This window comes from Apteryx mantelli, chromosome 8, assembly GCF_036417845.1.
Source record: "Apteryx mantelli isolate bAptMan1 chromosome 8, bAptMan1.hap1, whole genome shotgun sequence".
In the NCBI taxonomy this organism is placed as follows: domain Eukaryota; kingdom Metazoa; phylum Chordata; class Aves; order Apterygiformes; family Apterygidae; genus Apteryx; species Apteryx mantelli.
Window position 1 is genome coordinate 29,401,146 of NC_089985.1, and position 132,976 is coordinate 29,534,121.

Consider the following 132,976-nt stretch of genomic DNA (forward strand, 5'->3'; position numbering starts at 1 on the left):
AATATTTAACTTTCATTAGTCAGAGGTGATTATCAGAATTTTTCTGTGAGTTTTTGTGGCGCATGTGATTGATAGATTTGTAGGAGTTTCAAAAGAAACTTCTGCAGTACAGAGTAGTCATTGCTATGTGCCACAACAACTTCCCACTGTATCAGCTTCTAGCCTTAGATCTTTATATTCCTGGGGAATATATCTAGATACCACAAACCATATTCTACCACTTGTTCTTTCAGTTCCTCTCACCCTGTCCCCAAAACTTACTGATTGGGTAGTCATCTACCTCATATAATACTTACTTTGTATTTGGACTGTTCCTCCAAGTTCTTTATCTACTGTCGGGTCCTTAGAGCTATGTGCAGTAAAAATCACTGAACTTCATGAGAAGTTTGCCTGAGAACATAATGCAGGAGAAGACCCAAGCAACATTTATTTTCTAAGTAAACATCTTCTGCAGAATTCAATCGATTTACATTTCTCTGTGTGTGTGCGCACATGTGTATGTATACATGTATACATATATGTGTATGTATACATACCTATATGTGTGTGTGTATAAGCCATATGAAATTGCCTGTGCATGGTGGTGTTTTTCAAATAAGTTTTGGTTCCTGACACTGCTGGTTAGAGCCGGGAATAGTTGTCAAGGGACTTGAATTCTATTCCAAAGTCTGGTGCTAAAGTTGTAACATGGTCTTAGTAAGTTATATAACTTCCCCTTTCCTCAGTTTCTCTATCCACCTGGGAATAAATACTATTAACTTGTCTTTCTGAAATGTTTTAAGACCTTGGATGGAAGGTTTTCTCAAAGTAAGTGCATCATATTACTATTTTATATCATGATGCTGTTAGCTGGGCATCTTGTTATCATTGTGCCAGAATAACAGAAACCAAGGGCAGTATTTTTCCATTCTTAGTTGCAGAGATATTTTTTTGTCATCTTCAATTCCAGTTGCACATGTCATGGCGTAAGGGCTGTGGTTCTTCAAGATGAAAAATAGCCACTCTGATGAAACCAGGCATTAAAGGATAGGTTATAGTAGAAGTTCAGGACTAAAATAACGTAGATCCTAAAATTGCTGATGTCTGTAAACACTGCTTTGTAACAGTTTTTAATATGTGAGGTGATGCACACTGAAGATCATGAATTGATCAAATTATAGTGACAAGTGTAAGATGACAGCATAAACCAGATAATGGTAGAAGTGCCTACTAGCGCTACATATCTTCAGTCTGACAGCATTTTCTATCATAAATCCATATGTTTTATAACTAGGCCATAAAAGCTTACTTCAGGCTGAAATGTAGCAGGATATACTGTAGTTCAAAAATTATGCCTTTATAAAAATGCTTTAGTAATTTGTAAGTTAAAATGGCAGTATTTAAAAATCATTTACATTTCTTTTGCACTCTGATAACTTGTGCTTTTTGGACTGGAGGGAGAAGACAATTATTTGTATTTAAATCTGTATGTGTTCAATCCCTGTTTAAAACTTGCTGTGTTTTTGGATTCACCACATTCCTTTTGCAGCGGATTTTATATATGCAGGTGAGCGTCACCCTTGGAAAATACTCTTTCACACATTTTCTGATTAGATTGGGGAACGTGCTGAAACTTCATAGGAAGTTGATGAGACTAAAGTGAGTTTTGGGCTTGTTGTGTTGTTTAAAAGACTGGATGTGTATAAGGGTAACAAGAATGCACAGTTCTTATATTAACCCTTTACAATCCAAAGTTCTACTCGCTGTTAGATATTAGGGTCTATATCACTTTATCTTGTGTTTCTTCTTTGGATTCTTAATGCTTCATCTGATCTATTTTATTATATTGACCCGTCTTGCAGACAGGAAACATGCATGTGGTGCTCAACACAGTGTGGTAAGTCCTACTGAATACTAAAAATAGGTGACTAGAATCTATTTTAATATGGTCTATTTTTAACAACAACTTAACAATTTCAACACTCAGCATGCACATCCTGCAGCCATTGATTAATAGAAAAACTAAAAGTGCTCTACATTTTATCGTGACAAAATCTTTTTATTATTATGCTGCTAATAACAAAAGGATTATGGCGTCAGAGGAGCTACTGTGATCTGTACGAATTCTTGCAGTCACATTAGAAATGATCTGTAAATCAGTTTGACATAAGTTCATCAATTTGAGCAATATATGCTGGATATGTGCCTCAGTAGCCACGCTGAAAGGGATGTTCAAATTACCAAAATCCATTCTGTTCTTTCTACAATTTTGTGAAATCAAATGGAAGCAATAAAATACAATCACTGAAAGAGAAGGAGTTAAACATCAGCTGGCAAGGCTGGTTATAAGTAATTGGCAATAGTAGTGCTTTGCATTTCGTTTGTATGCTGAATGATGCGTATCAGGAAGAACACCAAAAGACAAGTTTTAAGGCAAAATAGGTTATAGTTTCTTGCTCTTTGAAAGTGGAGATGGCTGCAGCAAGGAGAGTGGCTCTCTGCGGCTGGCTCTTTAGGTCCATAGGATTATGGGGGTAACAGGGTGTTTCACCTCTGTGGAGCAGTTTGCTGCACTTCATCCCCAGAGAATTGGGGCATCTTTAGGGCAGTTTTGCAGCTATTGCTATCAAGTTTTGGCAAGAGGAAGACACTGGGTCATAAATGGGTTTAAATGATACCAAGTTTGGTCCCAGTTCCATGTATTGCATCTGAGGTTGAGCTTCTTGGGTTTAGACATTTTAAGGTAGTATCTTTGTTCTAGCTTTAGTATTTGTCTAATGAGAGAGTTTCATCACCTGGAGTACAAGGCTCCATGCAGTAATTATTCCTAGTGATTACTTTGAAGAAATTATTTGAGTTTTAACATTTGTGAGGCAAAAGGAAAAATACTGTAACAGAAATCCTCTTTATTCACAAGCCAAATATAACCCAGTAAGACACATTGTGAGGTTCCATATACAGAACTAGCATTGTTCACCACCTTAGTTTGCAGGGATTAGCCATGCTCAAGTATTTCATGAAGAAACTGCCAAGTGGTGCTAACTAACTTTGTTGTTTTTAAGGAGCCAATCTTTAACTCACAGAACTTGTTTCACATCCTAACATCAGTGCAGTCCAGGATCTATGAGGAGATCAACGATGATCTTGGAGAAGTGGAAGGCAGAGATTTTGAAGGTGCAGTGCTGTAGTCTATGTGATTCCTGGTTTTGGCTGGTATGGTCTGTATTATAGTACCTGGTAGTGGAGCTTCTTGATTACAAAAATTTGGTCATGTTGTTGCAAGCCATTGTTGTCTGGTTTGTAGTTTGTTTGTTACTTCAGGAAGACGGTTGCTGCTTCAGTCTCTTGCAGGACTATAAGAAGCAAAACTGAATGCAGTCTTCTCTGACCCCAGTCGGTCTCCTCTTCATTGCAAACATGTTGCTATAGACAGTGATTTTTTCAGATAAACTTTGCCCTCCTTCCCTCCACATCTAATTAAAAAACAGCAATTAGATAGCATAGCAGCAAATGCACATTCATATCAAAAGGAATTTGTCTACCATTGTCATATTAAAATGAGGTGTCAGACTGTAGAGTTAGCTAGATTTGCACGTGGGACCCATTCTTGCTGTTAAAGGCTTCAGGCTGGAATGGAGCCCCAAAATTTTAAATTTCCAGACCAAATATTAATTACATGCTATATAGAATCCTTTTTTCCCCCCCCCAAACAAAATTTATAAATAAAAAGCTAGGCTTTTCAAACCATCAGCAATATTAATTTTGGATTTGAAGGATTATGAAAGATAAACAATCACATAATTGTGAATTAGAAAAATACTGGCCTAGGTTGCATAAAAACCTGCATTAAATAAGTACTGTAAGTTTTCACTATGAAAATTCAGTGGCATTGTACTTAAAAAAAACATAATGAATTAACCATCCCATTAATGATACTCAAGTTGCTTTTCACAAATTACATACACATACAGGAAGTCAGATGGCCAGAAAAGGCTATATACTGGTTTAATGTACAGTTTGACACAAAATACTCTGGATATACTCCATCATACTTCCTGACTGTTGTCGCAGTTCTCATCTGCAAATCCTGTTACTCTTCTCTAGGCTGCTTGCTGTCCCAGAAGGTCCAACAAACACCCTGAAAGCTGATACAGTAGGTGACTGTGATTGCAGTCTTCTGTGTTCATCCCTCAGACCACCGGTTTAATCTCAGGGTGATTTACAGTAAGTGGTTCTGGTTTCCAGTCTGGTTGGAAAAAGCGAATATTGAATGTCCGTGCCCAGTTCTCAAACACTCGTTTCTCTGTGATGAAACGATGATGGCTGCCCTTTCGGCCCCGCTCGTGGGAAATGTACATTGTGCATTCATCAGGTCCCAAAGGTTCGTAATAATGATAAGGTACTGAAAGATGATTAGGATCCCTGTGGAAGAAAGAAAATAGATGGAAGCCCCGGATATTCCTTTTTACTGATCAAAAAGATGCTATCTTTAATAAGCTGAGCCCTTCTCCTAGTTAAACCAAATTTCTAGATATCTGTATTTTTTTGCATATTTAATGCATCAGAATGGGGCAGAGGTTTTTAATTTGCTCTTTCTGTTGTTTTCTTTTAATCCCCTCCTCCCTGTTAAATAAAGAACAGCAGTAACTCAAAAATAAGGGAGAATGCCACAGGGCTATATTACTATCCTGAAATTTGAAGCACACTGCTTAAAAGAGATTCACATCCACGTTTGCGACTTGTAAAAAGCCTTGCAGTGGCATTTACTGAACTGAGGGAAGAAAGGGAAGGGAAGGACAGAGAGGAGGAGGTTATCTGTGTCACTTCAGCTCAGGTGACATTACCAGCATGGTGCATAAGGATGCGAGCGCACAACTTCATTAACACATCTGCATGTCTGAGTGGTGATACAGCCTGCTGTTGCTGGGTTTATAATCAAACAGATCTAATGCACACAGGAGTTCTTTTTGATTTTTTAATGGAAACTTTCGTGTATCTAAGGTAAAAATTAAAGCTGTTCACCCTTAGTATCCTTTTGACCTTGTGAGCCCACCAGCATTAACCTGCAGGAGATGCTGCACCCGTGTGATGACACATAGGACAATCTTAAGAGCAATTAGGTGTTTAAGACAAAGATCATTTTAACAGTTTTAACCTCAATATTTTGATCTTACATGCTTCAAAAGGTGCATCTGTATTATATCTGTAATATAAACCAGAGCAGATCATTCTCCTTTTGCCTTATTTGTTCTCTGTACTAAACTGTACTCTTCGTGTTTTTACTTTGGGCACAAGTATTTTGGACTGACAAGAACTCATACACAAAATAACTGTTTCTATCAAGAAATATATATAAAAAATATAAATATATATATAAATATATATATATATATATAAATATATATATATATATAAACTCTCCAGACAGAATAACCCAATTGTAATGACATTTTTCAAGCCACAGCAGAGTCAGTGTAAAGCTTGTATGCCCTATCTCCACAGTTACTACCATGAACTATTTGGGGTGTAAAAAAGGATAACCAAAAGTTAATCCAAATATTACCATTTAGTGAAGCCTTGGAATTGCTCTGTGTTAAAACCTGAGGACAGGACCCCAATACAGAGCAAGAAAGTTAATGCAAAGTCAGGGTTGTCAGCTCTAATACTGAGTTTATTATTTTCATTTTGAAGAGCTAATATTTAAGCTTATTTTCAATTGAATGCATCCACAGTCTTGTCAGTATTCTGTCCTGATCATTATTTTTATTATATAATTCTGTCACCTACACAATTCTCTAATTTTTCTTATTTTACCAATATCCATATTATATATGCAGTGGTAATGTATGATACTGCTGCTGCTTTCCATTTGTACCTGAGATTAACATTTTAATTCAATCAATCTATCTAGCTTCCTAGTAACATCACAGTGTGATCAATCTTACAACACAAGCGTAACAATAAAATTGCATTTCTAAAATAAGATGGATCTTAAATTTACAGTATATATTCTCACTGGAATACATAAGAGAACAAAAAGAAATCCTTTAATACCTTATCTATATAAAGCATTTTTTTAATTTAAAAAATATCCTTTCATATATGTATTTAATATTTTTCTTTTTTTAACTACCACCAAGTGCAGACTGTTAGATCTCAATCTTCAATTAAATTTTCACACACTTTTTGATAGATTGGACCTTTTAATTAGTATCTTCTAAATGAATTGTTTGTATGGTTATTATAAACGTAACAGGATACATTTTAATGTGATTTTTTTTTTTCTTAAAAACTACTAAACAAACAGGCATCTGTCTTTCATTTAAATTACTCATCCTTTCTGTACTGAAGCTGGATTTTCCTCTTGTGTTCCCAAGTGTAAATCTGTGTAGTTCAGTGGAAATTCACTGCTTTAAAATAAAGATTGTTAAAGTTGGAATCATATCTCCAAAAGACTTTGGATAAACGCAGTCACAGTGAAAATGAGTTACCTGTGCACAGCCCAGTGCCGCAAAGCGGGCCTATAAAGTTGCTGGCCCTGGTACCTCCTGGCAGATTTGGTTAGCGTTTTCCTTTTTTTTTTCCCAAAGTAGTAGTTGAAAACTGTGACTACAGACCATACAGTAAGCCTGAGCTAGGTCTGCAGAACTAACCCCTGCTTGGTTTGCAGAACACGAAGGAGAAGAGCACGAAGCAGGATGTGGATTGCGGTATGTCCCTTCCCTCTTCCTTTCCTGTATGTTGAAATCAACAGCGGATCACGGCGATTACTTTTGACCGGAATCACATTTCCCTCTAAGGATCTGTAGGAACTCTGGTCATTTTTTTTCCACACAAAATTCAAAGGATACAGGCACAGGGGTGGTGGTCTGTGTGTGTGTGGATCAGAGGGAGGGAAGGAGAAAGACAGAAGGCTTGATAGTGGTCCTTTTTTCTTCTCCTTCTCCCTCATAACTTAGTATTTACCTAGGGTTATACCCTTCCTGTTGCCTCTTTGAAGCACGATTTTGAAGCTTGTACCTCCCAGCGGGGGCCTTATTTGTTGTGCTATTGATACTCTACAGTGGATTTTTAGCAATGGATTTCCCTCTTGAAGACAGGGATTCCAAATTCCATTAAATGTACTGAAGCTAAAACCAGCGTATCCCAAGTGGATGCCCTTAGCTCAAGACTATAGTGGGTCCCTGTATTTTGTGCATGGTTCTGGCAGAAATATTCCAGAAACGCCTGCTGCATGGGGCCTGGCTGGCAAGAGCAGCAGAGGAGCATAGCCCGGGCATCCCGCTGGGTTCAGGCCCTGACTGACGGGTGCCGTCGAGGCTCGTGTGCAGCCTCACTGGCTGAACTGGGGGAGAATTCCAACATATCAATCCAGATGCTGATGACTTTAGGCCTCTCTGGGGCTGACTGAGGTTTTGAGGCTAAACAGACAAATGCCACATTTTGGACTGAGGAACTCTGAAAGGCAGTTAGGTATCAGGAAAGAATTGAAGTCTTTCTCCTTCCGTGGGAATTCTGGATTCCCCTAGATTTCATGCAAGTAGGGTTTAGATTTGAACTCTGGCTTGAGTAACTACACCATAACCCAATTTAACTGTACTGTGTTATCTTCTAACTAACTCTGCAATTAGCTTGTGTCACCAGCAAATGAAATGCATGAGTAATTTCTATAAGGAAATTGCTTGCCACCTCATTTATTAACATTAAAACAGATGCTGTTTTATCACTGACTGATACTGGACATTAATCAGTATTTTGTCAGACTTTGCATGCATATTAATATCACAGCTGGGAGGAATCTGGGGAAGGTCCTTTGTAAAACATACTGTACTTCCTGCCTAATAGCCTGCCAGCACAGCAACAGCGTAAGTGCTCGTACCCAATGTCAGTCATCTCTTTGCCACTTCAGTGCACATTTTCCCACAGATGGTATCCACCCACACTGAAAGCTGAAAATACAGTAAACAGTGTTTGCCTCAAAGGAAACAAAGCAGAAAAATAAGGCCATCCCATATCACGTTCTGGTCAACCTCTTCCTTTACAAACTAAAAGTGATTATAAATCAGCCCACAAAACTATATGTATTCACTTGCTTTGTAAAAGAATTCATATTTTGAAGGGTGACTAAAACGTCATTATCATGTTGAGTGATGGGCAAGGCACTACACCAGGACTGTGACGATTTCTGGATAATTTTTTGCCTTCTGTTCCTGGTATCCCTTTTCCTTGACCTTCTTTCAAGCCCAGTTTTGCTGAACTCTTTATACATTTTGTTCTGGCTACACAAAGCCAAACAATGCAGCAGTTACTAGGTAATGAGGTGAGATGTGGGTGTAAGGATTAAAGGGCATGACTATCTGCTGTACGGCTGGAGTTTAAAATCTTATGAACACCTCCCAGTTAAGCCTCCCCCCCATAAACCCCAGCCAGTGTGACTAGCAACAACTGCTTTTTTTGCACTTGATTTAAAGCAATTGAAAGTGAGGAGAGGGAGGTAAGAAAACACTAGATTTAAAAGCTGTGCCCAAAGGAATAAATTAAAAGATTTCAAAAGCCAATTTTCAGGCAAATTATCACAGATGGGAAATGGCCTGGCAGTCAAATGATTCTCCATAGGAAAATGATCTGGCTCCATATTCATATCTGTTAAAATAAGGCTCTGAATAAGCTTTAAGCTTCTGTGAGCTCCAGAAGGCCCATGAAGAGACTGGGGGGACAACAGGGCTCTTCTTGCTACCACCTCGAGTTTTCCTTGCATGCACGGAAATACCTAAGGAGATATTCAGATGGACAGGGGCTGGTGTTGTTACAAACTGCATTACGGCTTGTCTGTGGCCTTTCCACAGATGCTGCTGAGCAGCCACCAAGAAAAGTGGCAGCACTGTAGCTCATCCAGGAATTGTGGTGCTGTCGGAGCAGGATGGCTACGGATGGCGGGGGGGGAAGAAAAATCCTTGATGGCCCCGTTCAGGAGTCCTTGCCTGCGCATGGTGCAGGCTGCTAAGGGAGCTCCAAGAGGGAAACGCTGCCTGTCTGGGGTATTGGCTTGCTCCAGCCAAGGCTAGGATTGCATCCCCGCACACTGAAAATAATACAGCAAGATGACTTTTCCTGCTTGAGTTTCTTGTGATAAAAGAGCGAGAGGTGCGTGCACACTCTCTCCAAAAATCTTTGCAACGTGCATGCTGCCAAAGGCTTTCATCTTATTTCTAGAACGTGCAAGTCGGATGTATTTAACAGCATGAGAGCAGTATCAAAGCCATTAACCCTAATACAGTCCGGCATAAGTGTGTAGCCAAGTAAAGAGATTCAATATTACATACAGCTTTGCTGCAGCATACTCAGAAATTCACAATAATCAGGTCACCAATTCCAGTTCAACTATAAACTCAATAACCAGTGAAAGTAAATAGAAATGAATCTAAAACACATTATTGCAATTAACAGTGACAAATCTTTGTAGTCTGTAATGCACACTCCTTTAGCTGGCCTGTTTTTCCTGCCTGGGTAGGAAGCAATTTGGTTAATGATCTTAAGCTCATAATTTGTAGCAGAATCAACAGTATGATATTCATGATACCTTTGAGATGTCCTTCATGTTACCAATGTGATACTAATTTAGTTCCATGACAGTGATTTCCCCCCACACTCATTACTTACTCCACAAATTAATACTTAAAAAATAATGGATAGCTGCTGAAGTTGTAAATTTGGTGACACTGAACCTGAATAGAAATAAGAATATTAGCTTTTTTTTTAATCTTAGATTCTTTAGTTGCACAGCAAATGAAATAAACTTGTATCTATATCATCTCACACACAATTAGGGGTTAGTTTGTTGGTTTTTTTTTTTTAAATGGTAAATTTGTATTTCATCTGAATGAAAACCAGGGAAGTCTGGCTCAAAGTACAGCCATTTACAGAGTATTTCTTGACTTGTGATATTCTATTTTTTTGTCTTATTTCTTTGAAAGGAAACACTCCTCTTTTTAACTTCTTAGTGAGCGGATAAAGAACAAACTGAGAGGGTTAATTTCCATTTCTGGCAACATAGTCTTTTTACAAATCTTCATGGATGGCTTTCTCCAGGCTTGGCCACTACAGTTTTCCTCTTTGTCAGCTGATGAATAAAACTAACCTAAAGACATTTCATATCCTTTTGATTTTAAGAAAATTTTTCCCTTTTTATGACCAGAAAAGTGAACATTTATGTTATGATTTGTTATACTGCCTATAATCATTAGCTATAACTCTCAATAGTAGGATTGATTATTGTCTTTCTTGTGTTATAATTTAATATTATATCCATTTGATTACAGTGTATGAATTCTATGAAAACCTTTCATATGATCTCAGTGACAACCTTAGCCTCTCAAACAGTTTTGGTTTTTGTTTGTTTTTTTACTAAGTATGCCTACCTAAGCCAATCTGACTTTAACAAGGAGGGACCCTTGCTTGGAAAGTAAGGATTGTGCCTTGTTTTACACTGACTTGCAATTTTTAGTTCATCAGTTTAAGAATTACTTTCATGTGCCACTGGAATACAGCCTGGAGTAAGACAGAGCAGTCACTGTAGCGATGCCAGGGGCATAACCGTTTCAGCACAGGAACTGGAGACGAGTGTCTTGGCCGACTGAAACAACAGGGGAACTGAAGTGCTGTGCTGCAGAAGGCATTTATGTTGTCTGGACTATCTGATCTAGCGTGTTATTTTCCTTGGAGGATTCATGTTGAAATCTGGCAGTACATTACGGCGTTTGTCATCAGTGTTTTGTTATAATTTGTAGAAGTTCTCACAAAGTGGAATTTAGGTTTGACATTTGATATTGTAATTTCTTCAGGGATTTCTACTTCTTTTTGCCCAGGACAAATGCAGATGCCTGAATCATCCTTGTTGGTACTCAGAAGAAGAAAATCAAACAGTCCTATTTTTAGGATAAATGAACTAACCTGCCACTGCAGCCTTGCGTCCCTTGCCCCCGAAAGGCATCTCACTAATGAACTAGATTTCAGTGAGGTCCGTAAATTTGCAAGAGGAAATTCAGGAAAGTAAGTACCTCCTAGTGAGAAGGGGTTCAGGAGCAGGCAATGAAACGTTAGCTGATGCCATCTTAGCATGACTGTCGGTACCAGCTCTGGGCATAGCTCCATCACCTAACGGTACAGGTGGGATCAGGACGAGGTGTGGGCACATGGCCACATTTCTCGGAAAGGCCAGAGAGCTAGGCCTAGTAATGGAAGGACATATGATACTTAATTCAGCATAAGGACTGCTGATGCAAACAAATTTATATGAATTTTATACTGGATGGGTGCTTTGCATCATGTGGCTAACATGATTTTGGTCCAGTACCAGGAGTCTGGAAGACTGGTTTGCTATCACTGACCCGTACTGAAACCTTAACCAGCACCTCAGGGCTGAGTCCTGAATATGACCCGAGGCGTAACGTAGCTGTAAAATCTGTGCAAACCATTACAGCATGAACTGGTCGCTTAGCTTCCACTGACAGAATTTGTGTGCTGCTTGTATCATTTGTAACCCGCATTTTGCATGAGCAGAATGGGTGATTACAAGGCTACCTATTCTGCAGGAACAAATTATATTTTTTGTGGGAATTATTCAGGAAGCCAGTTTACTGGAAGACTGGGATTTATGTGACACAGATACAACAATCTTCATTTTGTTTACATAAAAAGATCAATTTAGAAACGAGTCATTATGAAAACTCCATTCCTCCATTAAGGGGCAGGGAGAACCTTTAAAAAAAAAATGTAGCATTTTCCAGTACTCCTTTTTTCACATTAACTTCATGCCAATTATTGCATTATTTTTAGGTGATAAATATTCAGAAGCTAAAAGAAACCAACAAGATGGATTAATTCTCCCACACTACAAATAAAAACTTTTATATAACGTAATTAAATGCTGTTGTTGTTTTCAGAATCAGATTTTGGGACATTAATTAATTGCTTTAAGAGGACTGAAGACATATTTCATAGAAAAAAATTAAAGATTCAGATATTTATCTATAACATTCAAGCTTGCTGGCTAATAATGGTTCTGAAATAAATCCTACCTGCAGAAATCCGGTGGCACCATGCCATAAACATTTATCCTGTCACAGAGCTCTAATGCGATAGTCATTGTGAACCAGCCCGTGCTAAGCCAAGTGTTGGATATCTTCCTGAAAGCAAAAACATAATTAAGTTTCTAGGCTGACAAATAATTCTTGAGATAGCTGAAGCAATTTCTGGGCAGTTTTTTCATTCTTATGAAAGGTTATGAAAATTGGGCAACCAAGACTACTTTGGCTCATTCATCTTTTAATGATTTTACTCGTGTCTTCTGTCAATGGACTAATCTATGCAGAAACCGCCCTTGCTGCAATTAATTTTGGGCACAGCAATGTTAATATTTAGCTGACCTTTTGATAAGTTTACCTTAAGTGACTGAAACTTCATGTCCTATATTTATATTCTTCTGCTAGTAATGTACTGGGAAAATATCACACATCTAGAATCACTTAATGAACTTGCACATTAAATGTTCAGGAAGACACACTGCAGGGGATGAAGAGGGCTGTTTAAAACGCTACTTCCACACCATACAGAGGAGGTCGTCTTCTGGAACAGGTCAGCCTCAGCTGGCCTAGTCACACCCTCCCCTCCCATGGTTTGGTTTCTGGATGCTCCCAGCCATTCAGCGCTCCATGCGCCCAGACACCCACTGCAGCGGCTGGCAGGAAGCTCCTCTGATAGCTGCAGCTGTGCCTGTCTCTGAGCCAACCTGGGACACCTTCCTCCCGGGCCCTGCGTCCCATTCCTGCCCCGGGGGAGCCCTGACTGTAGGGGAGGGATATGTGAGAACAGCCCCAGGGAGCCCCCTACGGCAGCTTCTTTCCTGGCCTACGCTGCAGCCTAGGACACGTCGGTAAAAGAAGCACAACTGATCTCAGCACTGTTTATGCAAAAAACAGTAGGTGCTTTTAGGTAAGTAACTGCTCACAAATAAAAGAGATTTACAATCTGGGCTTAAATTTTGCTGTCTCACAGGTCCTTATCTGCAAAATGGCAACAGTAACACTTCTGCTTGTCATTGCTGTTTAGTGTATAAGAACTAGGTATTATAATGGTCACCGATTGCCTGGCCACATGCACCAAAATTCCCAGTCCTGTGTTAAGTTCCCACCCTCCCCGTATGCCTTGGGAGAGTTGGGTGTCTTGGAATGGGATGGCGAAGGAAATGCCAGGGAGGAGCACCCTAAATGTGCAGTGGCAAATGATGGGACACCTCTACAGGACCAAGTCCGGCACCTCTGTTAGCAATGGAGTCACAGCCCTCAGTCCTCTTCTGGAATCAGGAAAACAAATTCACTGTAAGGTCTCCTCTGAAGTACCATTAAAAGAGGAAGCAGCAGGTCTCCCTCATGGCTACTCACTCATTTAGAGAAGTAAGTCCCTCAGGAAGGAGAAGTTAAAGCTCATGTTATTTGCTTCCCAAAAAGACAGCCTCATATTCCTGACTGCAGACTATCATTGTGGCTGGCACTCCTTTCACCTCTTACCAAAGCTGAGCCATTGCAGAGCTCTTGTATGACACACAAGCTGCATCAGATAGTACTAATATGGAATTAACCCCACTCCGGTACAGCTGTATCTGACCCCTGTGAAATTCGGTGAGCCCAAAGAAAGCACAGGAGAGAACATGATGTTCTACATCGGAGCCTTCATCTGGGGAATCCAAGGTCCTGACCCCAGTTCACAGCCCCTCTTTTGTAATTTATCCTGTAATAGCTGAATGCAAAACAGCCCTGCAGGCAGGGCCTTGAACCCAGGACACCCACTGCAAGCAAGTGCCATCATCACCAGTATCGTAAATGAGCAGGCAAAATCATACCATGCAGATTCCTGAGCTAATGCTAAACAAGTTGGTTTGGAATTGGTCACCTCCAGGGCAGTAGAAGGGAGATGTTTTAAACACACTCATATTGAGAAATGTCTCCTACCAAGGTCTCCCTTTTGCTCAGTGAAATAGACTGTTGTAAACACAAGGGAATTCTTTAACCAAAAAGGCATAAAGGATGCTGAGGGAGCCTAAGTTGTCTGTCCAGTCCTTTCTGGGGCACCTGGTAAGCACATGAGCTCCTGAAAAGTACCTGTATGTCTTTGCTGCTCCTGACATACAGGCTTTCAGGCTAAGCTAGCAGGTTGAGAATAACATGCTGTGATTTAAGCATCTAATTAGTCCAAATCATGGGGCCTTACTTCTTTTCTGAATTTGCACTTAAGCTTTTTTGGGGCCAATTCGTCACAGTGTAGTAGCAGAGTCAGTCATAAGCTCAGCAGAGGCCTTCAGGCACTACAATGATACAAAACAGTAAATAATTTCTGGCTCAAAATTATTAGGAATGGGAAAGGCAGGGAAAAGCTTAAAAATTTGCTTTCCTGCCACTTGAGAGTTTTTGAGCCTATGAATCACTAGGCAATTTAGGTACTTAGTCAGGCTAGCGTACCTGGGAGCATGCACAAGGCCATTGTTTCAGGTGACTAAGACTTTGCTTTCCAAAACTGAGGGAACAATTACATTTAGACCATGATCTAAGCGGCTAGCCTTTGCCCAGGTCAGGAAAGCTATTTAGGCTGTATGCTGGGTTAGTTTGTGTGCCACTTACATGCAGTTATTTTGTTCTTTACTGTTTTCAATAAATAGGAAAGTAACTGATTTGAAATAAGCTAGCTTAAAAGCCAAACAATGGAATAAAGATTTAAAAACTTATCGAAGTACCAATCTAGCCTCTTCAAATACCACCTCTATAGGACAGCAGTACATTGCCTTTTCATGAAAGATCTGAACAAGATTCCAACAAAAGGATACTGTTTTTATACCTAATCAGTTGTAATGAAAGAATATGAAGAGCTGTCATGTGCTTATTAGGGGGAATTATCAGATATTCTTTTATATGATGAACTAACACACTGTGCTGGTAATTCTGTAGTGCACACTAAATTACAATTAAAGGCCTTTCTGCTCCACCAAAATCTCATTTATAATCTCTATGGAAATACTCTTCCTGCAGTTATTTCATTTATGCTTCCTTTATCTAATTACTATAATATTGGTTCTGAATCATATTTTCTTAATGTACCCTTATTCAATTATAAAGTTATTTTCAAGTACAGTTACTTTATAACACCAAGTATATTGCTCTGCAGACTTTGTCATTCACTATACTATTTAACTGGCAATGTTTTCTGAAGGTTTCCCTTCATCTTAAAATCAGCTTTTTTTTCCATAAGGCACAATACATCCAATTACATTTCTCTCATCATTTTCAAGACAGAAATGAATGGTTTGATTATGGCAACCCTGCAATCAGACTTCCCTCTCCCTCCGTTGTTTTTTGTAGCACTAACGTTGAGAGCTCAGCAGAAACCTCCCGGTGAACGGCAGACACTCTGGGATGTGCAATGCTCTGCTCCTGCTCCCACAGCTATGTAAACTCTCTTTCCTTACTACCCATGTTTCTTTTCATCTCCTCTCTCTTTCTCCTTGCTGCCTGTTCATTTATTTTCATCTCTTGTTTTAATCATCTTCTTAGTCCTTCAAGTATGCTGTATGTGCCCTCTAAAGGAGCAGCTGCTGTACAGCAGAGCCTGCAATTTCCTAAATGCAACGGGACCTGTTTATGAGGCTGAATTTTGCTGGCATCCAAGTGCCCTCAATTCACCCTGGGAGTTTAGGGTGCCCGTGACTGAGCCTGAGATAGCCTGTGATAATGCCACTGAGGTCTCAAACTCCTCGAGACCGGGCCTGCTGCCTGTGCAGAGAGAGAAATGCTTTCCTCGGGTGCACAGCTCTAGGTCTGCTCTGGCCAGGCGATGCAGAGCTAGAAGCAGCAGCTTGCCTGAAAACACCAATTGCAAAGCCAGCGTCAGGAAGGGACCGGCACCCGGGCTGCCCACCGCAGAGCTGGCCGGACTGAAGCAGAGGAAGTAAGCTGCTCCTCAAAACGGGGGGCTGCAAGTGGCGCTACCCTAAAAGGCAGCAGGCACGTCCCTGCGTGCAGCACCTGGCCCTCTGGGCTGCCAGTAGCCCATGTTACAGCTCTGCTGCAGCTCTGTGTACTTGAACGCCTCTAAATACTGGGCATACAGATAATCCTTTACGCTGCCTAATTCTCATAGGTTATAACAGCCTCACTTGCTCCGCTCTGGATGAACAAGTCTGGAAAAGACAGTGACACAGTTGAGCTGGCAGGGTATCTCCCCTTGTTATCCTTCCTCCTAGTTCCGGCAAAGGAAGGGATTCGCAGGCATACATTTCAAGACGAAGAGGAAAGGGCCTTTAATGGTAAGACCTGAATAGTTACTGTGCACTCTGGTGTTAGTGTAGGTTGACCGAGAATTTAGATACTTAGTTTGATCCCTTATGCCTGAACGGAGCTCTGCAAGCGAAGCGTGCGGCATGTGACAGACGAAGACAGCAAACGCAAAGCAAAGATACAGCCCCCATCAGGTGACAGGATGCAACAGCGCACTGTGTCACTGGCCGCCCGGAGACAAAGTCTGTGCTCTTGAGTCCTCCCTACCCGCAGAGGCTCGAGGCCAGCTGCTGGGCTTTGGTGTGCACATGTAGTATTTGTGAAGACACAAAATTTCACCATGAGTTACTGCACAATAAACCTACCTCTTCATTTGTACCTAAGTGGAGACCCTGTTCTGTTTTTTACAGCTACATATTTAGTATGTAAAAAATATGAGTTCGTTAAAAATAAATGTATTTCCCTCTAGGAAGCCTTTGGCTTAAATGCCAGTTTTCAAACATTATACATGAAAATGCTCAAGTCCTGCAGTGGGTCACTTATTAAAAATTTGATTTGAAGATCAGCGTGCAAGTCATAAACAGTCCCCTAAAGATGTAACTATCATAATAACTTTCCTTTTCCCAGTTGGAAATGTAAGATGAACTGTTCAGAAGCACCTAATGTATGAATAATGTTTATTTGTTTTACAAGAAGCTTTACAGCTGCAATGTTCCAAGAATGCTTAAATTCAATAAACAACTATTATAATTCACAGAATGATGGCATTTCCTCTATAAAAAACCATAACCTATCCATTCTGATTTTTCAGAATCAGTAGAAAATTTTCAGGTATATTACCCCAAAGTGAGATTTAAACATTTCCTACCTCTTTGGATATATAAACAGTACATCCTGATTCTGGTATTATAAGTTGATGAGGCAATACTCAATGTAAATTATTCTGAGGCATATTTTTTACTTACGTTACAAGTGATGTTACTTGGCATATCATATCATATTACAAGTCATGAAGCAGAGTATTTAATGGGTATGATGTTCCCTCTGAACCGCTCTGAAATTGCTGCATATAAACTACGTTATTTTATCACAGTATGACTTCCCCCAAATGTATCCACATAAGTTTTCTCACCTGTCTTTCCCGGTTTCCCGTTTAAAAAGGTCATCAAATTGAAGCATCTTGTGGCGAGAAATCATATATGCTTTTAATTGAGGCAGTATCTGATTCATCAGCTGCAGGTTATTATACACCAAGCCTTTTCCATCTCTCCTCATGTAGCTGCTAGGACCCCAGAAGATAAATACAGCTCCATGGCTCATATTTAAGAGTTCGTTGCGATTTCGTAAAATCCTCTGAATACTAGAGTGTGCAATGACTCGAAGGCTTGTTTTGTTTCCCACATCTTTTCCATAACCTCGAGTAGGTGCATCGTTCATTCGTATTACACACTCAGTCTGGTCGATTCTGTCACCTTGTTTACTTCCCAGAAGGTGTCCAGAACTGGTTACCAATGCACAACTCTTGCAGTGCATTTTTAAAGGCTGCAAAGACATACATACTTCAAAATTAGCTGTAAACACCTTCCCATTCACTATGTAAGTGATGACTATAACTAATATTTTACAGGTATACAGCATATTCTAGAGCAAAAAATCTCAGAGGACTTGACATAAACGTCTCCCAGCGGTCTTCCCAAATAGATAGGACTTATTATCCACCCATTTTGTAGAGTTAAGTCCATTGTTTAAATCCTCCTTTCCTCTGCTGTTTAACTTTCGTATACCATAATTCCTGTTCCTCACTGCCTAGGACTGTACTACTTCCACTTGCCATAAATGAACCAAAATAAGAGTATTTTTGATTCCTCCTCTTCTAGTTTTTGCAGGAAATAATCATTCATAAGCCCAGTGCTAGAGAGCACAAGCGTGAATAGCTTTTCAACCCCGAGGTGAGGGCATTTTGCTAAGGGAGGAAAACCAGTCCAATCCTTCCATACCATTTCCAAGCGAGTACCATAACCGCTATGATGCTCTCATTCCTTCGTTGTGGCTCAACAGGCAGAGCTGGTCATTACTGTGTGCATATATTTTACAGGACAGTGAGTTGGTTAGTCCTCTGAACTTTTTCTAGCTTGTCAGCTCATGTTTAAAAGTTATACAATAAAATGGAACAGGAGGTATCTGTTCAGTGAGTGCCTGACCTAATGGAAGCAGGAGAGTAAAATAAGCTTTCATGAAAATGAAAATGCATTATAAATCATATTACTGAACTATGCCACCAATATATATCAATAAGAGGAAGTGTATTTGCTGCTCAGCATGAGAACTAAAAAGGGGAAATGGGTTATCTAACAGCATCCCAAAAGTGCTAATTCCAAACAAGAACATAGTAAACTGGGAAGCGAAGACTGTCTGAGGGTGCACCTCTTCAGTGGGGCTCTCCGAAAGAAAACCTTGCAACATTTAAGAACAGTAACATGCGATTGCAGAACATGGAGCTTATGTTGCCTGCATAGGCAGAACGGAGTGGTCTGACTGCCCGTCTCTTCTGATGTCCTGACCTGACTTGCTGTAGTTTCTTTTGTAATGGCTCTCCAGAAGAGGAAGAAAAGCCACTAAACTGAACTGCGGTTTTCTCACCAGTCTTAGGTTTCTTGGAAGAACATTTGGATCTACTGATCTTCTCTGTGGAGGTCTATCCAATTTTTCTTTTATTTTCATCATTAACCATAAAGTTACTTTTCCTTGGAGACACAGGGGCCAGCACCTTTCTGGTGTGTAATAGGCTTATTTAATTCTAGAGGCTTTCTATCAGACACAATATGCTGAGAGCAGTTGGCACTGGCACTGCTGCACTGGCCTGATCCCGTAACATACTAAGGACTCAAGACTAACAACTTTATTGGTTTTGGAGGACGCTAGCAAACTAAACCACCCATGACAACACAGGCCCTGACACCTCTTGAGATCAAACTCTGTGGCTCCACATGGCACCTAGTTGTCCATGCTATTACCACCAGGGCTAGCACGCCTCCAAATGTAAACTTGTAAGTTTATTAAAAATGAGGCTATAGTGACATATTATTACAGTTGGTAATCAACAATTTGTATATAGGAAACAAATGATTAAATGAGTGTGTAGTGATGTACAACTTAAAACACTAAAACTGAAAACAAGATATAGCCTAGGTTTTAAGACAGTCTCAATCCCTTGTTTGAGAATGCTTTGGTCTAGTATTTGAAGGGGCTGTTTGATTTAAATAACTGTTGTTTTTAATTCTAAAGTTTCTGAAAGAATACGTCGGATATCGTTTCATGGGTGCAGTCTGAGCTTATTTTCTGTGAGAATAGCTAATGAATGATTACATGCTTTTTCATTAAAGACAAAATAACTAAAAATACAGGCAATTTGCATAATGATATAACCAGTAAGCTTTATATCCCCGTCTTCTCCAAACAACAAAGTCCATTTTCTTTCATTTATATGTATTGTAATCCAGAACTAATGATATGGGTAGAAATGTTCATGCCTTTGTGAGCCAAGGTTCCTAACACAGTATTTACATACATTTTCCTTCAGGCTTTCATCTGGCACTTTGATGAATTACCGAGCAAAAGGCTCTAAGGTGAACTAGCTGCTCCACCATCATGCTTGGAAAAGCAAGATGAAGTGCTAATGAGGTTAAAGGAAACGTGCTCAGCACCACTGGTAACTCACATGGGTTTGAATATCCACATAGCCAGATATTTTCACCTAACAGTCTCTGCTGGTTTCTAGCCTACTGAGCTACAACTTAACTTGTTTCTTTTAAAGAGAAACCATCAGTTGTTAGGAAACAAGAGCAGCCATCAGTGGAGCTGTGGAAACTTTTTTAGGGGGGATAAGAAATCTCAACATTTGCAAGAAGAAAAATATTAACACCCTGCCCCCCACTCCCCAGTACATCTGTCCCAGATCTTGCTTCAAAACTGTTCCTTTTGGCTAAAAAGTCTTCACACAGAAACATTCAGGTATTGCCCAGCTAATTCCTGAATGATGCATGAGGGCTGATCCCTCGTAGCTGCTCAGGGCGAGTCATTTTCACTGGCCTCGCTCAGATTCATTTAGTCCAGATCTACAAAACTCACACCCACGTTCTCATACCAGCTGTTTATAATGTCTTGACAATATTGAAAGCAAGGAGAAAAAAGCTTTTGGCTGTAATATTATCTCATTGGGAGGCAATGGCTGCACCACAAATGTCACCTACTTAAGCAATAATAATGGAGGCACAAGACATTTCTTTGGGATTGATGACCAGCTGGGAAAAGTTGATGGCCTGAGAATAACCAGGGGCCATTAAACCAGACGAACATTAACTCCACAGAAAGCTCTCTGTTAAGGTAATTATTACAGTGGTATGTGGAAAAAAAGCACACCCAAAAAAAGCAAACCCAAGACATACAGGTATATTTTCAGGTAGAGAATGCAATCCTTAGGCCATTAGTCTTGCTTCAAAACACTCAGAAAAGGGCTAGGGCGAGAGGTAGGTGGGTTTCATGACATCTCTATTCATTCCCTTGAAACGTATCCTACAATGCATGTGAAAGCTGCAGACACTGACTGGTACCATTGTCACCAACCGTCTTCACCACGTGTGAAATATCCAGCCACGTTTCCCTGGGTATCTCAACTGCATGTACAGCACCTAGCACAGCGTGGCACAGCACGTGGCTGCTTCCACAACACAAGTCACATCAATGTTCAGGGCATTTTCTTAGACAGTGAATGATCCAAGAATCAGCCAAACAAATTACCTGAATTCTCTCTGTCGGTTCCAATCACCTAAAATACAGGTGAGGAGAAGGAGAAAGGAGATTTTACAAAAGCAAGCTCAGTGTGCTAGAACCGCAGAAGACAATAAAATCAACCTCTGCTTCATCGATGGATGGGATATACCAAGGCAATGAAGAGAGCAGGTGAACCTTGCTAGGTCCTGATACACCCCATAACAGCACCGTGGTGGCCACAACAAGCGAGTGCAACCTGGCACTTCCAAAAGTGTCAGGGGCCAAAATGACTCCTGTGAACTTTGGCTCTCATAACCCCAGTAAGTGTTGTTGCTGTATCATATAGCTCTGGTTTGTTTAAAACCAACTAACAAACAAACAAACTGAAACACAAAACCAATGCCGGAGTTGTTTCTGCATTTTCCAATTTGAGGCAATTTCTGCTCTGTATTGACTGTAAAATCTATGTTGGGCAATAATAGAAAAATTTTGTTTTCAGACACTTTATTGCTTGAAAGAAATCAATGGAAAAATGTTATTCCTCATTCAAAATACGTTACTCTTATAGATAATTATTTTCTTTGTGGTGAAAGCAAATGATCAATTTTCTTTTTTTTTTCTTTTTTCTTTTTGTTATAAAAGACCTTCGATTTTAAAGCCAAGAGTTAGAAAACAAGACAATTCCCTCCAGTAAAATTAGAAACACTAGAAAACACATTTTTTCCTACTGAGTACTTAATGACCTGCTTTTGAGAGCCCTGTGTTCAGATCATTCCATTATCAGTAGTATAAAAATTTCCTCTCTAGAAATTAAAACAAAACATATTTTATCTTGGCAGCGGTGACCTGCCCTGCCTTCTCCCCCCGCCAAAGTAGATATTCTAGAGTCAAGAACAGCTCACTACTGAGACAAAGACCCTCTGTCCCTTCATGATCAGGAGCATTCCTAATAGACCCAGCTGGAAGTATTACAGATGATTTCCAAGGTGCATTGGGAGAAAGCAAGAGAGACCAAGAAAGGTTAAAGAATATCCAAATTTCTTATGGATGAATGACCTTTAACTAAACACTTGAGACTGCAAAGTGCAAAACATCAATAAGACTGCTCAAGTAACTCTGAAATATGGCTGCTACTAATAGCATGCCATAAAGCTGGAATACTTGACAGCTATGTTTTCCTCTTACACTCCATGTTATTACCCAGTACCAGCATGGTTGTCTTCTGGTCGTCTTGTCTAACCTAGAATGAAAGAAAAACTGTAGGTCATCTTCAGCCTGTACTAGCTGAACCAAATCAATGACCTGCTCTACAACAACTCCCAAATCAACCGCTAAAGTAAAACCAGTGGTAGAAATAAGAAGTCTGATGTAAAGAAAGTTTTCCATTTTCAATTGAATTCAGCGTGGGGCCATATTAATGGTTAAAAAAGTACAAATGAACACTAAAAGAAATTGTCTTACTGGTTCAGGCGATACCTGTCTTTCCTATCATTCCACAGCAGTTTCTTGCCTTCCTTCCTTCCTTTCTTTCCAGAAATGAATTTTATTGGTAGGAGCTTCACATCGACCCTACCTACTTCCTACAGTGCCTGTCCTAAGGGCAACGGCTGGCCTTGTGAAACGCCCTGTACGCTACCTCAGTGTTTGCTTTTTACATTCTGTGCCTTGTGCACAGAACTTCACCAGCATTTCATATGTGATGTTAAACGAACCCTGATGTTCACCCCGTGTTCAATGTCATTTATTTGGCCTCTGCCAAGCACCAGCCCCCCCTGCACCGCTGGCTCACTGCAGACAGCTGCTCCCGCTCGCAGAGCCCTGTGTCCCTCAGCATGGCTCCAGCTCCTCTTGCCATCACCTCCGTCACTCAGGTTTCTTTACTCATAGCATGCAATGAATACTGCTGTCGACACAGCAGCAGTGAGGCCCAACTGCCTAGCAAACCAAATCCATGTAAACCAAGCTGCAGCTGCTGTTACGTACATGCAGCCAGTCCTGCATCCTTCTAGTGGTTATCATCTTCCAGCAGGACTCCAAGATATCCTTTTTAACTGGTTAATACCTTTCTCTTAAGCATCCATAAGCTCCAGTCCACAGCCGCCTCATGTTCATTTCATGCTATGTACTTTAAATGCTATGTTTGGAAATCTCCCAGTGTGCACGTGTTCCTCCATATGCTACAACAGGCGTCCCGTGTAGCCTCTCATTAGCTTGCTGAGAGCCTCCTCACCAGACCTGTAGCTGACTGCATGGCTCAAGCTCCCCATTATGTCAGCAGCAGATCCACAATAATTAGATTTCATATTTTTCTGGCTTGCACGGTATTGTTTTAGCCTACATGAAGTAACCACCCATGATTGCCATTTCACTGCAGGTATGAGCAAGCAGTACTGTGTTGTTTCCAAGGGCCTGTCTCCTTCCTTAATAATTTTTCTAAAAGATCGATGACTCTAAGGCCAAATCTGCTCTTCAAAAAATTCCCAACAATCACCTTAAAGTAGAATGAAAGCCTTGAAACCTCTCATTTTCCAACTTCTGATCTCTGAGTCAATGCATCAATTTTGTGTGGCTCAATCTGTCTCATTAGTGAAGCACAGCTGTGCACACGAGGATTTCAAAAATACAAGTATTTTGGGGTACCTGATCACATGAAAATAATGTAAGTTCCCTGATACCTTTTTTTTTTGTAATATATTGATGTTGGAACACTGCTATCATAATAATATGAAAAAGAAGAAAAAATGAATGAAAAATATGTAAGCACAGAGAATTTGCTTTGGTATTTTCAAGTCCCATCTATCTGACACACTATTCAGTGAGGCTCTCAAACTAGTCTCTGAATGGTAAGAATGATTGAGATGTATATTGGGATAATTGAGGTAACAATTCTGTATCTAAAAAGCTGGAACAAAAAAGAATATACTGGAACACTTAAAACATCTGGAGAGTTTAGAAGAAGGACCAGCTTCAGCCTTCGGTGGTACTCGCCCTTCTCAGGTCTATGAGAGTTTTGGTGTTGGGGTGCCAAGTCCTCATCTAAGACATGATTTTGCTTTGACCATGCAGTTTTCATACTTATGTTCAGATAGGGAACACAGCTTAAATTCCACACGACACATGCCAGCCCAGCCCGTCCCCTTAAGGTTCAGAACTTTTCATCCTTTAACCTTTATGCAGCAGGTACTGAGAGGTCTTAAAAAGAAAAATATCCCCAGAGCAAATACATTTATAATTTTTGTTGAAGTAGACTTTTGGAGCTTTAGAGAATCTGCCGTGAAAACAAACTGCATTATCCACTGAGCTAAAAGCACCAATTGCCCTAAAACACTGTAACCCAATGACTGATATCGCGCAAGTAAACAGAGAGGGTTAGGAGATACCACTTCCCCAACATTGTTAATCCTTATGCAAATCCAAATAACAAGCATTTGCAGCAAAACTTTGCAATTCAAAAAAGGTCTGGCAAGTCTGTTCATGAAGATAAACACATGTCTGTTTAAAAAGATAAAAGATAAAACAAATGAATTTCTTATTATTTCTCTTTGTTTCTTGGGCTGTGGAGCTTGAATATGCAAATGTTGTGGAAACACTGGAAACATTAGCATCTTCATTTCCCATTGATTTTCCTGAGTTATTTAATTAACTGGACTCTGCCTTCAGATATTTAATATGTAGGAACAGTGAAATAGCCAAACTTCAACAAATATATTCATCAGACCAGCGATTACTGCCTTTGTTTTTATTTCTCAGAGGAATGGCATATTTTTGCCTTCCATGATACTATACTGACAGGCATCTACAAAACATGTAGTAAAAATACAATAATTCTATTTTCAAATGGTCCTTAGGCGAATCTAATTCAATTCCAAAACACAAGGCTATATTACAAAAAGAAAAATAAAAAAAACAACAAATGCACTCCATAAAGCTTTCACTGGGATAATTTTCTTAGAAAAAGTTCCGTTAGGCACATTAGTCAATGAAGAGTCTTCTGCTTGTGTGAAGTGTTTTCCGGCACATTAACTCTTTTTCAGGGGACTGCCTGCTAGTCAAAGCTTTCATTAGATTAATTAAAATATGGCTCCTCTCACTGGAAAGAAAAGGCATGAGTTTGGTTACAGGAGATTGACTACCTATCGATACCAGGCCCTTCGCAGACACGTAAAATACCAGCTGGAGCTGCACAGGAGCCTGAGCAACAAGATAACTTTTAGTATATGGACCACATTTCTTATTCGGAAGCATGATTACAAGGTGCTGATGTTTTCCCCTAAGCCACCTGAAGTGAATATAAGGTGCAACCTTGCAAATTGTCAGCACATATAAAGCTAAGATTTAGAGAGTAGTTTCCATCCTGCATCCTATAAATGTGTCCCATGAGGAAGATTAGTATCAATCATAGGCTTATTGGAGAGGGAGATAGGATACAATGATAACCTGAAGCTATCAACTAGAGTAATGGCCTAAGAAGAAAAAGCAATCAGAGAAAGAAAAGAATATCCTCAACGAAAGACAGAACTGGAAAATCAGGGAGGAATGTATCACGCTGATGAACATGAGCTGTTATACAAGAGAGAGAATCATATGAACAATATACAGGCTCTAAAGAAATGGTTATTGCCTAATGTTTATCTTAAAAGGAGTGCAAATAGACATCCATATTACATCAAACCGCTTTACTTTTGTTCTGCAGCTGAAGTGCGTGCACTAAAATGCAATAAAGCCACAAGCATGGGGTCTCAACTGTGCAAACTTATCACAGAAGTTTCAGAAAAACGGATTATTTTAAGGGTCTACAGAAAAGCTATTGAACAGTTTGGATGTTTGCTTCAGAAAGTTTTCAAGTCAGCTGCTTCTTTTGTGTGTTTAGGTATGTTTTCGCAACTCTCCCCAGTTTAAACGCTCCATAGAAATATGTCCTCAGCTGCTCCCACTGCATGTGTCATGGCTGCGAAAGGTTTCGTTCGATACTTCAAACTTCACAGGGTCACTCTGAGCAATCTTTTATCTAGCCTAGCTTTAAAGGTGAGCATCACTGATCCTTAAACTCCATGCCTCCATTTTCAACTTAAAGCAGTTGTGTCTTGCTGTGACACCCTTTAGCTCATCCAAATGCATCTGCACTCCAACTAGAGCCGTGTCTCTAAAGGGCAATGATGTGCCAGGAGCTGCAAGGATGCAGGCAAACCTTTCCAAGGGCACTGGGTCTCTACATGGCAACTTCAACACAGCACGCCAAGTCTCTAGGATGGGTCAGACCAAATTTGAGACCAAATGCCTGATTAGGAAGAGTCCTGACCCCACAGGGAATTTTCTCTAGAAGGTATTTTGTTTTGTATTTCTCTATCTTACTCAGGTAGACTGTCATAAAAAAATAAGGTTCCTCATTCCTTTGTTCAAAGGTCTTTGTTTCAAAAATGTCCGGCCTCCCTGTATCCTCTGAGACCTTTCAATTTTTGTGCAACTAGCTCTGTGTCATCTTCAGCAGTTTATTTCGTATTAACCCAGACTGCTCTACACTCTTACTTCTGTCCCTCTGAGGACAGAAGCTAGCTCTTCATCCAATGGGTAACAGCACATCGGAAATTAGGGAAAGAAAGCAGATTAAAAACCTGTGTTTTGTCAAAAGATAGAGTTTAAAATGTTTTGTGGAGAATATATCAGGTTCAAGAAAGCTTTACCAACTCCACTGCAGGATGCCAAGGCAGCCTGCCCTAACTCCTGGCATACTGATGCCAAAGACTGATGCTGGAGACTGGTACTGGATTTCTACTGGCTTTAGAAAATCACTAGAAATTTCTCCGATGCACGTATGCAGAGATGAGAGAGAGTGTTTTGGGCTAAAATAGTTTCGAACTAAAATTAGGTGAAAAGAATACAACTTGAAGACAGATGCATAATATCCATATCTATATCTGTAACTATGGATCGCTATAATTCATACTCATTCAACTCATTCCGGACCACAACTAAATTTGAAAAATAATCCTGTGAAATCAGGGGTCAGTTTGGGGGGTGGGGGGTATTTTTGTTTATTTGTTTGGGGGTTTTTTGAGGGGTCTCAAGCACTCCAAACACTTTCTCTCTCCAACTCATTGATTACTATTTTCACAGTCCTGATCAACAGACAAAAATAAACATATTTATCCTATTCAGATGTTTGTATCTAGTCTGTTTGTCAGTGTGCAGGTTAATACAAAATTGAAGAGTCAGTGGATGGAAACATTCAGCCCCGAAATGCCCCATCGCAAGGGTTAATCAGACAATCAAGTACAAGAAATGGCACCCCGTCTGCCAGTGTGGAATTTGACTCTCCAAAGAGACAAGATGGTCTTTTACAGCAGGAGCATCAAAATTATCTTCTGAATAAATCAGGGGTAAATAAGTTTGGGGGGAAAAGGCTGAAGTTCACTGGAGTCTCTGGAAGAACCAGGGAAAGAGGCTGGCTGGAGGGAAAGACGGGCTCTCTCCGAGGAATGCAGCCTGAGCCCTAGGGCAAGTCCTTGAAAAACTGAGTCAGGAAAGAGTTGACAGCAAGTCAGCAAGACACAGGGAGAGAGGGGATTTCACCTCACTAGAGGTGGAGTAAGTGGGTTTTCTTCCATTTCGGTATCTGTTTAATTCACAGACATTTGTAATTGTGCCACCTACTGTGGCTGTGGCAAATAAATACTTTTATTTATATTTTACCATCACCTGATTTGAGTGAAGGGTGATTCCCAGGAACCTGCCTAACACTCTTTAGTAATATTCCTCACTTAAACACGTAGCTTGTTGAAAAATGGGGGAATGATGCAACTTAAAACCCCAGTTATCCAACAGATTAGGCCAGGGTATTAGAAAGGTAGAAAGGTGTGCTACAGAGAAGGTAGAAAGCATGAGTTTAAGAACAGATATCACAGAAATCAGGAAAAAAGGAATTATCTTTCAGTGAGCAGCAGTAGTCAGGAAACCTCCCTGAAAAGAGGTAAAGTAGTGCGGTGCACAAAAGTCCCAAAGGGTTTGTGGGGGCTTTCTATACCTATTTTACTCTAATAGTCCTAAATTGTACTCCTTGAATGTGATCTCTGTGGCATTTAGAGTGCATTTTACCTGGCAGTGACACTAAAGAAAAACAGTTCTTGCCCAATTTTCTCCTGTTTTTTGGAGGAAGGGGGAGGAGGGGTGTAGGAGAAGTAGAAACAAGTCAGAAAAAAGCAGCTCGGTGGATGGCATTGCTTTCTTTAGTGGCACTGAATGTGCATCAAAATTCAGCCCTAAGTGCTCCAAGAAGATGGGTAGTAATGGTGGTATAAGAATGAAAAGGAAAATTTGACAACATCACCAAGAAGCACTAGGTTGCAGATGTCTTTCAAAATATCTTTTAACCCTTCAGTGTTTTCAATCACTATTAAACAGCAGCTGTTTTGTCAATACCGAAAGCCTGGACATCTACCTTAGATCTGTAATCAGGAAATTTTGGCTTCTCTAAGTGACACTAGTTTTCCCAGATGAACTTTTATCACGCAGTCTCATCCGAGCAGAAGGCATATTCTAACTTAATTTCCCAGCACTGGACACGCAGGCCGTTGTTCCAGCCTTAACTCCAGATAACGCCTGTTGGTCTTACCAGCGCCCCTGGCAAACCTCGCCTCTCCAGGGCCACAATTTCAAACCGCAGGAGGGATGGCAGAAGCCAGCAGCCAGACATTATAGACATGTCAGCATGTACAGCTGGAGTTTGGTCCCAGTCATTCACTTTCTGCCACATGTTCTGTTCCCCAAAAGACATATAATAGCAATAATGCAGCATATGTACCAAAAAAATTAATAATCACACGATAGTGCTACTATAATTAAATAGAAATTAAATGACATTTTGTAGAATGGGACAAGGTCTGAAGGCTTAGCTAGTTTCCTTCTTAATTACTGTGTAACATCCTGAACAGAGCACAAATCTTTTCAACATGCTAAACACTGGGGGTTTTGTTTGTTTTGAAAGACTCTAATGGATATTTCATTTGCATTTAATTAGAAAAATAAGACAGTTTATTTTGGTTCAATATGTATTTGTTTAGCATGTGGACAGTTTCACATCAGAAATCAGGGTTTTTTTTCTGATCAGAATTAAGCAATAGACATCTGGGCAAAGCAAATAAAAAAAACAGATCAATATATTTTCAAAGGAAAGCTTGTTAATGTAAAAATGTCTGGTCCTATAAGAACTAGATTATTTTTGAATATTCACTGTTTCCAAAGGAATCAATGGCTATCCCAAAAGCTAAAGAAGCAGCTTTTTCTCAGGAACAAAATAATGTAACACTAAAAACTAGAATGCATGCAAAAACCTCACTCTTCAAGCATAAAGCAGCCTCGGGATAATAACGTTAGGAAGAAGCGACTCCCATGGGTAGCTGACACCATCCCCCCCAACCGCGTTTTTAGGGGGTCAGGTTGGCTGTATGAGTGTACGGTCGACCTGCTTTGCTAGACAGAGCACGAAGGAGAAAGAAAATCTGATTTCCATATCCCGAGCGGACTCGCACCAGAGGGGAAAAGCACTTGAGGCATCTAGTTCCCTTCAGAGTCAAATGGGGAGACATCTCGGTGGTTTATGAGCCTCCAGGGTTAGGCAGCAGCTAAGCAAAGACTTCTGAAACTGCAATTTTACAGTTGGATTTAGGAGCCTGAGGTAGGCTCAAGTCCTGCTTTAGATACCAAAGCTCTTCATGGGATATAACTCTGTGTTCCTATATTAAGGGAAAGTCCTAGGGAACCACTTCTTTGCAGTCACACACCTGATTCATCTCTCTTTGAAAGGCTACAATTAATCTGTCATGGAAGCCTCCTAATTGCTAGTAAATCACCAAAGTTGAAAGGGTCACAAGCTTATCCAAAAAGAACAAAAGTGGAGAGCGTAACATTCAAAGAGCTCTGGGGTGAAATCCTGTCACTTTACAGATGAACCTGTAATCTATATGAAAATAAATGATGTATGATGATTACTAAATTTGAAATCAAATCTTCGCAGGGGGACAATTCAATAAGGTTAGGTGATTATAGGACTATGCAGCAGCATCAATTATGGAACCAGAAATAGCCTCACATCCCTCAGAGGCTACAAAAATGCTGTATTGCTTTATTCACCACCATCAGAGGACACCCACTTTTATCAAACAGTCTGGGGGCTTCTCATTGGGGGGGGGGGGGGAAAGAAGGCACAAGCCCAAAAATGACTGGCAATTACCCTAACTTATCATTTGAGCTCCCATTTGCTCTGCCAATTGATGGGAAATGAAGTGTGATCAATTTTAGTCCATCGTACATCGTTCCCATCGACTAACCTGCCAAATCCTTCATTGAATAATTAGTTAAGATATGAATGTCAGGCATTTTGCAGAGTGCTCGCAAGACAAAGCCCTAATGTCACCATAAAATGGACAATGGCCACAATATCTGTGACTTTATATTTTCTTTCACAGGTATGACTAAGCCTTCATATTGCCAAAATATGGAATAAAAATATAACTGCACATAAGCAGCAGGAAAATCCAGGAGCATGAAATCTAGAGGTCGGTGCAGCTCCTGAAGTAATACAACATACATATTTAATCTTGCAGATGGATAATAAGCCATATCAGGCAGGATTAGATCTGTGCTCCTCATTTACAGTAGTTCACTTTAAGTAGCAACCTGTCTATTTTCCATTTGCAGGATCAGGGGAGATGGTGCTAACTCAGGTGCGGTGTGATGACTGACACACTTGGTGACATTTTAATAGCAGCCACCGTTTAATACCACTATCACCATCCTGCAAGTCTTAAATAAAGGAAGATTTAATCTAGTTTTGATGTAGCAAAGGCTGCACAGACTACACAACCTGCTGTCACAGCATGGGAAAAGGCGGTGTTTTCTTTCCTCATGTTGACCATTCCCACCCTGTGGGTTGGACACACCAACACAAACGGCGTTAGCTGGAAATACATATCTGTTATTCAGCGCAAAAAGTGACACATGACTTGTTCATTGGGCCCTTGATGAGTACCTTGGCTTTTTTATGTTTCGTTCACATGCATGCATGTATTTCCAAAGAGTCTGGGGGTCCTAGTGGTATTTGAAGACACCACCCAAACCAGCCTGCAGCAGCCCTGGCTGCACTCAATATCTTTTCCTTTAATTCTCATCTCTCTTCCCCTCTGATTTGCCAGTGCAGATCAAAACCAAAAAGAGAAACGCACAAACTGAAAATCCAAATGCCTCTTCCAAGAGGCAGGAACGTGCCAGTGGCTTACAAACCTGGAATGGAGAAAACATGCGAAAGAGAAAACATCCTACTCCACACAGGTGACTAATTTCTTCCCACCCTAGCTTGTAATAAATCGTAGCCTTTGCTAACACAAGAATAGGAAAGCTCTTTTCTGGAGCCAATAAAGACCCGTCCTGTTTCGTGCTCCCTTTACTGTGCATGACTGGGAGACGTTTCTGGTTTGCCAGCTAGTGGCACCTCGGATAGCCCCAGGAAACCAGGTTCATCTTTCCTTCTGGGCTCACAGCACGTAAGAGCGTAATGCCACAGCTTTGGAAGCCACAAAAGGCTCCCGTTGAACATCACACTGACCCTAGCCAACAACTTTATTTGTAACTTGGCAGAAAATACCGTTCCAGTGGGATCGCAGCCAAAATGTTTGCTGGCGGATGGTTTTTGGGCCTGCTGCACCGGGCAGGTGCAGGCCGTGGCCAGGACCTGCTGCAGCCGCTCGCCACGGCTGCCACCGTAGCGCCGTTTGCCTGACGCTTTGAAGCGAACATTCCTTAAGAGAGGAAATCTGCATTACAGACGCAGCACTTGTATCATGTGCAAGCTATATATTCAAGCTCAGTGCATATCTTTTCACGTCAGACCAACTTTTTTCCAGAACTCTGTATCAACGGGATTTGCAAATGAGGGACATGACACAGGTTGGACTGATCACCACCCTGAATTGCTTCACAGTGTTTCCTTATGAAGTATACATGCAAGCTTTACGTAGCGTGTAAATCCTTATTACGGAAATGTGAATTGCATATATAGTTACTATGTGTAGCTGAATGTAGTCTGAAGAAATCTGGCTCTGTGTGCTTATTTTGCATGTTCAAATAGCCTTCTCTCATATTCTGAATAATAGCTTTTTGTTCTAGCTGAAGACCCAGTTATCCATATATTATCTAGGAATATTTTACAGTGTGTTTATCACTGCTGAGTAAAAGTAGAGAATGACAAACACAAGCCCACAGAAGGACAAAATACTAATACATTGTCTTCTTTAAAAATAACTACGCACTTTCTGTGGTTATCCATGGCAATTTGGGTCTATACTAGTTAGTTGGCCTATCCTTTTCAAGAACAAAAAACCTTATCTGTGGTTTTCTACAGGGCTTAGCTCTGGTGAGTATTAATTAAGCACTGTATCACTGTACAAAAATGCCTCCTCTTTCTCCCTGCTAGCAAAAGTAGTAGCAGGGGGTATATAAAATAGAAATAAAATATGCTACCCTTTCCAGATTAGCTCAAAGCACAAACAAGTACCAGCATTCACTTTGTTCTTCTTACCCAGAGCAAACGCTGCCTGAAGTTCAAGAAAGAGACTTGCACCTTTAGCAAATTGGCTCCAGGAATCAATCAACTTATCTCATCTGCAAAGAGCTCGGATGTCCAGACTTTTACATTTGTGGAAATGGTTACTAGGCGTTCAGTAATAATGACAACATGATGGGCTGACAAGATTATTTTCCTCTGAGATTGGAAAATTCTGATTCTGCTTGGCAATAAATGTAAATTATTTACAGTGTAAAGATTTGGTAGATACCATGCAGCACACTGCACATGGATATATGTAATTCTTATATACAATAATTGTGCATGCTATATGCATTGATAAAAGTAATAGAACTGCAGGCATTTTATTTCTATCTTGAATAATTTCCCACATATTAACCATTCATCTTAATACCATGTCTTTTCTTATTTATTTTATTAATGATTGGCAGTTTTTCACTCAGCTAAAGCTTACTAAATGAAGAAAAACTTACAATTGCCTAGTAGGTCAGGTAAAGAGGATAAAGAAGTCTCCGTACTGCATAAGATGCCAACACTCTCCAAAATAAAATTTACTACATGGATTTTCACAAGCAACAATTTCTATTTACTAAAGAGGTAAATGCCAGTCTTGAAATATCTGAAAGAATTTAACATTCCTGGCTGTGAAAATGAGCCATATAGCATCACAAGAGGTTCTCCTTTATCCAGCATCAGTTAAAATTTGCTGTCTTCTAAGAGCGAGACTTAATTTCTCCTTTACAACTCTGTTTCTACCTGTCTAACGCACTTCAGCAAACGTTCAAAGGCAGGCTGACAGCACTGAATTCGCTCTCAAATCCAGGCTGTTTCCTTTGCACAAAACTTCTCCTTTCCCAATCTTATCATTTTTTTTCTCCTTTCTTTCATGGTTGCTAACTCCCCAGGATATCTCTACTTCCTAGGATAAAATCTCTATGCAGCATATTCTACCATTGCAATGATACAACATAAATGAAGCACATCTGGTAAATTAGGAACTCATTTGAAACATCCCTGAAAGTTATTTTGAAGGACAAAGGGAGCACATCAAAATTTAGGATGTTACAGAATGTGAACGTGAATTTTAGGATGTTATAGAAATCAGCTGGGCATGCTATAGATTTCAGGCTTTTTTCTGTTCGTTTTATACTTGCTATTTGCAGAGGGCTACCAAACTTCCTATGACTGAACTGCAGCCTATGGGTTGCTTATAAAATCTGTTTTCTGCAGGTATTCACCATTTCTTAAAGATTTGTACAGCTGTTACTTTAATAAAGCATATTTTGGTAACTTGGATAAATTTACAAGTTCATGATTTGGAGTTTTTTTATTCTCTCAGGGATACAGTTCAGGTTGTTTATGACTTGAATCTGCAAATTAAGAGCTGTGCTGAACTGTAGTAAATCTCCTTCTTTTTGGCCACCGTATAAGGTCTTTCTTGACTTAGGCATCACCAACAGAAAAAAATGAGTTACTGCATATAGTAGTCTTAGAGTGATAATCTGTTTACTCATATTACCATATTGCCAATTGTTACAATTTTACTATATATTTCATAATATTGTATGCTCTCCTTAAATCCCCAGCTCCCAGAGCAGTGGGATTAAAAGCAAACAAGTTTAATTCTCAGAATGGCAAAGAAACCGAAAAGTGTAATGCTCAGCATTCAATGAGACTCCAAAAGCAAAGGGAAAAATAAACTCCAAATATCATATTAGTATTTAAATTTTATGATTTTTAAACTGATGTATTTGGTTGAACACAACTTCTGACTTTCGACTTGGATTTGCAGAGCTGTCACATCTAGGGAAGGTGCGAAGCATGGTCATGGCTGCTCACGTCAGGCTGTGGTAGCTACCACAGCTGAGCTACTGCTGCTTACTCAGTTCTGCATCTACTCTCCACCCAGGCGTCTGAGGGGTCCTGACTGAGAAGTGTTGCAGCCCGCGCTCACCTAAAACTGTGTTAGGGTCGAGATCCCCCCAGGCGTTTGGAGAACAGCCTCTCCTTTGGGTGCTCTCTCCCCCAGTTTCGGTCTCTGTCCGCTCCCTGGCACTCACACATGGCACTCATGCAGTGACAACGTGAAGGAAAGGAATTAAAAAAAAAAAAAAAAATTGAGTGAGATTGTAAACGTCTCACGGAAACACTTAGCAAAATCCTTCATGCCAAATGAGAGAGATGTTACAAGCTGCCTTCAAAATTGATCCCGAACGGATGAGTCACCTCCTTGGTAAGTAAGCCCTGGCAGGCTGATTTGCATCGCAAACCACCACGGCCTTCTGGCAGCAAAAACCCCACGGACCAAACAGATGTAGCTGCAGAGCAGAATCACTGACTCCTGGGGTAGCCTCTAGCTGCAAAGCTGGCCTGAACCTTAACTCCTGTCCCCAAACACCATCCTCCCCAGGCAGAAACGCTAACGACCCGTCTCCGAGAGCCCTTCCAGCCTGTGCTACCGCAGCGAGGGAAGCACAGGCTTGAGCCCAGCCTCTGGCTCTGCCAAGCTGCCTACTCACCCAAAACCTGGGGCAGGTCAGTGCCACTGGCTCTTATTCCCCAGTGTTACTGGGCATTTCAACTGGGATGAGATGCTGCTGTTCTCAGGCACAAATCCTACGTTTTCTGTACTGGAGTGTGATCATAAAGAGTTGCTGGAGCAGAGGTATGCCATGAGAGGACACCATGGCTTTCATCCATATGTAATATCGCAATTTATCATCAACAATCCCATTATTACACTGAAACTATTTAACTCCGTTTAAGGAACTTCCAGACTCTCAAGGGTTTCAGGCAATTCACAGTAAATTTCCATGTCTAGATATGTCAGTAAGCTCAGTCTCTTAAGCAGCAAGAATAATCCACCACGGGAATAATACTGCATTTACCAAAAGTATACAAATAAATTTGACTGACAGAAATATCAGATTAAGAGCAAAAAAGACAACGTTATTCGTATTTATGTGTATTAAACACAGTTTTGCCACATCTCCTATGTCTCACACAGGACAAACTGCAAAAGTGTGATTCTTTCACAGCCAATAATCCTGGTGAGCATCACCATTTACACCCAGTCTCTTCAGGAAATTCATTCCAATGGTTGAGTGTGACACGTACGCAGCAATATACACTTTGGGATGAGCTTCTGTGACATTGTTTAAGCTGACCCAGTTTTTAAGGTAGTTCATATATCTTACATGGGGAAAAACAAAACAAAACATGCCAATGAATAAATAGATAGGAATGCTATTAGTACATTATCATCTCTACCAGCCTCTCCCCAAAGGGAGGAAGAGACACTCTTCCTCTGTATTCAGTCTTTCTCATTCTTAGGTTATTTTTATTCTAGAGGCCCATTATTGCTATAGGAAAACAAGTATATTATGACAAAAAAGCAGTCCTAGCAGGGATACGGCTATATGGTAAAGAAATGCTTTGTACTGAGTGAGTTGCATCACTCCCACACAATTGAGCCAAATTCCACCAGATTTATGGGTACAACCACTTCTATATTAGAGCCTCTTCCAAAACAATCATGCCAGTCAGCGATCACACCGATTCCCCTCTCCCACCACCCACAGGACTCCTTAGAATAGATCTGGCCCCTGATTTCCCCCCTCCGCCATCAAAAACAGCACTGAAAGTCATTTCTGTTATCCCCATCCTAAAGAAGCTCCAACTGCCTTGGTGACCAGGCACTCCCCTCAGAAGCACTAGAGCTTCCCATCTCTTTAGTCTTTCTTTTTAACAAACAAAAAACGACACCAGGTCCTACCACTGACCAGTGACAAAATCAGACTGACCAGTAACACTTTGGAAGTTTCCTTCATTCACTTCTCCGTTTAGGCATCACACTGGCATAGCCTTGCTTACTTAGTATTAAATACGAATCCCACCTTACCATTTGCAGTCCTGCTTCTTAAGCGCTTTTTAAAAGCAAGAATAATGGTACTGTATTGCTCTCGAGCCAAGTATTCTGTAGTCAAAAGCAGAAAAGCGACTATAAAATTTCTCCTCCCTCTCTTCCACATCAGATTTGCTTAATAAAAATGCTGCTTTGTTCTTTTTCCATGTAACTCTTACCACCTGGGATCCAAACGTCAAGCTAGGCTCTTTCCCTCTCTCACCTCAGAGAGTAATTAGGGTCCTGCAGTTGGTGCCAGTTGGCAGCTTGGCTCTTGAGGAGTAAGGCAGAACAAGAATTCAAAGTTCAAGACTCCTTTCCACCACATTGTGCAGAATCAGTCAAAGAAAAACAAAGCCTAACATGAATAACCAGAAGAAATGGTAAACAGAGACTGTACAACATGCTTGCCTGAAGGCTAAAGAAGTTTCTCTGTGCTCCAAGGACTTGCATGAATTGCACATAAAATGGTCATTGGACAATACACGAAAAAAGGCAGGTGAGCAGGGGTTGAACCCATGCCCTCCCCAGCATTAGGCTTGCCTTCCCTCTTGCCCCGTTCTTCCTTCCTCACACCACAGATCCAACAAGAGGCGCAATGTACTCTGATCCCCATGCAGTTTGTAGGGTAGAGATTAGGGCCATATCCTTAGAGAAAGAATTGTAAATCATCTCAGATATTAAATTTTTGCCTTCTGCATTGTCAATAAGCGTTCCAGCCACTAGGCTACGTTACAGGGCAAAGCAGAGGACCTGCTTGTTTAGTTGAGGGCTTGGTGTTTTTTGTAAAAGTGACCTTGCTCTCTGGTTTCAGGGAGGAAAAAAAAAAAAAAAAAAGCAGAGGAACTTATTTCAGGATCAGCATTTAGGTCAGAGTGAAGGAAGGAGCTTTTTCACAGACATGAATAAGCTTGAAAAATACAGAATATTGAACACATATCCCCTCCTTCATCATTTTCTATTATCCTTTGGTTTGTCTTTCAGTTTTTTTTTCAGGAAATTGTATATCATCTTAAACATATGTTAATGGATATATGTTTACTGAATATTGCATAAAAGATGGAAATTTGGCATCTTATGTGCATACACAGATCTACCTCCAAGGCTTAAACAGTATCTATTGAAATATTTAGGATCTTCAAATATATCATGATGTTTTCCATACTTGGTTCACAGGCATTTCTGTAACACAAACTCTTCTTTTTCATAAAGAAGAGATATTATCCTGCAATATAAATCCAGTGCATGGCTGTGGTTATGTAACATGTTTTTTTATTTCTTCCTTGCATCTTTATCTCCATCACTAATTTTGTAATTTCAAGTAAATCCCAGTGCATATCTCCTGAGAATATGAAATACTGTATTCTGGTCACACTTACAGTGAAGCATAGATGCTGCACTGTTTTTCCTGAATGTGGATTTGAACGTGCTCTTAACAGAGAAGTGCCCACATTATTAATCCAAATAATACCTGAAAGGCATCAAAACTGTAGCAATGGCTTAGCTCCTAACGTGAAACACAAACTCTTTTCCAGCACATTTGAACCTGGATCTTACTGCCCTGAACACTGATACATAAATACGGTTGCCTGACATAATGTAATTTCAGAGCAAGATCACATCAGTGCATTGACTGAAAACCAGGTTTTATGTAAAAGTCTCATATTCTTTCCTGGTTACTCAGAAAGAGCAGCCTAAACAGCACTGCACATGGAAAAAATATTTAACCTATAGAAAATACGATAAATAACCTTATTGGACAGATGCACTCTGAGATTTTAATTCTGCCTCAATTCCTATTTAGCAGAAGTTCATTAAACTCCTGCATCATGAGTCTGACCTAGAAAAGTAAATAAGTACTCTGTTATTCCCTTTAGAGCCCTGAGTTACTAATAAGGAATTATAAATCTCCAGTCACTTTGTCAAGCGGCCAAATACATCCCAAGTGAAACACAACTGCAAAGTTCATAAAAATGAGACTGATTGAAATGCAAGACTAAAAATGTGATTTTGTTTTATAGACCATGAATTAATACCACACTGTTTCCGCTCTTCTGAACTACAAATACGGACAACTAGGAATGAAGTGAATACAGCTACATTCACCAATCTAGTCAACTCCTTCACTGGCCCCTATTTGTCTCCTCCTTAAAAATATCAAGTTATTGCACTTATATAGCACCATTCATCATGGATGCTAAAGCTTTTTATGAAGACAGATAGGTAGTTTAGCTGTGGAGAGACTCAGGAGCAAAGAATCATAAACATTAGCACGTGACTTACTAAGTCACCAAGCAGGCCAGTGATGGATTTGGTAAGAGCACCTCAGCACCCTGCCTCACCTTTCCCAGCTCTACAACTAGAGAGTATCATGGGCCCGATCCACCAAAACACTATGCATATAGACTTCTAGAAATTTTTGAATAATCGCATTAAGGCTGTTTTCTGAATCAGAGTCACAGTTCTTGTTACACACTGGGTGAAATCCTGGCTCTGCCGGAAGACTTGACTCTCTTGATAAAACTCCTCTTGGCTTCAGTGGGTCTAACACCCATACCTTTCTAAACATTTCTTGAAAATCTGCTTTGGATTTGTTGATTCATTCACTGGATGGCCTCAGTTATACTATCCAGGCTATGTTAAATATAGTAGCTTGAATTGTCATTACCAACAGCGACTAAGCCTATAATTAGATCCCCTTCAATGTCTTCTTGACTTGCAAATACATTCCTCTCACCTTCCCTGATGTTGTTTTACCATTTGATCCTGGAATATCTCTGGTTACTTTCCTGGTGCAACAGCTCCAAAGTCCTCTTTGAAGAAATCTGGCCAAAAAGCCAAATGCTACTTTTAATAGAGACTAGTGAGAATTATTTATAATCCACTTTCATCTGCCTAACTACAAAAGACCTAGGGATCACTTACAAACCACCCTACCACAGTTTATCCCGCTGCTTTTGCGGCTGTCGCTCAGAGCACAGCTCTGCCCTTGGAGCATTCTGAATGCTGCCGAAACGTCAAGAGAGAAAATTGTCCGAGCAAACAAGGTTTTTGGTAGGGCTCTGGCTGTATTATGAAGAGTAACTTAAAAGAGGATTGTGTTCAGGCACTCAGATACCACAGCAAAGAGAGCAATGCAAATGTCTAAACAGATGTAGATAGCAGCAACTGAAACCTCAGTTTTTGACAGAATTTGCACTTGCCCTCTGACCTATGCAAATTTTACAAAACAAACTTTCCTTCAATTTCCTCTGGCATAAATAAGTGCAGCAGGATTTATCTACCTGGAAAAAGACACCAAAGGTTTATTTAAGGAATAAAAAAAATTCGGAATTACCTGGCAATGAGCCCCACTCGGTTGCCCATGGGGCAGCCCTCTTCTCAAGGCCTGAAAAGCCCCAAAGTCCTGCCCTGCTTGGCCTTGAGAGATGGCAGGCCCTTCTCGCAAGGCTAGGGTTTGCCTTCGGTCCACGATCAAACCTTCATGGGGCAGATACCATCCACTAGGCTGCTGCTTTCTCAGGGCAGAACAGTCTGTAATATATGTATGTATTCTGGATATACTCTGAAAAGCAGTTTGGGACTTTGCAATACGAAAATAATTTAAGTTATAATGTGGCTTCACAATTTGAATTATACCTGATGTATTTGTCATGCTGATTTTTAATTCTCGCTCCACCTCTAACGCTGAGATGGCACCACTAATTTACATGGCTGGAACACTGTATCTGTATAAAAATGTGAATAAAATTGCTAAACTAAGATTGCCTCCAAGAAAGTTGCTCATTAGCAATACAAAAGTGTAGTAATTGAAATGCATGCAAGAAGCTGTTTATTCAACTGGTCAAGAAACCTGACATTTACTAAAGGCAATCTTAATCTAAATGAATAGAGGGTTAAAGATATGCAAATAATTTGTTTGCTTGTATTCCAAGCTAGGCAGTTCCTCACGTCCCATTTAAATAGGTGATGGGGGGACAATGGATGTTCTCCTTTGGAAGATCACAATGACATGGGAAATGAAGTATAATGGAGGATGTAAAGAAAAATCACATGCTAACATACAATGTACTGGGAAAATGGAAATTAAAATCTGGTATATCTGGTCTAGTTTCCAAAGACGAAATGTCTTCCCATGTATTTTAGCATCCCACTGGGGAAATAAAAGTGTTTTGTAATTACTGACACCTGCACATCAAAGTCAGAGGCCTAGTCACGGGGGGGGGGGTGTCTGGCCCCACAGTTTTGCAGACAGCATGTCACTCTTTCCAGCTCTGACAGAAAAAGACAGGCATGGCTTTGGGCTGTGAGAGCGCCAATATTTTACTGTTATATGGTTAAACCAGCTAAAAAAACCACCAATTACTCTTTAAACTGAAGAATAATGCTAGCAACCGGACATTGTGTCTCCACTTCAGGCAATTTAATATCTCCTATCTTTTATTTTCTGTTTTCTCTGTATTCCATAAAACACCAATAAATCCTCCTTTCCTTTAATCTAAGCTTAATTGGGTTTTTGTCTGTTATCTGGGGAAATTACTTTCTCGCATTCCTGAGGGAAACAGAGCAGTGTCCTCAGGAGAGGTGAACGCAGCAGTCAACAGCTGGTCAAGGGCAGGGGAAACTGCTGCCTCCTTTCAAGGAGCTGCCTCCAAGGGTTGACGGGGTCCTTCTGACCACAGCGAGGGGCCTCGGGGGTACGACACGCCATCGGGGACTGGCGCACCTGCAGGACACTACAGCCAGGGAGAGGCAGGAGTATAAACAGACATGATAGTAATAAGACGAATATCTTTAAAAACATTTCAAAAGCAGCGTGCTCACCGAAATATAGTCTACATGCAGAAGCTGAATTGTTTTAATTATAGAAGTGTAATGAAAGTGGAGTGATTGCCTTAGCGTGGATGCAGACTTGCAGGTATGAAGGTGCTTCCTCCATGATAAGCTGCTCTTGGAAGACAAGAATATGAAGCGCTTCTGGGATAAGGCATTTTGACACTAACACATTTATGTCCATGGCAGAAGATAAGTATTTCAGTTAGGGATGTGAACATAACAGAATAAAACCTGCACGTAGGCCAGACCTAACAAAAGAGGGTGCATTCCAGCAGAAATGGGGAACGTGGCATTCTTGATAAAAGCAGCATAAAAACCAGTTAGCTTTAGTTTGCCCGTAAAGGGCACCCCAGTATTGACATAAAAGCAACGTTTCTTCTCTGTGATGTCCTCCTGAGGGTTTTCTCATACAGGCGTCCCGCTAATATTTCTCTGCATCATGTAATTATAGAAGATGGAAATAGACCCACAGTAACGAGGTGCTTTCAACAGAGTTATCACTTTGCAAGTCTGAGCCTAGCATTTACATTATTTTTGTTGCTCTGTATCGCTGTGCCGTTTGGAATATTTATTCAGGATGTTTGTGTTCCAAATATTTCCATTTTCAGAATACAATTTAATATATAGACAGAGGAGCAGACTGTCTGCTTCCTGACAGGGCTGATAAGAGCCGAAATGTTTACAATGTACAACTGTCAGAGAAGCAAAGCAGCAGACCTCTGCAGGACAGGCTCTCAGACAAGAGTATCTAGTGGTAAATCTGAAATGCCTCACACTGACAGAACCATCCTACCATCCAGAAACACTCCCCTGAAATACCAAAATAACTCATGAGCACAACCAGAACTATTTTTAATGTAAAAATACTACATCTTCCCCTGCTATGGCCAGATATACACAGGGCACAAACACATTAGAAGCATTTTGCTATGGCACCAACATACAGGCAGGTTGTTTTCTCCCAGCTGAAACAGGATGATGCAATCTGAGGTGCCAGGACAAACATATATACTGCGTTAGTCGGCTTGGATTTCTTCAACAACTCCATAGAGAGTGGGAACTTATTTTAACCTTTTTGCTGACTCTAGCATTGAGTGCTGCCATCTCTAGCTACATCCTTAGGCCACGACCCCTGCAATCCCAACTTGCCCCTGAGAACCACTGAACCGCTTTCCAGGAGCAAGTTGCCCTAACTCAAGCAATTTGCAAGAAGATCACAATATCCATAATTCTACTACTGCTACTTTGGAAGAGGGCTTGGGAGGAAATAAATATCCCTGAAATAAACTCACCCTATGAATTATTCCGATGCAAATGCATACTCTAAAACACTCGTTGCGTGCTAAAAGAAAGGGATGTAAATAACTGAGAAAATATTTTTATATTTAGATTTACAGGGGCCATTACAAAAAACAAACCTCTGAACAAATACTAATTTAAAGAGTCAGGTCAGAACCACAGAAGTGGTGAACAACTAACCAATACATTCACCTAAGACACAGTCACAGCTGAAAGATGTTAATTTCCATTATTCCTACTATGGATTTTAAAATATTTTGGCCTAGATCCTGAAAGCACACAGGCACTTAAATCTGTTTGAACTCAATGAGAATTTTCATCTACATTTGAAGAACCGGGCCTCTGGATTTCTCAAGGTATTATCATCACAGTTAATGTATTCGAATAGGAGAGAAATTGGTTTAGTCACACAATACATCAACCGAGGTTGCCAGCACCCTCCTCACTGAGGAAAATAATCTGGTTCATAAACTTTCTCATATTAAAATTTTGAACGTTTTCAAACTGTTTCCAACAGTAATATTGCTCTGTGCCATCTGATCCCCTCCTACTTACGATGGGTAATACGCTGGCATCACTGAGAGAGCATGATTCAAAATCAATGAGACACTGAAGCACACTGAAATTATTAAATACTGACCCCACCACGCTGGTGCGGTACCCATGTGCCAGGGTGCCGCGCAGCAGTGCACAAGGATGGCGAGGGCTGTGTGCCCTCAGGGCCCTAAAACTGTGTGATACCGCTCCTGAGCTCTGCTCTGTGTCACCTTTTCCATGCCATGCTACTCTGTACTCGGGCTTTGCCACCTAAACGGCCTCTCCAGTCCAACCACAGGGACGAGGGACAGCAGGACGGGCCCGTGCTTCGTCTTCCTCCCTCCGGGCAGTGGTCCACACCCCTCTGCATGGCAATGCAGAACTGCTACGGAAATCAAGCAAAAGGCGCCTGCAGGTGTTGGGAAGGACACAGATGAGGATGGCTGCACTGGGAAAGGGCCCTATAGTAAAAGAAAGGTTGGACAGGAACGTCCCAGTATTGGTTTGTGCTGCCGGATCCATTGCAAAGTGCCCTCAGCCAGGAACATGTCTCAGTCCACAAGGGAGATCTAACAATCTGGAAATTAGGCATCAGAGAAGAGAGAGACAGGTCAAATGGCATTTACAGTATTTCTAATATTTAGAGGTATCGTGAAATATGTTCAGATGGTGTTGCTCATCACTACTGTAAAATGATTTCATGATGGTATGACTAGACCAAGTCTCACTAAATGATTAAGTTAATTTTAGAAGTTCACCAGTCTAAGGCAAGCCACCTAAGATAAGACACCAAGCTATGACCTTTCGCCAGTATCATTCTGATGAGTTTTACAAAATGCCAGATGTTGTCCTGTGTGTCATTATTTTATAATAAGAGTTGAGATCTTTCATTTAAGGGCCCTAAATCAGATACCATGTTCAACCCAAGAAATAGTCAACTAGCATCAATTTGAGGCAGCTTGTGTGCATCCAACCAATATACAAAGAGTTGACCCAAGCCCTTTAACTTCTAAAAGCAACTTATGACCAGCTTTTCGAAAAAGTCACTATGGAATTCACTTTGGAGATTTTTTTTTCTTCATCCCTTCCTAATACAGCTTTGAATTATCATGTTCAATAAAGCAAGTAACACTTCAGCTCTAATAGCCAGAATCAGTCTTGACCCTCATTTTATCTTAGCTGGATATAATTACTTGATACTAATGTAGAGTGCCAAAGACATGCCTGCATTTCACTGAGTTATTATTAGACAGATTTTGGTTCAAATCACTCAGTATAACTCTCTCTCTCTCTCTCTATATATATAGATAGATGTATAGATATGTGTGTGTGTGTGTGTGTACACACACACACACATTCCACACATATATACACATATATATCCCTCCCATATATATACATGTCAGTTTATTTTGTGGTATTCTTGGTTGCTAGCAGGCAAAGGTCATGATCCTTGACTGTACATTCAAGTAAATCCCCTGACTTCAGCACCAATCCCATAATCTGATACTTGCAAGTAATCACATCAATTAGTTTGTACAAATCCTTCTTAAATAGAAATGTGCACACTTGTTTTGCTGAACCACTTTAAGAAGTGTATTTATTACAGGTGGAGCTCATGGAGTATTATATTCCAGATTGGGTGTAGCTGTCAGACATCCACCAAGGAGCAAGTAGCTGCTGCTTTTTGTGGGGGGGTGTCACATGAGCTGTCAACAGAGTTTGTCAAGCAGTGCCTTGAAATTCAGTTACCTCTCAGTGGATGACTGGTTAATTTTAAAGAGTCTAGACGGAAAGTCTGAAAATTAACGTGCATAAATTTAAATCAATCATTCCTGTGCATTTAGCAGTCCCTGCACTACTGACACCTATGGAAAAATGACCAGAGTTGTCTGGAATATCAATAAGAAGCCCTACAAGAGGTGGTTACCTGTCAACAAATACTGAAGTATCCACAAAACCACAATTCTGCCGCATTTGAAGGGGGATATGTTCTCTCTAAATGAGGCGGCCATGCCCTCAGCATCTATGAGCGTTAAGTAGTGGTCAGTCACCATGGAAAATCTCCGTAATTCAGCCATGGTATATGTTATGCTCCACATGAGCAAAGACTGGCTGGATTCTTACTAATCAGTTTTGCGACGGCCAAAGGCTCGCCGACTGGTTCATCAGCTCAGGTTTATTCCAGGGATAGCTCATCACATTATGACGGTCTGACAGCTGCTGAAGTACCGTACAGCGTTACACAGCTGATGAGCGCGCAGTGTCACAACAGCAAACCAAGGAGAAGCAGAAGCTTTCTTTCAAAACAAGTTCTATTAACTATTAAGCTTTCTTCTTCAAAAAATGCTTCAAAAATTAACTGTGTCATGCAGAAGTGCTTTAATATTCTGAAGCCCCGACATAACTGCCTACTCCAAAACACTCTTCTCTTCATATTTACTTTTACTGCATGTCTGCAGTGGCACCTCTATGCATATTGGAATAACATGACAACTGTGGCCTTTTGTATTCTTAATGGACTGCAACCAATACCAAGACACAAGATGGTTGATCTAAGAGAGCAACACACACACAGACATTAATTGAACAGTGTACCTGATATACGAGCTAATCCCCACAATGGCTGTTTTCCCATGCATCAGATATGTTGCTTTGGTATCAGTGCTGCAAAGAAACATTTCAACCTTCCTCTGCAGCCCAGTAAGTGTTTAATCTTAGCTAATGTGTTTTTAAACTTTGTAAAACATTTTATTCTGTTTTATCTACCCTACACACTCAGTCCAACCAGGAGTGACAACATGAGCACGTACACTTACGCTTCTATCGTGAACCTCATATTACTAACACCAGGATCACTTTGGACCATAGGAGCTTAGCGTCTCTGAAACATTTTGTGGTACTGCAGGAACCTGTCTTTGCAGAGGCACTTATGAGAAGCATTGAAATTCCTAGGCAATTTGGTTACTTATTTTATCCCACGATGCTCCAGCTTTCTTTTCGACTTTTTTTTAATCGGTGTTTGATATAGTAACATTACTTATTTAAATTCACATTTAATTATACCAATACTGTATTTAATTATACCAATACCTGATAAACACCTTATGTTTTACCTTATATCATCTCTTTTTTTTAACCTATTGTCTTTCATCTTATACTTAGTCCTCAGGATTTTTAGGTCTGGGTATTGTATTATATGTTTGTCCAGTTCCTAGCACATTTGGGCTTGGCCCCCTAGCTGTGCCTTAAAATAAATAGAGTAACAGAAAAGGTTCTGCATTGCAGTTCGCCAGGGATACAGCTCACCAAGGTCGCCCCAGTGCTCCCTTGCTTCTAGCTCTCTGGCTAAAGCAATGCAAATTCATATGCTCAGCAAAGCTCAGTTCAGCAAAGCTTGACCCATACAGCCAAATGTAATAAGTAGAATTTAACTATCCTTAAAAAAACCCTCTATAATCTATAGGATTCATGAAACGTCCGCAGATTTATTCAGAACGACAGCTTAACCCTCCCGCGTAACCAACAGGTATCGCCCCCTTCCACTCTGAACTTTTTCAAACAGATTCCGACCATCAATGCACAAAAATCCAAGTATTTTACATATTAATAAGGTGCAAGATTAAAACAGAAGCAGGGAAGACCACCTTTTTATGCCCAGGGCTTCAGTTACGGATACAAAAACGTTAATGCCACTTTTATGGATTACGTCATGTTGATAGCAACTAATAAAAAGCTACCCACATGCAGATTTAAGTAGCTACTTATTCCCAAAGGATACTGGATCACTTCATGAAAGTCCTTCACTTCTGAGCCCACTGATGGCATTTACATGCACCAGGGGAAGCTGATGCCATTTTGGAATTAGACCAGAATAACCAGGAGCCCAGCACTAATTATTATAGCCTTAACTCAGCAAGATAGTTAAGCATGTGCTTAAACGTTTAATTATTCTCACTAAAGTAACAGAAGAATTCACATGCTTAAGTACCTCGCTGAATTATGCCTATAATTACGGTCTATTCTTCCTGCCAATATCTTTCAATATCACTGAAGACGGATTTCTCAGTGTGTGGACATTTCTGGAGTAAAACTAAGAATGGCTGCTGAGAGCAGCGGGGCCTCAATAGTGGTGTCACCCAGTAGTTTCTCAGTGTAATATGAGTTAGTACTTGCATGCTAATCTAGCCCAAATATTATAAATCCCTAAGTATTCAGAGACCCTGAAGTCTCCATTCCTAAAATCTTCTATACTGAACAAAAAACTGAATAAAATCTTGATCCTAATAAATAATTCATGATAAATGTAATCTTTGGAGTTTGAACACATAATTAAATGCTGCAATCATTAAAGATTTATAAAGTTTGAAAAGTATGGTACAGTTAAAACTACCAAATATGTTAGTTACCGAGAAATATGACTTGCCCTGATTATTCATTGAACCCCTGACATGCTCTAACACACAGTACTATTCTTGAAACACTGAATTGCTTGAATTACTATGACCAATGTTTGCTCATAACAGATCTTTACGGACTATAAAGAAAGGCGCTTTTTTTTTTTTTTTTTTTTTTAAGCTAAAGCTGTACAGTGAAGGCAGTAACTGAGGGGGGAAAAGACCTGGGGGGAAGCCGGCTAGATGAGTCCAGGTCTGAAAAACTCACAGGTGTAAGTAAATAGCTGAATTACATTTTTAATGGTCAAACTTACAACCATTTAAGAGCACTGTTAAAGGAGAATGATTTGGCAGGAAAAATAAAAGTTTTTAACAGCACGTCTTTACATCAGAAACTAACATCCACCATAATCATTACTAATTGGTTCCTTTAAAAGAAAAGACAAATACTGATTTGTGACTTTTGGTCACAATTTAACACAGATTGTCTCCACAGAAAACCTTTCAAAACTCGCCCTCTCCTTACGATTGTAATACGGCTCACCAGTCAACACAGAAGGTACCAACCATATACAACACTTTTAGACCCGTACCATTCACTTAAAAGCAACTGAAGAAATACTTCATGAACCATGCAAATTATTTGATATTAAATCAGTAATTAAAATAAATTTAATTTCACTTGGGATTCCTTTTTATCTTTGAGTGAAATAAGTAAATACATCCCATTTGTTTTCAGTTTATGCTTTCTTTGATCTTCAACATACAGGGAAATATACTGCATTTTAAAAGAATTTTGTATAGTCGGTATCATTAATTCCTACTAACAAAGTTGCCAGAATGCAGTCTCATTTTAGGATAGCATATAGCAGTGCCCAGAAAGAGGGATTACCCCTTTCTCACAGATTATTTCTGAATCCCTATTAAAAACGTGCAGGCTATTCATTTATCCAATAAATACCTAAAATAGCATTCCCCACATCCTCCGACACTCATGATGCTAGATATCATGTCTTTAGAAGGCCCATTTTTTTTTCCATGCAATCTTCTATATAGGGATTATGAATCTTCACAGTTGCCACAACACATCTACAACTGTACACAAACAAACCAGCTATCAACAAAAACACCTCATACATAATAGCAAATGATATTTACACCTGCAAATAACTGACAGTATATGATAGCTTTTACTTAGTAACTAATATAAAGATTTGGGTGCCTAACATCAAATTTAACTTCACTTTTATTACAGTGCAGTTTGGAGAGGTAATTAACTGTAAATTTGTTCCACATTTAAATTCAAACTATCTTGCTTGCGGATTAATGCTTTCCATGACAAAAGGAATGCACCTGCAGAAAGGCAATTTCAAGACAGGCCTGCATAATTAAACACAACTATGAAATTTTGCAGCGCTGCAGCCGGGATGCCGGACTGGCTTCGCTCCACGGAGGCGCCCTTTCCTGACGTCCCAGTACTGGGAAATTTGTGACCCATTTCACAGTGGTCACGCAGGAGCTAAGGCTCCCCAAATCCCCAGCTGCTCCCGAACACTTAAGCTGTCTGCAGTAGCTTAACGATGGACATGAGGTGTTACCTAGAGTTACGGGGCTCAAACCGAATTCCTGCTGAAAGCCATGGAAGCGCGAGGGGGAACCAGGCTGGGGCACTGCATCCTCCCTGTACGCAATAGGCAAAACAGGCGTCACTGGCCCTGAACAAAACCATAAGCCTCCAAGATGGACTCAGCACAACGTTACAACCGAGGTTTAAGCAAATTAAAAGACAGAAGTGGGACAAAACATGAAACATGATGGTTAACTAAGCAAGCAGGCAGTAGGTAGAGAGCAAAGGGGAGAGGAAAGGGTTACAGGCAAAAAAAAGTGAAATTTCATAAAGAGCAGTGCATTGTAATACGAAAGAAGAAAACAATACGCCTATGCAGCAGGCAAATCTCTACCAAAAGTCTCAAGGAGAGTATCAGAAACATAAAATGGGTAGTGCCCAGGCACAGTTTTGAAAAACAAAGTCTTCCCTAAGCAGGAGCACAACTCGTGATCCTTCAAACACATCTTACAGCTGTAATCGGTATTCAGAGAGGAGCAGAAAAAACAACACTCATCAACTTTTTTCCTGACATCAAAACCCGGTTAGGAAAGGCAGGTGATCGAAAGCACACTCTGCACACCAGCAGGCCAGACAACCCAGCGGGAGAGAGGAGCCTGCCGAAGCGCCCAGCAGCCCCCCCCGGGGTGACGGGCGCAGAGGCGCGCTCAGGGCCGTCGGCAAATGAGCTGTTAGAAATAACGAATGCACGCTTTTTGATTAAAAAGTGCTAGGATTATATCCTGTTCCTCAAATACGAATATAAAAATGAGTATCACGTTTCTGGCCGGAGAGTTAAAATATCAAGAACTAAGCTAGCGCAGGGGCGCAGCACCTCCTCGGAGACGCGCTCGCCTAAGAACAACGAAATCTCACAGGTGCGAGCAATGGAGAGGACTTTGCGCACACCCAGAGCAAAAGGCCTAAGCTACTGTGAAAAGAATGGGAACTATATGAATTCCAGTCACATGCAGACAATAAGACTCATATGACAAATACTGTAGAAGTGTCATATTCAAAAGACTGTATAATACTAGATTTTGCTCAGACCAGCTGAGAATTTAAAACTGAAATCTTGAAGGGAAGAAAAGAAAAGCTCACAGAGTTTTACTCCAGAACAAAGTAAAAAGAAAACCTCGAACACTTCCTAGCTTCAAAAAGCCAGAAGTTATGCAAACGAATGTACAGGATGGCAGAGAGGCTTTGCTGAATTATGATACACACACTTTGTGTTTCATCAATTCACCTAACAACTTTAAGTAGGTGGTGTATGAACCAGGCAAGTTTCTAATTCAAGAACCACTAAGTTAGGGCATTAAGATTCATGGCACAAGTTCCTCCATATTTCAGGTTTTCTCATAATCCAGGAACCAAAATAGTTTTCAATGTGCAATTTGCAATCACGTGTGATAAGATCACATATAATATGTATATCCACGTAGCCGCCTGGTGAGAATACCTTCCACCACCGCTATCAGTCTGTTACAACCCAGGCTAGAGCAACTCAGTCCTTCAGCTCCAACTGCAGCATCCTCTGGTTTTAAACCTGCAGGTCTCCAATACAATCTGTGATGTCTGTCACATACATTACTAAATAAAATACCGATACAACTATTAGAACAGCTCAGCGTCTGGACTTGTGCATATGTGTTGGCAGGACTGCGACCTTCAATTTGAAATAATCGCAAGTTCTTGGGAAAGGAAGCAAAAGGAAGCATATCTCCCAGTTCCCTGGAGTGAAGAGAAGAGATTTTCTGTCCCAAAGTGAAGCATGATTGATTTTTTTTTTTTTTTTTGGTCAAGAATAAAGAGAACAGACAACTAACTTAAAATATCTTCATTATTTATTACTATCCCTTAAGATGACCCATAAGAATCACCGATAAATTTGTTTTTGACTCTAGGACTGCAGAATCCAAAGCAAGCTGTTTTTATTTAATGAAATCTAACTAAGCACAAGATGAAAGCACTGCCTACATTTCTGGAATGCCTAATGCTATGTTCACCCCATTAGGCCATCTGACTTGCAGCCTGAAAACCCAGATAACCATAAGGGTTAGTCATTAGCATGCCAGAAGACGTCACCGCTGGCGAAGGCTGCGTGTGAGTAGAGAGTGCAGGAAGCACTGAATTTTAGAGAATCATCTCACAGGAAATGGAGCAAGGGGTCTGAACGGCTCCATGTGCATCCCCATCAAAAGCGGTGAACAGCTAAGGTATCTACTGGCCAACAGATTTTCAGGAAGTCACAAGATAAGACTTTGCAAAAGGTCAAGGAGAAACAGCAGGTTTAAGACTATGACTTGAAGTAATAATATATGATATAGTTCTCTATAACCTGATAGATATGTCAATAAGTGTCTCTTTCTGGAGAGGATGTGTACACTCAGTAACTATTTGAACTCAAGATGATGGTACTGGTACCTAGGATTACTTGATTGCCCCTCCTCTTGTTTATTAATATGGCTCATCTTCCAATCATAAATCACTCCAGTGGCACATAAAAGCCCTCGCAATGACCTGCTGCCACAGACCTAGAAACGCTGCTGCTCATTATCTACAGCACCAGTACATTATCCTCCACAGCGAGACTCAAAGCGAGTAGATCAGACTTACGTTTTAATACACACATACAACCCCATTACGACCCCTCTCCAGATCTATATGTATGCCATATATAAGCGACAGGACAAAATGAGGGACACGGAGGGCAGGAAAGCCGTGAAGGCAGACCCATCTGAAATGCCACTTGGCAAATCATTCCATTTTGAGTGCTGATTTACTTGGCACATTTTAAGGGCACCTGCGGTACACACAAACATACGCTTTTGGTAATAAGCCATTAGCAGCTCTAAATAACCAGAACATTACAACAAATGAGCACGGTGAATAGTCACATATCCATTTCTCATTGATTTCAATGGGATTCAATGTACCATATCTGAAAAATTATACTATGCAGCTGATACAACACATACAGCATTGCATGATTAATAATGGATATTTCCCTTTTTTAACTCATAATTCTGCAAATAGTACTTTGTATGTTATATTGATTTGAGGGCACAAATAATACATTATGGCCCATTAAAATCAATGAGGGGTGAAAACACAATTACTGAAAATAATTTGTATTAAGATAAATATGATTGACCTTTTAGCATTTTTTCCATGTTTTCAACGAAACATCCTGAAAAACAAATTTAAAATGACATTTAAGAGTGGCACAAAGGGATGAGAAGATTTGTGACATCCAGAAGTATAGGATGGACCTACAAACCAGACAGTAAAATTGCTCAGGTGAATAACAAACACACACAGAATTGCTCTGACATTTATTTCTTCCCATTTGCTTCTTGTCTGTCCCTTATCAAGCTTAATTTTCTACCGATAAATCAAATACTGAAATAATCAGCACTTTTCTTTCAAAAACTGAAATTTAGGTTCTACAGTATATGCTTAATCTTCTGGAAAACAGCATTAACACAAGCACAGGCAATTATATCCAAATCTCAAATAAATGGATTTAACAGACTTTTGCAAAAACTATATAAACTCATCAGTCAAATTTAAATGCTTGGACAAAACAATAATGCTACCTACTGCACATGCCTATGAAGAGCTGATAGATTCAATAGCTACTAAGAGTAGCAACACACACCTGAGAATAACCATAAACATTGTAGTTAAAAACAAAAATGGGGTTGCACATTCCTCTCATGAGTGTGGGAAGATAAACAGCATAAAGAAAATTGACAGAAAAGCAATTTATAAATAATAAAAAATATCAACATGCCATCTTGTAGGTATCATGTTTTCTCATGCAGCACATGGGCAAATTACTTTCAAAATCAGAGTTTCTTCCATTGTCTTCCAGAACATTAAAAATGAACTAGCATAAGTGTATTGTTACCTCAAAAGAAACATTTTCCTTCTTATTTCTATGAATTTAATCATGTCTCTTCTGCTACTTGCTTTTTTAAAGCACCCAAGTGCTATGGGGTGGTTCTTTTGAACTAATGAGATTAGAGACTTTCATTATCACAATCTACTAGTAAAAGGGAAAAATGTGTCTCACTGGACTTTACAGCAGAGGTTTTCAGTATTATATATCTTAATGGTGTATTTCATTTGAATGCACAGAAACAGATTGCACTGAGATGCAATGAGATGAGGAAATAACACACAGGAAAGAGGACTTTTTAGCAAAAACATCATACTGAGATGATACATAATGTACAATTGACATTTTTGAGATTATCTGTTCCTCCAATAAAGGATTTAACCTTTACTGAAAGACGACCAGGCATCTAGTTTCTCTGACTTGAAAGACAAACTTTTCCCTATGTTCCATTTTAGTCTCTCAAAATAATTAGAAGTAAACACAGCTATCATAAGTAAACAGGTGATTTAAATTGTCACTGTTAAGCTTCAAAGCAAAAATTTTTTTTTTGAAACCAAATTCACTGCATATCACAAATTCATTGCAGATCATTATATTCCATCTGTACCCTCATTTTTACTGCAAATAACAAGATGGACCATTTTGAAAAGCAAATCTGAACTGGCTCAAGTGAACCACTGCAAAAGCTGGAAGAATTCTTCCGAAAGCTGTAGCAGTGAGAAAATACTGAATCTGGTGTCCCCTCCCTGACAGCTGCAAAACTGGTGATTTCACATACATACACTGGACTAAATGGCAAAGGAGGTAAAGAAAGTCTGCTACTTTTGCACTTAGGTATGCCACACAGAGTAAAGGCAAAATCAACACCTTCGAATAGTTTCACAAAAAATAACAAGACAACCACCTGTGAAATCCCGACACTGGGCTGTGATGCTCTCTGTGCAGTTCTTCAGGGAGGGGAACGCTTCATCTGGATTTAGCATCTACACAGAGTTATGCAACTTTGTAGGACAAATGCTTAACAGAAAAGTGAAAACTTCTGGTTTTCTTTTTCTATCCCATTTTACGGCTGAGTCAATCTCCCTGCAAAAATAAGAATTTGCTGCCTTTCCCTGACCAACTACAGCTGACAGGCAGCAGGTCCAGCAAGTGCGGGTACAGATGTGAAGGGAATCAACCTTACTCTGGCCCACTGGGTTGTGCCTCTTGATCAGCTCTCGGATGCTGCTGCACACTGGCTGCTCAGCCATGGGCCAAGAAATAGAAAATGTCCAAGCAAACAGCACAGGCCACCTTTCAGCCTAAGAAATAGCCCTACAGATCACTTCCAGCCCACAGGCTGCCTGGCGTATAGTGAAACAAATGCAGATTATTACTTATTACTGAATTTAATCTTTCAGCTTTAAAACGAGACTCATAACACTGCGCCATGCTTTATCGAAAGAACTGAAAGCACTTTAGGAAGAGCTATGCAAGTGTCAAGCGTATCATAGTAAAAGAACCATCCACAGCCTGGGTCCAACTTCTTGCACCATGTTTGGAAAGCACCTGGCACCCCAGATCCTGCTCTGCAAGAAGGCTTGAAGGAACAGTGTTAACATAAACAAACACCATATTTTGTAAATGCGTGCTGTTTACATGGCTCTCAAAGTCAATTAGTTCATTGCCAAAAACAACAGCAAGGTCTGTTTGTTCATAGCAAAGTTCTCACATGCTGGCATACTATTTTCATTTCTTTATTAAGAACCTGCTGATGAAAGAAACTGCCAAACATTACTCACTAAAGCCAAATTATCACTTTAAACACTGCTTTCAATAAAAAGCATTAGGTAAGCACCATTTGATGGGAGACGTGTCCTGCACAAAACATCACTCCTAGAAAAATGTCTTCAGCAAGCATTTCTCGAAACGCTTGAACAAATTGTTTAAGACAGGAAAGCGTACTCATTTTAGCGCTGGGGTTCTTGAACGTGTGGCTGGATGAAGGTGCCGACAGCATTTGTTCTTAACAGTCTCTGTGGAAATGAGAGTTGCGTGTTGACAGGTGGGAGCTAGAGCAAGGTTAGAAGACATGGAGCTTTCAACACCTCCGTTCCAGCCCTCACCCAAAATACATCGCTAGCATCTTCTACCAGGGTTGTTATGGAGGGAAAGCTTGTAACATCTCAGCATGTACCGTCTTAATTTCCTTGGGCAGGAGGGGGCACCCTCTCTGAAAAAGGTGGCACATCTGGGCACAAACAGATTCAGCTTGAAATGTTGAAATCTGAAGACTAATAAGCATGATTCTCTGTTACCCTTTCACCCTTTTAATATATTAGACAGGAGCCTTAAAGCAGGCAGAAAGTGTGAGGTTTCCAGAAGAGCTTCACACCAACCTTTTCCTTAGCTACCAGTACAGGCTGGAGCAAACTGTACAGAATTAAACTATTATTTTTAACAGAACAAAGGCTGCTACCAAAAAGACAGAATAAAGACAGCATGGAGCTACTCTAACTCTCACCAGGAGCCAAGAACGACACAGCCCAGCGCTAGAATATTTTGCTGCTTGCATTTCTCTTAGTCTCAAATACAGGACTACAATAACCAGGAGTCAGCTTCAGTGGAGTAATATTTACAAGCAGGATCTATATTTAAAATAAAGTCTCCCTGCCAAAAGCATACAGAAATATAATCATGCATTGCACTTCTGCATTCATAAAGGGTTTCTGTGCCTGTATTTCCAGTTCCAAGTTGAGTGACACATCCTTCAACCTTATCAGACAGATGGGTTTTTTTGTTTGTTTTCTGTCTCTTTAATACATACAAGTGCTCTTTTCCATTTCCTGAGATTTAGAATAACATATTTAAAAGGCATTCAGGACTCACATTAACATCTAACCAGCAGCAAAAACTGTCACTTCTATTTTAGCCCTCTTAGCTCCCTGATTAGAAAGTTCTATTAACTGAAAGACAGCACCAGTTCACAAAGATAATCAAGAAGAAAGGTCAGTGGTTTATGAAAGGAAGTTCTGGTCTTTCAGTGCACCGCTAGGACTTGAGCTCAGTGCTAGCTCAAAAAACGAAAAGGCAGAGATGCAGCGTCCTTCAACAGTATAAGCCTGGCACCACTCAAAACCATATGGATCTCCTCAAATTGGAGAACAACCACTGAAGCATCAGCCTTCAAATGGAAATCCCCTATAAATGGTGGTTGCAGAGACACTATCAGAAGAATATGTGACAGTCAGCATTGCCAAAGTCGTACTTTATTAAAACCTTGAACTGTTGATAGAAAAACAAGTGTGACATTCTATCACTGTCACCCTTTAACTCAGAGAATCCTAAAAAAAAAATCTTAAAAATAATCTATTTTCTTGATCCCAACACTACATTATCACTGTGGTTCCACTTTCTGTTACAGTATTCTGAGTTCTCCTGCTCCTTGAACAGCAAGAGCCATATACAAAGATTTTTAGAAATATTCACAGTGCATTTTAGGAAGTATTTGGGACCTAACATTACTAGCCCTCATACTGCAGCCTTCCACTCTTTTCCCTAAGCACTATGAATCTGACAGAGAGGGCCTGACCCTGCATGATTCACGCCAATCTGTCTTCAAATTTTATTGATCTGTAGATTTTGAGACTTGAGAGCAGAACGAGGGAACAGTCTACACATGCACGTAAGGGAGGCATCTATTAGGGGATTGGCAGCTGGTGCTTAACCTCCTGCAGGACTGAGCCCACTGCACCAGCAGTCCTTGCTGAAAGCAGTTGATTGGGCTGCAAACTTGGTACTAATCCTGCTCCTGCTTGATTTCCAGGGGAGACTTCCACAGAGTTTTAGCAGAAGCAAGACTGGGCTCTTCAAATAGCAATATTTCATTCCAAGTAGCATTTTCTGACCGTGCGTGCCTCCCCCGAGCTCTGCAGAACAGCACGTGTGAATGGCCTTCATCATCCAACGCTATGCCTGTGTTCTCCTAAGCAGCACAAAGAGACAGAAGGTTACAAGAGTATCTGCCAATGTAAGACCGTTAGGAGATGCACAACAAGAAGTGATGGATTATAATAAAAAAAAGTTGTTTGAGGCTGCCTTTCCTGACAGAGTCTCAACATCACTTGATGGATTATTTGTCAGAGTTTGCCATTTGTGAGTCATGTATCTCGCTAAGCTACAATGCTGGTGGCAGGGTATGCGTATTGCTGTATCTAATCGGAATGGTCTGCTTTGTACACCTGAACTCCCAAAGCTGTGCAGTGCAGCTTTTATGGGTTTTATTTTCCGTAATGACAGAATTAACTACTTGCAGTTCTCTCCTCCATCTGTCCTAATTCAAATGAGGAGATCAGGATTGTCTTAACTTCATTCCTGCCCTCTGAAAGGGAAGATAAAAATATTTGCTCCTACCTTCATAGAAAGCAAAGAAAACTGAGGTCATTCTTGAGACTTCAGCTGCGTAATTTTAAGACTGAAAGAGGGCCTTCCTTTTTTCAAAGATGGCTATTCCATAAACCCTGTATTTATGTACCAAGTTGCTCATATCTCACTACTGCTATACAGAAAATAATTGAAACTTTTTGTATCTGTGTTCTTGTAGTTATACGTTTTTGTCCTTGTTCTTTAGGCATTGCAAATTTTAGGCAAAGAAGAGTGAGGGCTAGGTAAACACTAAGCAAACAGAGCCCTTCAAGTTTACAGGATTTCAGGAGATCTACCATTTTCGTTTACTAGATCAAATACAAGCTGTGCTGATACTGACTCCAGCTGCTTAGTACAGGAGGGCTGGTGAAGCATGCAGTGATCTAAAAAATGAAACAGTCACATCACAAATTATTTTGCTGCCACTGAATATCCTAGGAAACTCTGGGCCAGCCTTCACAGAGAGGTTAAGGACTGAGCTGACAGTCTAAAGACCACTTCCACTTTTACTCTCAAAGATGATCTTCCCAGGTATGTGGTAGAATTTTTCCTGCTCTTCCTAAACTGTCCTTGTTTTATAGGACCACAATAGACTCCAGTCTCCAATGCTGTCAGTCAGGCGCTTTATACAAGCGCAGCATTTATATTCAAATATATTTTAGATCATCCTCTTTGTTGTTTTTCTGCAGTAAAGATTTTATTCTTCTTTACACTAAAATATGAAGGGATTACTTGAATCCACAAAGAGAAAAGGTTTTCACAATCTGAAATGCATTATCATAATTCTTCTCCCCATCACTTGACTCATTTGATTAATATTTGCTATATATAATAGATATCAAATATACAGTACAACACCATACAAAATACATACCAAATATTTTTAAGGCATAAGAAACTGACGAACTTTTATAAGTAGTTGGTGCTATTACAACGAATAGGCCATCTCCTAAGGACCTAAGTCAAAGGCCAGAGGGTGCTTTGATAACGCTGTTTGGTGCCTGTATACGCACATCCCATTAAAGTTTATTAGAGCCCAAAACGCTGTGCAGCCCTGCTGTGCACAGCAAACACCACACTCAAACAGTTAACCTGCCCCTCCTCACCGCCAGTGCTGCAAAACGCATGCGCTCCACGTGCCCCGAAAATCAGGTCGTTCACCGAGGCACCTGCGCGTTACTTTGGAGAGAGTTCACCAAAGCCCAGGACACGTCTCAGCCCGACGATGAGGCTTCGGTGGAAGCCGAAAGCCTAAACCAAAGGCAGGAGCTCAAAGAGCCTTGTCCAGCCGCCATCTGAATCCGCACACAAGCTCCACCACGCTGCCGGGCCGGGGCCGCCGCCAGCAGCTTCGTGGACCAGTTAGCGACTGCCACAGGTGGCGAACAGGCTGAACGCGGCTGCAGGAGGCGCACCGTTACCTACAACGGAGCAGAAAGCCGCCTTGGCAAGGTACATGGGAGGCTGTAGCCTTCACTGTGTGGCACAACTTCCCCAAATATTTGAGAGCTTTACCAGCTTGCAGAGCAGGAACTGGAGCCCTTTATGCTCCGTTTCCGTGCAAGATTCCCAGCTCAAGACCAAAGACTGCATTCGCTTCTGTTAGCTTTTAACCGGGCTAAAACGCCCTCCACCACGATCCCTCTCAAGCCGAGGGTTGCCCTGGAAGTGCCCTGTGGCATTTTTCAGTGCTGCAGCTCCATCTGGCAAAATAGGTATTTTGTAGCCTTTTCCAGGCACAGAAACTTCCACGTTATAAGAAAAAAGTCCTAAATTCCAAATCCAAGCCAAGCATGAAACTCACGAATCCCGAGTGACTGCTTTTTGGACCTGTTCCTAACTGGTGAGTCCCCTTGGTTTTCAGCACTTCTCAGACTCCTGCCTGAGATTCCTAGCCAGACACTCAAGGTCAAAAACGTGGTTTTAACTTTGTGTTTCACTATCCCCACGTGGAATAAGGAATTACTACTTCTGTACTTTAAGGCAGGAGTCTCCATTTAATGTTTCTACAGCACTTTGAGATCCTCAGAAGCAAGGTGACATGTAAGTATGAAGTATTATTATTTAATGAGTTGAGGGAAAGAACCTTGTGTTTTGGAAAATGGGAAAGTTGTGCGTGTGTAAAATATAAAAACAGCCACTCAAAACTACATTAGAAGGAGAATAAAAGAGAAAATTAAGATTTGTTTAGGGTTTCCTTTCCTATTATCTAAAAAATACATAGCCTGGTTAGAAAAGTAATATTTAGGCAATCACCACACCCAAAATCTTTTTTGCTGTTTCTGCTACTCCTTTAACATCAAAATTGTATCATTTCATTACATGATCATGTTATCACTTTTGATGATTACATATATTTGCACAAATTGCACTATGTATGTATAATCAGATAATTATTAAAAAAAACCCTTTTTCACAAGTTTCAGCTAAGACAACTTTAAAGCAACTAAATAGACCAGTAGAGTAGAGACATCCAGAGTGAATCTAAGCCTTTAATACCTATAAGCACTACACAGCTCTCCTAATTACCAGTTTTATACCCAGTTGGGGCTAAAATATTAGCTTTAATCCTTCACAATGAATTTAACTTTGCCCCCCAACTTCACCATTCTTTTCATATAGTTTTGTTTCAAATCCTGCCTTGTCTAAACTTGCTGCAACTATAGCACGTTCCTTCTTTTGTGACTTAATGTTGTAATTTGAAAGAAAAATGTAAGAGTAATTACTGATGTAATAAAACATGAACATACTGTAGACAACTCTATGGAATTTTAATTAGGAAAAGTAGGTTCTTATGATTTCCCTGTTCTCCTTTCAATGAGCTGTCACCCAGTGAACATCTTATTTTCAGGAATTTATTTTGAACACTTTTTGTCAACTTTGGCTTCATATTTCAAAAGCATAAACAGAAAGCAAATTACGATGTTGCTAAATGAGGGCTTGAAATGCAATCTTCTTATAGAAATATGTATGTCTAACACAGCTTCTCTTTGTATTGATTGCTATGTGGAAAAATATGAAGGTATAAATATTAGCAGAGCTGGTTCTTTTTAATTTCTTTGCACTTAGATGTGGCCTCAGTCTAAAGAATCTAACCAGACTCTGACAGTTAAAGATTAACAGTCCTGCCATACCAGCCAGCTTGACAAAGGAGCTTAGCTTAATCCTTAAGGCAGTATAAGATGTCTTATGAGTATTACTGTGTAGGAGCACAACTTTAATAAACACAGTGTAATTTTCAGTATTTTTACTGATGTAAAGTATGGGACATCGAAAAAAATATTGACACATCTATTTGTTTTCCAAGGAAAATAGAAATTATTATTATTATTTTTTTTAGGAGATTACTTTTATTTTGAATTTCAAAGACACAATGCTTTGCACATACTGGTACACAAAAAAGCAATTCCAATTAAGAAAAAAAAAGATGCAACCTCATCATCTACACTCAAAAAGAGATGGCCTTACAATTTTGGCTGAACTGGCTTATGCACCACTTTGTTAGAGCTGCCCTTAGTTTTCACCTCTGATCTCAGTCACAAGGCCTTCACGCACTTCCTCTGAGCAATGCACTCAATTTAAAATATAAATTGACTTTAAAAAGTCTTGAGGACTTAAATAATGGTTTGTCCTTGGACTTAGCATGACCTTGGCTGATATCACCCCTTGCACTTCCAAGTGGAATTAATCTTTTCTCATTTGCTATAGACTGTGCAAATGAACCATCACACCTGAAAGTTCAGAAGTTAGTATCCTAACTGTCATCTTAAAGTAATTTTTTTTCCACATTATGCACTACAAATAAGATATGTCATCTTCATAACACATTGAAAAATATCCCTAGGAAGCGGTATACTTATAAAAAAGATCAGTTCTGAGAAACTTTAATAAAGCTGATGCATCTTATCATCCATCAATTTATTCTAGATGTGCCCAAGAGCACCACTATAGGTATTAGGGCTTTGTCAGTATTTTTGTCATAAATGCCATTTCTAAGGTGCTCCTAACACTGCAGTTTTACTGTATCCCATATCAATATGAAACCTGCGAGACCAGGTTTCCAGGTGCTGTGAATTGCTTCAAATCTAGATTCAATCTGAAGATACCCGGCCCATGTTAAAAAAGCAAAGGAGAAAATATTTTAGTGACTTATAAGCTAGATTTTACACTGGAGGACTCTGTCTTTTTTGCATCTCAAAAATCTTAACAGAATTAAGTTTTTAATCAAGAGTCCAAATACATTCTGGATTTTTTTTCCCCCCCAAATCAAAGAAAAGCAAAGATCCAAGTGGTGTTATTCCACCTCGGCACCAGTGACAGCTCTGATGGGGAGCAAGCGGCGGCTGCGCCTCCTGCGGGAGCCTGCGCCGCTGCAGCGCCGCTGCCCTCCGCGAGACCAGAATCACCATCCTTCCCCTCTCCCCACATAATCACCAGCGGTGCAGGGTTTCAAATCGGCACAGCTGGGAGTGAAAAGTGATTCTAAAGCATCATTTCACTTTCCAGGCCAAAATGGCTACAGGCATAATTTAAGATACCCTGAAAGCTGCTCTGTATTGCACAAATTGCTGCAGATCAAAAGGGATCACTGTGCTGGCAGAAATCAGACACGCCAATGCCACAGATACCCTCCTGGCCCTGACAGCCCTGCTCCACGTCTACCAGCTGCACAAAGTACCTCATTTGTGCCCTTAAACCACCAGGGATGCACCCACACTACTACTGATAAAGAACATTCAGCCCAGCTATAACTAGCCTCATCGCTTCTTTACGCTACTACTGAGGCATAAAGCAGATACAGGAAAAGTGAAGAATTTTGCTCCAGTTTTGATTCTACTTTTTAAAAACTATAGCTTTTGGCTGTTTGTAAAAATTAAAAGAGAAGTCAAAATTAAATCTATGAATATGATAATTATGGATGGGAAGAGGAACATTAAGGCTCAGCAGTCTTACATTAATTAGATTGTGAGGATATTAGTAAACATCCCATCAGCTTCAAAAATTCTTCACTGACTGAAATTAAGATGCAGTTGTCAACATTGCCAAAGAAATGAACATGGTAAGAATACCAGAAAATACATTACAAATGAAATAGCATATATGTATATAGAAACAGTCATATTACAAAACAAAAAAAAACCCAAAAAACAAAAAAAACACCTCCAACAACTTGGCCTGATTTTCAAACATGAGTTTCTAAAGCAAAGCAATGTGCATTTTCTTCCTCTGACAAGAACATGCCCAGTAAAAATCAGCATGTTTTGTAGATGATGACTTAGATGACCGATTTCTGCTCTGTAAGCTTAATTTTAGCTATTTCCAACTCTGAAAACCCGACCCACGATGTTACCTATCATATTAGGCTGTTGCACGCAAGATAAATGCCGAAAACCAGTCTTTTTTATAGGTCTACTAAACATCTGGCAATCTGCTCTAATGACCAGAATTTACTTGCTTCCCAGTGCTCTGCTTACGTATGCAACACTTCTGCCTCAGCCCTGAAAAGCGTGCAGCTGCACAAGAAGCCTGCAGGTCGGAGTCATATTCTCCTTCCAGATTAGGTAGGAAATTCCTGGTGGTGTGGTAGAGGGCTGAAAACACTCCTCTGAAGGAGCATTAGGAGACCATTAGGATATGCAACAAGCAGTTTTTTGCAGGTAGATGCAAACAAATATTGACCACGCTCCGTACAACCACAAGCAAGCTCTGCCCACGCATCGGACTGCAGGACACACAAAACCATGATGTAAGCTACGTAACCACACTAAACGTGCCAAACCCAAGGTAATAAATCCTTTCTCTCACTCAAGCTTATTAGTTCTGGCTTAGCAACATGCAAACTGCAACTCCTGAGCTGCCAGGGCAGAGCTGATGCCTCTCCAACCGGCTCAAAGGGAGGGCAGAGCACACTCGCGTCTGCTGGCAAAAGCTCACACAGACATATGCTTCGACATCATGTCAGCTGGCACTTGGCAAGAGGGGGAAGCCCTCGCTGAAGTGCTGGTTATTATGTATAGTCCCATTCACATCCAAGGTAGTTCTCATGGATAGCGTGAGCAGTATTAGACCAAACAGACCCAGATTTCATAATGGTCACGATGCAAATGAACTGATATTAAAAACAGAAACAAAGCCAGAGCAGTGCTACAAAAAGAATACACAAGTAGATGAACAAATGAAAACAGCAGCAACTTTGCTATAGGTTTTTAATTTGCAAAACGCACTTTGGATAGCCATCAATAATAACAATTATAAGGAATATAAGCATTAAGAAAGAAATTATCTAAATAAGTTAAAGTGTCCTTTCTTTTCCTTATTTTTTTTGTAAAAGGAGTTTGCCTACAAATACCCAGACACAGGCAGATGAGCTGAGGAAGGACAGGCAGCATTAATTCTGCATCACTCTGGCAGCTGCAGCAGAACACTGACTGTATTCTGAGATTTTATGTTCCTATTTTAGAGTCAACCAATATGCTGAGATGTGTAAAACTAACCCATTTACAGTAGTATTAGGAATAAAATGGAGAGCAACAAAATTTAGGAGCACGTTTGTCATTATTCTAATCTCCCAGGATGAAATTCAGCCAAGCGTCTGAAGGACTGACCCAAAGATGCCACACACTGTGCTACAGTGGAGCAGGGAAGGGGCAGCACAGGTGGCACAACAGCACGTACTGCCTGCGAGCCTCTATGCTCCGAATAAACCATCAGGGACGGGACCGCACCAGACCTGCCAGAGGCTGACGGAGGATGAGGTCAGGGGAACAGTGCCTCTGTGGATTTGGCCAAAAACTTTCTCATAAGGACTATGAACAAGTCTTGGAAATCGTAATTTTTTTTTTTTTTTAAAAACTCATTTTTGCCATTGTTGAATCTTTGCAAGCACAAAGTGCCTACAGTTTGGATGGTTAGAGTTGAAGAACAGCTAGCATTTCAAATGCAGTTTCATGCAACAGAGGTCCCTGGCACTACACCTGTGAACTGCCCAGAAATGCTCTGGGCACATGCACACCATCAGCCCCACAATGCCCCAGCCACCTTCAGCCCACCCTGACCCCAAGTGCCACGGAAAGCGCAGCATGGGAGCCAACCAGCTCCAGAAGAAATACAGCTGCCAAAGGTCAGGATTTATTTGCTCAGGTACGGTGCAACTATTCTGCTTCAAACTGAAGCTAGCAAGCCCAGCTCGAGCTACACTACGTGGACTTACTGACCCAGTCTCCGCTAGCTTTGGGATCTCTGCATCGCACTTTATTACCCAATAAGCACATGCTGCCATCCTGTCCGTCACCTTGATTATGGGCTTCCTCAGATCCGTATGTTTCGTACAGGTCAAAAGGGTGAATTTCATTGAAACAGAATAAAAATGTCCATCCACAGAGAATGCAATGCAGGCGAGAGAGCTGAGAAGGAAACGAGCCTGAATGCGACTCACGTCACTACCAACGAACCACCACCGCCTGGTGCCTCGAACGAGGAGAAGAGGTTTTAACCCTGTGCAAGGAAATGGGTACGCAGTGCGTCTTTGGCGATGAACACAATCTCCAGAAGCCTATTTCTTAGTGAGCAGTTTTAAGCATAATGATACTCCTTTAACTTTTCTGTGCGCAAAGCTTGATATGGGTGTATATTTGCACAAACTTTCACCGTTTTCTTTTCCTTAGAGATAACTCTTAGGACCGATGGTCTGCTGAGTGTTATTACATCTACGCTGGGTACTGACCTGCTATAGCTGAGGGCAAGATATACTCTAATTTAACACTGTCCGACAGTATAAGCTTTACCGAATATTTTGATTCTGCAAAATTAGAATAGTAACAATATCTGAGGATGTGAGTAACGCACTGAACTAAAAATATAGTATTTGCTAGGGTACTTGGAAGCCTTGGTAAACAAAATGCATATTCCAAATGCACTGTTTACTGAAAAACATCTTCCTCCTCTTTTTCCAGGTTATTTCTTACCAAACCATCCATTCTGTGATGGAGGTTTTTCTATAGCCACAATGAGTGTTGTCTTAAAGTGTTTTATTTGAGGACAAAGCACATATTTATATATTCATGTTCTGTTACTTACAACAGTCTAGATTACTAAATCCCCCCCCAAAAAACAACAAAAAAACCCTGATCTATGCTGCCCATATACCATGTAAACCCATTACTGTTCTCTTTCCTTGTAGAATGAACATTTCGCACCACCAGTGCACTGTCACTGTGAAAAAATACTCAAAGGTGATGTCTAGTAATTACTTTGGTTTGCCCTCTCCATATTTTAAAATAACCCAATCTTAACCCAAAGTTTTCTAATAATGTTCCTGTAAGAATCCAGTATTTACTACTGCACTTCATATACACACTGTGCTTCTCTTCAATTGTATGGGGAAAACTGCCTCCCTGAATCTAATCCAGGCACTAACAGTACTGCCAGCATTGGCTAACCCCAGCTCAAATGTTGTACGTTCTCTATGGGTGCATGTGTTCCTCAGAGCAGACCTATATTGCAAGTTACACCATCAAGGGACACCTCTAAGGGGCACCTCAGAGCTCTGCTTCGCCATTTGTGTTTCGCACTTCTGTTGCAAAAAGACTCTCTGAAAGGCAGAAACTTAAGGCTTTGGTTTGTTCCCTCTCTTCCCATGCGATTCTTATTCTAGACTGCATTTGGATATTTTCAAGAGTGACAATGGAGACCAATTAATAGAGGTTTCTGAACTGAAAATATTTGCTCTGCCAGCTGCTAGGAAACTTCAGTAATTAGCCTGGTCTTAACACTCTTAGCTTTAACTGTTAGAGCAAAACAGTGATGACTAATGGAGATTGCTTAGGGATGAGGTGAAGCAGCATGATGCTTCATCTCACCTTCAAAGTAGCTTTTGTGCTGTCACATCAGCTTATATCAGCACCAAATGACTGCTGATTTGATCATAATTGCCCTAATTAGAAGTTAAATTAATACAGTGAGTTGTTCAGTATCAATGCCACCTCAGCATCAAGGATGTGCATACAGAGCATTACTGAGCAATACAGGTTGAGCTAATCTAGAAGGTCATTGGCACAAGGAAACTCTTCCTGTAGTCTCTTGTTCTGAAGATATCATATAGTTAAGGTGACACTCAACTTCAACTTACAACCCAGGACAGGGACAAAGGGAAAACTTAGGGAACTCCGTTGAGAGATATCCGTCAGTTGTGAACAAAAATTACATTTCCTGTCAGTGAAAACCTCATTTGGTTCAGACTTATTTCCACCAAAGATTAAAACCCTTTAAAAGAACAATTTGTCTTCATAGAAAGATGAAAATAGCCTAAAATGCTCACAGTCAAATGCAGCATGCAAAAAATGTACAATATGGCAAATCTAAATGGTTATCAAATATAATACACTTCAGCACGTACTGGAAATATAAATGTCATTGAAACTAATGATGAAAATGGAAATAATCAGAAATAATCTTTTTTTTTTTTTTTCAGTTTCAATGAAACAATAAAGCTACCTCAAGATTTTGGATAATGTCAGAAGTTCCACAGGGTGAGATCTTCATCTGGTATGAACTGCAATACATTTCTCCGCTTTCAAAGCAACAATGACCATTTACTCTCCTTTATCTTCTCAAAAACCAGGAAATGATCAGAACACAGCTGGTTTGTGTTTGGGTAGGCTTTTAGGTATCACATTAGATGAATTAATGTAATAATACCACATATTAGATGCATATTAAATGTCTTTCAATTTTCAGGGACATTTGAATATTTAATGGTACCTGCACTCTTTCTAATCAATTCTTCCAAGAAGTCCTGACCTCTGCCTGGAGTCACCATCTCTATTAGTCAGATTCCATCTCTAATGGCACTTATTTTATAAAGAATTGGGCAATAGTGGTAGCAGTGAAATACTATTCTTTTTTATTATTCTGTTGGCTAACATCAGTGTTCTCTCTCAAGCACCCACTGGCGTCAAAATTCTGTAGAAATTTTGTCCAACTACAGAACACAGCCCTTTTCAAAAAGCTGAATAAAATAAATGTCTAACTGCACAGCTAACTGATACCTAGTACCAATAATATGCACAAGACTTCAAGATACTGTAAGGGGAAACAATGCCAAGCTAGGACTGCTGGCTCTTTGCAGAGGTGCCAAGCAATCTGGAAAACAGCAAAAGGGACCATTTTCCATCACTGTCGCATCCTCTGTACTGCACAGTAAGTGTTATCATCTAGCCCACACAGAGGCTGCTAAAAATCTTAGACAAGAATCATCAAAATGAATGAACCCAGTATTATGATGCATTAGGCTGAAAAAGTAGACTACTGCAGTAGCTCAAAAGCAAGAAAATATAAAACACAAGATAGTCATTATTCAAATACTGGGTAAATCTGGTAAAATATAATCGTCTCTGGAAGGTGTGTGTGTGTGTGTGTGTGTGTGTGTGTGTGTGTATCCAATGACATTTTCCTGTTGTCACAGTCCTACTTTAAAAAAAAAAAAAAAACTCTGTCAGCTTTACGAGGGTTTTAATAAACTTAAGCTTACTAAATTAAAAAGTAATTGCACTACCTCAAAGAAAAAGAAGCAACCAGCAAAACACAGAAAAAGAGGCTTTTCGGAGTCGCACCTTGCTTAGATTTATGGCCTGTGGAAGTGTCCCCCAACAAGGTTATTCTAGAATAAAGTCTCCCCCTTGTGGATCTCTGACATTATAAAGGCTCCATCAACTACGTAGCATGATAAAGCATACAATGCATAAAGCATTGTATCGTAAAGTCCGTGCTCCTTCCTTCACAGGCGAGGATTCCACAGGGGCTAATAGCAACCTGTAATGAAACCACGGTACACAGCTTGCTTCAGCTCAGTGGGTTCAACCCACCTCAGGCAAGACAAGCCGTTTTGCTCCAAGATACCTTGCGATTCAGTGATAAACGCATTTGAAAGAGACTGAAACCCTCAAAATAATTTCACTCTCTTCCCATTTCTCCATTCCACAGAAGCTAGTTGTGAAGCTTGGGTTAATGACCCCACAAACCATTCAGAGCAAAAATGGCAATGGTTTAACTACTTCTGTAGTAAGTCAAATTTCAGACTGTTTTTATCTGATAGAATTAGAGAGAGAGCATAAAACATGGCAAGGTATTCTGCCCTTTTAAGTGCAAAAAGTTACTATCCTAGAAGAAACAGTTTTGTCCCAGAGTGAGTACTCGTGTCTCAGAGATTATGGGAGCTATAGGACTATTTGCAGAATGATTCTTCCTCAAACACTTCATTAACTACACTATTCTCTGATCCACATTAATTTAAAGGGATCACAAAGACTTCTTTGCATATGATAATTTATATTATTATGAAATTATTGCGATCATTTACATTCTCATGCTGGTTTCAATGCTCTCTTAAGGTGTTTAAACATGGGTCTAAATACATTTGTCTGCAAGACTGATTTTGATATGTTACTGTGTTTTCTAAGAAACAAAATCTTTGATGGCTCGCAATACTACGCTATTACATATGTGATAAACTCATATTTTATCCGTAGTACCAACTGTTGAGTCAATACTGGGTAAAAAGCTTTTTAAGTATCCAGAGACATGTTCTCACCTCATTTCAGAATAGTAATATGATGGTTAAATATTTATTTCTTGTAAGTTTTGGAATAGTGCTAGGTTTCCTGCTTTCATTAATAGTTTCCTATTTGTATGCAGTAATTGCTTTAAAAATATTAGCATTGTAATTCCTTGCTAGCACTGTGATAAATCAACAGAAAGTTTTATCTCTGTGCCTCCCCACAAAAGAACATAATTCTGCTTCCCTCAACACCAATGACAAAATCCCTCTAATTTCCGGATTACACAAAGAATTCGTGAAAGATGTTAGTTTGACAGTCTGGGACTCTCGTCCTTCCTAACCACAGAGGAGATGCGACAGCGAAGCAGCGCCGGCTCTGCCAACGTGCCTCTGCACAAAGCAGCAGCCCCTAGAAGCAGAGGGCAGCCGCTATTTCTCCACTCCCTTCAGTCCTTGACCTCTCAACAGCAGCTGTCAACAAACCGTGTTCTCTGTGCCGACTGCGAGCTATAGACATCTGGCTACTAGGAACAAATATACAATCATTCATTTCAGATGTAGTCAATGACTTTTAACTGCTGTTGGCCTGCGACATGGTGAGGAGAAATGGCAAGAACCACTTGCTGAAGCAGGTGCCTTTTTTTTTTTTTTTTTTTTAAATATGAAGAGTTCAGTTCAACAAAAAATGAAGTTTGCACTGCTAAACTGTGAAAGGCTGCTAATGTTATGAACATTGGTTCTGATCTCTGCTGCCTGATTCAGGGGAAAATGAGCTCGCAAAATCTATAGAGGCAAAACACTAAGAAACAAAACCTCACAAATCTGACCAAGTGACAAGAGACTCCGGAACAAAGACTCTTCAACCTAGTGAAAAGAATATCACATATTTTAGCCATATTCTCAGAGATTACCTGCTTATCTTGACAGGATGGACGAGGAACTACAATTCTTACTGAATGCAAAATAAAAGGGGGAAAGTAATTGGTAATTACAATACTGCAAGCTGTATTTTAAAGTCATTGATGTTTTAACCAAGTACTTTGATTTTCCAGCAAAAAGTCTCCATACATGATCAGCCAGCACTACTAAATGAGTTGCACTGCTATTAGTGATAGATGTACTCTATGGTATTTCAATAATGTGGTTAAGCTTTATCCTTGAAGAGAAATGTCTATACAACCATATAACATAACTTTTGTATGTGCCAACACTCATATTTGTAACTTTGGATGAATAACTTCATCACTTACCATGTAACTTCTAAATATATGTGTATTCTTACTCACATTAAGCACATCAGAATGGGAACAGCACCACAAACATTAACCTAGGTTTTCATATTAAGCCAAACTACAGGATCCAGAAGCATAAAGCCTGCCTAAAGTTAAGAACACGTTTTAGCTCCTAGATCCGAGTTCAACATTCGGTCTACAACAGTAGACTAAACAGTGGTAGGCAGTTAACAAACTGCCAGTAGTGCATGAAGGGATGGATTTTGCATAGTTTATTCAGCTTCTGGTCAGATAAACCAAAATTCTATCTGGGAAATTAAAGAAGCTGTGTTGTGAAAATCTACCGTTAATTGTCATTTCACACTGCCACCTCTGGGGCCATCAAAATAAGACACATCACTGCTCAAGTCATTTCCCCCCCTTACCTTTCCAAGCCTGTTGTCTTCATACAACAGGAGCTTTTCATCTCTTTACAGAGCTCCCTGTCTCTTGAAATATCATGTCCTCCTCACAGCTATGCAATTTTATCTTGCTCTCCTCCTGCAGTTCTAATATTTCTTAAACTGCTCCAATTCCTTCATTTTCTCTCACTTCGGACTGGACTTACATGCTGCCATTCAAGCCGTCTCCCATACAGTCTCCAGTGTCACACCCAACAAACATTTTCTCCGAAAATTTTTATTTCCCAGTTCTCGCAATATCTCTCTTTCTCTTATCATCACTGATCCTGCATCCTTCATCTTCCAAAGCCCTGATGCTTGTGATCTTCTGTGTTCTCCAATTTTTATTCTGCAGGAAACCTATGTATTCTGGATTGTAAATCCATGTTAAATATGTGGGTCTGTTACATTACTAAAATAAATACACTATTAACAGTCAAATCTGAACCCTTCTGTCCCCCATCATCTCCCTATGGTAGCACAGTTTCCTCACTGCTTTGTGTGCCACAGTGGCATAGCTCTCTGCATGATCTCACGTGCATTAAAATAAGACAAAGCAAGCTGGGGACACAGCAGGGACTCGCATTATCTTCCTCTTGACCCACAGAAGTTACATGGAAAAGTTATTAAAGTTTCAGCAAATTATTACTGTGAGGCATGAGCTATGTGCAATGAAATTCAGAAATACAATATCTGTAGGGTTTGGGCCATAATAAAAAAATATTAAAAATCTAGAGGAGCAGGTCTTTCCAAAACACAGGGAGACATTAAGATCACCGTGGAAAATAACAAACACGGAATACTGATTTTAAGTGCGTTCTACTAATGAGGCGAGTTTTGGAGTCAGGAGAAACCGTAGAAGGAGGTTACCAGTATCAGATGGCTACTCACGTAGAGGGCCTTAAAAACCTGTAGATGCTTTCTCAATTATTTCTGCTCACAAAAATCATGTTCATATATATCTACATCTCATTACTACAGCCATGTCAAAGAAGGACAAAAGAACACCTTGCACAGTAGGAATCCAAGTGGCCAAACTTGTTTTTTCTATAGCCAACAGCCCTTATTTTTGAGAAGTTCTAGAATAACTGTGTAAGACAGCAAATAAAACCTGCAAGGGATCATCATGAGCTATTTCTCTGTGTTAAGAGCACTACAGATAGCTCTTGCATAGAAAGTGAAGCCAGAAGGAACAATAAAAAAATCCCTGTATATCAAGTCAGTAGTACCTCTAAACTCAGCCCAGTAACTTCTTCGACTGCAGAGTATGTTTCAGAAAGATGCCAGTCCTGATGTGAAAACACTAAGAAGCTGAGAATCACCACTTTGCTTCCCCCCTCCCCATTTTTACTGTTAAACCAATGCATAGCAAACATGATCCAGGGGTTTGGTAGGAAGGGGTCTTTGGAGCCTCCAGGTAAACACAGAGGAATCTAAGCACCACCCAGGGCAGAGGAATCTGCCTTCTGTGAAACTTGCTGAAGCTCAGGCATCTCTTCAGCAGGGCTGTTCCCACCTTGCCCACCTCAAATCACAGTCTGTCCTGTGAGAGATAGCTAAGCTTAGTCTACCAGTCTCCAATAAAAGGGCATCGTGGTCTGGCAATCCAGCCAGGTAATTCCTGTGCCAAGGAGAGGGACATCAGTTGTTCACCATTAGACAGGTGCCCCCAGATTTCTGGGGTGGAAACTAGGGTTGACACCTTCTGCTCCAGAAGGAGAATAAAAAGGTCATCTAGGAAGCGAACGCAGCTCTTGGCTTCCCAAGACTGAATGAGCTAAGGATTAACACCTGCCTACTGACCTTTCCCTTCCAGGTGCTGAACCAACTTCTTTAACCCTGCTTTAATCTCACCACAAGCTCTCACCCACCCGTGTAGGGCACCTGCAGCAGTCACACCTGAAACGGAACGCTTCGCTCTCCGTGCTCCCCCGGGCAAGGGAGGGCAAAGCCCGTACCCCGATACAGAGGCCCAGGCGGGACGGCGGCGGCGAGGCTGCAGCAGGGCGGCCCGGCCCCGGCGGGGGGGGGGGGGGCTCCCGCGGGGCCCCCTCTGGGCGCAGGGGCCGGGGGCGCGGCGGAGGCTCACCTTGTGCTCCAGGACGCTGATGTAGCCCTCCAGGAGGCCGGTCCCGCCGGGGGGCGCCGGGCGGTGCTGGCCGCGTCCCGGCGGCCGGCTGGGCGCCGCCGCCACCTGCTGCTGCCGCCGCCGCGGCTCCGGGTGGCCCCCGCCGCCGATGCCGCCGTACATGAGCAACAAGCTGGTGCACATGGTGGTGAGCGCCAAGCACACGGCCAGCCCCTGGCGCTGCGGGCGGAGAGAGGCGGCTCAGCGGGTCCCCGCCGCGGGGCCGCGCCGCTCCCCGCAAGTTTCCCGCCGCGGCGCAAGTGCGGCGGGGGGACGGGGACCCCGTGCCGCGGCGCCCCCTGCCCCTCTCCCCGCCTCCCCTCCGGCGTCCTCTGCTCCCCCTCGCCGCGCTCCTTCCCACCCCTCCGTCCCCCCCTCGCACACCCCGTTCGGGCGTTTTAGGGGGCGCCGGAGACGGCGCGCTCCCGCTCCCCGAGTTACCGCCAGCGCCGTCCTCACGCAGGTCGGCTTTCTACGCGCTCCTTAAAACGCGCACACACGGACACGGCCACCCGCCGGCCACCGGCAACACGAATAAAAGAAAGCAGGTGGAAAGTTGGTCCCCCCCCGCCTCCGGGGCTCTGTCCCCCGCCGCGCAGCGCCGAGGAGCCGGGGGCAGCCGCCGCGGGGGGCCGGGGCCGCCCGCCCGCCCGGGGCAGCCCCGCGCCGCCGCCGCCGCCGGGGCGGGATAAGCGCTGCCAGCAAAGCACTTACCATCAGCGTCCTCATTTTGTGCGGCTCCCGGCCGCCCGCCCTCCCGCTCCCCGCTAGGCTCTGCATGGCGGGGGCGCCGCAGACATGGCTCGGCCGGGAAGCGCCGCCGTGCCGGGGATCGGGGGGGGAATTACAGCCGGCCGGACCCTCGGAGCCTGCCAGAGCCGGGTCCTCGGCTGCCCCGCCTGCCTCCGCCCCCGCCCCCGCCTCCTGCCGCCGGCGCGGCGGCGGCTCCGGGCAGGTGCAAGTTAACTTCTGCCTCCCCCCGGCCGCGCTGCTCCGCGGAGGGGGCGGCGGACGGGCGGGCGGGCGCCCCTCACCCGGCCCCGGCCTCCGTCCTGCTGGCAGCGCCGGGGCACAGCCCCCGCATCGCATTACTTATATTTTCCCCTAGCGGAAAATCCGTCATTCTCCCACCGCTAGCTGGGTTTCCTGAAGCTGGCAGTGTTCAGGCAACAGTTTAAATCCATGTTGGTAAAAAACAAAAACAAAAACAAAAAACCCCAAACAAAACAAAAAAAAATCGACGCCGTCAACTCGTTGCCGGCGCTAGCGGCACTCGCGGGCTCGCTCTCCCGCAATCTTTCTCAAGCCCTCACAACCAGTTAAAAAACCTTCTGACACAGGCTAGCTTCCTTTTTTTCTTTTAAGTAAACCTATCGTTTCTCACAGGCTTGCTCCCCATGCCATCGTTTTGACTGCTGCAAACGGAATCGTTTCCACTCTCCTTTTACAAGCAGCCTTCCAAAGTCTTTTATTGTTTCCTTCTTTGTGTTAATGGTGCACAGTTCAGTGGTGAGAACTTTATTAAAGGACTTTAAATTACACAGATTTCTTGCTCTGGGAATTCCACATTTATAAATATGCCCCTTCAAAACAACCCATTTTAAGGCTGATTTCTTATGAAGTTATTAAAATGACAGCATAGCATTTAAAAAAATAATCTATATCTTAATCAAGAATATATTTCTCTTGAAATTACTCATGGAAATAATACTTCTAATATATGGCTTCACATCTAACCTATACCAATATAACATTAAAGATGACATTAAGGAGAAAATGATCAGCAGGCTAACTCAACCATGGTCATAATAGCAGCTTTCTCATGGCTGGAATTGTCATGGAAATCCATTTTTCCATCTTTACTAATTCATTGGTAGACTAACAGTGAAACAAATGCCATCTCTAGCAATGGCACAGCATGCAGCATTTAGTGCCTTTCAAGAAAGGAAAAAGTATTAAAGAAACAAAAATGTATGCTACATCAGCAGACAGCACGGTAAACATGCTTTATCATTTCCAAGAAGAATGTTCATATTGCATGCACACTAGCTATTTATTCAGTTTGCGGGTTCAGTTTCAATAGTACCACTTGTTAAGACAAACGAAGCAAAATACGAAGAATCTTATCAGGTCTTGGTAATTCTTTATTATGTGGTTGCACTTGACACTCAGATTAGTGAAACAAGGGCCAACTTGATGAATCATTGAAAGCAAATTATCTGTGGCTCTCCAAGGCTTCCTGCAGTAGACTACAAAAGGCAGCTCATGCATTTTAGAGCTGTTTCTCAACTATCAGCAAGCAGGTTGCTGGTGACTGACCTTTCTAAGCCTTACTAATACATTTTGCCATGCCACATTGAAGCATCATTTTTATGATTTAGGCTCATAGCTGTATCTTAGACAACTGTTACACAGTATGTCTGACCAAATTCATTAAGCTTATGGTTTTTGGTAGAATAGCCTGGTTCAAAAATCTACTGATAAAGGAGACAAACTAAATTTTCTAATTTAATGCTGAGCTTGACTTGAATAATGTCCAGCTCTGCTTCTTAGATATTTAATTAGATTGCTATGATGGTCATAGACACTATACTTGGCAGCCAAATGCACAGTGAAACAAGTACAGTAGTGTAATGTAAATCCTATGAAGGTTTTTATGTGTAAGCATGGGAACTTTAGAAGTCATCTGGAAAACAGCCCAGCTATTCAATTTATTTTTAAGTTCCTATAAATTAATAGTTCTAACTATCTGGAGGTGCGTATTTTAACTGTATATTTGAGTCTACATATATGTGTATATATGCATTTGTATACACAATAGTTAGATTTGCAAGGCAATACTAAGCACTTAGTCAACATGGAAACAAGTCAATAAAGAACATCTTAAAGTTTATCAGGCTTCTTGCTTCAACCAAATTTTTTTTTTCAAAATGCAAGGGATACTTAACTGGATTTCTGACTGTTTAAAATTCTGCCACAATGCTGTATACGCAAAGCATCACAGGCACTTGGTTTTGTCCATCAACAGTTTTGTTTGCCACTTCTGGCTGACATGTTGTTCCATGTTCTTGACACTCAGTTCAAAGCTGTAAAGCAGAGGCAAAGACTGGTACTACTCTTCACAGCCCTGCATACATCACTGTTCAGGTATTTCTCTTCCTACAGAGCTTAGAAGTAAAGGCAGATTACAACATATACAGGTGTTCTTGGTAGCCCAGCAGAAAAAGTGGCAGATCTGTGGCTAATTTTTCAACAAAGCCTAAGGAGAGCTTTTCTTCTGCTCAGCAGGGGACAGGGACTGTCCCCTCTCCCAATTTACTCTTTTCACTTACATCTTTCTGGCAGCTACAGGCTGACAAAAGAGTCACATGAGATAATAATCTGCTTGTGGCAGCTTTAGGAGGATGCAAATGGCATAAAACAAAAATTCATGTAGACTGAGAAATCCATGTAAGCAGATAGAAACAAACTTCTCAAAACTGACACTGGATTTGGAGTGACAGAATTCCTTCATTGATTCCTAAATAAAACTGCTCAAATGGCAGCTTTTCCTGAGCTGTCCGGATGAATGAAATAACTATCCTTCTATAATGCACTTTTACCCAGCTTGTCTTTCAAAGATTTCCATGTATAGATATAAAACACCCTTTCAAAGAAACTTTTCAAGGTTGATTTCTCATGAAGTTAATAAAGTAACAACATAGCATAACCTATATCTTATGTTATGAACAATTATGAACCTATTTTCCACATTATGATTGGCCTGGAATGAGCACTTGCGTGAAGAGCCTCTTACTCTTCATCCATGCCAGTGCGTCTCAGCAAACGGCAGCCAAAACATTCAGTGCAAGCTAGGATGAGGGCAATGGCTAGTCTTCCTGCTGATGCCCCGATGTTGTTTGCCATGACATTTTCCCTGAACACACTGGCTAATACCTATGTGACTCCAGCAAACACTGCTTTGGCCGCTGAAGTTCCTGCCTCGTTTCCAGCATACTTGGAGGCAGCGTGTTTGTGCCTCCAAACTGGAAGCTGCAGCTACTCTCCAGCCCCTTCATCTCCTCAGAATGAAAGCCTGGACAGTGTTAAATGTTTAATTATTTTGTGACTCACTGATGGCAGTGTGGCTCCTTTGCTGTAAAAAAAGAGCATATAACTGATTTAGAGCTGTGCCCAGTTTGAAAGAGAGTAAGAAAATTAAGTTTTTGTTTACCTACCACCCTTCACAAAGAGAGAGATCTGGTGTGCTATAAGTAGTTAAACTCTGGGTGAATTCTGCGTGTTACTCTGCAGGAGGGCTGAAAGCACTTTAATACATTCCCATCACGCAATGTGTATATGAAGATGTTTTTCAGAAAAATATTGGTGGCAGAAGTGCTTAAAATAGATTGGAGGAGGGAGGTTAATTGTATCAGGATCACTTTGATATCCTTTTGCCTTTGAAATGAAGAATCTCACTTACTGAGATTCTATATGTGACTAAGCACAAGAAGATATTTCTTAAAAATATAAAATTCATCTAAAAATGACTCCTTTTAAAGTTGTATCATTTTATCATTTCCATTATATTTCCGTGGTCTGTGAAGCCTTGGATCTGCCTTCTCCAGAGTAAAAACTTGGCCCCACTGAAATTAATTCCTATACATCTTTTATCCCTCTTTGCTCGCTGGGGCAAGGAGCTCACTAGCAAGCATAAAGGTCCCACTTTTAGCTTTGCAGCCTCATGAGATCGGAGCTTAAACCATGATCACTAGCTTAGAACAGAATATTACCTGTCCTGGGCCTTAAGCCAGTGACATTTTGGAGGATGGCTGGGAGTGCCACATTTCAGGAAGGAGAGAAGTGAGCATTTTTTGACAGACTGGTTAGAAAAATGAGACTAAAGGTGCTAAGGAGGTTGGAATATGATGAAAGTTTGCATGGATTAATGGAGAGAGGGGCAGTCAAAGGTGTATGGGGAATGAAATACATCACACTGATATCACCTCCACATGTTCTTTTATTATTTACGTATATATGTATATATATTATTTATGTATGTATGATACTCTTTTTCCTGACAGAAAGGGCTGGTAAAACCAGCATTTTTGCATTGCAAACACAACCAGTGGAAAACATTCAGCAGCCAGCATGGTAATGAGCTTACACTATAGATTTTTCAAACTGCCCAGTGATTCATGAAATGTTTTTCAGAACTGGAAATATGCACCGAGGATTGGTCAAAAAAGGTAGAAACAATATTATGGATCAGTCAATACTGTCTCTCCTTGATGAAAGCTGGCTGCCTTTGAACTTCTGACAGAAACAAACAGTGATAGATGCATAAAAGTATGAAATATTGCATGGAAATAGAAGTGCAAATGAAAACAGAAGGGGGAAAACAGTGAGATAAGATCTGCTGAATCTGCTGTTTTGTTCTTTTCTATTTCTTAGTTTTCTTCCCAATCTAGGAAGCATAAATAAAGGTATTGGATATTTCAGAAACAATCTTTCTAGCTCAAAAGAAAAGACTCATCAGCTTTAAAACCCCATGTGAAATACAGTGCTTCATCTAATCACTTTTTTTAGGAAAGTTAGACAAGGAACATCACGGAATATACAACATACCAGTGGCTTACACATGCCAATAGTTCAAAATTCCACATGTCCGATGTCAGAAAATTTGATGATAAGAAATTAATCCCAGTGGTCATGGGGGAGAGTACACAGTACCACAAGTGGAAGCCAACAGGGATGACTAGAAACTGTTCTTCGTGGCCTTTTTGTGTTACCATTCATTACCACAGCAAAAGAAGGAAGATGTAATCTCTATCCACAGAGCAAATATTTAACATATGTATTAAAGCAACTGAGGACATAATTACTACAACTACTTGTACTATAACTACAGTAACTAGAGAGATTAGAGATTAGATACAGTAGATTAGATACAGAGATTAGATACAGTAACTAGATAGAAGAGAGATTAGATACATTTTATTGCATATTGGGGGAGGGGGTACTTTTGCTACAGTGTAAGAGATTTCAATTCGATTTTTTGCTACATTCCAGAATATTTCAGCTTTCAGTATGCATGTCTTCCTCTTCCTTTGCAGAGAAAAAAACACACCAATAGGAAGCCGAAGTGTTAAATGGAGTAGAAATTCTTAACTTTTTTAAAAATTACCTAGTAAATGACAGACATGAAACATTAGAGAAAAAAAAAGTGGAAAAGTGAAAGGATAAGTGCTCATTATGGATTGGTTTGCAGTTCATTATGTATTATTAGAGAGTCAATAGAGAACTCTCCTGCTATTACTAACACAAACACAAACATCACTTATGATGACAGGCTGAACAACAACTATGGCAACAAGGGGATCCATTACCATCGAACTGAAAAGGCACAGTCACAGAATCAACTAAAGTCCTTCAGCGGTCGAGTTATATGTATTTGATTTTGGTAGTAGCTAGTATTCTTAGGTACAGGTTTACAGAAACCATCCCTACTGTTCATATAGTATATCAGTATATAAGCATATGTGCAAAATCAGAGCAATAAATCAATTAATGTACAGCATGAGAAAGCTGCCAATGACTCCTGTGATAGCTCAGCAATATCATGCTTGTGTCCCTTGTGCTTTTGTTTGGTTCAATAATAGTATTTCTTAGACTCTATGCTCTCTAATAATGTAATGCTTTGTATTTCAGCTTTCGAAGACAAAGTAGACAATACATTGAATTCACAGAGCAGTTAGGCTGAAATTACGTAGTGGTCTTCTCTGTTATGCATAAATCTCTCGCATTTACCCAGCATACTTCAAATACAGTTATCCAGATGAAGGAGAATAGTCTTGGGGACTTGGGCTTACTCCTGAGAGGTCCTGAGCACTCTCATTTCCCAGGGAAGTTGACAGAAATTGAATGAGGCTCTCTGCATTCAAGTGAGCTGCCTGTTAAAAGCCAGTCCTGACTCTTGCCATTCGCTGACTCAGATGATGATAGATTTCTACTAGGAGATATCAGAGAGCATGAGCCCAGGGTGCACTCATTTAAAGGTATGGAGATAGTCACCACTTTTATGTAACTTGCTTAAATAATTGCAACTGAAAATGGAATGTGGACTACACGAGTACAGAATGGCTATAAAAAGATTTCCTGCTTCTAGACCTCATTCTGCAAACCATCCCAGGCAACTCTTCTGGTCAGGATCAGTGAGGGTTGTAGGAAGCAGCCTGAAACAGTGGGAGAGTTTCTTCCCTGTAATAGATATCTAACTGAATGCTTCAAATCGGCTGCTAAAATAGATGTGTTGTCTTCTTTAATGATGTGTGGTGTCCTTGTTTAAACATTTCTTCCAGATTATTGATATTTGCCGCTCTCAAACAAATACAGAAAGCAAGTCTTCTCTGTTTCATGCAGGACAGATATCTTGGGTGTTTACTGGCATCCTCAAATCCTGGGTTGGCACAATTCCACATCGATATATACTCATTTTTCTTTCTTACACTTCAGGGCGGAGGACCAAGTCCAACTCAGCTGCAGAGCTGGATCTAACACTTCCTCTGCAGCAGCTGTACCTTCCTTTCTTTGAACTGCTATTAATACTTGTTATCACATTCCCTAGCCTTTTGTCACCACCACCTGCCTCATGCTTTTCATTCAGATGATAGAACTTTGAAAAAAAATGTACTTTTCCTGGTCACTGTAAATATTTTATTCAAGACGATGATTACGTATCTATTCTCTCCAGAAAAGTACAGTGCCAAGAATGTGCTGACTTGAATTTTGCCACAGTACTTTTACTGCCTTCTGATGATTTTCTTGGTGGGAATTGCATTTGGCCTTTTGTTCTGCTGAATTTCTCCAGAACCTAAAACATTCTAATCAAACAGTCATATTTAATTTATCTAATTGTTTTATTTTGTACTTTTTGTTTATGATTTATTTCAGTTTAGAATGGATTATTTTGATGTCTGCTTTCCCTAAAATAGCTTTTGTTTGTATGGTAAGTACCTTATGTTTTAGTTGTTATCAAAAGCCCCCAAATTCTGTTAAGGCTTGTTCAGTTTTTCTTGTGATCAGCACTTGAAATGTGATGCTAAGCTCTGTACAGCATGTGTTGTTTCTGTCCTAAGTTCAAATAAATGAGGCCTTAGGCCATTTATGGTTTAGACCATAAATTCAGATGTCAGAGGAACAGGTGGTAATGTGACACAAGCTGTTCTTGTTCATTGTATGAGCTTCCTCTGCTCAGTCTCCTACTGCTTCATCTCTGTCACAATCTCGAATCACTCTCCAACAATGGTTACTCTATTTTGGTGGTTTCAGTTTCTATCTGTTGATAAATGAGAGCTGCTCTGCTCCTAAGCAATATTGGTCTGGGAAAGCGTGGAGCTTGGAATCTGAAAGCGTGTCTATACTGGCACATTAACTCAGGCACAGCACTGCATTACTGTGACTAAAGCCTTCTCAGATAAAGCTGGCTCACATCTGTCCAGCTTGGAGCCTGTGCAGAGGAGCTCAGGTCTATCTGCATGCCAGCTCCAGCTGACTAGTGCTTTGCTACATTGAAGCACAACAGGTTGTGCTTCAAGAACTTGCAAATACTAAAGAAGAACAAAAGCTTACCAGAAAAGTGAGAGAAACAGGCATGAAGCATTAGTATAAAGGAATGTAATAGTTGCTCAATATTTGTTCAGTCACCGATTTTGGAGATATTGTATATAAAGCTTGATATCCTGCTAGTGAGCAAGTATGGACAGTGTGTGACTTTCTTTCCAAGGGAGGAGAGAAGGAATTATCTGCCAGTCTTGTTTTAGTAGCTGGTTCAGTTGTTTTAACCAAAGAAACTACTGATTTTGTCAATTGTCTTAGGTTCCTCAAATAATTTTATTCTAAACACTGTTAATCTTCAAAGCATTGTCTACACATTAACCAATCCTCACAAAACCCATGTGACTTCATCCCCATTTACAGAAGATACTGGTGTAGTGATGGTTAGAAATGCTGCTCGGTCAACTCCAGCTGCAATCTTAGAGCTGTACCTTCAAGGCTCTAGCCCACAAAGCCTAAAGTTGGGCACTGAAAATTAGAAGCATCTTTTGGAAATCTGAACCTTCCTGACTTGTCAAAACCATGAGTTCTTATTTCTCAGCATCATTCCAGGATTGCTGAGATAGCAACACCTCCCATCTCAGCTGGTAGGTGAACCATGACCTCATACAAATGTTGGTTTGGAAGATTACTTGACTCTCTGATTCTGCACATTTCTAGCTACCATAAGTTATAAAACCTCACAGTCTCTCCTGAAGTACCATCAGCAGTTATCAAAAGCTGATGCGACATATTTGAGACTAATAAGTCACTGGAAAAAATTATGTTCTCTTCCCTCCTCCCCAAGAGGTGAAGATGCACTATCCACAGGCTCATTTCATGAGAAACTTGGTCAGTCTCCATTAGCATATGTGCTAGACCAGTTATGGCCCAACTCTTTGGTTTTCAGTTTCCTTTTCTCAGCTTCTGCAGGAGCCACAAAGAAGTGGTTACTTTGCTCAGCCCTGCATCACCTCTCCAGCTAGCAAAGGCAAAGGGACCAACCAGAAGCCAGGCAGAGCTGAACCAGAAACAGCTAGGAATCCTTTGTCACTGCAATCCATTCAAATTCCCTGTACCTCCAACATTGATTGCCTCAGCACATTACATTCACAACCAGCACCCAACATACAAACCTTTCTCAAATCCCCCCACCCTCATCTTCATCTAGAGCGACCCGCACTCTTCTGGTTTTTTTTTTGTTTTTGTTTTTTTTTTAAACCAGGCCCTTGCCCAGCCATGGAGCTGCTAGGCTGGGTCCTCCCTGGCTGCTGCTTTTTCCTACCCCCTACTCCACCATGTACTTCTCCCAATCCATGCAGAGCTCCATGATGTAACTGCTTAATGGTGAGTCTGCTGGGCAAGTGCTTCAGCATAGCACTGGATGATTGCTAGCACAGCTACTTATCTGTACTTATATTATTACAGCATGTCTTTTTGATTAATTAGAAATGCAGTACTGTAAGTTCTAGTTTCACAGTCAGGGTATTATTAACTAACATGAAGAAAAGAGTGCCCTATTTGCAGCTTCCCATATTTGAAGGTGAGAGAGAAAAGGAAAAGGATTAGAGTGGGGGGAAAGAATATACGTGACAAATACAGGTATAGTAGAGGGTGAGGAGCACTTTTGAGGGGTATGCCAGGGATGAGACCTTGTGGTCTTAGACATCACCACAGAGGGCCAAGAAGCTAAAGAGATACTTATAAAAGTATTAAGTCTGAGCTGCACAGTTTCACTCACACAAACAGAAAAGAAAGCTGTGGGGCCTAAAAGCTGCCCTGGGCTGCTGAAATTTCAAGCCAGCTAATCAGGACTTATTAAAGGAAGTGGAAGATGTCACACAGAAAAAGCATGGTATGTGGTGTCTACTTCCTGATCATACCAAATGTAAGGCAAGTATAATTTCTAATTCTTATCAAAGAGATGATTTAAAGGGCAATGACAACACTGCCTCATCCTTCTTGGAGCTCAAGATCCCTGAAGGCAGAGGCTAAGTAGATTAAAGTATATTCCTAAATCCAAACTTAAATATTTCTGTGTAAGGATGTTTCTTCTCAGTTGTTCTTTGCAGCCACAACTTGCACTGCCTTGAAAAAACAGCTCTAGATCCAAGCTGGATCTTTCTCTTATCTTCCATTTCACACAAAGCTGCTTAGTCTTTGCGTGTGGGCTGACCTTTCATTTTTCCAGTCTACTGCTATTGAACTGTTCATAAATATTGTGATCATTAGGCAAGGTTATCCCTCACATTTCACAAAGGGAACATCTCTTTTTCAAGCTGATGTTGGCTGTTTTTATGTCTTGGTAGCACTAGATTATGCGAACCAAGTGCTGACCAGCAGATACTTCCCAGACCGCAGGTTGCTGATTGTGGCAACACTGAAACAGACTAAAACATACGAATGTGGGTTGCATAGATCCATTTTATTCCTAAATGCAGGTATTAAAAAATTGGCAAAGTTATTGGCCAATTGACTCGAAGTATAAGCCTTAAAATAATTCATCCTGAACAATGTGTTGTTTTATTTTATGTTTAGTACAGTAGGCTCACCTGCACGAATTTGCTGTGCTTATTTAATGTCCTCTTTAAGATGAAAAATGATGCCAGTCCTATGGTAATAGCATCTTTTGACGCTGAGAAAGCATTTCACTGGATTGAATGGCAGTTTCTCTTTACTATGATGGAAATTTTAAAATTTGTTATAAATGTATTTCATCAGTTACACTGTTCTGAGCAAAGATGCATACTAATGTCACAATACTATCTCAGTTTTGACTTTCGAGGGGGACTAGTCAAGGGTGCCCACTTTCAGTGCTATTTTTGCTAATGGAAGCAAAACAATCTTTGCAAGACTAAGGAGATTGGGTGGAGACTCTAAAACAGAAAGCATTAGAGCTGAGAGATTATATTTGTGGAACTGCCCTTAAAATGGTGTAAATTTGTTTTATACATTAGTAACCCGTCAGGGACTCTAAAACAGAGTCTTCAGGGAGCTGTAGATCCAAGATAACTTCCCAGCCACAGGGTGGATTAGGATTCAGTCAAAGATTTTGGAGCTGAAGTGATGATAGTTGTGGAGCTGTTCTGAGCCTCTTGCTGCTTGTTAACACTGAAAACTCACAAGTCTGAGGACCTTCATAGTGGCCTGCATGGGGTATCATGGGGCTTCAAAAGAAAAAATGCTCTACTCAAAGCATAGCTTTTCACATGATTTTCTGAAGCAAGAGCTCTTTAGGAACACTGTGGATTGTTCTCCTGTGTTATCATCACTGGGGTGATGCAAGGAAGAAGTGTGTCCTCTGCTTGCGGTCAAGCCTGTCATCATGAAGAGAAAGGGAAAAATCCTCTTGAATTCTCAAAAAGCTATAGGATTTATTACTTTTCCTCACTGTCCTGAAAGAGTTAGGCAGAAGTATGCCAGCAGTATTAGAATAAGCTTTTGCTTCTGCAAACAAAACCCAAGTAAGATCTGAAAATACACTGAGACCAACCAGGCGTTGTGTGGGCAACTGTGGTGCAAGCTCTGTCCCTCTTGTTTCCCAGCTTCCTGCTTTACGCATCTGAACCACACTAAATATCAGACTCCTCTTCTGTAATGCTTTAAACATTTCATAGGCTGGTTTCCTGCATTATGTTCAAATCAATAGTGCTCAGAGAATGTCCTCCCACACTGGTGCTCCCCAGTACACACCAATCCTTATTTAAATCTTTCCCATCCCTAGTTTTTGTTACTGTTCTCTGCTTAACCAGATGTGCTTGACGCTTCTTGCAGATAGATGTTGGCAAAGCTCCTTCCATTGCCAGCTCACTTAGAGTTTTGTTACAGTTTTGAGAAACTGGAACTAGTCCCTATGGCAACAGAGGACTCAGCAAAGTACAAGTGAAATTTTGAGAGGTACCTGATGAAACTAACTAAACACATGGTTGTGCAATTTATCACACGCTTCTGGAATTAAGTGTAATCAGAACATCATCTCACCACTATGAAGACTGGAGATAACACTTGCATGGCCAAAGAAATACACTCCTTGGATGGAGCACAGTCCGTACAGTAGTACACAGGAGAGTCACAAAAGGTGACTGGGCGTTTAATTTCCCCTGAAAGTCAGCAGTATGTAACTGCCATTAGTTCCTGGCAAACCTTGCCTTTCAGTGACATGGTAAACTGAGGTATCTACAGGGGGAGAAACAAGCTAAAATACCTTAAAAAACATGCTTATTTTCCATTCTCACATCAGAAGGGATGTTGCAAATGAAGGAACCATTAGCAAATTCATTACTTTTACTCTCCTCTTAAGTTAATTTTATTTATGGCCTTGTAACAGGTTCTAAATATATGTTGATGTAATTTAAATACACGTTATTTCAAACATTTAGGAATCAAGTCCTCTAGTTAGGAAAATTGAGTTTTCACTAAGTGCGTAGAAGTTAAACACAAAATCACTAAATAAAGTTTAACAAGGGTGAACTGAAAGGCAAAATGAACTCACTCTGATGAGTTAATGTAATTCCCTTATGTAATGCTAGTTTCCTACAATAATTAATTTTAAACACTAAACCAGTATGTCTGTTTTTTGATAATTATAAAAATGCATTCATCCATGTCCTTGTAAATTATTAATATTTATCATAAGGAATATCCTGTAGACATTAAGAATCAAGGGAGATGATAGAGTTTTCAGTAAATTCTTCCACGGCTTTTCTAAAACAATAATGGAGTTGTAAATACTCATGACTCCAAACCAAAGAGAAATATAGGTCTAAATCCTCAAGCACCCTTCCCTTCATCTTCCTCACAATTACTCAGGCAGAACTCCCACTGAACCTCAAAAATCAAAGAAGAATTTCAGGACTGCAAGTGCGTGATACTGCCAAGTACCCTATGTGCTCACTTCATTACCGTTCCACTCCCGGAAGCCAGGAGTATCTAGTGTTATAAAGAGATGGTGCCATAATGACGTTATAAAAAGATTATGAAAGCCCCTGTAGTTCTGTTCTGTTTCAGGCATAACTTTAGTGATAAGAAAACTGCATCACGATACTTTTGAGTTACTTCTCTGACATTTCAGCAACACTGATTATCAGTAGTTCTGTTCATGGATATTTTTAAGCCTCTCAGCACATTTGGACATAAAGTTTCACACTCATAGGAACTCAAACTCATCATCAGTAGCAATAAGAAACTTCCCTTAAATCAGTCAGAGTCACTGGGGGAGTTGCTTGTGTAGAAGCTGCTGGATCAGATGCACGTGATCTACTTATATATTGGCTTACTGGTTGTAATAAAGTAAGAACCTGAGAAGCAGAAACTGCAACCAAATACGAAGCACAGCTTTTTCCAGTTCCAGAAAGTTAGGTTCCAGCTAACTTGCCTCTATGTACAGAGAAAAAAATCTACACATCTCGCTACTTTCTGAACTGATATTTGGCAGGAACGTGCTTTCTTTCTAAATATACCCCAATCCAGAGGTAGGAATCAGTAGCAACTTAATGGAAAATCTGATTGTATCACAATTTTGCATACATACTAATATATATATATGTGTATATATATATACACATGTGCACATACATGAAAATTTTGCTTGGTCGTCAAGTTATATCTTCAACTTCGGATACTTTTTTAGAGTGAAGAAGCACAAACACACCCACAGTAGCATTAAGGATTAGAAAAACAATGCCCAATAAAACCCATTGCACTCTTCCAAAATTATAGGCAGTTTACTGTATATGTTGGGGAACTGGTGGGCAACCAGTGCCATCTTCACAGGTTTCAGAAAGGAAGCTGAACCTTGGTGGGTATCAGGAAATCTCTGCAACCTTTTCACAGCTAGTTCTTGCAACAAACTGGAGAAGCTAGGTTTTCAGGAAGCTATCTTGAGTTTTTCTTTTTCCATTTTGTTGAAGCAGAGAAGCTCAGCTCTGTTTGTGACGGGGATTGTGAAAGCACAAAGGAGCAGATGAGACAGAGCTAGATAAGAAAAGAGCGAAGTGTATTCCTTGTCCTAACACTACTCATAACTAGAGGAGGCAGGGACTACAGCAATGTCAGTACAGGTAGGTGCGCTCTGTTTCCTGCCCAGAGTGATGATGTAGCAACCTCAGATCCTACAATGCAAATTAAGAACTTACTGCTGTTTCACGTACCAGTGCAAGGTCCTAAATCCAGAAAGTGAGCTCACATGCTAAATATAGCTATAGGCCGAGAAAAGAAAGTATTAGATGTATTTTGACTAATCTAAAAGTATCAGATGTATACAAGACAACTATCTTGGTGTAAGACAGGTGGTACAGGTAATGATGTTTCAAGGATGAATAGTTTAAGACTCTGAAAGTGAAGTGTTGTAACTGGCTTGCTCTCTCCTGCTTTGATCCGACATTTCCAATTTTGTTCACCTTGCTGACTGCTGAGAGAGGAGGAGTGAAAAGACTTAGCCTGTGTGATTGTAGGGCGCTATCTTTTATGTCAGTGGTCTTCATTATTGAGTTGGTTATTCATGCTGCTGATGGGTAATGCTGAGAAGCAGATGAGCTGGTAAAATATGAAGGGTATTCTATAACCTTTGCTGTACTTTCCATTGCCTTACAGGAACTCAGAATTCAGAAAGACTGCTCTGAACAAAATCAAAATACAGTAAGATAAACTCCATTAGGAACTGTCTAGGGCTGCTGTTGAAGGAGAGCAAAATGGTCTAATTAACAGCTATTGCATCAAACTCACGCAGCAGTTAAAGTAATGACACTGATGATATTGATGGCATTGAAGATGGCGTTTAGTTCAGAATGGAAATGAGCAGAGGATTCATCTATCAACTGCATACTGCTGTAGGCAGTGGGAGGCCTCAGAGTTTCTTTGTTCTGTTGTTCTCTCATTCAGCTGGCTTGCTTTGGTAGTGCAGCTCCAGGTGATTTATATATATATATATATATATATATGCACAAGATGGAGCATGTTCATTTCAGTGGAGCCCCACGGCTGACACTTGGCCATACCTGAAGAATAAGCATTTATTTGTTTTTATTCCTGCTGTTTGGTTTTTCAGCAACAGCTGCATGTAGATGGGTAGTTAGCTAAGGGAGTCTCCCAACTTCTTTATACTTTTTATAAAATATTTTTCTCTCTTCTCTGGCTTGTGAAAGCTGTTGGCAGCAGGGAATGCTGCATCCTGAGATAAGGTTTCATTCTCATCAGTATTTGGTTTCCGTTCAGACTCCTGTTGATATCTGCTTTCTTTCGTTCACTTTACTGATGTATCTTTTTGGCTTGTGTTATTGTTCAGAAATAAGCACATCACAAGGTCTTGCAATAACCAAGCTGATTTATGTACATGGATGAAGTCTCCATCAAATGTGAGGCTCACTCAAGCTCACACCCACTCTGATATTAGTGCCCACTGTCTCACAAACACCACTTACTAATATGAAATGTCAAATCCCAGAACTAAAACAGCAGTCACTGAATAGGACCAAAGGCTAATAAGGGAATCTAAAGCCTGGCATATACCTAGAGACATCATCACAGTAACTGATGCTCGTAACAGTAGCACTTTGATTCTGAAAGGGTCATAGGGTACAACTAAGCACAAGAGGGCCCCGTGATCAAAAGAAGTCGTCAGAGCTACATACACTGGACAAAATCTTTTTCCAGTCCCATTGAATTCGATGGTAAAATTATTCCTGACTTCAGCAGAGAAAAAAGTTTTCTTGCCTCCTTCCAGGCTAAACTCATCTGCCATGTAGACTTCAAGGCTGCAAGTGCAATCTCAGGTGGGACAGAGGTGCATCCAAGCATCCTAGTAGGTAACTCAGGTAGGCAGCTCTAAAATACCCAGCTAGACACAAGCTTACAGGTAAACAAAGAGTGTGCCAGGCCTCCAGCTACATTGCAGGCCAGACTTTCAGAGAGGCAGCTAGTATTACTAAGCCTATCTGGATAGGTCTTGCAGCACGAAACAGCTGCAGCACTTGTTTAGCTGGTCACATGCAGATTCTGCTACTGAAAGACTAGTCCTCTGGTGAAGATCTGGCATAACAGCTCTGAACTACCCCTTTCAAAAAAACCTGAAAATAAAATGGGATCTACTCTAAATATCACCTCCATGGCTTCAGGAACAATCACTGGGATAGAGGCCAGCCTTTGATTGTATACCTTAAGTCAGGGACTGGCTAATTTCTGTCTCTCCCAGCAGCAGTAAGATGCTGGGTCATTCAGTCCCTAAAGCTTCCCAGACAGAGTCTTAAATGTTGCCTCAGACTTGCTGCTTGTCTTCTTTATATTTTAATTTACCTTCCCTAAAGATCAACACTTCAAATCAGCAACTAATGTTCTTTGATCTTTATTGATCCATCTTACCACCTGTTCATCCATTTTCAAAGAGAAACTCCCAGTCTGCGCAGGAGGAAGAAGGGAAATATAGCAAGTATTGTAGAGATCTGGACATATTCCCACACTTTACCATTAATTTGCATGTTCAATATAAAGAATGATTGAAGGTTTCAGTCATTCCAAGTCATGAATTCGTACACTACCTCAAACTCTTGATATGCAGCTTCCTTCTCCTTGATGCTGCACATCATACAAACTTCACAATCTTTTAGTCCCAAGCTGCTAGTAACACAGCTAATTGCTCCATTTCACCAGGTGTGCATGCCACAGAGCCTGTAAATTCAGCTTTCCCAAGGCCTTCCTCTGCTATCCCCTGACTTTTATCATAAATATTTTTCATGTGTTTGCAGGGATTGTCCAACCAACTGCATAGATGAGGAAAGCAGGTAAGATTGTTGCTGAGAACACAACAGAGCAGTAGAAGCAGAGAAACTGCTAAGCCTATTGTGTCTTCCCACACTTCCAAATAGCCATGATTTCCACAGTCTTCTTGGTTTGCATCCTCCAGCCAACCTGCCAGAACACTCAGTACAGGAAAACCTATACCTCAGATTCTCAGCAAATGTCAATCAATGTAATTCCATCAACTCTGGAGCAGCTACCCAAGATAACCTCAGAAATGATTCTGCCCTTTGCTTTTCCCAGAATAGAGAAGACTTGTTTTTCAACAGCATTTCTGTCAGTACCAAGTGTCACAGTACGTAGTCTTATGCTGATATATTAGTCTGTGGTCATCTGTTCCTGGTTTGGATTAGGACTGGCTGGCAGGCTTTCAGTCTGGAAAAGGTCATCAGCTTTGTTGTTCCATTGGATTTGTAGGATTTCGAGTGAAATCAGACCTGGTTCTAAGTACTTTTATTATCTCTGATCAGTAACTAATGAACAGTGCTAATACAGTTCATATAATATGGGCACAATATACCCACATGCCATGGGTAGCTAGTTTGTTGGGAAAGATCATTTAATAAGGGAACACTGAACCAGGCAGGATTCAAGAGACTTCCATTCATTTCTTCAGCTCAGCCAAACATTTATTTTGTGAGTGGGGACAAATCATCTCATGTGAACTGTATAAATGAGGATAATATTTTGCTTGGTAGAAGATTTGGAGAAGAAAATCTAATACTGACCGTGAGGCTCAGACAGAGGTAATGAAAACCACTCTCTAAATAGGTAATGTTAGACCTTTAAAGATTCACATTCTTCCTTAAGATCTGTGCAGAAGAGATATAGAAATTTGGCCTTCTGCCCTGACATGCAACAACTGAAGGAACCTTCAAACTCTCTAAAGCTTCCACTTGTGTGGGACTCAGCAGCAGGGAATTATTCTTGTCTTTTTAACGCAAAGCTTCATGATACTCATTTTGTTAGTTGGTTACTAACTAGTTTACCTTAACCCTTCCTTTAAAGTCCAGATCTGCCCTCATTTACAATCATTTATTAATATTTTATACAGTATTTACTTTCAATTATGTTTTTTAGCAGGTATTCAAGACACCTCAGGTTATTTTGCTTTCTACACAAACACCCCTGCTTTACGTTTTTTTACCTTTCTACGAACCACAGCATGTTTGTTTTCAAAATAAGCTTCATGGGTGAGTTGCTGCATTCAACAATATTTTCTCCCTCTTCTGCTATCACATGCAGGGCGGCCATTCTGTCTGGCCAAAGTAAACACAGCAGAGCCAAGACTGCCAGCTAGCAATCTGTGTTTTGTTTGGCATTGCTGGAGCAAGTGGTGATGTGGCAGGCAGTATGTGTGTTATCTACATATTAGGAGTATCTTTCAGGGTCAAAAAACTGGCCATTGGAAAGCAAGGATGAGAAAGAATGTGCAAAAGTTATACCAAAGTCAAATACTTCCTAAAACTGCATCAGCTCTAATAAGAAATTGCAGCTCCAGGCACCACACATCTTTTTATACCACTGTCAAAGGTAAATGCACGGGAACGTATAGTACATGATTAGCATGGGGAACAACCAGATCTGCCAGGATATTTGTGCACCTTGCCAAATAACTGCCAGTCAGGTTAGGCGGCACAGACACCAACTCTGGCTTTGGCATCTCTGAACACTAAACATTTGCCCTGCTAATAAATTGTAAAGCACAATCACATTTTGCTTTACCACCATATGGCCAGGAACAGCTACATCTTATCCCCTGAAAGGAAGATTCACTCTTCTCTTTTCTTCCTCCTTCTTCTCTAATATTGCTCTCAGATTTTAGAAAAATAATTTCATGTTCTCCTTCCTATCAAGCTAGTAGTAAACTCCTCTGCTACCAGTCATCAATGATATTCTGTGCACTGGAGTGCATGACCTGTTTTAATGAGCTCTGGCAGAACATCAGATTCATTCCCCCTCCCCCCCATCTAATTATAGTGTGCCATTTGTGCCATTCTGGTTCAGGATCTATCAGGAGATCTATTCGAAACACCTACTTCTAGGAATTTTTAAATAAGCAATAACAATGTGCTTAAAAACGACTGAAGAAGGGCATGCAGCTGCAGTATTTTTGCATCCTTTTTAAGCTATTTACCCAGCTGGTTTGAGATGTTTTTGAGGTCTTATAGCACTGCATAAAGAACAAAGTTTCCTGCAATTAACACAGGCCGTAAATTAATTTCTCTTGGTATTTCAATGTGTTTCACAAAACTCTTGTAAAACAATTCAGTGACAAAACAATTTGCAAAGTTTCACCCATGGTTCAAAGCCCTCATCCTGCAAGGACTAATACACATATTTTACTTTCTGTAATTTAGCAGACATGTTTACATCTAAAGAGATGACAGATGTGCTTACAGTCAAGCCTGGTGCAAGTCTTCAGCAGACCAAGATCTGAAGTAACAGGCTGAAGCCACTTTTGGCCCCTAAATACTGATAAATTACTTTAAAACAAAGCATTTGAAAATTAATTTTACTTTTACTCATCCAACCTTGGATTTCTCAGGACTCAGATCTTGGCAGAGAGATAAAAAATATATAAAGAGTTTTGTACATGGTCTAGCCAAGGACATAAATTACCACAGTGCAGTGTATGCTATTCTGATGATTAAGGACAGAACATTGTCATCCTTGTCCAATTTTTCTGAACCAAACAGGAATTCTGCTTGAGTAAAATCTGCATATGAGCTAACAACATGGTGCTCAACTAGCTTTTGAATTTTCTTAAGTTTTGTGGATTGAAATACATACCCTTCCATATATATAAATAAATTTTGGAGTGAAAAAATTGTTGTTTTGATTTTGTGAGCTGTCAGTCATTCTTCAGTAATTGCAGACTGTGATCCAGGACAAATTCAAAACATCATCCTTCCTGCTTATAGAACTGGCTCCTAAAGAAGTTTTCTAGGGTTATAAAGCCATCAGCTTAGACACTAATCAGATTTTACAATATTTATTATCAGCTAAGTAGGATGGATTTAGAGTCCACTAAAGAGAATTGATTTAGGGTCCACTCAAGAGATTTGGAAAATAAAGGTATCTTGAAAGCTATCTCACTTTAATACAGGAATGAGTCCTCTATTTTGTTCATTCCTGTAGTAGGATGGTTGTTCAACTTTCCTGTAAATTACTGTCCCAACTCCACCTAGTGACTAAGCAATTAACTGCAGTGTCTTTTTATTAGCCCCTTTCCTTGGCAATTCTGCAATCTGAATCCCAATCTGGTGCTCCTAGCAAGCCCCAGTAAGGAAATCCAGCTGTGTGGGATGGTGTCCAGCCTGGCTCCTTGGAAGCTAGTCACTGGGTGATCTACAGAGTTCAAGACCAGTAGATCTGGAGAGGACAGGTCAGAGATACCTGTGAGGGTGGACAGAAAAACATCCCTCCCCAATCAGCTCCTTCACCCAATTTCAGGACTCAGCTAAATGTTTTTACAAATAAAGCTTTTCTGCCTGGGATCTCCTTCCATTATGTTGAACAACTTCAGGCTTGAGAATACTGAAAAAGATAAAAGGTCAAACGAATGGCTAAGGCAGAGCGATGGCATAATGGTTCCTCTATGGCTAGTACAGCAGTAAGGCTGCAAAAGGAAAAGGGAAGTCCTTAAACCCAGAGTTATAGGTTTCCCCTGCAACCGCACTGAAACAATCCACATGGATGTTACGTGGCTCCACGCTCCATGATTTATATACACAGTTTGAGGAACTGAAAGACTCCATGGAAAATGCCTGCACATCCCTTTACCCTTTCAAAACAAATCCCAGCACAGGCTCACTGCATCACTGGATATGAAATCATTTTCATTTAAAAATAACAGGAACCCATAGGCTCTATGTTTAGTCTTAAATGATTCTGAATTTGCAATATACTAAGAATCAATCCCCATCTTCAGGCACATGAGATTTCAGTCATATATATATATATGTGCATATAAATGTATATGTATGTATGTATGTATGTGTGTGTGTGTGTATATATGTGTATATATACATATGACTGAATGGATAAAACATGCAAGAGCTAGATGCAGAGCTGCGATTCCCTCTACCCTCTAAAGCCTGGCTTGATTAGGTGGCCTAAGTGTCACTGCAATGCAAAGAAAAATAAATACATTAATTTAAACATACCTGTTACCTTCTTTCTACTCCACCAAGAGCACACAATAGTTTCTCTCTTTCTACACATGGAATTACCAATCTAGCAAAGGTGATACTGAAGAAAGAGGTGCTTTATAGGAGGTCACAAATGAACAGCATTTTTTATTTTGCAAGTCCACCTTATTCCGTTCAGCCGTTGTTATTTTCCATTCTCGGCTGTGTTCTCTGAATACCGGATGTCACGGCTTAGGAGCTGACTTGGTCACCCTTTGCCCAGTATCTCCCCCTCTCATTTACATAGCTCACTCTGGCTGCATTATCTGTAATATATTTCTCAAGAGCTAGTTTAAAAGGAGACGATGTGGTGCTACAATCTTTGCTTCCCTTACCCAACAGATATGGATATGGCAGTATCTGTCCTGTTTGCCAGCCTTTCTTCGCTTTTAAAACCAAAAATGTAATACAGTTCACAGTTTTTTCCTTGTATGCCTATTTACATTTCTACAGCTTAAGAACTTCCTTAAATCAAAAGGTTCAAGAGGCATTTGCAAGGCTGACAAGATCAAAATGTGGCTGCTGTCCTAAACTGAAGGCTGAAACAGCTGTAAAATCCCAATTTCCAGAACTGCTACATGTGTTGAGCTTGCAGACAATGGCATAATGGTAAACACAAACGTGTTCCAGGCCATGTGGTAAGAAGTGGGTAGAAAGCTCTATTATTAAATTCTTCTAAATTAGAGATAGAGAAGCTCCATTTACCTGCATCTACTCATGATTGCACCAGTGCCTGACGACATGTACCTCTGCATCTTACTGTTTCGCCCTTCTTGCTGCCTGTCTTTTCATGGATCCCTAGGGCAAGTAAAAACTTTACTCTCTAAACCACTCAGACATGAACTTCTCTATCTACAGTCCCAACAAATTCCAGGTTTTATTAGCTGGGACTGCTTTCTCTCTTTTTCTGCAGAACTGACTGTCATTGTTTTATTAAAGGGATTGCAGGTGCTAAAAGAGTGATGTTTTAAAACACAAGTTGGGGATGAGAGTCAGGATTTCTTGGTTTTGTCAACGTTCACTTTTCAGTTTCATTACAATTATCAGTAGAAGCAAACTGCTGCTTATTGTAGGGACAGAAGTTGGACCACAGTGGCCACATTCAATTAGAAACTATTGTTGTATCTAAATGGTATTTAATCTAATTCCATCTTCAGGTATTTCAGTATCAGTAAGCAGTAATATAAAGTAACATGAGACGTATTGGATATGTCATTGCTTTGTGACCATTGATTAGGGCTCCTATAGACCTGGAATTTGCCACAAAACTTTATGACTTTAAGCATGACATTTACCTGGCACTCAATATCCTATTTAGGAAGCAATACAGTGGCCTCAGAGGAATAGTCCATGAATAGACAAATTTAATGGCTGCAAGCCACTCCACTACTGTTGAGAAGTGGCCACAAAAGAATTCAGGTAAAATTCACAATACTAACAGAGTAATCCAGGCAGGATGATAGTAACCATGTACATAAACGCTTCAGCTGGCCAAACACTTCTAGATGACTCCACCTAATTTCTGTTCACTCAAGAAACAGTGTGGGAAATGCAAGTTCACAGTTTTCCTGTTTGGTAGTTAGCTGAGGACTATTTCTTCATGCTGCTTTAACTTGAATCCTGTTACCTATGTCAACAAAACAGTGACAGCTAAAATGAGCTGCAGGGTGTTTTTGGAATATATCTTTCCTGACCTTCTCTTTATGCAGTTAATATTTCCTAGGGCTTGGTTATAGTTCCTGAATATATACAGAAGGCTATATAGGGCCTGAATATAGTTCCTTTGTACTTGCAAGGTGGCAGAAATAATTAAAAACTGGCCTCATGGAATTTAACACTGAATTTGAAAATTAAATTATACAAAAGATATTTCATGAATCATGAACGTAAAGATTCCAGACAAAGCATGTTCATCATGGATCTAACTTTCACTACTACAATTTTTCATACTACTAACTGATTTTAAATTACAGGGATACTCTCTGGTAGTGCCCATTACTCCCTCAGCATATGCTAAAGAATGGGCTCCCACAACAGTAGGTGTTGGAGTTCAAGGATGCTTTTTGACACAAAAACGGAAGAAGCCTTTGGAATCCTGAAAGGCATCAGAATACAGTATCATTCTGCTGATAAAGAAAAGCAAATGCCAAGCACATAGTGTAGCTCCCCAAATATCTGCTCAAAGACTGGACAGCAGAGAGAATTTTGTGGAAATGGAGAGAATTAAATATAAATGTGCAGAGCTGGACAAAGAGGAGACCAACCAAAAGTGCACTGAAATAATTTTAGTCAAAGAGGTAACAGGCAATAGAAGAATATTTACAAAGATACCAAGAAGAAAAGATACACTAATGAGAAATCAGGCCAGGTAAAAAATGACCTGGAAGATTAACTTACTAGTGATTCAAAAAAAATGACCGAGGTGCCTGCACTTTTTTTTTTTTTTTTTTTTAATGTGGCCTGTAGAAAGAGAAATAAAAAAAGTGGTAGGGACAGTTAAGTAGCAAAGAAAGCTATCATCTGTTTGTACCTGGCTCAGGAGTCCAAAGCTTTTACCACCCTTCCCTAGGGCACATTCATCTGGAGGCAGGCAGGTTTTCCCCAAAACTCTGCCTTCGCTTCAGGGAGAGTTTGTTGAATCCCCAAAGTTTCAATGAACTGGTGTTAGCAATGAAACTTGATTTTGTTGTGTTTCTACAACAAACTCCACTAATGGTCACAGGATGGGTCCTGAGCCTGGCTGGGCATAAAAGGAGGAGTTTGTATCCAGTCAGACACATTTGACAGTTCTTATTGATTTAATTCTGGGAGGTTGAAACAGAGCACTGTGAACAGAGAAATATGAAACTACGGAGCTGGAGACAGCCTTAGGAAGAGCTACCCTTGCTTAATTTCCTTTTCTTAAAATCCGCTGGAAAAAGATTGCACAACTTCCACAGGTAGCCTGCTCAGATCCTTACGCTTGTCCTTATAAATCAGAAGTTTTTTCCTAACATCAGAAAAATCTTACATATTTCAAACAGTTCCATTTCTTCCTTTTTATTGTAAGTAGATACAGGGAAACGACCCTTATCACTGCCCTCTTCATTACAAACTTTTTCACAGATGACGACTATGACATTCAGCCGCCTTCTGTAGATTTAACAAACAATTCCTTCAAGCTTTCATTTCTAAATCTCCTATTGTTCTTGCTGATATTCTCTTGGCTTTCTCAGAATTGTCCATGTGTTTAAGTGTGAGGTTGAAAATTGAGTATAGTGGTCCTGGAGAGCCTCAGCAGTACTAAAAATCATGGCATAATGAGACCACACTCTGCTTCCACACTTCAGATTCTTTTTTATTTTTTAATACAGCATCACATATGTGCGGTGACTCCTATTCAGTTTATGGCCAGATGATTATCTGCAATGACTTTGCATAGCTAATCATTTCACATTGTGTTGGTGTTTCCGTCTAGAGATCTATCTCTGCTGGATGTCGTCACCTTACTGATTTCAGAATGTTTTTCCAATTTATCATCACCATTTTCAAGTCTAATCTTCCCCTCCAGATGACTTGCAGTCCCTCCCAACCTTTTGGCCTCATCTACAAATTTTTTTTACCCTCTATTTCACTGCATCAATCAATAGTGGATATACTTATACTACTGAACATAGAAAAGATCCTTGTGGGACTCCACTTGTTATGTCTTCAGTGTCTGATGTACAAACAGGCTTAAGCAAAACATTCCTCACAAAATCTTATTAAAAATATATTCAAATTATCTTGGATATGAGCACTGTCTTAGCAGCAGGACCATAAACAGAAGATCGCTATGGAGGATAGCATGCTTTATCTCAAATGGTAACAATTTAAAGGAAGTAGAAAATATCTTTCATATATCAGCATATTATTTGACAATAAATTCAGCACTTTTGCGTTCTAATAAAAGACAGAGAAATCATACAAGAACTCTTAAATGTTAGAAATAAGAATAAACAAAACAAGAATTAAATTCTTCCTTGAAAAATCAAAGTCATGCTTTGTTATGCTTCGAAGCACCTGCTATTCAATAGAAAGGACATACTGGGAATTCCAAAGAGACAGCCAAGCACAGAAATTAAAGCTTCTAGTGAAGAGCTGAAGCAGCCAAAACAGCAACTGTGATTTGGGGTTGCAGAAATGTCGTATCACAGCCCAAGGAGATGATAATCTTTCTCCTTATGGCTTTAGTGAGACTGTATTGAAAATTCTGTACATAGCTTTTGGCCCTGTAATACCAGGCAGATGTCAGTGAACTAAGTGAAATACAGAAAAAACCCTGAAAGATCATGTGTAGATTAGAGCGGATGTTTTTGAAGAAGGACTAAAATAGTAAGTTAAGATTTGCTATGAAATGGCTATAGGGAGTATTATAACATCTACAAGTATTTGACAAAGAAGAAGTGAAATTGTTCTGACTTACACAATGGATGTTAATAATGAGTTACAAAATGAAAGCAAGAAGCAGCAAATATAATCAGAATACTAGGAGAAATTTCTTAATTCCATGGCCAAGGCTAGAACGTACACTTCTTTTCTACTGGGAATTAATGAAACCCCTTTTGTCAGCACCAGCAGAACTTGCCTAGGAAATTCCATGGAAGCCAGGAAACGGATGTCACCTTAATGAACTTTCTGAGCATATGACAGAGTGCTATCTAACCTTCATCTAACTTTCTATCTCACTTAACCATATTGCAAACTGGACTCCGGATTCAATTTGGAGTTCAGATTTTGAAAAATAGGATCTCTTAGTAAACCTTTCCAGGAGGCAATGAAAGATGGTCAAGTCAGGCAAAAACACTATTAAAGATGTCTCTAAAGCTTAATGAATAATCTTTGCTTGCCACTGTTAAATGACAAACAGAACATTTAGTTCTATTCTTGTCTAAGCAGCTGACCAGCAAGAGAAGAAGTTACTAAAAGAAAATGGTAATGTCCTGGTCACGCAGATGACAAGATTAGACTAGATTCATTTAGATTACTGGGAATCATAGAAAGATCAGGGTCCTTCTGGTAAATCACTCTCACAGCTGCATTCATGATAATGATCCTGCCATTAGACTAAGAAATAGTCTGAGTACTTTTTTCAAGATATCTTATTTATCCAGATCTACAATTTATACTTCTCTTAATGAGCATCCTATGTCAGTGGAACTAAAATCTGCAGGAATTTCTACACACTGAATTATACAGTCAGCATGTGAAATATTTCACTCATTTGAGCCCAAAGCTATGAATGATACTTTCACTGGAAGTGAACCAAGGTTATATACCAAGTGAGCTCACCTGCTTCAACTTGAAATAAAGAACATCTTACCAAACAAATGAGAAAGGGAATTTTAAAACTATGCATTATTTCCCCTGTCTTTCTTCACAAGTGATCCTGTCTTATGATTGAGATGGATGCTAGCTGGTGCACAACCATGTATTTTGATATCCATTATGTCTTTAATTATTGCACCCAGAGTGTGTCAAGTGCTTTATAAACAAACAAGGAGACAAGCCCTGAGGAACTGACAATCTAAACAAGTTGTAAGTGTTAACATGATCCCTAGTGAAGCAGCCCAAGGTGCTAAGCATAAAGATGGGACGCAGATGATATAACACAACACAGCCCAATTTCTGCCACAATGATTTTTCAGAAGGTGAAGAATGAACTGTATATGATTATGTGAATATTTGGTATCACTGTCACTTTAGTCTTGAAAACAATGGTGCAGCTTCTACTTAGAGCCACTCTCACTGAGATTACAAAATTTGCAAGTATTCCTTGCCTTCAAGATTTGGCCTTTTGTAAAAGAAACAACCAATTAATTGAGGCAGCACTTAAGTGGAGGCTCAGAGAATATATATAAAACAAGAATGCATATAAACAAGACAAAAGTATGACCTTTTTAACTAATGCAGGTGAATTCTTTTTTCTATGAAAAAAATCACTTCCCATTATTTCCGGTGTTTTGGCTACAACATGTTGTTCCAAAAATACTCCTGCCAGAATTCATTTTTAAATCTAAGTCAGAATATAAAAAATTCTATGTTTAAGTACTTTGCTTAAATGCTGTCCGTATATTTTTACTCATTTTTTTAAATAACCTGTTGATTTTTTTTTAATGACCAGCTGCAATTATAGTTCTCTAGAAGCTCACACACCCTGTTGGTGGACATCTTCCTAAAAACCTATACACAGATAAAGATGAAGTACATTTCTGTTCCTGTATTTCAACAGTCACTGCTGATACAGAACAGAAGAGGAAACAAAACAGATAAATTGAGGAAATTGTGTGCTTTGGCAGACAGATCTGCATTATCTTATACATTATTATTAATACTCATATAGTGCCCTCAGGTAGACACAAAATGCATCAAGAAAAATTTAAAAGGTGTAACTTATCAGAGTCTTTTAATCTCTTTAAGAGATTTCATTGAGTTCTATTAAACTGGCAATGTCAAAAGCCAGAGACTGCTACCTGTCTCTGACAGTTATCAAAATCAGATGAAAGAAAGCTGTGCTACAGTTGTTAGGCAGGAAGCCTGGCCAGGTTTTCTGCCATACTTGCTGATGAAACAAAAGCTACAGCTTGTAGAGAACAAATGAATATTTCCATGTGTTATGCCAATAATAGCTTTCCCTGTAGAGAAATGTCTCTTGCTTCTAGCTGGCAGCAATGCTAGCTACCTAAAATCTGACAAATGGACCGTGTTCAAAGTTGGCTAATTGGAATCTCAGTAGTGTGGACGTGACTTTTGTCATTTAAAGCTACGACAGTTCATCTGTTCTCAGTGGTAACTTAAATAGAAAGCAGAGACTATTCTTTTGTCATCCACATGCTATATATTCACAAGTGTTGCCGTTGCAATTATCAGTATCTTTAATACAGAATAATTGTGAAAATAGTTTCTATGCCTTCTTGTCAGCTGATTCAAAAAAAGTCTCTCAAACATGAAGATAAAATAATATACCAATGCAGATTCTATAATATAGTTCTTGAAGCTTTAAAAGAAGCTAAAATTTAATCTAATTTTGGAATTTTCAGGATTTAAAATTATCAGAATTATGCAATAATTTCAATTTATTTGGACTCTTAAATATCAGCTTGCAAAAGTATAGACAGTAAGATCTGGAGGATCCACATTAAGTCACTCCATTTAATGCTATCTTCTCCCCTAAAATATGTGATAAATGTTGTCAATAAATGATGAAACCAATAACTGAATTTTTTACACTATTATGGACCAGGTCAGATGTTCACTCCTCCGTCTGCTTTTAAATGGGAACAAACAATGTGCAAATTAGCAGACAGACATGGTGCACACTCATCCGGGTTATGCCAGTTGGGCATGACAAAGAATCCTGATTAACATTTGGGAAAAGCATATTCCTAGTTTTTACAGCCCAATAAACACTGGAAAAAAAATCAGCAAGCTTGATCCCATTCTCACTATTACTTCAATTAAGCAGTAGCACATAGTTTAAACAGGTAAATTAGCAATATCTTTAAATTCATGGCTCCATTCACGTTTGAAGTTTGTTATTTGCCTACACCAGACCTTAAAGCAAGAATATGTAGGGACCAGTTTATTTTAATCATGCAGACAACCTCTGGCCTTCAAACAGTCTGATCAGTGATGAACTAACAATAAGGTCACAGGTATGTGTGTTTTCAGGACCACTGTCTTTCTCTTGGTTAACTCCATTGAAGCCAATGGAGACAAAGCAACCTAAATGAAAATGCGAACTGATATTTTCTTTTTTTAGCTTACATGGGTTTCTTCAGCACATCTCAGATGCCAACAGGATCTATTAAAATTCAAGTGTTCAGAAAATGGAAAAAAACACAACCTTTTATCTAAATTTTACAACCATTTTTAAGAGTTCTGCAAATTAATTATAGCAGACTTCCAAAACTTTGGAAGAAAAGCTGGTATAAACATGCCAAGAAACTCTTTACTGTCTATTCAAACTGAGCCCCCACTCAGAGACCTTACAAATCTTTTCCATAAATACATTTTCATCCAATGCTGTAGCAAATCATTGCTGAATGTATTAACAATTCCAGTAACCGCTTACATATGCGAGTTCTTTTTCATATGAGTCATCACTATCACTATATCTCAAAAATGAAACAGAGAATAAAAAGATTGAGTTGATTTGTAATTCATAAGTCTGTCAGAAATAACTTTTTTAAAAACAGAGACTGTGAAACAGTCAAATCAGCCATAGTCGTGAACAAAAAAAAAAAGCCTTCAATTCCTTCTAAAAAGCTGAGTAAAATAAAAATAAATATTGTGTATTTTAAAAGAGTATCTTGGCAAGCAGCAACTGAATAAGATAACCCTATTTTACTAAGTCTTTGCTATTTCAAGGCAGTAATTTCCACTGTACCTTCAGCCACCTCTTACTGCAGGCTAGTTAAAAACAAATCAATCCATGGATTTGACAAAAAGAGTACAACAGTATTTCCTCCGGTTTCTCTAAGATGCCTTACAGTCGTCTGAAAACATGATCTAATGCATGGCAAGACAGATATCTTTTATTCTTATCTCCTTACTTACAGAGCATAGTTTGCTCTAGTTCTTGCCTCGCATATCCAGATGAAAGTAAGGCTAAAGACTTGATTCACTTCTAGAATAGTCCAAATTCTGTCAGCATCTCTCAAGAAGCTGAAACACCGGTGGTAAAAAAGCATCTGGGGCAAAGCACCATATTTAGGCTGTGAGTGCCTTTGAATCACATGCTTGAAGCATATTGGAAAAGTGACCTAGCAGAGCTGCCGAGGGTGATCCTCATGGATCTACAGTGATTAGACTCTGGAAAGGTGCTCATGTAAGCAGAAGACTCAGTCCTGTGGGTGTGCTTGTATCTGTATGTGTACATAAGTGTGTGTGTGTGTGTGTGTGTGTGTGTGTGTGTGTGTACATATGTAGGGATTCATTCCATAGATCAGTGGCATATAAAATACAAGTTTATAGTAATCCTCCACTCTCTTACAACATTTGTAGGCATTTACATATGCACTGCCAGAATTTAAAACATATATACTTGAAAGTATTGGGTCTGATTCTAACTTACACTAAGGCAATTGTACCTGTTTTGACCATGTTATGGGGCCTTAAATGAATAAATCTCAGCTATGCAGACCTTCTTAAAGACTCCTTTTCACTGCTCAACAGGTGTCCAAGTCTTTGTGTGAAGAAGAATCAGGCCCCATCAAAAAGCAGGACAGTACATGTTCAGATGAATAATTATTGTGGTTTGAATGCATGCTAACATCTGCAAGGAGCAAAAACTCATAATTAAAACAGTTCAGAAATATTTAAATAAAACATTACATGATATTTGCAGTTTGATTCACAAAAAGTCAGATTAAACAGTGTTAGTCTTCTCAACTGACAGAAGACCTTATTTATATTTTCTGAAGAAATGTCTACATAGGCATCTTTTTTGTATAGTTCATGAAAATAACAGAGGAGTAAGGCCATTTATTAACTGGAACCTGACAGCATGTACACATGTAGTCTTATTTGTGTAATAATTCAATTTAACTTCTATGGAACTACAGACATGAGCAAGAGGCAGCCAGTTAGAGTTTGAAGATCAACCTGTGTCTGTTTTCTTCATTCAGTATTGTTAAATTTGTCCCAGTGTAATTATATGTGAGCATTTGGCCACATAAGTATAAATGGAGGACTGATTATCCTCCATATACTGGTTTATACTATAAAATAATCTTTATTAACTTATAAAAAATTAAGAAACTACAAAATTTTCATTGCATTAAAAGTCTCACATATGAAACCAAACAAATCCATTAAAAAAGAGTAAGAACACATATACTCAGTTAAATGTCACCAAGTGATGTGGTGAGGTAGTAGAAAATACAGTGTTTTATTATTATACTGCAAGGTAATTTTATGCTATTTATTTTCTAGAATTTTGATTAGAAAATTAGCATCTTTTTATTTTTTTATACTGTCCCAAAGAAAATCTGACTATGTGTCTCCTGCAGTAGAGATATGCACAATGTACAGGACTTACATTTTGCTTTTTTATTAAACTCATACTATTACAGAAACGTTTTAATTTTGGATGAAGAATCACATCTCAATGACTTTACAGAATGTCAAGAACTGTTAGGTTAATATAACAGATTTTTAGTTGCTTGTTTTTATTCTCCTGCATATTGCTCTCACTACCCCTATTTTCCTTCAATTGATCACAACACTAGTAATAAAACTTCACTTCACCTTAATAAAATGAAGTAAAAGCATCTCATTTCATACATTTCTATTTTATTTTAAATAGACACTGATTACTGACCTGAAAACATGCCATCCTATACTGCTGTACCTTTCTACCTCATTTTTTCACCTTTTGGTTTATATCTATTGTTGAGCATGATGAAATTATACTAGGAAAACAATATGATCCCAGCCTTGAGAAGATATCGCTCTGCTGGGTCAAACACTTTGCCATAATGAAAATTGCAAAAAGAAAATAAGTGCATTCACCAAACAGTCAAGAACACTGGCCTTTCTTCTCCGTATCTCATGATAACAGATTGGCCTTGCCAACTTCCATCACAAAAACATTTTCATTTATAGAAGATCTTATAATTCTTGTTTTGAGTGATTGCTTTTAGATGACACGTAGCAATAAATATGGACTTTATTTTATTTAGTGACCAGTGCTTCTGAAAAAGTGCAAGCCAACTAGAGCAGCAGAATATTGAATACATAAAACTGCCATTAAAGAAGGTTAAGGCTGTGTCATAAACCATCTAAAATGTTATTATTTCAAGCTCAAGCTGATATGTTGGTGCACTGTTGGGAGAAAAGGATACAACAGCAGGAGTGAAAGCACAGTCATAGTCAGAAAAGTCACTGTAATAATGACTTTGGGATGACTTCAACACAAACAAGAGCTGATCCACCACGGGGCTATATATTCTACTCCAAAGATGCCATATCAAAGTTACTTCAGCTCACAAACCACAAGAGGATTTTTTTTCCAACTGACAGCCTAGAAGACACAAGAATTGGCCTCATTTGCAGTGAATAAAATGGGAACAAGAGGCATAATTAGGAAACTCAAAGTTAATCTACATTTCTTGTCTTTTCTGTCTCCATTAGTAATGAAGATTTTAATGTAGTTCGTAGTGTTCACACAGAACAGAAAACGGAAAGCTCCTATTAATTCCGTAAATGCATAACTGAATTGTATTAACAAGTAAAATTACAACTTAACCATTCAACAAACATAATGCCTACATACATATGTATACCCCCACTATGCAGCAGCATGCTTAAGGACAGATTTTTGGGGGTTCTTTAGCTCTTAAAGACTTATAAATGTTGTTGGGAATCCATCAGTGCCCTAGAAGCACATTCCCACTGCTGTATGTCTCTGCATTTCTCTCCACGGAGGGAGGCTCATCTCTGCCTTTTAATACTCACTAGCTAGAAGTGATTTACATTCTTAGGAAAATATGCATTCTTTACCTCTACAAAACACTCAGGAGGAAGCCTTTTCCATAGACAGAAGTCTTTCACAAAGCTTGGCCAGAATACAGTGTACCCTAGACATTTTTCTAGTGCATTTTAAGGGTCCTGATATTCCAAATCCCCATCCAGGACTTGACCCCTCAAGACACAGCACTTTGGTACTCACCCTACATACCACCTTACCTTCACATTTAGCTTATGAATGGTCCTATTCTTTCAGTGAAATCTGACCTACGAGCTGTGCACTAGAGTACTCAGTGCCTTGAACAACTGAATCTTTTAAATCCATATGTTAAAAACCATTGTAAAAGTCCTACCATACTTTTCAGATTATGCTGCAAGTTAATCCCCCAGCCTCATAAACCACTACCACTTCTTACAGGTGTTAGCAAAAGCCTACAGAGCATGGGCAGATTTGTGGGCTATACAGACACCTAGGAGGAGTTTAAAGGTGTGTAGCCCCTTCTGCCTAGCACTGCTGAATTCAGCATACATCTGACCTGTTGAGAGCTAAAAAAACAAAGTAGCTAATTCCACACAGGATTGGGAAGTGCTCTCTGTTTTTTGGAGCATTCATAGCCATTACCTGATTAACTACATGGGAAGTTTACTAATCTCAAAGAACAGCAACAAAAGTTAAACTTTTTACAGCTAGACAGCTTTCTGGGCTTTCAGCCAAAAGGAAGCACTATCTTAGGGAGGATATTTGGAGGAAAGAAGTGTCAGAGTTTGACTTTTAAGTAGAGTCAGATATGGCTGCACCCAGCTTTCTTCATCAGGAACAATGTTCTCAGCTTGTTTGTTCTCCTGCTTTGCTCCAGCTTTTGATTTCAATCCCATCCCCTGTCACTTCTGAGGACTGCCTGACTTTCTGGAATGGATTAAACTACTAAAAAAGTCCAAAAACACTGATCAGATGACTGCAGTGATGCTTGCAAAATTAATGAACACAAGGCCTTGTGTACCAAGTTATTTACTCTATATTCATTTTATGCAACCATATGCTCATAGGGAAAATAAAAAAGGTCTCCCTTTTTCCTGAGCTGGCTTTGCTCAATAGCATGTACCTTAGAATAGTCTCATGGCCTTTATTTAGTCATTTCCTAAGCCTCTGGAGTCCAAGCAGAGTCAAGGCATTGTCCTAGTTGGAGTTCCTAGGTATACTCTGGTGAGGTAGCTACTATTTTTAGAAGTCTCTCCAGACAGGCAGAATATGTAGTTGAACTCCTTGTCCACCAGACTTGTTGATGACCCTTCAGGATCATTTGTGATTTAATCAGCCTTTTCCAGAAATCTCCACTGGAAGACGTCCACTCACCCAGTTACAGAAAATTTACATATTAAATATAGGCACATAACTGACAGATTTTGTAAAACACTTCTAAAACCATCATCTCTCTAATTCAACAGCATGAGAAATGTACAGATATATGCTCAAAATTAATGCTGTATGCACCACATTATTTTAGTTTCTTTATCACTGGTTGGGATAAAGCCCACTGAGGTAGCACATGCTTTTTCTGAGACCATAGTTTTTTCAGCCTCACTTGCTTAGCAGCCTTGGCTGGTCCTGCAGCTGAATTGACTCCTACTGTGGCACTTCTGTCCTTCATCTCTCACAGCCACCATTTCCTGGATCTTCTTCTTAGAGGGGTTTCCAAATTAGTACCTTATCTTAATTTTGTATTTGGCAAATTTCCATTTCTCCCAAGTCAAAATGCTTCCTTGCAATCTATCCCTATCAGACTGCTTTGTCTAGGCTTTGTCAACCACTTGGTTCCCAATATCTTTCCACCTTAAATATTCTTTCCATCAAGATTTAACTCTCATCCACTGTCTATGTTTAGAGAAAAATATGGTAAAACTTAAGTCAGCAAGTTGGGCTACTCATTCATACTGGCAATAAAATCCAGCAATTTTATATCTTCACCATATCTTTCAAACTGCATAATTCTCCAATCAGTCATAGACAGAAGTCTCCCCGTTAACGTCGATGGACGTTGGCTCAGACATTGAAAGACCATGGAAGGACTCAATCACACTACTGAACAGGTGATTCTGTATAATAGGGCTGCTGTAGCCATGATGGCTGGTGGGTGTAAGAGAGAAGTAGATGATACTTGTAACTACTGCAATGAAAAATTTAAATGCAAAATATTTCTAGCCAGTGTGAGATATGAACTATACTTATTAAGCTATATGGCTTGCAGAATGATTTATGATTTATATATGAATTGTACATCTGGTTGAAATATCTGAAATTCACAATCTGATCTGTTGACTATGAAACATTCTCTGTTTTGTCTTGAATTTTGAATAAAGACTACATTTCATTTTTTGCACCTATACCTCCAATTGCTGAAAAGAGGGTAAAATTCATTGAATAAATAATTTCTGGTAGCTATTTGTTTATGCTAATACTAATCATACTGTAAAGATTTTTTTCCTCCCAGTTTACTAGCTGGTGGGCTTTTTCTCTCTCTGCTTTTGCGTTGAGTTTTTCAATCCGGGGATCCTGGAAAAAAAGCCCTTCTGTAGCTGTAGAACAGACATTTGCATTAGAAATTTGCCACATCTATTCTCAAAAAGAACTCTCCCACAAGAGAATGGAATATCCAAATGGCATCTTCAACACCTTGGCATATCTGGTATAACTATAATCTAGTGCCAGAAACTGAAGGAATTAATTACTCAGTAGCCTGGTACTTAAAACTTAAGACAAGCAGATAAATTTCATATATGCAAACATGATGTGGCAACAACTTTCTAGTTTGATACTGATGTAGATTCAAGCTGCAGTCTGTAAGTAGAGAACATCAGGGTTTTTCTTTGCCTCCCTCTGTGAAAAGGCTACCTCCATACAAAAAATGAATCAGCTTTTTTTCTGTATGTGAACCCTTCTCTTACCATTTCTATCTTTAGTAGATGTTCTCTAATATAGGAAGGAATTTAGATCAGAAAAAAAGGTTCTCTTAAAAAATACTTGAATAAAAATTCCTATTTTCTAAATCAAATATCTTTATCACTACACCATATTATTTTTGTTATAATGTATGAAGTAGAAGATATGAAATACTGATTTTTTGAGTATATGTTGCAATTTTAGGTTAATCACTGGAAAAATTTACAGCTTGATAATGAGGTTAAAAATGAAAATGTGCTATACAAAAATCTGAAATGGTATACATTTCAAATGAAGTTTTAACCAAACCCTCATGGAGGAATGTGAAATCTAAGTAACAAAAATGACATACTGCCCATCAGAGTTTTAGAGTGACATGAAGTTTTACCGCCAGAATGATCAATGGCTGGATAACCTCACAAACAGGGTTACTGGGCATGGGGTGTCAACCTTCCCAGGAAATTGATTGGGGTTGACAACTGCTGGCAGCAGCAGTTTCCAAAACATCTCCCCCATTCTGGTCAGCAATATAAACCGATGTAAGTGCTAATATAGGTGTGCCAAAATTATTTTTCAGTGTCATTATAAAAAGACTAATTGAGACCAAATAATACAGACAAACTATACAGTTCACGAGTCTCTTATGAAAGAAAGAGGCATACTAATGATTATAGGCGGAATGATAAGTATAAGGGGTTTTACTCATTTTTAATAAAGCTTATGTATCGGGTCCAAATATAACACTTTAAATCAACAAGCCCCTCTCACACAAGAAGTAAACCCTGGCATACTTATTAACTTATCTAGAAATGTCAAGTAATGAGACAAGGGGCATTAAATTGATCATTTTATTACCATGACCATAGGTAACACTAGGAACTAGGCTTCTTTTACAACAAAGAAAAAGCGCAACAAATTTAACATGACAAAAGATAAATCAGAGCTCTTGAAAAGCTATTAAGCCATAAGTGTTAATTTCCTTAGGTAAATCTTTGCTCCATCACCTTGTTATATACGAATCATTTCATAAAAGTGAAAAAATGGTGCTTTAGAAATATTAAAGTCACAGCTTTATGTCTTCCTGAATAGGTCAGGTTCTTAAACTTTCAGTAAAGGGTACCTAAATGCAGCTATCTTTGAAAAAGCTAAAAAAAGACGACACACATAGTGGAGTACAGAGAATCCATGAAAAAATCAAGAATACAGACATATCTCAAATAGATCTCATTGACTTTTAGAAACGCTTTGAACAACAGCTGTAGCCACTGGGGTGCTGTAATGACGTACCCCATTATAAAATGTAACACTAAGTAAATGTAGGAGTGGAAATTTAACAATTGGACGTTTAATGGCTGCAATTATGGCAAAAGAATAATGAACCTATTAGACAGAAGAACTGGCAATTACTCTAAGGCTTATTGCAATACAGCTGTGAAAAAAGTAATACAGAAGCATACTTAAAAATGGTTATTAAAGGGGGATAATGCATTCTGTTTACCTTGACAGAAGCAATTTTTCTTCTGAAATGAAATGGAGCTTTTTGGCTATCAGACATGGGAGCTCAGATGTGATGGATCCTGCTACTTAAAGGTAATGTATTTTCAGATATGCTTTTCTAGGTATAAATGATGTCTACACTAAGACTATAATGGCTAGATTTATAAGCCAACAAACAGACAGAAGAGGATGTTTAAGCACAGACATAAATAAAAAATAAATTGCATGCAAAAATATAAGGTACCTTCCAAGCAGTCTAAGTAGCTACTCTTCATCAATGGAAATGTTAAATGTTAGTTGTCTCCTACCAAGACAGATTAGGTGCCAGACCCATTAGGCAGCCTACAAAATCCCCAGGTTGGGATTCAAATATAATTTGACTTATTTAATTTTCAGTTGTACACATCCCAGTGAGGTTACAAGTGAATGGAAAGAAGTAAGATGTGATACAGATGCAACAAGGAAGACTGTAAAAGAAAGCCTCCATGGTACCACATAAAAGTATGATATTTGGCTAAAATAGTATATAAGTTTGAAAATTTCAGTTTCCTTTAGATAGCCAGAGTAAATATTTAATGGTGTAAAATCCAGGAGAGTGTTAGTAAATGATACAGGATATGTTGCTTGTCCACGTAAAGTCCATATAATTAGCAAGCTGAGTGAAGTTTGGAGAAGTTCAGTCCTAAGTCTCAACCATGCCCAGTTCAGTGATCTAACTGGTGACTCTTTAAGTAAAAAGTTAAACATTCTGGAAAGTTAAACATTCCACACCAAAATCATGGCAGTGTTCCTAAAACTTATGTCTCAAGCCTGACCAATAATCAATCTGTGTGCATCAGCTTTCCTCTCCATTCAGCGTTTCATAAGGGATTTATTAAATACATTGCAGCCATCAGCCATATATTTCCAAGAAAGAGCTCAAAAATTAAATATGGTTCTAAATTTGGTTGGCAGTGAGCACAACTGAAGAAAGGGTCTCAGGGCCCATACCTTATCATTTGGTGCAGACAGCTAAAAAGAAATGAAGACTTGCCCTGAAAAAAGCAATGAAAATAGCATCACCTAATTGAGAAAGAGAGTGTTAGAAGACACCAAACACAGTGCCTTATAAATGGCTTCATAAGGCCATGAACCAAATCAAGAAGTTACGCACTAGCAAAATTCTCATCGAGAGCTTTGCCCTAAGCTTGCTTATACCATAGAAATGAGTACGTACAAAAACAGGTTTATTCTTGGCTTTCATTGTATGACAGGCAATCCGTGTGTATTCAGTTCAGGTTCTTGGACTGACTTTGGTTGCTTTATGCTCCTGTGGAAGCTCAAAACAGCTGGAAAACTGGTATAAAGGGCCTTAAAAATGTTCTAGTTTGCTCTAAGTTTTGCAGTAGGTCATTTGGGCCCAAGGCTGGTACATGAATAGGGATATGAAACAGTGGCTTTGAGTTAGGGTTATCAGCAATTCCCTGCTTCCTAGTACGGGAACTTATTCCAAGAATAAACTGGATGATATTGAAATTGGACCCAGTGACTTGAAAAGGATTGCTTCTCTTTTAGAGCAACAGGAAATGAAAACCAAACCCTTTTATACTGTGCATCAACTAGCGTAGTCCTTTCTTGCTACATACTTTGCTTACACTATGTAACCAATTCATTAGCATACATATTCCCTGCATATGTTCTTCTGAAAGTATCAGATCCTGAAAATAAGTCCCCACATCACTGCAAGAGCAGGAAAGCTATGAGTCTAGAGGGAACTGACTCCTGGAGCTTAGGAGTTCAGAAAATATTGGGAATGAAGAAGCAAGTTACAGAGACAGAAGCAGAAAGACTACTAAGGAGCTCTGAGGTAAACTGTATTACCTGTCTGCAATGATAATCCCAATGCTGCTGAAATGCAGGCTATTTATTCTTAAAATATATATATATATTTGCAGATGACCTGTGGGCACTATAATGTGAAAATACAGTATGATAATTTCCCTGAAAATGATAGGCATTCTTTTTACTTTTAAGTATACCCTGTAGATAGCGACACTTACACCATCACTCCTTGAGCATGCCTGCCAGACAAAATGCCATGATATTATAGAATGTCTCTTCTCCCACCTGTACTTCCTCCGCATCTCCCTCATCTTTGCCCAGAACACTACTGTAGGTGTTTTAGACCATACTTACACTAGAAGTGTATTGCATCAGCATACAAATTATACTTTCATCTTACTTTCAATCTGTAAGTGGCTATTTTAGCAGTGTCTAAATCATTAGACTTCTCCTCACACAGCAATGAATCAGTGGTGTCTCTGGCTGGAAAGGTGGCCTTTTTACACATTCAGCCCAGGCATGACTGAGAATGTAGCTTTAAAAACATAACCCATTTGATTGGTATTGATGCATGCATCAGAAACCAGTCACAAACAGAAAATACAAGAAGGTGAGTAAAATGGAAAGTGGAAAAAAAAACCCTCTATGCCATGAAAAATTGCCATTAAGGCAAGATGTTATCCTCAGTTGTCATCTACTGAGAATATATTTGTTCACCAAGTAATAAATAAACATATTCTCAGGTTCTCTGCTTTGAAATGATAGCTAGAGAAAAGTGCATTGCTACTATAATCAAGTTTAGGCTATCATTTGGTTTATGGAAAATAGACTGTATTAGTAAAGTATCACTTGAAGAAATGATTTATTGCAAAAGGAGGAGAAGTATTTGAAGACTTCCCTTCAAACTTCTCAGCTCTCCAGAGATGAAGCATATTACATGAGACTAGAGAGGGACAGAGACTGTCTTTGAAGAAACATTAACAGCTGCACCATCTTTTAAATGTTTTAATTGCTGGTATTCAGTATTTGTATGAGTAAGACTGTTTATATCAAATTTCTCTTTCTTATTAACTTCCTTGTTCTTTAGAAATTGTTGAAAGGAGTTTGTACTTTTTGTCTACAAGCTCTGCAAATTCATCTGGCTGCCCCTTTGCTCAGTTTTGTTCATACAGAGAGCCACTGTTCCTACACTTTCTGAGAGTTCTTAAAATATGCATGCTTTGTACAGCCCAGACATCTTTCAAATGTTGTGAAAGTTATTATTAAAAAAAAAAATACAGGTACTATAAGGATGTGTGAAGCCAGACTGGTTAAATTTGAATCTTCTTGAATGTGGTGATATAGCTGATTTCCTGAATTCTAAAAACTGCAGTTCAGATAGGCAATACACTAGGGACATACACTCAGGATAATGATTACCCTATAAAGGTTCCCTTTTCTTTTTTGTTTTATTCAGACATTTTTAAATGAGCTGTAGGTTGTCCTGGTTCATTTAGCTCCATCTGTCTGTTTCAAATATGGTTTTATTATGTGGTAGACTGCCTACAAGTGTCTTCTTTCTACAATAACCTTTTAAATTAAATATGTTAGCAGAGTATGAGAGCTTGCTAACCAAGAATTTGCCCTGTTTTCCCTAGAGTTTTCACTCAAAAATTCTTTTTTTCACATAAAAAAAGCAGAAATTCTGCTTACTGTCTTGGGCATGTCAGCTCTGTGCATTGAAATACAGAATGGATCTCCAAATTAGCAGCAATCTAAGGCTGGAAGGCAAACCATACAGACTTAGTAGCTTGGATCTGGAAGCAGAATAGCTGTCCTCACGTGGCCCTGCATCCAAGCTAAGAATTCCTGAATTCCTGATGCAATACTGAGGTGACTGGATGTTCTCAGATCCAAACTGCTTTGAGTAGACCCTACATAAGTAATCCTCCACTACGCTCACAGTTCCATTATTTGCATCTGCAGAACCAGCTTAGGGGTTTGGGTGAAATCCTGGATCCAGTGCAATCAAAAGCAAGATGTCCATCTACATCAACATCCAAAGGTGTATCTGAAGACTGCAGCACATAGTGAAGAAATGCTTTAGCTAAGCTAAAAGTTGCTTTAGATAAGCTAAATGGAATATCTGCAGCATTCTTGCCATGAGCTGCTCAGTAAGATGAGTGGGAAACCAGTTCAACAGCTCTGGGTGACAGCGACTCTCAGGTTTGGTCCCTAAGAAGTCAAACTTTCCCTGACACAAGACTCCAGCATTGAACTCGTAACTGAAATAAATTATAATACCTGAATTCTGGCTCCTTGTGAGAAAATAAATGTTAGTAATTATCTTACAGATTTTTAATGAGCTTTGCAAACAGTAAAAAGTAACTCTTTATACACTGTTAAATTTTCTGAGTGTGCAACTAGGCTGTATTGTTTACGAGGCAAGGACATTACTTGCTTAGCTTTTGGAAATATTCTGTTCTGTAGAACTGGACTGGCATCTTCATAGCTGGAACAGAATGTCGTTGTTTAAAAGAAAAAACAAATCCTGCCTCTCATAGACTTGTGAACTTTAACTACATCCGCAAACATCAGAAAATGTTTAGAAAGTCTGGGTAAACCTCAAATTTCATGAGAATTGTTCATCCCTGATTTGCATGCATGAGTCATGTAATTGTCAGCGAGTGATGAAATAGGGAAGCAGGTGGTAATGTCTGTGCACGAGGGGAGCGTTCTGAGGCAGGATGCGTTTCAGTCTGCCAGAGAGTTACTGGGAAAAGCGACAGACCCAGTTCTTCTGGTTACTGGACAAACAGAACAGATCTGAAAGAGCAGCATAACAGGCCAGGAAGATAAATGCTCTAGCTATGCTAGAAAGTCTGTTCTAAGAAAAAGAAAAGATGATCTCTGGGATGACAGATGTGAAAATATTGCAGGCTCCAGAAATGTAAAGCACTCCAAGGGCTCCTGTTAAAACTAGCTCATCCAAAGATAAGAGAATAAGAGAGATCAGAGACATACATTTGCACTGAGGGGAAAAAAATCACACCCTTTTTATTCTGTCCAATGTCCTCATTAAAAAAAACAACAACAACACTTTGTTATAAAATTGAGATCTGCTGTCTGTCTTCTTTCACCTTAGTGCAGGTGGTCATATAGCCTCACATTTCCATATTTCAATCAAGTATATACTGTTTTCAGATCTTTCTAAGCAGCATTATGCCAAAAGGGAGTAATGAAGTAAGTATTCAGTACTACAACATCCTTTGGACTAAAGGTTAAAAAAAAAAAATACATAATTAGCTACATATTATATGACATTAAGTACAAATTATATTACATAACTAAGTTGTATTTCTGAAATGTTCCTAACCACTAGTTTTATATTTTCTATATTTGGTTGCTAAATGAAACAGAAGAAGCAGAGATCAATGAGATTAAAATTCAGCTTTTCAGTCTAGCTCAGGCTCTGTCCAGAAATTATCCGCAGCATAACTGGCCATGGATACACATATGACATAGTTCTAAGACCTGTGAAAGCACTGCACAGCATTTACAGCGCAAAATTACCTACCTACCCTAAACTAAGTGATCCTGTAGGTTTGTTGACAGCCATGTCATGCTTCAGATTACAGAGGTCAGAATCAAAGTTCTCTTAATTGCTGGGTCATTAATGCAGACTAATGGAATTTAGTAGAAGCATTGCTAACTATGGAAAAAAACATTCAGAAGTACTCTGACATTGAGAGCAGCATTTCTGACTTGTCCATTTTGAAAGATGATAGCTCTGTACTGAAAGCTAAAGGCAAATGTTTTGTCATTGGCTTGTTGCATTACAAGCTCCATTTAGAGCTAAACCATCCGTACTGTGCCAGGAGATAGATGCCATGTAAACCACTACAAACTTGAGAGTCCTTGTGGGATCTCAACTGTTTGTCTCTTCACCAAAATACAGTTTCCTAGCAGCAAAACCTTTGAACGGACCCTGCAAAGAACCCTGCATGGGAAAGACATGAAATTCTCCAGTGGTTTGCTCTGAAAGCTGCAGTTTGTCTACCTGAACACTTACCTTGAGGAACTGAGAAGTGAAAGTAATTTTATTTCAACAAGTAAGCTGAACTAGCTGGAAGAAGACAATAAAGTATATGTTTTGACCATGGTGCTAACCAGAATCAGAATCAAAGTTGAAGCAAGATCCATCAAAAGAAATTTTCTTCTTTTGAGGTTTTCAGTGTTCTAGATATTTTGAGAGAAAATGTCCCTAGGATTAAGAAATGCTTTGCCAGCTGTGTTTATGTCTGTACTGCCTCTGTATCCATTAATGTACTGAAGTTGAAAGGCACTCTGGTTCTGTCATGCCTTCTAGTGCATTAGTAGACCAGTGCAAAGCAAATGAATCAAGTCCTGTTCTTTACTTTATACGTTCTTATGTCTCTTCATGAACAGGTTAATGAGGCAAATTCAAAACCAACAAAGAACCACCTAACAAATTCTAGCATTTGTGTGATGTCAAGTAAATTTGTGTGGTCCCAGAGTCCAGAGCCTATTTCTAGACACTGTAATTCCTGCAGGCTTGGAAAATACGTAGAATCCCAACAGCTATAGACTTTAAGCAGACAGAGAGGGGGGTGAGCGACCCCCCCCTCAAAAAAAAAAACAAAAAAAAAAACAACAACCAAAAAACCCATCAACCCACATTCCCGTGGTGGTTATAAATTGCCAGAAGCATAATTGCCAAGCTAAGTAGCATCCTTCTGCCAACATTTGCTTAATTTATGAATGCATATATCTAGAAGATACAAGCCTGACCTATAAAATAATCTGCACAGAATGACAATTCATATAAAACACCAAATTACTACCCATCAATGTTCAATTGTCTGCTCTGATCTTTTATTTCTGGTTTCTTCATCCTGAAAGTCTTTTGTGATCAACATGCCTAAGTAAAAGCTATTGTACTCATCTTTGCAGGAAGAGCAGCACTTAGCAAATAAAACATTCCCTGAGACAAGCTAGTTCTAAAATTGCGCACAGGTCTATAGTTTTCTGCTCTTCTTTATTGCACAGAAAGAGTTCTCTTTGGCTATATTAATTTCTTAATGAGACTCAAATATGATATTTGTTGCTGGTTTACATTGTATTTTGCTGGTTTCCAGTTCTGTGCAGCTGAAACGTAAACTTCCTGACCTTCGATACATTAAGCTAATGTACTACCACATTAATGCAATCAGATGATCACTGCACTTCCCACCATCTGCAATTTACTTTACAGTAATCAGGGCAGAAGCCATCATGTTTCAGTTGTATTGTCCAGTATAACAATCTCTTTGTTAGGTGATTTTACTTCAAATCATTATTGTGGTGCAGCCACACTTTCCACAGAAAAGGCTGGTGGCTATGAGAAAATTTAACTTGCTGAATACAAAATGGAGGTCAGTTTAATGAAAAATGTAAATTTGACACATTAGGAAGAGGTGGTATCTTTTATTAGATAAGCAAATATAATTAGAAAAAAACAGACTAGCTTTTAGGTGCACAAAGCCTTCTTCATGTCAGGTTTTTTTTTTTTTCCCCTCCCCAGTTATGATAGCTGCTGAAATAAAGGATATTGTTTTTTCCTGCAAACCTTGCCTCATCTATATTCTTAGGCCATCACAGCAACAATAGGTTTTACTATATTATGTGTACACAAAACTAAAAATCCTAAAGATCTCAAAATGATTTGTATCTTTTCTGTATGTTGGAAAGTTTACCCACCTTTGAACCATAAACAGTTCTTGAGTGGTGATGTAGATGTTCAACACTGGAAGTACAGCCCAAATGCTTGAGACAGGAAATGAAGAAGTTTCTCTTGTTAGAAATAACAGAAAGAATTAGGTTAGAATGAAATGATTACAAGAACTGAAAACTTCCTATTTTTCTAAAACTATGCATGAGGTCAACTAGGAACTTAAGCCCAATTTTAATATATCCTACAGAAGAGAGGAAATCCTAAAGTGAACTTGCTGTATGTGGGCAGCGTGTTCAGTAGTGCCATATGGAGTGAAGTACTAGCTCCAACACTTGATCATCAGCAATGATGATCTTCAAGCACCTAGGTTTGGTTTGGAGGAGTATGCTTCCTGCAGTAATGTAGGTGATAGAGCAATACAAACAGGAAATGCATAATAAATCTGCATACTTTGTAAAACCTCATATGCTTACCTTACAAGCTGGTTTCATGATATATTCTCTTTGAAAGTGTTACAGATAAACTTATGTCAGCCACAGCCCATCAGTTTTATGAAATGATATTTAATGAATACAGCAGATTCCCATAGCATAGGAATAGCTACAGAACCATCATGAATAATGAACATAATGAAAGAAATACACCTCCAAGCATTGAACAAACTACCAGCTGCATCATCAGATTATAAAAAAAACAGGATAACTTAAATAGCTATTTGCAAATATCATTCGGTAAACAAATTTGAATATAAAAGCCACACAGAGTTTGTTGTTCTTCAAATTTATATAAAGGATTTGTCATCTCTGAAATGACAATCCATTCAAAATACAAAGACGAGTGTGCTGAAGGTGCCAGTTTGATTTACCAGAAATACCAGGAAATAGGGCAGAATACAGTTGAGCATAAATTCCTATCAAAAGTTATCCCAAAGTGAGTGATCACCAGAAAGTAAAAGGCACTTCATATAGATATGGAACAATTACAGTCAACTTATCACTCATCAGTACCATTGCCACTGTAGTCCAGAAAAGTGTTTTTAGAGAGGATTACTGTTTCCTTTGTATTACTGTCCCCAAATATAAAACATGGGTCTAAAATGATCCTCACCTTTCTATGAGCAGAAATAAAAATACACAGTGAAAAAGTAAACTCATATGCCTCCCCATTCAGAGAACAGTTTGAAAAAAAACAGATTTTTCTTTGTTTTTCAATGTACTGCATACTATATTCAGGCCACTATAACATTTTCAAAGATTAGATAGCTGATGGTGTGACCACGGTGACAGAGTTGACTTGAAGATAGTTTCAAAGCCTGGATGTGCTAATCAGCTCAGTTTGCTCCTCCTGTAGTAGGGTCCAACCTGAGCCTCAGAAAGAGAGGGTCCGAGGTTGAACCTGGCAGTCTTACCCCCTCAGCAAAATGCACGTTCCTCTAGCACCTTGCCGTCTTGAGCACCTCTCTTGCTGCCTGCACAGCAAGAGTAAAGGGGAAAGTGAACTCAGAACAAGGACAAAGGAGAAACAAATGGTCCAGATTGGATGGCAGCTTTTAAAATACATTACAGACAGGGGAGAGGCAGCTTCCACAGCAGAGGCTAGGTGAGTAATCCTCAAACTCCAATCTGAAAGTTAGGTGTAGCTCCACCTTAGCTTCCATGTAAATAGCCACCAGGGCAGGGCAGGGGGAAGGAATCTGAGTTCATCTCCTCCAGCTTTCCTGCTCTGAACTAAACATGAGCTTTGCTTCAATGGGAATCTGGACATAGAAAACTCCTCCCTGCTGCATTATAGCACTATCAATAGCACTTTTGATTACATAAAAGATAGTAAACAGAACACTGAAGACTTATCCTAAAAAACACTGGGTCTAACTGTACCACTGCTCTTAAAGATAATTAGTAAAACCTTGGCAAAAGCAGAAAAGATGCAGACATGGTCCTGTGTCTGATATGAAGTTCCAGCAGTCCAGAATCCAGAATTTTATAGAGGGTAGTTACATTTCAGTTAATGAGTCTCTTGACTCAGTTGATGCCTACATGCTTCTCAGTGCAAAAGACACACGTGTTCTGGGTAGTGGAGTGTTATCTGCACTACAGACAGAAATGTTTTCAGTTGGCTATAGACATGGGAAAGGAAAAGAATATGACTTTATTTATTTGGAAGCTACCGTCTCTTGTTATGTGTACAAGAAGTGTCAAAGAAAAGTGAGTGAGGCAAAGATAGAAAGAAAAATTTGCAGAGAAGTTGAAGGAATATGAAGAGGGGATGTAGGAGGCAAAATACTACTAAATGAGTGATGTGGATGTTAATTTGAATGTAAAAATGTTGTCTACATTTTACAGATTACTGTGTTTTAAAGAATCTCATATTTAATCAGAGGCATACTCATGCAATGCAGGGGCATGCGTGGGGCCTAGTATCAGTAACTCTGCTTCTCAGTGGCTTTTTTTTTTTTATGTTCCATGAAGCCAATTAAAAAAACAGAATTATAAGCAATCTGGTTATGTCATTTCATTTCCCGGATGGTGAAACTGTAAAACGATGCTTGGACTTTGTATAATTGGACTCACAGATGTCTCTCAGAGGAACTGAAATGTACCTAGTACCTAAAAAAGATATATGGGTTTTTGTTTGGCTTCATTTGGAATGAAAACCCTACTGCAAAACATATTTGTGAAGCTGGAGGGAAAAAAAAAAGTAGTTGTTGCCATCTGGCTCTTTCAAAATGATCCCTACAGAGGTCTGTCTCTGTCTATTTATACCATATCCATTGTCATCATATCATACCTGACTGCCCTGTGTTACAGGACTCCAGGCAAGGAGCATATAGGATGATACTCTGATATGGAGATGATTCTCAGTGAAAATCAGCATAGCAAGGTGAAGTGAATGAATTACAGTTTACACCAAATGAGAATCTGCCCTTTTGAAGGGATTGCCCATTGTTAAAGGGTTTTAGAAGTACCTTTGTCAAGGCTGCTCTTGGTGTGCTCATCTGGCCTCAGAGCAGGGGGATGAGGTAAATGGCTTCTTGCTGTTCTTTTCTGACCTGCATTTCTACGTATGTACAAATAAAGTCTCATTCAGTATTCACGTACTCTCTGGAAGTATATTCATGCACAAATACATATTATGTCAGAAGGGCTTATACATCGATCTGTGATATTCTTTGTAAGAAGCAGGGCTAGGAGGAGGTTGGAGGGCACTGAAGAGAGAACAGTTAAAGATAAAAATATGTAAATTAAATACAACTACTATATAGTGAACAACAATAAGGGTAGGTAGGCAGTGTTAGCTATTTTATGTCTATTACTCAGGCATACACACAAAAAGAAGATTGTGCTCTTTTGAAAGTAAGGAAAGAAAATGACTGTTTGTAGCTTTTGCCCGTTTATCTCCAGGTAACCCTCTCATTTATACAGCTCTCCCTTCCTTCTAAATACAATAAAACCCCCAACAGTCTTTCTTTCTGTTTATAAGCACTCTGGGCATCCACGCAAGTAATAGGAACAATACCATGTGCTCTAGGCATAGACACAGTTCAAATGTTAATTATTTGCAGTAAAAAGTCCATGACCAATCCACAGGAAAATGTGTTAACAATGTATAAACAAAAATGTATTAACAAAAGATACGTATCTGATTTGGGGGGGGGGGGGGGAAGGTGTGATTTCAACAGCTAAAAAAGGCCATATTCAACCAGTTTCCCCTACCCTAATTCTATATCCCACCCAAATGATAAAACTGTTCAAAATATTTGGCCAGCCACAGGGAAAAAAGGGGGGGGGGGAAAACCCCACGAACTCCATTGAGCTTCTTCATTACAAGTACTGTTCTATCAGTCTTTGTAAACTATATCAGTAAGACAAAAAAATTAAAGGCCTCAAAAAAAGAAAAAAATCCATGACATAATCTTTAAGACTATAAAGGATTCTAATATTTTGTTCTTTCTCATCAAATCCAGTTTAATCCTAGGCAGCAGGAGTTTCCGCAACATCCCCTAACCCCCTTCCCACTTCTGTGGCAGCATCACTGTTAGTTGCTGTGGCAAAATGCTGCTATGAAAATCTAGACAGCTATGACTGCATAAGTGAGGGGAAAGATCCAGGAAGAAGCATTTGGCTGAAGGACTGGTGGGAATCCAAACAGCTTAATGTAGTATTAGCACTGAACAGTTCATGGGCTTCACAGCAGAACAGCATGTTTCTGATTTACTGCTCAGTGCAAAAGGATATAAGATTTAAATCAAAATTAGTCATAAGGTAGGTTTCTCCCAGTGGCAAATCCACTCAGCCACGTTTGAAGCAGAAGGTGTCCCTAATGCATCCACCAGCAGATTTTCACCCTAACCACAGCTGCCAATATTAAGAAACTAGTTCTAGGGAGTATGAAATAAGATAAAGTTTCAGGGCTGGCTGAAACAGGTGAATACAAGGTTAATGTTAAAATCTTCACAGCAACTAGTCTTGGAAGGGTTACGAAATGCGAATATTTATCTGAGCCCAGATACATACTGCACTGTAAGTCTCAAGTATATCCATTTCCCTTCAGCATTTCACTATAAATAACTTCTCTAGAGAAGCCTGCTGGCTGATTCTTTCTCTACCTTTCAGCCACCTCTTAGGAGAAGAGATTCTTCTACCTTACACTCTTTAGGGATCACTTTTCTATCTTTTCTTCTAATCACAAATAGCTCCTTTGCTGGAGGTTGGATTTTCTTGGATTTCTTTGGATTTTTCCAGCCACAGCCTGTTGTTCCTTTCTCTTCTTCAAGTCACACACCTATCATTCTGCAGCTCCTTCTAAAAAGCTTTCTGTTTGTATAATTATTCACAGAGCAAAATAGCATCGAATGTCCTTCCTGATGGAGTTTTATGAGTGTTTCTAGTAACAGTTTCATGAGAAAAGGCTTTGCACTATAGTTCTCTTGAGTCCTAGTTAGGTATTACTTGCATTTAGATTTTGACATAACAAGAGCTTGAAATTAATTTTCATGAATATTTTTTGGAAAAAGAAGCCAAATTTCAAATGATAATATTTAGATTCTAATGAGGCTCAATGATCCAGCTTGCAGAGAGCAAGAAGAACAGAGGCTCAGGAAGAAATTACCTAAGATCCCTGTAGGACTCAAGATTCTGGGCCAGATCCTCTGCTTGGCTTCAATGGAGCAATGCAGATGTACACCCACACACAAGCTGGCCTTGTTCCCTGCAGTACCACTGCACCCTTTTTTTTTTTTTTAAACAGATTTGCTTTTGTCTGACTTAAAGATCCTTTATATTCAAGAGACTTTTCTTTTTTGGAAAAATATGTTTGTTTAAAAGCTCTAAAACCCAGCCAATGAACTCTGTGTCAGCCTCTTGGCTTAACAATTTTTGTTTCAGTCTCTGTGCATCAGTGGCGTGTGCAAACTGATAGACCTTCAGTACTCTTTTCCCTTTCAGTGCATCTCCCACAGATGCACAATATTCCCCGGATTCTCTTCCAAAGATGATTGTGTTGAAATTTCACAGTGCAATATTACATTCTATAATATCGAATTTTAGTCTCGTAGCAGAGATTTTCATCTGGAGATATTACAGCACCCAAAATGTAATTTCCCAACTTCTATCTTTGAGTATCAAGTATTTAAGTGCCAAATAAATGCTCTGTCAGCTGGATCTCTCTGGAACTCCAGTGATATCTGAAGCTCATCAGACAACTCTGTTTGTTTTTTTTCCCCAGGAATTTCTTGGGGAAGGATCTCAGGCTAGACCTTGCCTATGTAAAAGCAGCAGTCCAAAGCTGAAACAGTACTTGCATCCCACATGCCTATAAAAATATCTCCACTGGTTTAGAGTCTAATGTTCTGCAGAAACAGATATGAATGGCAGACAAAACCCAGAATTTAATAAGATCCTTTCATGCATGTGTCCACAGGGAGCCTTCATTAACATTAAAGTTGAACCTCTGAAGAGATCGCTAGACATTTTGCATGGCACTCCTCCTGGCCCATTACTTACAATATTTTATTAGCATCGACACTGAGATATTACTTACGTAATAAGAGTTTATGACAGCACAAGTGCTTGTATGAGAGGACTGCACTTCATTAGAACATATTTTCTGACATCATGTATTCTTCATTAACTTTTAAACATTCCACTAATTAGATTTCACTTTGTGAAATGGACACTAAGTAGGATGGCTTTTATCCTGGCTCCTACTCAGTGAAAAATTATGGGATCGTGGGCAGCAAATGTTAATTGAATATACAGCAGTAGCTGAGCTCTGCTGCTGCCCTTCTCTTCCTGCTGCCCTTTTCAAGACTGAAGGCTGCCATTATTGTTTCATTCCTTTGACCTCTTATAAGGGCAGCATGGAAAGGTCAGGCTGCTCTTTTCTGCCGCTCCTCCAGATCCCATGAAGTCCAGACACAACAGTGGCAGTCCAGACCCCTTCATATATCTCTTCCTATAGTTAGCTATTACAGAACACATCCCTGCATACCTTGCATATGTTCTTACCTCTGATATATTATTCTAGTATTAACGTGTCCAAAATTAGGCACCTCCACATCTTCAGCACCTAGATAACCTCTTAAAAAACAAATGACTAGCAGTTGCTATCTGGTCAGATAGAAGCAAGAAAGACAACCGAAACAAAACATGCAATACTTTCACTAAAATCCTCCTGCAGCTGCTTCTCAGTCCACCTAGCTTGTTTCCCCTTTGGGCACAGATATATCTGCCTTGCAACTGGTCCTGAAGGTTAACAAAGATGTCCAGAGTCACTCCTCCCATCTCCCCACCTATTTTTGTTTAACCCTGATTTCCTAATGGAATCACAGACAAACTGCTTGTCTGTAAACCTGCCTGTCTCTGCCTAGTAACTTTGGATTCCACTGGATAATCCAAAACTAATTTCACAGAAAAACAAAACTCTTGGATATAGGCATAAGTTTCATACAACTCCGCAGCTAACTAATAGAAAAGAATCCCTACTAGCACTTTGAATGGAAGAAAGGCAGGAATAATTGCCTCCATTATGTTCAGTTTTCCCAGAAGCTGGGAGGAAGCAGCTAACTGGTGAATCAGTACCCATGTAGTAACTGGCCAAGAAGTCTGCACGTAACTTTAAACCAGCCAACGTAACTTTAAACCAACCAACTTTAAACCAGTATGTTGTCTTTTGACCACCTAACAGGGCAAACAGAGGTTGGTGGAGGATATGGGAAGGAGCTCTGAAGCCAGCTTAACTTCAGAAAGCTGAATTTTCTGCAGTGGAAAGTGCATATGGGGGATACAAGAAAGAGAAAGGGATACTGTGGAAGAAGATAGAAGACACAGATGTCACAGAGAGTAAGAAGATTTTTAAGGGACAAGGGGGAATCTGGAGCTAGATTAATGGAGAAATGAAGACTATTAAGGATAAATCCATTGCTAACCAGACTCCATTACTCTCAAAACTACTAATAGGGCTACGGCTCATGTCCCTTCATTGGCAATAAGTACAACAACCATATCAGACAGAGCTTCTTAAAAGGATACACTCACACTATTAGCTTGTAGATCAGAGTCAACAACTTCAAATAAATCTGGAAGACAATGGCATGAGTGGCCTTAAGGGGCAACCAGCAACTTCAGCTTTTATTGATATCAGTGAAATGAGATCAATAAATGCAGTCACAGCACCTTCAGAAGCCCAAATAAATCTAGTTAACTCATTATAAATGAGTGTAACAGCACTTGCTCTGTTCAGGTGTCATCATTTTTAGGTTGAGCTAACATGCAGAATTCACTAGTAAAATTTTTGTTACCCTTGCAAATAGCACAACTACTGTATTCACGTTATTCCCTAAAAGTGTAAGGCTTTCAAAGGACCCTTGGCAATACCTAATAAAGGTATTTGTAAAAATGTCTGTAGAAGTCTCTGCATACAGAATCAGGCTGATTGTGGACACTGATGTCCTTATTAATTCAAATATTTTTTTATTAAGAGATTTTTAGTACTCTCACTAATATTAATAGCATGAGAGAAATATCTTGAAGAGGAAGTACAGTAGCTGAGGAAGAACACTCCAGAGATGAAGATTTCTGTGGGGCTTGAAGATCCTTGGCACAGGATACAAATGAGTGTGACTTGTACGTCTCAAAGAAAGTTACTCTGCTTTGCCCACAGAAGAAACATGGCTGACTCTGAGTTCAATTAAATATAGTTCTTAGGCTTAGATTCCTAGGGCCAATGAGGCTGATGCTAATTACGCTTTAAGCTTTACAAGCTATGAATACATGAATGTAATGATATTGCATAACTTGGACATGGTACCAGTACTTTGGAAAACCCAAACCGAACATGTTGCATGGATTTCTCAAGTAGCTGAATATGATTTGCAAACTTGTTCAGTGGAGACTGATAAATCCAGAATAAAATTCAGGAAAAGGCATAGACTGCTCACTTCTTATTCTCCCTGTTAGCATGCATCTTCTTCCACACTTTCAGGCAAAATATTATGGAGCTAAATTGTGCAAGTAAGTTTGGAGCACAAAAGTAAGACAAACTTAATCTATCCTGAATCATCTTTTTGTTTTCACAAGTGTTAAACCTTTAATATTTAAAAAGTATATTCAGCAAGAGGCATCCTGGGGCCTGATACTGTATATTCTGGTGCCTGTCGTGTCAATGCTAGTAATGCTCCCATGAAACATGACTCTAGGTATCCTCAAAGGTGTGCCATGGGAGGACTTAAACAACTTATTTCATGTTTTCATAGCTAATACCTTTTATCAAGTTAGTACACAGACTGATCTCAGGAAGAGAGTTTTAATACTTCGTAACTTGACACACTTGAGCCTTCAACTGTTTGGAACATGAATAAGTTATTTTCAGATAGTTGCTACTGCTCAGTTATGCATTTTTGTTTTGTGATGCATATAATCAGTCACCATATTCACAAATTCCAGATTTTCCAGTGGCAAAAGTCTTAAAGATAGGATTCTATTGCTTTCATACTTTATCAAAATGGAGGTAAACGGCACATATTTTCAGCAACAAATATCTTGGGAAATATACTTAGGGCCCAATCCTGCAGTTCTCAGAAATCTTAGGATTTACTGCTACTGTTAGAATGGCTTAAGGCAGTATGCTAAGCACAGATCTATTCTGCATTCTAGACAGAAGACTGTTTTGAGAGACTATCAAATTCTGGACCAGAAGGGTAATACATGTGTGAATAAATTTACTTAAAAGAATTAGTGTAGTTTCTTTGGTTTAGACATTTTTTTCTTAAAGATGATTAAACAAACATTTGTGTGACCAAATCCAGAAACAAAATCCTGTAACCAAGACTAAAAACTAAAGGAAAATCTCTTCCCAATCAGGAGAGACTCAGTTTTGCAGCTTTGCTGTACAATGCCTGCATGCGGAAGCCGGTGACACAGCCCTTCAGCACTAGCCGCAGACATGCAAAACGGCTGCTTGCCTAGCCTGGGAAACAAATGACCTTGGTGCCTGCCACACCTCCTTTTGCCCCTGACAAACCTTTTATATTCTGTATGAAGTAGTAAGGACACCAAGTGCAAGCATGGGGGGGTTCACCAGTTCCACACAAACTAACACGGACACTACTAACTTCTAGGCAGTCTTGGTACAGGAAATCCATCTAGATTTGCCCCATGCATTCCACCAGAAGCTTAGATCTTTTGGTAAACTAAAAGCAGAAATACATTAATTCATTGACAGAATGAAACATAAATCCTGATATGTAGATGTACGGTGATGTAACATCACTGAGGCCCAGACGGTTTTGAAATGTGAGTCCAAATCATAGCCTCTTAGCTCTCTAGATGCAGTCAAAAATGAAACCTAATATTTTAAGCCTTAAAGAATTTATGGGAGACAAATACCAAAATACAGATCCAAGCCTTGTCTGGTATATCCAGCCTTATTAATATTGTGTGAGAGGATGGAGTAGGAGGAGGAGCATGCCAAAGATAGGCCAGCTTTCCTTAGGCATCGTTACCCAGAGGAGAAGGATATAAACACAGATTTTACATTTCAAATCTTTGTTTTGCTTAACATCAAAGTTATTTCCAGAATCCCCCTGTGAGAATCAAGGCATCGTTACTCTGGGTGCTGAACAGACAGTTGGTATAGAGCTTGATTCTGGCCAGAAGATTTTTCCATTCCCATAAGAGACAGATGTAGCCAACTCAGACAACAACATTTCATGCAATTCTTTTTGATTAGAACTGTGCTCAGAAAACAGTCCATTAAAACTGAATGAAAGGTCAAGTCTCCGTTTGGGTAATTATGTTGTTTTCAAGAGTGATCAGAGAGAACTATGGTAGCATATTGTGCATTAATATCTGCCACCATATGGCACTTCAAAATGACAAATAGAAACAATACATATACTTTATAAAAGAAGCAAATTGTTTGTAAGCCATTTTAAAGACTGTTTTACAAAACCAGTCCTTGGTATTAAATACAGGAAACCTGGGGGTATTTTGTCATTCAAATTGTTGTTTGGCTACAGAAAGACCCAAGACCATCAAGTCCTGGACAATTCTTTTTACTTCTGATTATTTCAAATTTTTCATCCATATTGTTTACAAAATGTTTAAGATACCTCTAGGACTAAGGAAACACCTGAGTTGCCTAAATACATACTTAAACGGCAAAGTGAAGACATGCAAACACAAAAGGTGAAATCTTAATCCTATTAAAACCAACAGAAAACAGAATCTCAATAAATTAAATGGGGCAGAGATTTCATATTAGGACTGCTGACAGCAATAACAAATTGCTCCTCCTCCCCTCTACTTCTCCTCCCCCAATTCAGAGATAGGCTTCAAAAATAAGACTAATAAAAGAAAAAAGGAACTTTTTTTTACCTCTTTCTCATTTTTGAACCTCTGAAGCACACACAGATCACAGTTCTGATGTTTTTCAGTAGGAAGAACTGCAACTTTTTTTTAAGAGAGCACTGATATGAATCAGGTTTTTAGGCAAATCAAAAAATATTGTGAAGTATGACGGCCTCATGAGTTCAGAGCACTGTCCAAAAATCGGCTTTAGTAGTCCTCGACAGCTCCCACCTGAGAGCGCTCTTACAGCCTGGAGATAGTGAACAGGCGGATGGCAGCCCTTCCGGCACTGACGCTGGGAAATCGAGGTGATGTTTCCAGCGCACTCCCCCATGTTGGCCTTCCCACGTGGGCCTTGGGGGCCAGACAAGGGCAGAAAGCAGGCCTGCAGCTGCCCCAAATGCAGCTCCAGGGCAGAAACTGCCAGATAGTCCCCACAGGCCATGAATGCCTCCACAGCAGGGTGGGACATGACCCGGCCCTCCTCAGCTGCCCTGCACAGTCCCAGCTCGGTAGGAGACATCACCCCTCTGCCACCATGGCCGCCATCTTGTCTCCGCCTCCCTTGCTGAGGGAGGTGCCACCCCCTGCTGCCCCTTCAGGGATACTGCAGCCACTTCCCCCAATGAAAGGCCAGGGATGTACAGCCAATCCTTTGTCTCTCCTGGAAAATGACACTAGGCTTCTCCAATGGAAGGGCAGCTTTCTGGCAGGAGTGCTGATGTCCCGCCCCTGAAGGGGGCTGGCGGGGCAGAGGACAGGCTGAGGGCAGCCATGGTGGCGCTCTGGCCTTGCAGCAGTGCCATGCCTTGCTTTGAGAGTCACAGCTTCAACCAAGGCGCAGTGACAGAGACGGACAGAAACATCCTCAAGCCAAAACAAACAGGGATCTTTTGGTGAAAAATCTGCAGACGCAAACTGTAAGAACAATTGCATGGAAATCATGCAATCTCTCTCCTACCCTATCATTCCAATTACATTCTACTAATCTGCAAAATTGAAAGGTAATGAGCAGTATTTCCTTAAAACACATTAAATAACACTGTCAAAATGCAAATTTATTCATTAAGTATAAATGAGTGTGTTAAATATTCATGAATTGTTGCTTGCAGTATATAATTAATCCCATGGTCTGTGTGTCCAAAAGCATTTAGAAGATAAAGAGTTGAGAAAATGCTGCTGCAGAACGATAACATTTAAGCCATCTTTTTAAAAGTAAAGGTCTTGAGCCCTTTGGATCCTAAACTATTGCCAGTGCTTATAATTCACTGTATTACCTCTTCAGTATATACACATGCTTTCATGATTCAAGGTTTGTATCCTCAACCCTTGCTGTCTAATAATCTATTCAAGGAAAGAAATACTTGAGAGCGGAAGGTGCTATTAAATTATCCTATCCACTACCAATGCACTCAAATTAATACTCTACTTTCCACGTTTTAAAATTCCCAAGGATTGCAAAGCTGCCCTTGAAAACTGATGCAGTTTGACTTCCTGGCCTTCCTTTATCTGAGAAACTGCATTCTGACAGTTACTTGAACTGTCAGTAAGGCTGGTTGCCATTTCAAGTATCAGGAGAGATAAAACAAAGGTTTCAGCACCAAAACCAAACTGGCCTCTTTTTCTGTGCTTTATAACCATGCAGATATGAAGCTTTAAGCCCCAAGTCCCATTCTAAGCTCCAAGTAGGAGCCCCAATTGATTCTAGTGAGAAGAACAGTATATAAAGAGCTGGAATGTTATGGCCCAATGTCCTTAGCTTAAATATTCACTCTCTTCTTTGCCTTTCTTAAATTCCTGCTGCTCCCTTTTATGTAATTGAAACTATGCTTCTAGAAATTCCTATCTTTGTCAGTCTGTTGCATACTTTTTGGAAAGAAGCTTTGAGGCACTGATGAAAAGAACTGATGTTTTAAAGATGGCATGAACAAATAACAAAAAAGATAAACTTTTTAGTGTTCATACTAATTCCCTTCAAAATATTTTGATGCTCTGAAGTTGCTTATTGTATACAGCTGTTTAATAGTTGTGAAAATATAAACTCTGCAGTCTCCCCTTGCTCCTACAGCACTTTCAGAAAAAAAAGTACATGGCAGTGGCTTAATCTAGGATGTTCTAGTGCATGAGATTTTTACCATGTCATTTTGTGTGTGTGTGTATGTGTGTGTGTGTGTGTGTGGTGTTATTAATCACCACAACATGAAAAGTGATTCACAGCTCCAAGTAGCTGAGGATCTGTTATTCATAGTGCAGCATAGGCCACCAAAATTAGGTATTTAAGGTGTCCGTTATTTTTGTGTGTTTTTTCCTTGCAAAACAGTAACAAATGCTGTAAGTGTTATTTGTGTGCAGACATTGTTTGTTCGGAATCAGCAAGAGTATTTCTGCATGGCATGGGCTCGTTCGTGCTGTACCACGTGGACATACCCTGCAAAGTCAGATCCTGGAGGATATTCAGTTCCACTACAATATCTTCAGGGGACACATCTGCATTGCTCTCTTCCTAGTTCTGCAGAACTAATAGGTAGGACAAGGGAGCAATCAGACTTTGCACTAAGTGACATCACCATGCATCAAGTGCCTTTCATCAGTCAGGTCACTAAGATGATGAAGCAATGCAACTTCTAGAGCACCAGAACAATGATCTGAGCATCTGCTTTTTTGATGTGCTGACAAAAAAAGGAATGTGGGACCAAATGGATTTGATTAGCCTTATTTTGAGCAGCAGCGCTCAGTGAACTGTAGGCTCTATAACAATGGGTAGAAGGCAAAGTTGGTCACAGAAAGCAGGATAATGTTTTATCATATCTATTAAATGGATATATCATCAAATCCCACAGTCAGGCAGCTGTAGTTCAATCACTGTTGATGCTCAGTTCACGAGAGGTATTTGTGTGATAAGTGCTTTTTTTGTAATTAAAATGCTGTGCAAGTCTACCCAAATGTATTGTAACCAGTACATTATCTCCCGTGCCAAGATAAGGACAGACCTCACCTGTCAAAGACTATTAGTTTAGATAGCTCTTCCTCAGTCAAGAGAAGAGTTAATCAAAAATTTTCTGAGAGAGTGTTTTGCTTTTGCATTGGAGAATGCTAGTTGGTTGTCATTTAAATCTCCCAAAGAAAGGTGCAGATTTGGATGAATCTTCTGACACAACAAGCCACTTCTTAATCTGCTGGGTTTTCTGTCATTTCCTTCACTCACTTCACATACTGTCGCAGAAGTTAGACTCTGTAGTTCCCAAATTCTACAGATTCAGAGGAGAGATGAGAGCTCCCAGCCCAGGGGCTGGGCTGCCTACAGAGCTCCGATTTCTCTATTCAACAATAAAGAGCAGGGCCCTTGGCAATGTGTTAAAACATTCTTTGTTTTCATTAGAAAATAGAATGGCTCTCCCTCATCTCCCATTCCCCACCCCAAATTTCAGAATCCTCCAGAGGCAGAACCTGCTTTTCAAATAAGGGCAGTTAGTGATCACATGTAGCCAAACTGATCAGGGGGTAAAAGATACAGAATGCCTGGGCACAGCCAGAAATGAGAATTTATGGGTCCAAATTTGAGTGGAAGGGAGCAAGCAAAAGAGAAGTAGCTGCCCTACCTCACGGAAGAAGGAGCAGCAACAACAGCAGGGTGCAGAAATTGCTGGGAAGTTTTAAGAGTTGACATGGGGACTGGTAATGATTTTAATAGGTTCTACTGAACTGGACCTAATCGCCTCCAGCACTATTTTGAAATGACTAGAGCTGCAGAGTAGTTTTCTAAGTGGTTCTGTCAAGGTTTTACCTGCCAGATGCACTATGTATGGTTTGCACAGCTTTATAGCTAGCTTGTATCTCTCTCTGTGAGTATATCTATTTCTAGAAGGTCCTTGTTGGGGAATTTTTACAAAGACGACATGAAAGGCAGTTTTATAAAGGAAAAATAGGTAACAGTACAGGCCAGCCTGGATTCATGGTATATCTTTAAGTTTGAACAGGCATCCAGTGTTAGTGGGTGAGGATCACTGGTGAATGTGCATTAAGCACTGATGATTCTGCTTCAAGGGAGGTCTCACAGATTTTAGACAAGTTCAGGGAACTCCAAATATTGCTGAAGGAGAAGAATGTTTGCATGATCCTCTAGGATATTATTCTTGGCTGCTAAATAACGGAAGACAGGAAAAAAAAGATTCTGAACATGGAGCATCTGGGATGGCACAATATGAGAGGTTTCCTGTTCAGGAGAA

At 39.8% G+C, this 132,976-nt stretch overlaps 1 protein-coding gene across 1 annotated transcript; it reads right to left on the bottom strand.

The window, feature by feature from the left end:
• Positions 1–3,795: 3,795 nt before the first annotated feature.
• ST6GALNAC5 (ST6 N-acetylgalactosaminide alpha-2,6-sialyltransferase 5) lies at positions 3,796–73,667 on the bottom strand. The gene is made up of 5 exons (XM_067300465.1): positions 73,602–73,667; positions 72,849–73,067; positions 17,434–17,843; positions 12,057–12,164; positions 3,796–4,401 (listed from the first exon to the last, which is right to left on the bottom strand). The coding sequence occupies exons 1-5, from the start codon at positions 73,665–73,667 to the stop codon at positions 4,170–4,172; spliced, it is 1,035 nt and encodes a 344-aa protein (XP_067156566.1). The 3' UTR covers positions 3,796–4,169.
• Positions 73,668–132,976: the final 59,309 nt, after the last annotated feature.

Coding starts and splice junctions, on each gene's coding strand:
- ST6GALNAC5 (XM_067300465.1), bottom strand. CDS start 73,667: ATGCAGAGCCTAGCGGGGAGCGGGAGGGCGGGCGGCCGGGAGCCGCAC. Junction 73,068..73,601: donor ACAAAATGAGGACGCTGATG/GTAAGTGCTTTG, acceptor CTCCGCCCGCAG/CGCCAGGGGCTGGCCGTGTG. Junction 4,402..12,056: donor GTGCCACCGGATTTCTGCAG/GTAGGATTTATT, acceptor TTTCTTCCACAG/GGATCCTAATCATCTTTCAG.